The following is a 144179-nucleotide window of genomic DNA, read 5'->3' on the forward strand; positions in this document are numbered from 1 at the left end:
GCTCACACCCATACCTAGGGGCAATTTCGAGTGTTCAATCGGCCTGCCATACATGTTTTTGGAATGTGGGAGGAAACCGGAGTACCCGGAAGAAACCCACGCTAGCACGGGGAGAACATGCAAACTCCACACAGGATGGCCGGAGCCGGGATCGAACCCACGCGCGATGCTGTCTCTCACTGTGAGGCCATCGTGTTAACCAGTTGGCCACCGTGCCGCCATATATATATATATATATATATATATATATATATATATATATATATATATATATATATATATATATATATATATATATATATATATATATATATATATATATATATATATATAATTTCAACTTTTAAATTAAGAAGTAAACTAAAGTGGGACCATCAGAGCCCTGAAATTCCAGTCCCCTGATTGCACTCCATCTTTGTTATTAAAAGTATACACCCCTGTAATTGCACTGCATCATTCTTATTGTTGGAAAGTTTACAAACTTGACCCCACTTTTAATTTACATTTGATGTACAGCAGCATAGTTTTAAAACTAAACCTTTTCTTAAAAACATATTTAAATAAAGCCCTTTCCACTAAAAGTGTTGGTACTTATGTTGCTTTGACTTTAATTTGAACACTTTACAACTTTGAGAAATTGGCCACATGTAGCACCTGAAATTGTATATTTTCTTTGAAATAATGTAATCAGTTGATGACCTCTCTCGTTTAGTTTATGCTAGGATATTATATTGTGCCGTACAGCAGAGAGCAGTGTTGAATATTTAGTTTGAAAGGACTGTTGGCTAAGTGAACAAAAAGAAGAATTTTAGGAAGAAGAAGAAAATCGCCGTGCCTTGGCCATGGCTGAGAATGTTTGTATCACCTCTCTTAAAAGCAATAAAAGTTCGACCTCGTTCCACATCCAACTGTTTCCGGTCAGTGGTGTAACACATGCAGTCAAAAATACAAAGATTTGAGTTTACCCAGTTGTAGCCACTCATACTATAAAGATTTGCAATGCAGTATAAATATTGTAGTATACACTTACAAACTGTTAGGCAATCTCCCTCTTAGTCCATTTTCAAAACTTGTTTGAAAATATATTTTTATTCTTTGGCTTTCGAACTTGAGACTGTTCCCTGTTTTGCTGTTTTCTGATGTCTAATGTGTTAATATTAATTTTATTTTTAAATTACTGCTTTCACTGTATTGTTACAGCTGCAGCTGTTGTGAAAAACACCATACAACTAAATACGTACAGGATTATATACTGTAGTATATTTACGGAGTTGTGCAGTAGATGTATTGCAGTAATTCTTGTTAAATAATTAAGATGTTTGCGCAGACCTTTGCCACTCTATAAATGAATGAGTACTGATTAATGATTGAAGTATATTGACCTTGATAAGTGCCGATAAATGATTATTGCCTGTACGGTTCACTGTCAGAACAACTATATTGTGGACATATTTGACTCAAATAAAAAGCGTACACAGGACTGAGTATTAGTGAAAACACACCTTGTTGTCAGCAAAGCAAAGTAAGACCGGCTACTCTACTGCCCAAGGCATATTACGTTTCACACTTACAACCTAAAAAGCAAGTCAAAATAATTAATAAATCTGCAGTGAAAGTAGTAACTTTTATCTGTTTTTAACTCTTTAAAAAAATATGTGTTACAGTTAAAGTATTTTTGTTGAATTCTGGTGATGGCAGATGCATTTTATATATATTTACTGTTCAGAATGTTGACATATCTTTCAACATTGTGACTCCACCCATACAGAGTTATATATGGAGATTAGGTTGTCCCCTGAATGGCGTTCTTGTTTATTTGTAGCATATCTCAAATTGAGGGAAGGACCATGAACAAGAAGCCTCAGTCTGTTGCTCAACAAAGCTGCAGCCAAGGAAATCTAATCTGCTTTCTGATAAGATCGCTTCAACCGTTCCCTTTCCACAGTACACAGAAAGACAAATTACTTGACCTACATGAAGGTACGTTTCTCATTTTTAAATAATATTGCAATGCTTTATATTGAGTTAGCATTTTTTAATCTTACATGATGATCTGGCATGACAGTTCTTCTTAACATTATAAAAAATGTGCTCAGATGATTTGGATTAAAAAATACATTAAATCAATACAAATCAAGCACAACTCATCTTAATTGTCATGTGAGCTGGGTACATTGTACATCAGGGGTTGGCAATTAACTTTGCTAAGGGTGCAAATGAGAAACTGGCACACTTACAGAGGGCCAAGCCAACAAACTATACACAATTTTGAGTTCATATTTCTAAACAGTATATTGTCTTGTTTCAATAAATTTCTATGTGTATTGATATGGTATGATTTATTATAATTTGGAAATCGTGCTGTGAGCAACTCTGAAGTGCCCTCTCTGCTCTCGCAATGTTGGGATTAGTGGCATATTGGAATTGGAATTTTGGGGTAAATAAAATCAATCAGATTGAAATGTAGTTTGATGAAATATGACCTCTGTAAAAGTCCACAGATGAGGAAAAATTTGAAAGGAAATTTAAAATGACCAACTTCCTGTTGACTATAGAAGACTTTTAGTTGGTCTTGGTATGTTACATGTACCTCCAACTTGATAGATCTTGGTGCAAAGTTCAACCAGAGCTGTTTCACTTAAAAACTATAGCAACAATGAGTTAGAGCTGATTAACCAGAAAACAAACATTAACCACCAAGCTACATTAGCTTTAAACATAAGGTGGCGCTATCCCGTCAATGAGAAATAAGTCTTTCGGCCTGGACACTCATCACTTGTGTGGAATTTTGACCAGTTATAATGATCTGGGTCAAGTTACAGCAGATTTTGTTTTCACAGCGATGCCAAATTTTAAACCAAATTCAAAATGGCGGCTCCTATTGCCCCTAAAAAAAATAGACAAGCCTAGGGCACACGTCGACAAACAGCCATTCACACCTTGAGACAATTTAGATCCTAAATTCGCCTACTATGCATGTTTGTGGAATTTGGGAGGAAACCAGTGTACCCGCAAACAACACACACAGACACTGTGAGAAAATCTAAAGTCCACACAGGAAAGCCAGATTTCAATCTCCAACATCTACACTGTGAGGTAGATGTGCTAACCAGTCGGCCACGATATATGGTGGATTTGAACTCACTCCAACAAAATAATGCTACAACCAAGATTTCACCTCCAGCACTTTATTTTCTTCATCTCAACAAACAATCCATCCATCCATTTTCCAAGCCGCTTAGCCTCACGACAATTGTGGGCGTGCTGGAGCCGATCCCAGCTGTCTTTGGGCAGTAGTACATCGTGAACTGGTTGCCAGCCAATCGCAGGACATACACAGACAAACAACCATTCACACTCACAATCTCAACACAACTCAACAGTATTTATAAAGCACTTTAAGACAATAATAACCACAGCTGTAAGCAAAGTGCTGTGCATGGAGCAAAATTCGTCCTGGAGGGCCGCTTTCCTGCATGCTTTCAATCTCTCCCGGCTGCAAGCCACCCAATTCAAACGATCAGCTCATCTTCGAGCTCTGAAGAAGTATCAGTATGAGTATCCTGCTCATTTGAATCAGGTGTGTTGCTTAGTACTTGGTACCTCTAAAAGCGTCTGGTCCGCAGAACTGAGGCACCAAGCAGGTGCGTAAGGGTAGAGGAGCTCAAAGAGGTAAGGTGGGGCAAGGCCATTTAAAGATTTGAAAACAAATAATAGAATCTTAAAAAGAACTCTAAAATGTACATGAAGCCAGTGAACGGACGCCAGAGAAGGAGTTATGTGCTCCCTCTAATGAACATCAATCAAGAGACGAGCAGCAGCATTTTGGACCAAATCCAGAAGAGGTCATCGGAGATCTCTACTCCCAGGAACTTGAATGTGTGGACCCTCTCCACACACACGCCTTTGATGTAGAGAGGGGGTGGCACAGTCTTGTTCCACCTGAAGTCGATGACGAGCTCCTTAGTTTTTGCAGTGTGCTGTAGTCTGTTCTCCTCACACCAAGCCATTAGTTTCTGGACCTCATCTCTGTAAGCTGTCTCATCTCCTTTTGAGATCAGACTGGCCACTGTCGTATCGTCAGCAAATTTGACGATGTTGTTGTTACCATGTGTCCCGTACATGTGGACAAAATTTTTCGCGTACATGTATGGTGCGACGCATACCCTCGATAGGCGGACTTGGGATGCAAAGAGAGACGTGAAAATTCTTGCTTTGGATAGGCTCCATGTTTTTCTAGGATGAGAACACAATATACTGTGTGCCATGAAAAATCAGTCAAAATCCAGAAAAACACTGGGTTCGCTAGAGTGAAAATGCCTGGGATTAAATGAGTTAATCATTTCCTCTTTTGTACTGACGAAAATATGAAACAAAATTTGATGCCCTGTCCACATCATAACGGATTTCGGAATCTCAGGATTTTTTTCCCCCTATTGCTGAAAAGAAAAATATATATAAAAAGAAACTTGCATGAGAAAAAAACATCAACAAATTAAATATTCAATCATTTACCCAGTAGATATCACTACAATGAAAAATACGTTTGTAGATCTCTTCAGGTCTAAACTATAATCAAACATGAGACATCTTTAGAAGAGATTATTGTATATTATGTGGTTTAAGTTATAGCAGCTCTTTTTGTCAAAGCGACCTTAAAGGAAATTCCAAATGGCTGACATTCATTTGGGTTTAGCAACAAGAGAAACTTTTTCTAGGTCTTGTTCCATCATTAAAAAAATAATAAATAAATAAATTGCAAAAGAAATTAATAAAACGATGATTTTGGCAGATGTGTGTGCAAAGTTTTATGAGTTTTCCTTCATATTTAGACACTCAAAATCAGCATTTTCTTGGTGAATGGTGCATTTTCGCTTTTCGCAAAAAATCACAAATTTCGTATTTTTACGACCCAAGGTAGACCTTCCTAACCTGTTCGGAGAAAAACATAAAAGAATACAATACAATCCATTCAACCATCAATTATCCCGTACTGCTTCTTCTCAAAAGGGTCGCGGGGGGTGCAGGAGAATATCCCAGCTATCTTCGGGCAGTATGCGGGGTTCACCCTGAACTGGTTGCAAGCCAATCGCAGAGCACACATAGACGAACAACCACCCGTGCTCACTCTCATACCTAGGGGCCATTTAGAGTGTCCAATCAACCTGCCATGCATGTTTCTGGAATGTGGGAGGAAACCCACGCAGGCACACGTAGAACATGCAAACTCTACACAGGAAGGTCGGGCCGGAATCAAACCCACCCTCTGTACTGTTAGGCCAGTGTGCTAACCACTCATGCACCGTGCAACCTTATATTACACCATATGGAAAGAAAAAAAAAGCATGTATTTCCTTTATCCTGTAGATGGCACCACCACTTCAATAAAAAATACATTTGTAGATTTGGGGTGGCGTGACTCAATGGTATAGGGGTCATTTCTCAATTTAGTACTTTTATTCAATGATGTACTTATATTGACCAATGCTTTATTTAGTTTACCATTGCAGTATTTTTATCATTGAAGTGCTTTTGTCATTGCAGCATTTTTATCATTGCAGTATTTATTTTTCATTGCGCCATTTTTATTTATTTACCCTCTGTACCATGGACAGACTTCCCCCTGGACTATGGACAGACATTAGGAGTGTTTCCTTACACTTGTCTATGTTTCAGGATCTAAGTGTGTATATACATGGGGATTTGTGTATACAGTGAAACCCCGGTTATCGCGGTTAATGGGGACCGAGACCACCCGCGAAAACTGAAAATACGCGAAGTAGCGGCGCCCCTTCAAAAATGCTTAAAAAAACCTATACAGGTATACAGTATACCCCCTGTATACAGTACACCATATAGAATACGGGTAGAGAGAGAGAGAGAGTGAAATTCATGTTATAACAAAAAAAACCAAATTATTTTTAAAAAATATTTTTTTATTCCCCAGCCATTATTTTGTATTTATTCAATTACTTATTTTTGTATTTATTTAATTACTTCGACTTTTACCTGCTGGTACGCCGTCCGGTGTGCCCTGTGAATGTTATGATCCTCCAGCAGAGCTGGAGGATTGAGCAGGACTCTCCAAACGCAGACACGGGAAAAAAGGTGGTGATACAAAGATATTTATTATAATCACAATAGAGTCAGTATCCAATTACAATCTAGGACTATGAGGGTCTATCGGCTATAATATATATATAATACCAATCTATCGGCGGAAAGAACGTAAAGCGCTGGTGGAACACTCGCACCAGGAAAAGGGAATAACTATAGAACGAAAAACGCTTGCAAAAGGCAAGGAATGACTAACGAAGATTGCTTACCACGGAAGGATAAGAGGAGACCAATCATCGACAGAAAAAGAGAACAGAAAACGAGCCGAGCTGTAGCTGATAACAAAATGAAAGAAAAACGCGACAACAAGAAACACTTGAACAAGATAACGATCGAAGTACGGGAGCATAAGCAAGTAGGATAACAATCCGACGCCAGGTAGTCAGTGTAGGTGGATTATATAGTGAGTGTAATCAGTGAGTGAATGGGAATCCGGTGCGCACGCGGCATGACAGGCACAGATCATGACAGTGAAATGAAAGGTGGCATTCTTCATTTATTTATTTATTCATTCATAACTGACAGCCTCGCGCTCCGCTCGTGCCCGGGCGGAAGAGGTGATCCTTTTCGGCTTAATTGTCACGCAGGCCGGACTTGCTCCCCCGAAGCGTGTCTCCGTTCGGTTGAACTCGGTTTCATTTCGCCCGCTCGTGCACCGGGCGGAAGGTGCTCCTCTTCGGCTTAACTGCCACGCACGCTGGCCGGCCTCCTCCGGAGCTCTCGTACGGAGCGAAATGTCGCCCCGTTCGCGCCCGGACGGAAGGTGCTCCTCTCCGGCTTAACTGCCACGCACACCAGCCGGCATCCTCCGGAGCTCTTGTACAGTCCCGAACGGAGCGAAATGTCGCCCCGCTCGTGCCCGGGCGGAAGGTGCTCCTCTTCGGCTTAACTGCCACGCACGCCGGCCGGAGCTCTGGTACGGTCCGAACCGCGCGAAACGTCGCCCCCGATCGTGCCCGGGGGAACGTGCTCTTCTTCGTCCACTCTCCTCTTCGCCCACGCTCTTCTTCGTCGCACGCCGGCCGTCTAACCCCTCCAGCGCCCCGTCGTGCCGCTCGGCAAAACTACAATGCCCCCGCGGAGCGGAGCGAATGGAGAGCCCCGATCGTGCCCGGGCAAAAAAGTTTTTAATTTTTGAATATTATTTTTAGACCCGCGAAGCACTGAACCTGCGAAAGGTGAACCGCGAAGTAGCGGGGTTTCACTGTATACGTATATACTGCGTATTTTCGGATAGGTTTGCTTTTTCTGAATGTTTGCTGCTGATGTTATACATTAACGGCTACATTACGCCACCGGCTCTGTGTGATCTGTATCTTTGCTGCTGCAACACTGCAAATTTCTCCATTGTAGAACTAATAAAGGACGTCTCTATCTTTATCCTTAAAAAAAAAAAAGTGCCCCACTTCTCAGTATTTTATTTTGAGAATTAATCACTACAATCGAATACATAAGCAATTGATTCCACCAAAATAGCTGCAAAGCTATACAATACAATACAATTTTATGCTAGGCACATTTGCACTTGATATATCATAAAGGTTTTGTGAATACAAAGGTGCAGAGTTCGATTCCGGCTCCGGTTTTCCCCTGCCTGCATAGGTTTTCTCCGGGATCTCCGGTTTCCTCGCACATTCCAAAGACATGCATGGTAGATAAATGGGACTCTCTAAATTGGCCTGAGGTGTAAGCGTGAGGGCGAGTGGCTGTTTGTCGTTGTGTACTCTGCGATTGTCTGGGAACCAGTTAAGGGTGAACGTTGCCCAAACACGGCTGGGATAGGCTCCACCTTGCCTAAGACCCTTCTGAGGAGAAGTGGCTCAGAAAATGGATGAATAAATATCAAAAAGGTTTTATGAAGAATTCATTAATGAAATGTAATATTGGTTGATTATTTCAGCAGGTTTTCTCTTTTCCAGGCAAACCAAGATGATACATATTTTGCCAGGCAGTAATTTACCTCACAGGTGCACCTAAAAGGTGAACCAGAACCATCAAGTGACTTTCTCTCCGTCATACTCGGATCATTTTGAGTAACTATATTATGAGCAGTAGGGCTGGGCGATGAACCAAAAATTTACAGTTACTGAAATGTATTACAATAACCGACATCATTTTGCCCTTGTCGGTAAATTCGCTGTTTTAAAAAAAAAAGAAAACCAAAGTCTTTTTTGTCTGCGGCTATGTTCATGCCCCTTTAAGACGGCTACAGCGCGTGTAGTCACATAACTCCACCCATCTGAACAAGAAAGAAAACCGAAGACGTGGTCGTGGCTGGCGATTCAAATCAAGAAGCGGCTGACACGGCTGAAAACGAAGTAACGTTAGTGAAGTTGTTCCTGTTGCGCTTGTCCCAAAAAGAAATCTGTCGTTTGGAAATATTTTGGGCTCCATAAAGACGATGTTTGAGCAAAAGAATACGAACTACAAAGTGCGCCGTAAGCACCCAAAACAGCGCGTACAATCTTTTCTTTTTCACCACCACAACACAACCATGCTGTTGACTTGGAACGCGTGCTAAAAACTCAAAGTGAGAAGCAAGGTTCGACAAGTGACAACAGCCCATAATGGAGGCAACACCATATGAGAGAACGTCTAAAAGGTGGATGCGATAGCCTAGCACTTAGCTAAAGATATAGCTCATCTAGCTACAGTGGAGCGCATGCGATTTAAACGCCGGCAAGAGGTATGCAAATATTTTTCGCAGACCGTACTTCCCAATATGGACAACATCGTAACAGGAGCTTAGACATGTCAAGCATTTTGCATCCACATCCGACTTGTGGTCGAGTCGCAACATGGATCCCCGTTTGAGCGCGACTGTGATTTACTTAGACGAAAAGTGGCGACTGCCGCATTTTCCTGATGATGCACACTTGTTTATTTGGCTAGCATTGACAGTTTTTTTTATTTTATTTAGCATTTTGTTTCCAGGCCACACTAGCTCCTTTCCACATGGCATTATTTATATTGTTTACAAGAGACTTTACACAAATCTAGGCCTTTGCACACGGCATTACAGCACCTTGGCACAAGCCATTTGCAGAAAAAGGTTTTACTAGAGGTAACCCTTTTCTCTTGTTCTTCAGAATCAGAATACCCTTTATTGTCATTGTACTCAGTGTGTAATTAAATTTATAAAATAGATTAATTAAAGATTAAATAATTAAAATAAACATCCATCCATCTATACCGCTTCTCCTCACAAAATTGGAAAAATAAAAACACATTATGTCGCTGTTCTGGTAAGGGTAGGTTTGTGTGAGAGTTCAGCATGGAGATGGCTCTCTGGAAGAAACTGTTATTCAGTCTGTTAGTCTTTGTCTTGATGCACCTGTAGCGTCTGCCAGAGGGCAACAGGTCGAGCAGGAGTGAGCTCGGGTGAGTATTGTCTCTAATGATATTGAGAGCTCTGCTGAGGCACCGGATGGTGTAGATGTCTGACAGGGAGGGGAGAGGGCAGCCAATGATCCTCTGTGCTGTTTTGACTGTCCTCTGGAGCCTCGCTCTGTCTGCCTCAGCCACAGTCGGTGTTAATAATACCGAACATACATAAATAAAAAGTAATAAAGAGTGGAACTGGAAGGGAGAGCCGTGAGCCGCTGCGTCCATGCGCGCCGCCATCTTGGCAAAAAATTATATTGTTATGACATTGTTCAAGACATGCAAAGTAAACTATTTGGAATGTTTATCCAAATATTTTTTGTGCTTTTCTTTTTCATGGAAAGTAATGTTTACCAGTTGGCCAATTAAAAAAAGTTTATTTTGATTTTGGTCCACGGGGGGGAATTTATCGTGCATTTATCGTTATCGAGGTCTAATTGCTCAATTTATATATTGATTTGAGGTCATATCGCCCCAGCCCAAATTAGCAGGATCCCTTTTCCTGGATAAATTTACTAGGCCATACATATTCTGGCTGGTTTGAACAATCTGCCAGAATTTGTGTCCCCTACCCAATCAGATAAAGATGAACCGTAACCATCAAGTGACTTACTCTGTGTATTACTGGAATGATTTTAAGTTACTGTAGCAAATATGAGCAGGTCGCCTTTTTCCTAAGTAAAGTTACTAGAGGATACAAATACTGGCAGGCGCCTGACAGTATTTGCATCACTCCTAATCATAGAAAGATGAACCCCAATCAATCGTTCATCATTCTTGGTGGCAAGACCCTGGGGTAGATGAGATTTTTCATTGTTCCTAAAGATGCTAGATGTTGTGGGGTTGCCCTGGTTGACACCGTCTGCAACATTGCATAGACATCCAGAACAATGCCCCTGGATTGGCGGACTGGGGTGGTGGTTCTTCTTAAAAAGGGGGACTGAAGGGTTTGTTCCAACTATCGGGGGAATCACACTGCTCACTCTTCCTGCTAAGGTGTATTCAGTGGTGATGGAGAGAAGGGGCCGTCAGAAAATTTAATCTCAGATTCAGAAGGAGCTGAATGGTTTTCACACACACACAGATTCACGCATAGATTCCCAATCAATCGTTCACCATTCTTGGTGACAAGACCCTGGGATGGATGAGATTTTTCATTGTTCCTAAAGATGCTAGATGTTGTGGGGTTGCCCTGGTTGACACCGTCTGCAACATTGCATAGACATCCAGAACAATGCCCCTGGATTGGCGGACTGGGGTGGTGGTTCTTCTTAAAAAGGGGGACTGAAGGGTTTGTTCCAACTATCGGGGGAATCACACTGCTCACTCTTCCTGCTAAGGTGTATTCAGTGGTGATGGAGAGAAGGGGCCGTCAGAAAATTTAATCTCAGATTCAGAAGGAGCTGAATGGTTTTCACACACACACAGATTCACGCATAGATTCCCAATCAATCGTTCATCATTCTTGGTGGCAAGACCCTGGGGTGGATGAGATTTTTCATTGTTCCTAAAGATGCTGGATGTTGTGGGGTTGTCCTGGTTGACACCCATCTGCAACATTGCATATACATCCGGAGAAATGCCTCTGGATTGGCGGACTGGGGTGGTGGTTCTTCTTAAAAAGGGGGACTGAAGGGTTTGTTCCAACTATCGGGGGAATCACACTGCTCACTCTTCCTGGTAAGGTGTATTCAGTGGTGATGGAGAGGAGGGGCCGTCAGGAAATTGAATCTCAGAGCTGATTGGTTTTCACACGAACACAGATTCACGCATAGATTTACGCTCACCACTGACGTGCACCTGCAGACGACACACAGACAGCTCTATTAGGAAGTCCAAATATGGGCGTAGTTTACGAGTCTCTTAAATGAGGCTGTTTCCCGTGTTTCAGAGGTCACGTGACTTAGAATTGTTTTGTGTTTTAATAGAGGGCGTGATTTTATTTATTTATGAGTGGATAATGTGGGACCACATTGAAACATATTCTATTCAGATTTAATCAATTATACTGATAGTTGTTATTTATTCTTTTTTTTTAAGTAGGGCTGATTTTATCATAAATCTCTCTTTAATCATTTTTTCTATTTTCATATGTTGATGGTTTGTGCTTTTGTTCCATCTACGTCATATAACAGGTGTAGTACTGGTTTGGCCGCCATGTGCATGTCTGATTTGCACACTGTGGTCCAGGGGATTCTCAGGGAGTTTGTCTGTCCAGCTGGTGTGGGGTCGTTTCCCACCAGCGTTTTGTTCCGGGTCTCGTCATCACTTACTGGAGAGGCGCACCTGCCTTCCAGCCATGCACCTGTTGCTCATCGCAATCAATTACCACGGACTCCTTAAGGACTTGCTTGCCGACCACACAGTGTCGGATTATTCACCTTGCTCATGATCATTTACTCCAAGTGTTTGACTATCTAGACGTCATGTTTTGCTGTAAGTACTTAAGTCATTTTGTTATGTCTCGTGAATTGAATTACCTTGCTCTTTTGAGACAAGCGATTTTCGTTCTTACTTTTCCTTGCACCTTGTGTTTCTGCAAGCGTTTTTTGTTCTCCGTGTTTGTTTCCTGGTAAATGTTTTACCAGCGTCTTTAGTTGAACTTTGTCGGTTGTGTGCCAAACTTTCTGTTTTTGTAAATAAATGCTTTTGTCAAAACACCTTTGGCTTGGTCTGTGCTTTTAGAATCCTGCCTTTTCCTTTTTTCCAGTTACACTGCAAAAGGCAACCTTATAGTCAGAATGGTCAGACGCATGGAAAATTAGAGGGAACATTGCTCTACACTCTCAGCAGGGTACTCAGGGGTGGATGGGAGTTCGCTCAGTCTACACGTGCTTTGTGGACTTGGAAAAGATGTTTGACCATGTAGCCTGGGGAACCTGAAATATGGAGTATATCAGAGGCCCAGTATGGGCAGTTTTAATCCATGTACGAGCAGTATCAGAGTTTAGTCCGCATTGCCAACATTAAATTTGATTTGTCTCCAGTTGGGGTTCTTTGTCACTGATTCTGTACATAACTTTTATCGACAGAATTTCTATGCACAGCCGAGGTGTTGAGGGTGTCCGCTTGGTGGTCTCTGTATTGCATCTCTGCTTTTTGCAGATAATGTGGTACCGTTGGCTTCTAAAAGTCACAATCCTCAACTCTCACTGGAGCGGTTTGCAGCCGAGTGTGAAGAAAATCAGAACATCTTGTTCTGAGACCATGGTCCTCATTCAGAAAAGGGAGAGTTTCCCTCTCCAGGTCAATAATAATTTCCTGCTCCAATTGAAGGAGTTGAAGTATTTTGGGGGTCTTCACGAGTGAGGAGAGATGGAGTGGAAGATCGACAGGCGGCTGGGTGCAGCATCAGAAGACATGCTGACTCTATATTTGTTGTCGTGGTGAAGAGGGAGATGTGCTGGACAGAGAAGTACCTGGTCAGTGTGATTACCAGATAAAAACAATATTGAAAGTGTTGGAATTCTAACTATAAATGTACCAAAAGTTTACCAAAATGTTCGAATTAGTTATCTGACTCAAATTAAATTAACCAAACACGACCTACATTCATCCAACAATTGTGCGCGCTCGTTTTGAGAGAGAAATGACCAGGAAGCCGGCAATTCCACACGGGAGTGGATTTATTCCTAACAGGAGATCTAAAACAAATCTGGGGCTCGGGTCCCTATCAGCATAGTCCTGCGCGTCTGTGTAACCAACAGAAGATGACGACCCCCCCAAGTTGCCCAGCAAACAAAGCAAAGACAACCTACTATTGGCTATGTGTCATCTGCAGTTAAGTTTAGCTTTCTCTTAGTGGACGTCTTCTGCCCGCAGGATGACATGTCGGCTCGTCCAATCTCACAGAACATCGCCTTGATGTCTGGAAGGCTCTGCGTCAACACCCCCCCGTTATCAGAAGTGCGGCTCGTCCTGTACAAAAAACATCTGCCACCTACGCATTTCACACAGCCTGCCCTGACCTTTTATTGTACATTGAATTGAAGCACAATCAGTAAATATCTTTATTGCATTAAACTGAATACATGTAACTTGTAGTCAATCGTATAAAATCCTTTATAGTCAAATGTATAAAATCCTTTAAAAGAAATTAAAAGAAAATCATCTGTAGATGCCATTGTTCAACTTGGTTTACATGATCATAGGGTCTAGGAAGAAGTACAACACTTATCTAGTCCTACCTCTTAGCTTACTTATTAAATAATTATATAGTTGCACTGGTGGATAATTCATATACAAAGAATTATGCAGCTGGCTCGTCGGCGCTGGCTCGTCTCCGCCGGCTTGCTGTAGCTAGCTCGGTGGCTGGCAGGGAGCACCAAGCTCTCACACGCTCGAGCTGGATGACTCGCTTCCTGGTTCGCTGCTGCTGGCTCGTTGGCGTTGGCACTGGCTCCCTAGTTGGCAGGGCGCACCAAGCTCACACACGCTTGTGCTGGATGGCTCGCTTCTTGGTTCACTATTGCCGGCTCGTCTGCGCTGGCTTGCTGTCGCTAGCTTGCTCGCTGGCAGGGAGCACCAAGCTCAATGTGTCCAGGGAGAGGGAAGTCCTGGCTTCCTTGCTTAAGCTGTTGCCCCGTGACCCAACCTAAGTTAAACAGAAGAGAATGGATGGAAAGATGGATATTCGCAAATACAAAATTCTAACACCCATATTTACATGCGCAATAATATTATAATACTTTAATTTCCCATAGTAATACCGAAAAAATGCAGAATTTTACATCATACATAAAACAATAATAATTTAAGAATGCAGAAATTAGGTAAAAAGCAGCAGTAACATGTCAATTATTCCAAACATGAGTTTGAAAGCAGACAAAATTGGCAGGAGTGAACTGACAACAATGGCAGGCGTAAACTTTGGTTCACCAAACACAGGATATAGGTGTAAATTCCCTTGTGCTGCCAGATACTTGAGAGGGTTTGTGTTGTATTGGTGATGGCTGGTGGAATGGTCGATGGATAAATAATAATTTTGGATGCATCATCAGTCGTGTCACACTGGGTCACTGGGCGTTTCGGCCTTACACTTGACGCCGTCCCCAGTGGTAGCCAGCCACAGGGTGATTAGCCCTGAGCTTGCGTCAATCCCAATTAGTCATGAGAGTTGCATACTTCTCTTGGGACTATGCGTGGCAGGGGCGTCCCTGGGTCAAGCCGCATGACCGCATACCTCCTGGCTTGCTACTTGTGGGCCCAGCAGGGGTCTTTCCTCCTCATGAACAGCCACTGACTGCCTCTTTTGGCGGCCTCCGATGCAGCTTTGATGGCTCTGCGTAGTGTTTGGCCTCAGACTCCCAGGTCTACCAGCAATTTGGTGGTAGACCTTGCCACAAAGCCTCTGCAGCCACCTCCACTGGGCGGACCTCAACGTTCCAGCCACGATGTTGAGTTTCAGCTGCAAGCTCGGCATAGCGTAGATGTTTTTGCTCGTAAGCCTCGTCCACGGAGTCCTCCCAAAGTACTTTGGGTTCAATGATAAAAAACTTTTTATGTGAAGGGGACGAGAGCATCAAGTCCGGTCTCAGGGTGGTTATGGCGATCTCTGCAGGAAACACAAGTTGCCGGCCAAGGTCAGCCAGCATCCTCCAGTCGCGGGCGACACATAGCTGGTCTTGCTCAGTGTTTAATGCTCTGGCACTAAAAGTTCAATCGTTCAAACAGCGGTAGTGAGACAAGGAAGCACTTTCTTTGTTGGTGCAGCTGTGATGCACAATGTCTCCCACACTCCACATTCTTGACTGAAGACTTTTTATCCTCGTGGTTCAAACAAAGGTCACGTTGTAAAATAAATGCTTTGCAATGCAATAAAAGTAAATATGAGATAACTTATGTGTATTTATTTTAACATTATTCATCACTTGCATAAGCTAACAAGGTATGATATTATCCAGCAGTGATGGGCGGTCAAAGCCTTCAACACATAATCAAGATATCATGATCATTTTTATAATAAAAGTTTATTCATATATATATATATGTATATATATATATATACATACAAACTTGTTCTGTGATTTATGCAGAAATCGACACCAGTTTTTCCTGGCGACTGCTTGAAAATCTGAAATATTTCCTTGATTTTTTTTAACCTACAATGGCCGAAGGAGGTAAAAGTTAGATATATTTGCAAGGCCATTTTTCAAAATAAGCTCTCTCGTGAACCGAGGTGAGTGTGTCTGTACTTCATCTCCCCAGCTGTGGCATGATAAATGATAGGGTTATGGCGAGTATTTATTTAAGTTGGGATAAGCAGAACTTCACTGAAGGCCTACGTGTGAATGCATGGCCCGTCACTGATATTATCCCTTTCTGGACTGTGTCGTGATCAGTTTTCCCTATGAAAAGAGATTAAAGAATATACAGAATAACGCTTGATGGTTGGCTTCATCTTTCTGTGATTTTTTTTTTTGGGGGGGGGTACAAATTCTGGCATGCATCTGCCAAAATGTCCATCTTCTAGTAACTTTACAGAGGATAAAGATTTACTCATTTACTCAAAATGATCCCAGGACCACACAGAGTAAGTCACTTGATAGTTGGGGTTCACGGTTCGGTGACTCGGGTGACAAGCGGCGGTGGTGGTGTCTTTGGGTGTAATAAAAATTAATGTGAGGTTGTTACAGGTTGCCAGAATATGTATCCACAAGTACCTCAAAAAAAGGGATCCTTGCTACAGTTACTCAAAATGATCTCATGAATACATTGAATAAGTCTGATGGTTGGGGTTCACTGTTCTTTGACTAAGGTGAAGGAGATGCAAATCCTGGCTGGCGCCTGCCAGAAAATGTATCCCATGTAACTTTACGAAAGAAAAAAGTGATCCTTCTCATACTTGCTTCTGTTACTTAAAATTATTCCCTAAGTCACTTGATGGCTCGGTTTACCTGTTTGGCTCACCTGTGAGGTTAATAACTGCCTGACAGAATAACTATCCTCTTTGTTTGCCGATAAAAGAGAAAACCTGCTGAGTTTTACTACACTTCACATTCACTACTACATTATCAATGATTTATCTCTCTCTTTCTTTCTTTAATTTTTTTTTTTTTTGCAAAATGCAAATCAAAATCGTATTCTTTATTTCTTTGGCTTAAACAGGGGTAGTCACTATTAATAATGGCGCAATAGGTCAGATGCCCACATTGTTCAGGAATGAGAAGTTTATAGCTGTTTAATGCATTGAATGAGAATGTTTTATTGAGATCTCTAACTGTGTGAGTGGTCATTGAACGCCCCTAGAGTTGAATCCAGAATTTGAGCAACTTTAATTTGTATTTCTTTTTCTTCTCTTTATGCAGCAATTGATCGTTGGAAAAAAAATCATGTGTCTTGCCATGTAAATTCGATCCAGCTGGAAACATCATACTCCACTTCTTTAACGTATTTAATTCCAGCATTTTCACGAGAGCAAACCCCTCAATCCCATTGTTTTTCTGAGTGAATTTTGACTAATTTTGAAAGGCCCAAAGAATATTGTGTTCTAATGATATAAAAACATGAAGCATACCAAAAGAATTATTAGTAGAATTTCTATATTTTTCCTTTTTTTTAGCTGACAGCGATAGAAATAGCTAAATTTGTTCAAAATTACCATTCCTGACAAAAAAAAACAGAGAGAGAGAGGGAGAGTGAGACAGAGAGAGAGGTTTTTGTAAAAACAAGCATTTCAAGCACAACCTTGACTTTGACACGACTATTTGAAGCATTTTCCTTTGTGACAACTCAGGCATATAAACAATGCTTTCCTCCTATAAAATAACAAAAACAGCACGACAAAAAGTACTTTTGATAACAAAATAAATTCATTTGAACAAATAAAAAATATTCAAGTGCTGAAATGGACTATATACAAAAGTGCATGAGTGACTGTGTATGTTTGTGCATGTGTGTGTATACAACCTTGCTTGCGCGCCCCCCCCATACAAATAACACAAATTCTTGCATGTGGTATACACTAAAACAATTTCCTTGGTGCAGGGGAACACTACAAGTCTCACTCCTCATTTTTGCTGTGGTGTGACTGTTTTTTACGGAAGCATATTGCTGCCACACCAGGAAAAAAAATCAAACTTATACTGTAAAACTGTGCTATTATCATGTAAAAACGTGAGAATTATCATGTAAAAACGTAAAAAGTACATGTAAAAACGTGAAATTTATCATGTAAAAACGTGATAATTATGTAAAAACATGAAACTTGTGTTAAAAACGTGAAAATTATGTAAAAATTATCATGTAAAAACGTGAAAATTATCATGTAAAAACAGAAAAAGTACATGTAAAAATGTGATAATTATGTAAAAACGTGACATTTATCATGTAAAAACGTGATAATTATGTAAAAACATGAAACTTATGTAAAAACGTGAAAATTATCATGTAAAAATGTGAAAATTATCATGTAAAAACGTGAAAAGTACATGTGAAAAGTTGGCTTCGCGGGGGACTCCTCTACATCTGTTACGACCTTGGCCCCATCCTGCCGCAGGACGCATAGGTTGGTGCTTCCGAATGCAATGGCACTAAAAATGGACTTGCTTTTTACGAAATCGAGGAGTAGCTGAAGATTTCCTCATGCGCATGGAGCAAGAACATGTAAGTGTCTTGTATTTTTTACATCGCCCATTATTGTTTTATATTCTTTCGTGTTAGCTAGCCCGCTTGAGTTATAGGTAGCACAAGTTAGCATGGAACTACTTCTATGATAAAATATGAGTACTTTTAGCATGACCATGGAGGCAGTTTATTTGTTGTAGGTATCCTCGCCTATGGCAATGCTTCTGTAATGGTGAGCCAGTAACCGAATGTGTGTCACGGACAGGTGGCAAGCCCAAAGGGAGTCCTCGATTTACGACCGTGCTGAACGACTGCTAACAATCATCATATCGAGAAGAAGACCTCATTTGCGTCTTTTATATTATGGGACAAAAATGTTTTGCGCGCTAATAAATGTTGAAATAAAATCATGACTTTACGACTGAATGTTATAGGTAGTCACGTTATAGACTATAGCACATAGCGACTTCCAATTGCAGGCTACTTGGCCGACGTTGGACTGCAATTAAATCGAGGATCATCTGTACAGTGAGATATACAACGTGCATTTCAGGTTGGACTCGTCTTTTATTTTGGAAAAAATACTTAGACAAGCATGCATCAAAAACATTCTTGCTGAGTTACTGTACCTGTATTTTTAGCTTTTTGGTATTAAACAGAGAGGCTAACTCCCACATAGAACATTTAACTTATGGGGCAAGAAGTGGAAGTCCCTCCCCCGCTTGCCACTAAGTTAATCCATAAACAAATACAAGGTCGCTCAGTTTTTGGCTTGCATACATCATACCTCGCAATATGTTTTTGGTGGTATGTCAAAATAATATGAAACGCCATCTCATGATTGTGAGTATCACCGCAGCACACAATCAAACTTAAAAAAAGCATACAATAGCAATGTTTGAAAATAAAGATAAAGATGTCCTTTAATAGTCCCACAATGGGGAAATTTGCAATGTTACAGCAGCAAACATAGATCACACAGAGGCGGCGGCGTAATGTTGCGGTTAATGTCTAACATTAGCAGCAGACATTCATAAAAAGCATGCAAATATACACAGTATATACGTATATCCACAAATCCCCATGTAGATACACACTTACATCCCACAACATCGGCAAGTGACTCCTCATGTCTGTCCATGGGTACAGAGGGGAAGTAAATAAAAACGCTGCAATGGTAAAAAAAAATACTGAATGATAGAAAATACTGCAATGGGTCTTACCTGGTTGTCCGTGGCCTGAGATGGTCTTCAGGCCCATCCAGACATCCCTGGCGTTATTATGCTGTAGCTGTTCCTCCATCCGCATCCTGTAGGACTTTTTCCCCTCTCTGATGCTTCTTCTCAGCTGACTTTGCCCTCTCTTCAGCTCCTCTATGTCGCCTGACAAAAAAGCCCTCTTTTTCTCCTTCAGGAGAGCTTTAATGTCCCGTGTGATCCAGGGTTTGTTTTTGGAGAAACATCTTACTGTCCAGGTGGGAATGGTGTTCTCCTTGCAGAAATTAATATAGTCTGTAATTGTATCTGTGAGACCATTAATGTCCTCCCCGTGGGCTTCGCTGAATACCTCCCACACAGTTGTGTTGAAACAGTCCTTTAAGGCCTCCTCGGCTTTTCCAGACCATCTCTGAACTGTGCGTGTTACAGCTGGCTGCCTGCGGACCAGAGGTTTGTACACAGGCAGGAGAGCAACCAAGTTGTGATCAGCTTCGCCCAGCAGGGGGGAGTCACAGTGATGTGTACTAGGGGTGGGACGATACGGGTAACTCACGATTCGATACTGTGACGATATGTGGCCCACGATGACGATAATATCACAATACACAATGTCTACGACATTCAATATATCATTAGAAATCTCTTCAACAATATATCACGAGATATGTGACTAAAAAAGAAAAAAATGGCCATAAAAATTAAAACATCAAATTTTTTTTTCAATGCCAATACGTGTACAAAGTACAAAGAAAGGTGCATTTGCAAAGTACCTCACTACCGCTGAGTCTTAACACTGTAAATACGGCTGGACGAATTAAAGTGCACAAACATTAATAACATGTTTTATGTAAACCAAGACACTGTACTGCTTTCTGAACCTGAAATGTCAGTATCAACTGTCATTAAAGTGCTTTACGTTAACCCGCGGGCGGCACGGCGGCCGACTGGTTAGCACGATGGCCTCACAGTGAGAGACAGCATCGGGCGTGGGTTCGATCCCAGCCATCCTTTGTGGAGTTTGCAAGTTCTCCCCGTGCTTGCGTGGGTTTCCTCCGGGTACTCCGGTTTCCTCCCACATTCCAAAAACATGCATGGCAGGCCGATTGAAAACTCTAAATTGCCCCTAGGTATGAGTGTGAGCGCGGATGGTTGTTCGTCTCTGTGTGCCCTGCAATTGGTTGGCAACCAGTTCAGGGTGTCCCCTGCCTACTGCCCGAAGATAGCTGGGATAGGGTCCAGCACCCCCCGCGACCCTAGTGAGGAGAAGCGGGACAGAAGATGGATGGATGGATTACGTTAACCCGCCTAGTTGAAACATCAAGGCATATTCTTCTTGAGGAACACTAACTGAACAACATGCTCAGACGTAAGAGCACACCAAAGGGAAACTTTGCTTTGAAAACAGTAGTGATTGTCGCCGTCTTGGTTCGCCTTTTTTTTTATCACCTGCGAGTAGTAACCGTGATAGCGAACGAGGTGTCTTTGCAGATTTGTAGTGTTGATGTTATATTTTACCTTTGCAAAGCAGTTCTTGCAGATTGCATACTCTTTATCCAGTGTTCTCCCATCACCGGTCTCGTATAAAGCGAAGTGTCTCCACACTTTCGAGTGGAAACTCTTGAAACTTGATTTGTTTTTCTGGGTTTTCCGCCATTCTTGCATTAGTTCTTTTTCTATTGTAAATTCTTCACACTCTTCACCGGCCGCTGACCCGGCAATTTTAGAACCGTTTACGGCATTAGCGCCCCCACAGACAGGATAGGAGAGATTAAATATGGACGGTGATGACGAGGTGAATCCATTATGTGCGTTGTTTTGAAATATCGATATTGCCGCCAGGCTATCGATTATTTATTGCGACAGAGTTAACAACAATTTATTACAAAATCGATTTTTTCCCCACCCCTAATGTGTACGCCTCCTTGGTGTTGGCATAGAAAAGGTCCAATATTTTATTGTCTCTGGTGTGGCAGGTTACATATTGTGTGAATGAAGGCGGAGAGGAGGAAGGAGAAACATGATTGAAGTCACCAGAGATAAGGAGCAAGGCATTTGGGTGCTGTGTTTGGAGCCTGCTCACAGCTGCAGTTAGTACGTCCCAGGCTGTCTCACTGTTAGCAGATGGTGGCACGTATGCCACCACCGGAATCACATGACTGAACTCTCGCGGTAAATAATGCTAATAGCTATCAGCTCAATGTCCCGTCTGCAAAGTTGATCCTTAACAGTTATCTGCCCAGGGTTACACCATCTATCATTAACAAACACAGCCAGCCGTCCTCCTTTCCTCTTACCGCTCTGCAGTGTCCTGTCCGCACGCAGGATTTGGAATCCACTACATATATAGAGCTGGGTTTTGTGTTATAAAATTAGGCACACATTACTTATGCTTATTTTCCTGTTAAAAGGTGTTAAATTTGAGAATATGGCAATACTGTATGTAATATATTGTATTGTAATGCAGGCATATCACAAAATCATAATAATCAAATCAACTCATCATGTCATAAGTGCTAAGATAGACTCGTATCTTGGGGCAGCTGCGACCCCTGTGTCCTATCAAGCATTTCTTCAAGTTGTAACATTATTAGATTGGAAGATTACAAAATGTTGAGATGATTTCTGTGTGCATAGTTACATCAGTCAATTGTGCATACATTTGTTTTGTGTTTTAACAGATTGATGCCACCATGATTGCCTTCATGGACGATGACTGCTTGGCTGGCTACATTCCAACATATGGAGATCTGATAGCTGCGAGACGCTTCTGTTTGGAAAGAAAAGTTGCAAGAGAATCCCAAAAACATTCACTGCTTGAAAAACTCAGATGGGCATTGGAAGTGAGGATAATGAAGGTGATCATGAGGAGAGTTCAAACGGAAAGCTGAAAAGAACCTACAACAGAAACAAGTGGGCTGAAAAGCAGACCAGAAAAGTTGAGTTGGGTTGGATTCATGAATGTAAACAAGTCAGGAAACGCAGAGGAGGAGGAACAAAGACTCTTGATGTGTCCAAAGAATAAAAAAAAAGCTGACCTATTAAAGCACGCTCAAGACATTATCTTCCCAAATGGAAAAAGTAGATTTGGAAGATGTGAGGCATTCAGTTCTGACATATTGGACTACCAGGAGAAAGCGGTGCTTGATGAAGATATCTCAATCACTCTACGCAGTACTAAGAATGGGAGTGTTAAGATTTTCCCTTTGTACTAACACACCTATAGATGAAGATGACTCTGTTGGGGGCGGGAACTGATGCAAATATTGATATACAACTGTTAGAAAGGTTCCGAAGTTGAGTGTCGCCATCGATTGTGTGCTGGTTGTGTGATTGAAGTCGCGTCGGTGCCGTGCTCTCGCGAGAAGCGCCCGCATACGGGTTACTGGCAAATGCCTGTAGCGCAGCAATTGTCAGCCGACCACCACTAGTATGTGACGTGTTCGATGCCTCAGTGTCTGTGTGCGTACCTGACCGCAAGTGAGTACATCGGTGTATTTATTTGTTTACAGCGTTCATTCATCGCGCCGCTGTGCATCGTCATGTCTACTCCCGTCTAGTCTGTATGTCGTTGTGCGCCGCCGCCATGTTTCTTGCCATGCGCCGTCGCCGAGCTGCCTTTGAAGTTCGCCGCGTCATTGAATATGTGCCTTTCGCTCGGTGTGTGAATGACTAAATTTCCCCCGCGGTGTGCTAGTCATATAAAGGGAGGTTGTGCTCCACTAAAGCGCGCCCCTTTGTATAGTTTTATATAGTTTATGCACCTAGGTGCGTCAGGTCTGCTGCAACCTAGGTAGTACGTCGGCTGTAACCTAGGTAGTACGCAATCCCTATGGCCGCCGCCATTGTGCGCCGTCCACGGCCGTAGTTGGCAACTGTTTGATGCAGTTGATGTCTCATTTGAGCTTATGTAATTGCGCATGCAAATACAGTTTATAGCTGCTGTTTGTTGAGTTGAGCTTTATATTTATGTGATGTTTCTTTTGTTACAGAACCACACGCACACACACGCGCTCACTGTTTGCCTCACATGCTCACTGTCTGCCACCCGCTCATTGCTCCATGAGCTCACTGCCACAAGCTCACATGCATCCTGCATGCCTGAGCCCATCACCTCATTCCCATCTGTGCCTATGTGTTGTCCGCCTGTTGCCTGTGCTGCTACATGTTATGTGAAGATACACTATTAAAGCTGCCAACCCACATCTTGGACTCATCCTTGTGTTCTGACCGACACCCAGGGGTGAAAAGAGCATACCCCCATTGAACCAAATCACCTATACAGTCCACCCCCTAGGCTCTCCAACAACAACAGACACACATGTACAGGATCAGGCTGATTTGAATACATTTGATGCTGATCTAACATTAGACACATCTGAGGTGATGATTGGTCATTTCTTTGGAGAACCCATGGCAAGTCAGCTAGATGATACCTTGGTCGATGAACCCAGCCAGCTGTTTGAAGGAGACGAGCTGGCCGCCACATCAGTCACTCTTCTCCCGTGAAGCTCATCAACCTTAAACACTCCAGACATAGCATATACAAGTGATCAAGCACTTTCTCCAGCTTCATATGATCTTGTATGCACGACCATAAAACTTCACACAGTCAATCTTCTGGAAGAGATGATTAGCCAGTTTAAGGATGGAGCACTGCTCAAACACTCCCTAAAATACACCTACATTGATGAAAAATTATTTGATGCCAGTTGTGTTGCAAGTGATGTCTATGCTGCATTTTTGACTGAGATTATGGACCACACAGCTGAAGGAGAGGATGTGAGAGTTTCATTACTGTCTCCTAGATGGCACGAAGATGAGTGGAAATCCATTGGCCAGATTTTGCTGAAAGGATTTGAAGACCTTGGGTACTTTCCATGGCGCTTGTTTTTGGTGAGAATGTAGCCGTAAGGGGGCACAAGCCAGAGTCTTCTTTGCCGGTCCCGAGCCCAGATACATACAGAGGGTTGTGTCAGGAAGGGCATCCGACGTAAAACTTCGGCAAAATCAAATATGCGAATCAAATATATGACTTCCATACTGGATCGGTCGAGGCCCGAGTTAACAACGATCGCCACCGGTGCTGCCAACCTACAGGGCGCTGGTGGAAATTGGACGAGGAAGATGTGTTTGAAGGAAGAAAGAGAAGAGAAACACAAAGAGCCAAGGACTGAGAGTAGGGACTTTGAATGTGGGAACTATGACGGGGAAAGGTAGAGAGCTGGTTGACATGATGCAGAGGAGGAAAGTGGACATACTATGTATTCAGAAGACCAGGTGGAAAGGGAGCAAAGCTAGAAGTTTAGGAGCGGGTTCAAGTTGTTCTATCACAGTATAGATAGGAAGAGAAATGGAGTAGGAGTTATTGTGAAAGAGGAGTTCATTAGGAACGTCCTGCAAGTAAAAAGAGTGTCAAATAGAATGATGAGCCTGAAGCTAGGAATCAAAGGTGTGATGATAATGTATTTTGGTCTGTATCGAATCGCATAGTTACGTGTGACGTCATGACACAGTGTGTGCGTTGAGCAATGTAAATGAGAGCCTCCCATGTTTTCCTGCTCTGCTCCGTTGCGATTAAAAGTCATCCGTCTATACCTGAGTCTACATTCATACTTACCCGAAATAACGATAGATGATAGAACAAAAGTGGCGCAGAGGACGTCTGAACCCACGACAGTGTTATTCTTGAGTTTCTGCGGGTCGCGGAGCTCAAATCCAGGTGATAGTCTGTGCCATTCCCCTGGCGGTGACAACGCTGTTTTTTCTCGGGGAGGACTTTACGCTGATCATGGAGGAAATGTGAGCGGAAACCGTGGACATTAAAAGTTTTGAGGAAGACAATCAAGTAAGTGGCAGGCTGATTAATCAGGCGCAGAATGGCGGGAGTTATCGGCTCGATTGGCCCCTTTGACGAGGACGTGGAGCAGTGGAGCTCGTACACGCAACATTTTGGCTATTTCGTTCAAGCTAATGGTATTGAGGACAAAAAGAAAGTCCCTAAGTTTTTGAGTCTGATAGGCCCGAAGACATTTACTTTGCTTCGTAATCTGGTACAGCCAGCTACACCAGGGAGTAAAATATATGAAGAAATAGTGGGTGTTCTCACGGGACATTTTTCACCAAAACCTCTTGTCATTGCCGAAAGATATAGATTTCACACGCGCAGTCAAGAGGAGTGGGAGTCCGTAACCATTTTTGTGGCAGCTTTGAGAAAGCTAGCTGAACATTGTGAGTTCAAAGAGGTGCTAAATGACACACTAAGGGACAGACTAGTGTGTGGATTAAGAAATGAAGCAGCACAGAAAATGTTGCTAACTGAAAGTGACCTGACCCTGGAAAAGGCTATCAACATCAGTGTTACAATGGAAATGGCGTCCAGAGAGGCTCAGCAAGTAAATGCTACAGGAAGAGTGCACAACCTTGCAGACAGTCAGAGCAGTTCTCCTGGACCGTGTTATTGATGTGGTAAAACAGGTCACATTGCATCTACCTGCTGGTGTAAAGAAATCGACTGTCGTCAATGTGGCAAGAAAGGACATGTGGAAAGAGCATATCGGAACAAGAAAACTCCGGAAAAGAGTAAGAAACGGGTCACAAAAGACAAGTTCAAAAATAAAAAGAAAGTGTACACTGTGAAAAATGACAAAAGCTCATCTTCTGATGAAGAAGTGAACGTGAACATAGTATGTATAATGAATGCAGATGAAAGCTCAGATTGCTATTGCGCTCAGACTAACCTGGAGGGGCATCCAGTTAAAAGGTAGATAGACACAGGGTCAAAGGCATTGCTTGTGTCATATCAAGTCTACAAGAAGTGCATGAAACATATTCCTTTACGCCCTTATGACACTGCTTTCAAGGCATATACAGGACATAAGGTGCACATTAAAGGAATGACCGACATAACGGTTGAGTGTAACAGTCAAACTGTTAAGCTACCAGTGTATGTTACGAGAGGAAACTTTGCACCAATCATGTGGCGTATGTGGCTGAAAGTATTACGTCTTGATTGGCAAGGAGTCAGATGGTTGTCAAATGGGAATTTACAACTGCAAACCATCCTGGATAAGAATGAGGAGGTTTTCCGACCAGAGTTAGGTAGCCTGAAAAATATTACATTGAAACTACACATTAAGCAAGGAAGCAAACCAGTGTTCGTGAAGGCTAGGACAGTACCTTACGCCATTCGTGACAAAGTCGAGGCAGACTTGGAAGCATTGGTCAAAAGTGGAGTGCTGGAACCTGTTACAACAAGTGAATGGGCAACTCCCATTGTGCCAGTACACAAAAAGAATGGAGGAATACGCACATGTGGAGATTTCAAAGTGCCTATCAATCCGGTGTCGAGTGCAGAGCAATAACCACTCCCACTTATTGATGATTTGTTTGCTGGACTGAGCGGTGGACAAAAGTTCAGTAAGATTGACTTAAACCAAGTATATCTGCAAATGCATGTGGATGAAGAGTCACGTGAAATACTGACCATAAATACTCATAAAGGACTGTTTAGGTATTGCAGATTACCGTTTGGCATTACATCGGCTCCAGCAGTATTTTAGCGTGCCATGGATCAAATTCTCAGTGGATTACATGGTGTACATTGTTTTTTGGATGACATACTGTGCAGCGGAGCAACAACAATGATCAATGTTGTTAGTTGGCATGCGCCACAGGGAGGTTGCTGGAGGAGAAGGAGAACTTTTGGTTGGACCTTGATGAAATGATCAAGAGCATCCCTAGAAACAATAGCGTTGTCATTGGGGCAGACTTTAATGGACATGTTGGGGCAGGAAACAGTGGTGATGAGGAGGTGATGGGCAGATTTGGTATCCAGGAGAGGAACGCAGAAGGACAGATGGTGGTTGACGTTGCAAAAATTATGGAAATGGCTGTTGTGAATACTTTCTTCCAAAAGAAGCAGGAGCATAGGTGACCTACAAGAATGGAAGTATGAGTACACAAGTAGACTACATCATTTGTAGACGGTGTAATCTGAAGGAGATCAGCGACTGCAAAGTAGTGGGAGGTGAGTGTGTAGCCAGAGAGCATAGGATGGTAGTGTGTAGGATGACTCTGGTGGTGAAAACAACAAGAGGGCATAGGCAAAGCAGAGGACAAAATGGTGGAAGTTGAACGGGGAAGAGTGTTGTATAACCTTCAGGAAGGAGTTGGAAGGGCTCCTGATAGTCAGGAGGAGCTTCCAAATGACTGGACAACTACAGCAAATGTGATCAAGGAGACAGGTAGGAAAGTCCTTGGTGTGTCATTGTAAGATAAGCTGCTGAGGATCACATTGACTTCAAGTAACTTTATGTAATCAGTTTTGTGTATTTCTAATCATGTTTCTATAGACTACTTGTATCAGTAATGATTGCACACACACACACAGACACTTACATTTTTGCTTTAGCACACGCACACACTTACATTTTTGTTTGAAGCTTTCATTGTCAGTAACTTTCCAGTCTTCTGATAATTAGTTTAGCCTAAAACAAACCACTATTGTCAGTTACTTTCCAGTCTTCTGATAATTAGTTTAGCCTAAAACAGACCTGTATTGTCAGTTGTCAGTTAACCACCTGTTTCCAGGAGTCAAACTCGAATAAAAGAGGAAGTGGCGGGATAGAGAGACCAGAGAGAGAAGTGACCAAGGCTGAACTAAGCAAGATGCTTTGTCTTCTCTGCTGCATCTCTCTCTCCCGTTCGCGACCGGTCAGAACGAAAACCATGCCTGATTTATTTCTGATTTCCAGCCAGCTTCAGTAAATTATTTCAGTCTAAAAAAGGCGTCAGGGCATTTAAACCTGACAGTCATCTGGAAGGAAAGGAGATAAAGAGACTTGGTGGTGGAATGAGGAGGTGCAGAATGGATCCAGAGAAAGAGGTTAGCTAAGTGGAAGGGGGACAGTAAGAGGACTGAAGAAAGTAGACAGGAATACAGGGACATGTAGCGGAAGGCGAAAGTAGAAGTGGCAAAGGCCAAACAAGGGGATTACGATAACTTGTCTGCAAGGTTGGACAGTAAGGAGGGAGAGACTGATCCATACAAGTTCGCAAGGCAGAGAGACAGAGATGAGAAGGACGTTCAGCAGGTTAGGGTATTAAAGGATAGGGGTGAAAGTGTGTTGACAGATGCCAGTAGTGTGATTGGAAGATGGAAAGAGTACTTTGAAGAGTTGATGAATGAGGAAAATGAGAGAGAACAAAGAGAAAAAGAGGCGACTGCTGTGGACCAGGAAGTAGCAAAGATCAGTAAGGATGAAGTGAGAAGAGTATTGAAGAGGATGAAGAGCGGAAAGACACTCGGCCCTTATGATATACCCGCGTAGAATTTCTGACTGGGTTGTTCAATAGGATCTTAGACAGTGAGAAGATGCCCGAGGAATGGAGAAGTGTTCTTGTGCCCATTTTTAAGAACAAGGAAGAGAGCTGTTGCAACTACAGAGAAATAAAGCTGATGAGCACACAATGAAGCTTTGGGAAAGAGTGGTGAAATCTAGACTGAGGGCAGAGGTGAACATGTGTGAATAGCAGTATGGCTTTATGCCAAAAAAAAAAGAGTACAAGAGATGCAATATTTCCTTTGAGGATGCTGATAGAGAAGCACAGAGAAGGTCAAAAGGAGCTCCATTGGGTCTTTGTAGATCTGGAGAAAGCTTATGACAGAGTGCCCAGAGAGGAACTGTGGTTCTGTATGAGGAAGTCTGGAGTAGCAGAGAAGCATTTCAAGTGGTGCAGGACATGTATGAGGACTGTAAGACAGTGGTGAGGTGTGAGGTTTATGGATGTAGTTAAAGACAACAAGAAAGTCATTGGGGTGAGAGCAGAGGACAAGGTTAGATGGAGACAACTGATTCTCTGTGGCGACCTCTGAAGGGAAAACTCGAAAGGAAAAGAAGAAGCTTGTTTTTGGTGAGAGCAAAGTGATATGCTGTAGGAAATTCTTCTCCTGTACATGAATCAACTAGACAGGGATCTGATTACCATTGCCTTAAAAGATCTTCCAGATGAGGACAAAGATGAACTATTGGATCTTATGAACCGCTTGGATGTCACCACTCTTCCGACCAATGAGAATTTGAAAGGTATCTTGCTAAAAGTGGCACACAAGCAGTTGATCCAAAAACCAAGATATGCAGCTCAAACAATGTCATTAATTGTTAGCCACTCCCTCAAAGATGCATTTGGGAGCCCACAAAACGTCCTAAAAATGTATCAAGACAAAATGCCAACAACAAAAAAGCTTTTGAAGCTGCTGGAGGCATCTACAACTACTCAAGCAGAGAACCAGAGCCTTCGTTTTCTGCAGCAGTACATCAGTGGAATTGATGATGCAGGACTTAGAAAATTGTTTAGGTTTTTAACAGGGTCAGATGTTATCATTGTTAACAAGGTTCACATCCTCTTCACAGCAGTGGATGGGCTGGCAAGGCAACCACTAGCCCATACCTGTGGGCCAGTTCTAGAACTGCCAAGAACATACACTTCCTATCCAGAATTCTGCACTGAAATGGAAAGCATACTTGTTGCTGAAAGCTCCTTTTAGTTCAGGATAGTTTAGGTCAGGGGTGATAAATGACCGGTAGCCTTACAGGGACCAAAGCACACAGTCAGAATGACCAAAGCAGCCATTAAAAGTATTGGTTCCATACATTCTAAACACCCAAGATACATACAAATAAATACTGAGGGAGGGGCTACACAGTATTTAGGGTGGCAACAATTCCAACAAGCCAAATAATTAAAAACAAATAATGACAAATACAGTAAGTGTACTTTTGAAACTAGAATATTGAGAGCTTTAGAACATTGGCTTGACAAAATGAAACTGATGTGAAACACCATATGTGCTGGCTTTTTTTGCTTTTGAGAGAACGGTTAGAAATTTACATGATACCTGTTGGACTGATGTTTAGCAAATTGTATAGTTCCTGCCTTTACTTGAGAGCTGTAAGCGTACAAAATGTTTACAAATATAGAAACGCACAGCTGTTGATTATGTGCCATGTTCATATAAAACCCCTGTTCATTTTAAAGGTCTTAATTACTTCAAAGAGCAATGACCACGGGAGGTGAACTTTTGCACTTTCTACTGCTACTTCTTTTGTCTTGCTCACTAAAGATTGCAGTCCTAAACTGTATTTTGTGGAGACACAATTTGTGTCACCTGCTCTGCGTGTTGTGACCAAATCTGAAAATAAATTCACAGATACCAATTGGAAACTGAATTTTCATTCTTTATTTTATATTTAATCATGATTGGTGGGGCATAAAGAGTTCTCTATTTGGTCCTTTAGAAATGCAACCTTCTAAAGCATTAAGTAATCTAATTTGAAAAATGCTCGATTTGCTCTTGTCTAATTTCTAGTCATTTTTCATTAATTTGTCTTAATTTTAACAGTTGATGAAAAGTTGACACTATTTAGGGCATTTATTCATAATGCATGATTAAAACAAAACCAATTCAAATCAATGGGAATTGGTGACACAAGAGCTGAAAAATGCATGTGCATTAGTGGAACAAATATCAAGTGTTGGTGCACATTCTCTTTACCCATAGTGCACTACTGCCTCGTGGGTTTCATTGAGGATTTCAGGAACCTGTTGTCCTTTTTGTGCAGTTTTGATTGAGCTCATTCAGGCAAAATATTTTTAAAGCCAAATTAGAAACTATTTTTGCTCAGAACAAAGAACAATAAATAAAAATCTACCTAAAGACAGAAGTGACAAAATGCATACTTGCCATAATGCTCAAACGTTTGGTGTCAGATTATTTACAAGGCTTTAAGAATGCATTCTCTCAGGAAGAGGTAGAGCTCTATGGCTTCATCTGCTGTGGTGGGTGCAAATAAGAAGTTTTCTGTCATTATAAGGCAATACAAGTTGAAGACAGTCTCATCACAAGGAAATGGTCCTCTCTGTTGACATTCTTATTTACAGGCCTGCACTGCCTCTCGGTAGACCTGCTTTAGTTGATCTTGTCCTCCAAACAGATGAGGGATGGTGTACATTAGAATTGGGCGTCCACTTGGAGCTACGGCATTTCTGCTGTTGCGGTAAAGTGGGTATTCCACAAATGGGCAACTTGCTGCAGCTCTTCTTGTATAGGAAAAATACAGTACCAGTGAGAACAATAATTAATTTCAGTTACTGTTATGAGTCAGTATGAAGCATACAAATGTATATGAATTTATGAAGAAAAGATGTGGGTGGGAGGGGTGTAATGGGCTTTTTTGACGACCAATCAGGATAAATTCAGGAATTATACAAGTCATGGATCATGTCAAGAAGGGGCGATTGACGGGCTATAAGAACAGGGTGGTGGAATTAAAACAAGCAAATAAGAATAACAAGCAGGTAGCAGAAACAAAACGGCTTAATTTATTTTACAAGGGACAGAAAAACGGTGTGCATAGTACTAAAGGAAGAAAGACGGGAGGGAAGATGAGAACTTATTAAGAAAAGTTAGGGGAATAAAGAATAGTGAGGGAAAGTGCCTGGAATTATATACATCCAATCAAAAGGGTAAGATGAGGAAAATAGTAAGAAAGAGGCCAGGAATGGAACTAGATAAATGCAGTGAAAGAAAAGGAAGATAAACTCGGATTGTTAGAGAGTGCGAGAGACACGCGCACACACAGGCACGAACAATAGCGCGCACATGCACTCGCACCCACACATATACGGAAACACGTTATGACAGAATTGTCAGACTTATTTAAATAATATAATACATACCTCTATGACATTCAGGCAAGTAAACAATACAAGCTGCTTGTCCAAGAAGGTTCCCAAAAAGCTGTCGTTGTCTTTCAGTTCCTGGAGACGGTTCATCCTGAATTGAGCATGATGCCTTCTTAAAAAGGTCCACCAGCTTTCAAGCCTCTGATTGTGATTACTGGACCCCAAAATGAATCAGTTACTGACGTGGCGATCTGTAGTCCAGTGTAGGAACCTCTGCATCTCTGTCACGGCGACATTTTCTGTCCCCAGATCTCCGCGAATTCTGGCAGGTGTCCCCATCCTCCTCTCAACTTCAGCTATAAAATAACCAGCGGTGATCTTTGGATTGCTGTTTGTTGAATAAGCATGCAGTCAAACCATGAGCCTCAAAATACCATCAATCGCTCAATTGATGCATATACCAAAAGGCTTTAGTTTGTCAATATGCCACATAAAATTAGGCCCAGAGTTAACGTACACACGTCGGATCAAGCGATTTCTCCACCTTTGCTTCACACCACGGGGATATAAAAACCTTAACAGTTGCCTCACGCTATAGGGTTACAACATAGCCAGATTGGATGCAGTGGAGGTGGTGTAGCTAGTAGCCGTGGAGTCTTCCGTGTCCCTTGAGTAGATCCACGAGAAATGACACAACCTCTAGCGGGTCCGACTGATTTTTCCTTCTATACAGTCTCATACACTTCAATTTCCGACGGAGAGTAGGCATACTTATTACAACACCATCCACAGTTCTTAATAACTGTAAAATCTCGCCATGTCTCAACCCAAGCATGAAACAGAACTTAATCAAGTCGTTTAAAGGAGCCACGTTATCCATTCTGTGTTGTTTCAACGTGACAAGTTTCACGTTTTTACATGATAATTATTACGTTTTAACATATGTTTCACGTTTTTACATGTTAAGTTTAACGTTTTTACATAATTATCACGTTTTTTCCATGATAATTTTCAAGTTTTTATATAATTTTCATGTTTTTATATGATAAATATCATGTTTTTACATAATTTTCACGTTTTTCTATGATAATTTTCACATTTTTGCATGATAATTTTCATGTTTTTACGTGATAATTTTCACGTTTTTACACGATAATGATCATGTTTTTGCATGATAATTTTCACGTTTTTGCATGATAAGTTTGATTTATTTATTTTTTGCTGGTCTGGAAGCAATACGCTTCCGTAGTTTTTGCCGTTAGTGTCAAATATTTAAAGGGACACTTCATTGAAGTTAACATTGGCACTTATATAATAGGTTTGCATATAAAAATGACATCAGTCCTAAAATGCTCACCCTGCCGCCCCCTAAAAGACACCGTTGCATTTTTTTTGTGAAGAGATTATTTTTATGTGGTTTCAGCATCAATGTAACAACAGAGAGGCAAGCAATGTAATATTGCTCAAATTGTCAGTCCTGTTGTCTAAAACAGTGACCGATCGCCACCAAAATGCAAATGCGCATTGTTACACTTGTCCACTTCAAGTTGTGAAAGTAAAAAAGCTTTCTGCACAAGAGTTTGGATTTTTTAACATCAAAGTCAGCTCATGCAATCGATCACCTCCACAAAATCAAAAATACCAATCGAGTCTCCACTTACACAGCCTGAAGTGGACAAGAGCAAGAATGTGCACACAAACCGCAACTAGTTATATTTTCTACATTTAGTTTCACTAATCTTTTGTGAAGTGTGAGGAGACAGCTGGGTATCGATGTTTACACCTCCTGCCCCCACGGGTAACAACTGTACGTTCTTAATTAAACAGACAACAGTCACACAGTAAAATTAGCTCCTTACCAGCGACTTGGTGCCAGGGAGAACTGGCTGTTGCCACTCATGCACGTTCGATTCCGCCACCTTTTACAGCCAATTCATGAACCTGTCAGCATCGCAGCGCGAGTCGGCGTCGATTTTCAGATAAACCCAGCAATATCCTGCTCCTCTTTAAAATTAACTCTCATATGTCATTTTCAGGCTGCTTAGGATCTCTAAACACAGAAAAAGGTGGAGTACGGTAATATAACTTAAGAGTAAAACATGCATTGCGGTGGGCCACTGTCAGCTTCTGCATATTCTCGTGGTTTTATGCGCACACACGCGTGGGCACACTTTTCTCTCACCATCCTTCAACCTGCTTCCTGCTAAACACTAATTTAATTTTCCTCTCCCTCTATCAGAGTGAGCAATCAATGTTGAAATAGTTTATATTTTTTTACATTTTCAAAATTTTCTGTCCGTGCGAAAACACTCACAACCCTCGTCTCTCTGTGAGATGGTGCGGGTGGTTTCCTCCCTAAGTGGTTGTGTAGCAAATTAGCAGCTCGTTGGCTGCAGCACCGTTTGTGGGTTCAATCCCGGCTCCGGCCATCCTGTGTGGAGTTTGCATGTTCTCCCCGTGCCTGCGTGGGTTTCCTCCGGGTACTCCGGTTTCCTCCCGCATTCCAAAAACATGCATGACAGGTTGATTGGACACTCTAAATTGCCCCTAGGTATGAGTGTGAGCGCGGATGGTAGTTCGTCTCTGTTTGCCCTGCAATTGGCTGACAACCAGTTCAGGGTGTCCCCCACCTACTGCCCGAAGATAGCTGGGATAGGCTCCAGCACCCCCCGCAACCCTAGTGAGGAGAAGCGGTATAGATGATGGATGGATGGATGGATGACCCATCTTCTGTGGTGCATTCTAAACAACATATTACAGCATATTTGACAAATAAACAGCTCCTTAAGAAATAAAAGTTAGACTATACTTATCTTGTAAAATATATTTTCAGCATCAGTAACAGCACCTTTAAAGTTAAGGTGGCACTAGATAGGCTATAAACGGTATGTAAAAACTATTTATTTTATAATATTCATTTATTTTATACATAAAATTAAAAATATTTTTCTGCAATTCATATTTATCAGTCGACTATACATAAAAAACAATTATCTTCATTCATGTTGTATAATTTGAAACATCATTTTAAAAATTTGAATCATTGTAACACAAAACTCATCCAAATACAGAAGTGTATCATCGAGGGTGCTTGACTACATTTTTAGTATTGGCAGAAAATAAACACTTTATCCCTTAAATTAAGTTTTTAAACCACTGTACTTTGTGTACAAATAAAGATGTATTGGCGTGCATTGTACCACTCAAAAACATTTAAAAATAAATCAATACAATTAAACAAGTGTAGTTGCGTTTGAGCGCACTCATTTCTATCCTCCATAACTTCTTTCAGATTTCTGGTTGAATCATCAGTCGTGTGACTTTCGAGCAACCGTGTCTGAATGACGTTTGCATTTGATGTCCCACTCAGCTGTGACGTAATGAGCCGTAACAGTCAGCTCGCGCAGCGGGGGCTGCAGACAAAGCCGTTGCTAATTTGACTCTCGTCTGTTGTACAAATGAGGAATTGCAGTATTGGTCAAATCCGTCCGCGCCGGTGTCGTGCCAAAGTACTTACCCCCTGCCAAAATCTGTATCCCCTGTCGCGGGAGCGCGCACGCATTGACTGAAGGCGGTGCGATGTTATTCGTTTGTTTTCATTGAAAGGCACGAAGAATGTATGATTTTGTGTTTTTGATTTGCTGTAAGGCGGCACGGTGGCTGGTTAGCACGATGGCCTCACAGTGAGAGACAGCATTGGGCGTGGGTTCAATCCCGGCTCCGGCCATCCTGTGTGGAGTTTGCATGTTCTCCCCGTGCTTGTGTGGGTTTCCTCCGGGTACTCCGGTTTCCTCCCACATTCCAAAAACATGCATTGTAGGCCGATTGAACACTCTAAATTGCCCCTAGGTATGAGTGTGAGTGCGGATGGTTGTTTTTCTCTGTGTGCCCTGCAATTGGCTGGCAACCAGTTCAGGGTGTCCCCCGCCTACTGCCCGAAGATAGCTGGGATAGGCTCCAGCACCCCCCGCGACCCTAGTGAGGAGAAGCGGTATAGATGATGGATGGATGGATGGATTTGCTGTAATTTAAACTAGGGTTTCCATAAAAGTGGTAGTCTTCGTCGGTGCGGTTTTCAGCACACCATTCGCTACAATTTAACACGTAAAGTAAGCTTTTGACTGCGTCGAAATCGGGGGGAAATTCCCTGCATTTGCATTAGTTAGACCAAAGAAATTTTGCAATCAATGAAGCTACCATAAGGGAATTTCAGTGATCAAAACACGATGAAAAGGGGAGAGGATGAGTGAAGTGGGCTATCGTGTTTCTAGCGAGATCAAATTAAGTGGCAAAATGCAGATAGGTGGTATCCTGTTAGAGAACACGTAATTGTATTCCAATTGACTGATTTGTTTATTTTTCTTATAACCACTGATAGCCGCGTCAAGAATAGCAAAAGAATAAAAAAATAAATAAAGTCACTCGCGTTCAGCGTCGGACTCTAGGTGCATTCACTGACCACTTACGCAGTAGGAAAGTTACCAGGGGGCACTGATTCTGGCAGCACCTGCCACAATAAGTACCCCCCCCCTAATCACAAAAATATTAACCCCAACCATCAAGTGACTTATTCTGTGTACTTATTGGATCATTTTGTGTATGTGTGGCAAATTTGAGCAGGATCCCTCTTTTCTAGGCAAAGCTACCAGGGGGGACTGATTCTGGCAGCCCCTGGTAACTTTCCTACTGCGTAAGTGGTCAGTGAATGTGTCATGACCCGTGTCGGTCATGTCAGGTGGTTTTGTTATTATTTGTCACCTTCCTGCCATGTCTTCATTTTGTTTACTTTGTCAGCTGAGTGGGGCGTTTTCCCCTCAGCACTCCGTCCCCACCAGCCACGCACCTGTTCCCCGTTAGCCTCGCACACCTGACTCCCATCTGCTCCCATAATTACCGGACTATTTAACCACCCCATGCCAACAGCTCAGCGTCTGTGCATTGCCTTCCTTTCCCGACATCGCTGCCCTCGCTTTAGCGATTCTGCACGCCTCTAATATCGTTGCCTCGTTCATGCCCCCAGCTCTCGTCACCTGTCCCTGTCCCGTTTCATATCCCCACTTAGTTCGTTCCCGTCTTGTTTTGTTCTTTGTCCGTGGTTCAGTTTAGTCACGTTTAGTTTGCCTCTGTTATTTTGCACCCTGCTACGTTGGTTATCCTTGTTTTGGTTCCCTTAATAAATTCCCTTTAAGTTACTCATTTCCCTGCTTCCTCACCTTTTGGGTCCACCTCCAACTCGCCTCCCGGCGGATTGTGACAGAATGCACCGACCAGAAAAGGACCCAGCGAGGGGCTCACCGCTCTGACAACCGCCCTCATCAGCCTGCCGACCAGCCTCGTACCTCGTCTGTCTCTTCTCCTTCGCTCCCTGGTAATAATAACGACCACCTCCCTGTCATACCTCCCCACCTTATTATCGATTCAGACTATGATGAAGACCAAGAGCACCAAGCCTTTTCACCCCCTCACGTTTCAAGTAAGTCCGATTACGAATATGATTTTGAGCACTTTGTCCCTCACGTCCTAGTCGACCCGGATCACGAATATGATTTTGAATATATTTACGCCCTTTTAGACACTCAGCGCAACGCGAAGTTATTTTTGAACCGTCACCTTCCTCCCCCCGAACCATTTCCGTGACCTTCTTCGTTAGAGTTTGTTGAGACCACCTCCCACTCTACCTCGCGCGCTTCACGTCCCAAGTCACGAAAATCACAGTCCCGTCGCTCACCTCGTCCACCGTCGGTATCCGTACCTGACCAAGTTTCCCCGGCATTTCTTAGCTCACGATCACCAGCACCTGTAGTCTCGGTCCCTCGTGTCTCCCGGTCCCCTGACTCCCTATGGCGGCAGGCTGATAGGGATCAGGGCCCCCGTCTCGGCTGCGCCCGGGCCGGCTGCTGCGCCCGCCCCGCTTCCGGCTCCCCGTCAGCTGCCGAGCCCCGTCCCGGCTCCCCGCCAGCTGCTGAGTCCAGTTCTGGCTCCCCGCCAGCTGCTGAGCCCCGTCCCGGCTCCTCGCCAGCGGCTGAGCCCCGTCCCGGCTCCCCGTCAGCTGCCGAGCCCCGTCCCGGCTCCCCGCCAGCTGCTGAGTCCCGTTCCGGCTCCCCGCCCGCTGCTGAGCCCCGCCCCGGCTCTTCGCCAGCTGCTGAGTCCCGTTCCGGCTCCTCGCCAGTTGCTGAGTCCCGTCCCGGCTCCTCGCCAGCTGCTGAGTCCCGTTCCGGCTCCCCGCCAGCCGCTGAGCCCCGTTCCGGCTCCCCGCCAGCCGCTGAGTCCCGTTCCGGTTCCCCGTGAGCTGCTGAGCCCCCTCCCGGCTCCTCGCCAGCCGCTGAGTCCCGTTCCGGCTCCCCGTCAGCTGCTGAGCCCTGGCCCGGCTCCTTGCCAGCTGCTGAGCCCCGTCCCGGCTCCCCGCCAGCTGCCGAGCCCCGTCCCGGCTCCCCGCCAGCTGCTGAGTCCCGTTCCAGCTCCCCGCCAGCTGCTGAGCCCCGTCCTGGCTCCTCGCCAGCTGCTGAGCCTCGTTCCTTCGCCTTGCCAGCGCCCCAGGTCCTCGTTCCGACGGAGCACGTCCTGCGTCCGTCCCACGTCCACGTCCCAGCGGAGCACATCGTGCGTCCGTCCCAAGTCCACGTTTCGGTGGAGCACGCACTGCGTCCGCTCCAAGTCCATGTTCAGGCGGAGCACGTCCTGCGTCCGCCCCAGTTCCCCGTTCCAGCGGAGCACGTCCTGCGTCCGCTCCAAGTCCATGTTCAGGCGGAGCACATCCTGCGTCCGTCCCAAGTTCTCGTTTCAGCGGAGCACGTCGTGCGTCCGTCCCAAGTCCACGTTCCGGCGGAGCACGGCCTGCGTCCGCCCCAAGTCCATGTTCAGGCGGCGCACGTCCTGCGTCCGTCCCAAGTCCCCGTTCCGGCGGAGCACGCCCTGCGTCCGCCCCAAGTCTATGTTCAGGCGGAGCACGTCCTGCGTCCGTCCCAAGTCCCCGTTCCAGCGGAGCACGTCCTGCGTCCGGTCCAAGACCATGTTCAGGCGGAGCACACCCTGCGTCCGTCCCAAGTCCTCATTTCAGCGGAGCACGTCCTGCGTCCGCCCCAAGTCCATGTTCGGGCGGAGCACATCCTGCATCCGTCCCAAATCCTCGTTTCAGCGGAGCACGTCGTGCGTCCGCCCCAAGCCACCGTTCCTGCGGAGCACGCCCTGTGTCCGCCGCGAGTCCACGACCCGACGGCGCACCTCCTGCGCCCGTCCCAGGTTCCTGCCTCGGCGGTGGCCGACGACCCACCGCCGCGTCTCGTCTCAGCCCCGGCGGCCCTCGTCGACCCGCCGACGCTCGAGGTTTCGGCGGTGGACGACTACCCGCCGCCGCTTCTCGTCTCTGCCTCGGCAGCGCTCCACAACCTGCCACCGCTCGAGGTTCCGGCCTTGGCGGTGGACGACGACCCACCTCCGCTTCCCGTCTCTGCCTCGGCGATGGATGATGACCAGCCGTCGCTCCAGGTTCCTGCCTCGGCGATGGACGAGGACACGCCGCCGCTTCTCGTCTCTGTCTCGGTGGCGCCCGATGATCCGCCGCTCCAAGTTCCTGTCTCGGCGGCGCCCGACGATCCGCCGCCACTCCAAGTTCCGGTCTCGGCGGCGCCCGACGATCCGTGTCGGTCATGTCAGGTGGTTTTGTTATTATTTGTCACCTTCCTGCCATGTCTTCGTTTTGTTTACTTTGTCAGCTGAGTGGGGCGTTTTCCCCTCAGCACTCCGTCCCCACCAGCCACGCACCTGTTCCCCGTTAGCCTCGCACACCTGACTCCCATCTGCTCCCATAATTACTGGACTATTTAACCACCCCATGCCAACAGCTCAGCGTCGGTGCATTGCCTTCCTTTCCCGCCATCGCTGCCCTCGCTTTAGCGATTCTGCACGCCTCTAATATCCTGTGCCTCGTTCATGCCCCCAGCTCTCGTCACCTGTCCCTGTCCCGTTTCATATCCGCACTTAGTTCATTCCCGTCTTGTTTTGTTCTTTGTCCGTGGTTCAGTTTAGTCACGTTTAGTTTGCCTCTGTTATTTTGCACCCTGCTACGTTGGTTATCCTTGTTTTGGTTCCCTTAATAAATTCCCTTTAAGTTACTCATTTCCCTGCTTCCTCGCCTTTTGGGTCCACCTCCAACTCGCCTCCCGGCGGATCGTGACAGAATGCACCTCGAGTCCGACGCAGAACGCGAGTGACTTTATTTTTTTATTCTTTTGCTACTCTTGACGCGGCTATCAGTGGTTATAAAAAAAATAAACAAATCAGTCAATTGGAATACAATTAAGTGTTCTCTAACAGGATACCACCTATCTGCATTTTGCCACTTAATTTGATCTCGCTGGAAACACGATAGCCCACTTCCCTCATCCTCTCCCCTTTTCATCGTGTTTTGATCACTGAAATTCCCTCATGGTAGCTTCATTGATTGCAAAATTTCTTTGGTCTAACTAATGCAAATGCAGGGAATTTCCCCCCGATTTCGACGCAGTCAAAAGCTTACTTTACGTGTTAAATTGTAGCGAATGGTGTGCTGAAAACCACACCGACGAAGACTACCACTTTTATGGAAACCCTAGTTTAAATTACAGCAAATCAAAAACACAAAATCATACATTCTTCGTGCCTTTCAATGAAAACAAATGTAGTAACATCGTGCCGCCTTCAATGCGTGCGCGCTCCCGCGACAGCGGATACAGATTTTGGCAGGGGGTAAGTACTTTGGCACGACACCTCAACCTTATGACGTTCCACTCATTTTCACATCGAAGTGATGTCTGCGTAAAAATGTTACCATGTTTGTTGTACTTCCACCAACGTACTTTAAGCGTTGTGTTTCACATCCGACCTGTTGAAGTAGTCCATGACACGATTTCCGTATGGTGCATACTTGAAAACTAAATTACTTCCAAACGCTAGACGTGAAGGTTGGTGGAGCTTATTCCACTTTAGGTATGCTTGTAACCATGTTGCAACCGCTAGCGAGCTTCACATGCCTCTTGGGCCAAAATGAATGTGGGAGGGGCAGTAACGTATAGTGAATGGGTCTGCTCTGCGCTCGCCAATGCCGCATATAAAAAGGCGGAGTAGACAGCGCTGCTCCTCATCATCATAACATTTTGCGTATTGTTCGATCCAGTGCGCACCGAACCGTGACCACTGTATCGAACGATTCAATACAGATACACGTATCGTTGCACCCCTAATATATATATATATGTGTATATATATTTTTATATATATATGTGTGTATATATATATGTGTATATATATATATGTATATATATATATATATATATATATATACATGTATATATGTATATGTATATATATATACATATATATGTGTATATATATATATATATATATATATATATATATACGTGTATATATGTATATATATGTGTATATATGTATGAAGGGGCCTGAAGACCATCTCAGGCCACGGACAACCAGGTAAGACCCAGAAGGGGGGGGGCTTCAGTGGGCAAATGAGTTGAACCTATTTTTCAATAGGTTTGATCAAATGCCTGACCCCGCTCAGGCTCCCCTGCTGCAGCCCCCACCAACCCCTTCTGCCACTGCGAACGAGACCCTCTGTCCCCCTCTCTCTCCCCTCTCTCTCTCCACAGGCTCCAGTTCCCAGCCTCATCAGACAACCACCACTTCCTCCTGCTCAGCCTTGTTCCTCACAACATCTCAGGTGAAGAATCAGCTGAGGAAGATGAAGGCGAGGAAGGCAGCAGGCCCAGGTGGGATTAGCTCCCAGCTCCTCAAATCCTGCGCAGACCAGCTGTGTGGAATCGTCCAGCACATGTTCAACCTGAGCCTGAAGCTGGGCAGAGTCCCCCGGCTGTGGAAAACATCCTGCCTGGTTCCGGTTCCAAAGACACCCCATCCGAAGGAGCTCAAAAACTTCAGACCAGTGGCGCTGACGTCGCATCTGATGAAGACCCTGGAGAGACTGGTCCTCGTCCATCTGTGCCCCCTGGTCAGCTCCTCAATGGACCCACTCCAGTTCGCATACCAGCCTGGCATCAGTGTGGATGATGCCATCATCTACCTGCTCCACACTTCACTCTCCCACCTGGAGAAGGCGGGTGAGGATCATGTTCCTTGATTTCTCAAGTGCTTTCAACATCATCCAGCCCGCCTTATTGGGAGACAAGCTGGAGCAGGCGGGAGTGGCCCACCACCTCATCACATGGATCCACGACTACCTCACAAACCGGCCACAGTACGTGAGGACAGAGGACTGTGTGTCTGACGTGCTCCTCTGCAGCACGGGAGCGCTGCAGGGAACTGTTCTGGCTCCCTTCCTGTTCACCCTCTACACCTCGGACTACAAATACAATTCCACAACCTGTCACCTGCAGAAGTTCTCTGATTACTCTGCGATTGTCGGCCTCATCACTGACGGTGACGATCGGAAGTACAGAGGGGTTACGCAGGGGTTCGTGGACTGGTGTCAGCAGAACCGCCTCCAAATCAACGCTGGGAAATCCAAAGAGCTGGTGGTGGATTTCTGCAAGCGTCGGCACTCTCCACCTGCACCAGTGAATATCCAGGGAAGTTGAGAGGGTCTCAACTTACAAGTACCTGGGTGTTCATCTGAACAATAAACTGGACTGGAGCGACAACACAGACGCTCTCTATAGGAAGGGTCAGAGCAGACTCTTCCTACTCAGCAGGCTGAGGTCCTTTGGCGTTCGGGGAACACTCCTCAGGAACTTCTATGACTCGGTGATTTCATCAGTCATCTTCTATGGAGTGGTCTCCTGGGCAGGAGGCATCTCGGGCCGGGACAAAAAGAGACTGGACAAACTAGTGAGGAGGGCCAGCTATGTCCTGGGCTGCTCCCTGGACTCTGTGGACTCAGTGGGGGGCAGGAGGATGACGGCAAAACTGTCATCAATGCTGGACAACCCAGCCCACCCACTCAATGACACTCTGAGAACACTCCACAGCTCCTTCAGTGACAGACTGTTACACCCTCGCTGTACCAAAGAGATATTTCGCCGCTCCTTCCTGCCGACTGCTGTCAGACTTTTTAACAAGAACATTGGGTCAAGCCTACAAACGGGAGGGCATTAGTGCAGTTGTGCAGTCCTAGGATGCAATATACACTACTACTGTACTTTCAGCCAATGGTGTACTTAAATATTGACCAATGATGTATTTTGTTTACCATTACAGTATTCTTATAACAGTACTTCTATCACTGCAGTATTTCTACCATTGCAGGACGTTCACTATTACAGTACTTTTATCATTGCAGTACTTTTATCATTGCAGTATTTCCTAACATTGCAGTACTTTTACTATTACAGTACTTTCATCATTGCAGTATTTTTCTATCGTTGCAGTACTTTTACTATTACAGTACTTTTACCATTGCAGTATATTTTATCATTGCAGTACTTTTTACCATTACAGTACTTTTATCATTGCAGTATTTTCTATCATGCAGTACTTTTCTATCATTTCAGTACTCTTACCATAACAGTACTTTTATCATTGCAGTATTTTCAATCATTCAGTAGTATTTATCATTACAGCGTTTCCCCCTCTGTATAATGGACAGGCATTCGGAGTGTTTCCTTACACTTAGATACGTTTATACTGTGTATATTTGCATGCTTTGTATGAATGTCTGCTGCTAATGTTATACATTAACGGCTACATTACGCCGCCGACTCTGTGTGAGCTATATCTTTGCTGCTGTAACACCTCAAATTTCCCCATTGTGGGACTAATAAAGGACATCTTTATCTTTATCTTTATATATATGTGTATATATATATATATATATATATATGTGTGTGTGTGTGTATATATATATATATATATATGTATATATATAATGCTAATTTATTTACATTTCGATCTATCACTATTACTACACCACTTCCCAAACACAGCTGAGATAGGCTCCAGCACCCCCGCGATCTTAGTGAGGAGAAACAGTTTGGATAGTTGATGGGATGGATGGATGTATGGATGGATGTTGCCACTTGATGTCCACAACAAATTGTATTTCTCTATTTTTAATTTTTCTATTGTTTTCTTTACTAACTAAAGGATATGGAGAGTCATATTATTCAGCGTACCCGGGATGCCTTTGTGAGTGGAAGAACTGGTCCTCTTGAATTCAGGCTGCAGCAGCTTCAGGCCTTGCAGAGGATGATAACTGAAAGACAGTTTGAAATTATCACAGCTGTCAAACAAGATATAAAAAGGGTGAGTCGAGTCACTTCCATCGCTGTATCTATAATGGAAACTGTCCATGTTTTTTTCGGGTGCTGTAATTGGATGCATTGTGTTGAATGTCCTACAGGGCCAGTATGATACTTCACTTTTGGAGTTGATTGGAATAGATAATGAGATTAACCTGGCTCTGGATAAACTAAGAGAGTGGGCAGCTCCTCGGCCAGTGGAGAAGAATCTCTTCACAATGTCAGATGAGGCTTACATCCAGCCACAACCCCTGGGTGTGGTGCTCATCATTGGAGCCTGGAATTACCCGTGGGCTGTAACATTGATCCCCCTTGTTGGAGCTATCGCTGCAGGTACAGTCACAGTTGTCACCTGCACCCTATAGGTGGGAAGTATTCAACTCAAACTGAAAACTTCCTACTACAACGATTAAAAACAAATATGTAGATGTCTGCATGGCTGGACTATCATCAAATGTGAAAAAGTTCGAAAATATAGGATAATTTGAGTAACATTACAGCAGTTTTTAATCCCATGGTGAAAAATCTGATTTTGTGGCACCCAGTGTTGTTTTCGTCAACGATGACGATGATGAAAATATTTCGTTAACGCCCCTTTTCTTCATGCTAATAACGAGACGATGACGAGCTAAACAAGGGTCTTTTATGACAAAAACATGACGCAACGTACATGAATTTTCATTGACGAGATGAGACGGGACAAAATTGTTAGCGTGTGGTTTTTCAGACGCTCAAAATTTATTACATCCCTTCCTATTGAACTTGTAATATGTCTTTCAAAAAATTTGGATGAAGTGCAACTTACCCTTTGTTTAGGCACACCCAGCACCGGGGTCAGCATGCAGGGTGCATGCGCCGAGCAAGCACCATCGCGCACAACAAAACGCGAACTTGTCTGTGGTCATACTTCTTGGCTCACACACGGTGTCACGCTTTCATTTGACGGACCATGGCGACAGTGACAATCGGTACGCTACTTGGTTTTGATAACAGCAAGCTGTTACAATTAAAGAAGATATATGTTTGATAGAGTTTGTACTTGTGCTACTGCATTTGAACAACTATACTACAAGCCTATGTTGTTAAAACATTTTTATTTTATGTTGCTTTTAAGTAAAATAAAGCCCCAACAGTTGCCAAATAAAATGTTTTGGTTTTCTGCTTATTTTGGAGCCATGTGCATTTATTCCACTGTTACCACTTCTATCTGTTTGTAATGCATAATCCTTAGCAGTCTATCAGAAAGTCTTTGCTATTGGGTGGAAAAACTCGTATGCCTATTTTTAACTAAAATGGACTAAAACCTTTTGGATTTTTGTTAAATACATTTCCGAAAACGAGAGCCTTGAACTGTTACAGATACCACAGAATTTATGTCGATCTAGGTGAAATGTACAACTGGGGCTGATTTTTTAAAATATTTTTAGCGCATTAGCGAGCCAATTTTTGAAAATTGCACAATGAAATAAAATAATAGTGATGATTTCACCAGCCCTGATGTGTGTTTTGTGAGATTTTGTGCATATTCAGACCCTCAAAATCAGCTTTGTTTTATTGGCGAGCCGCTCTCTTTTGAACAAATACGAGGTAAATCTGGTCAACCGCATTGGAGAAAAACACCAAACACTGAAAAATATATTTCCTTTAGACATAGATGGTGCTACCACTTCGATTAAAAGTAAGCTTGCATATGTGTTTAGGCCTGGACTATTAGCAAAATGGAGAAATGTTTCGATATAATTATCATTTCAGTCAAGTTACAGCAGCTTTTATAGTAAAGGCGACGTCAACCTTTTAAGACCTTGTGTGAAGTAAGTTTAGAAATCAGAATATTGATTTGAATGTGAATTGCTTAACTTGAATATTTGAATTGAAAACTGAATTATTGAATTGAAAACTGAATAATTGAATTACATAAATTGTAGATGGAAAAATTCAAATTCAAATTACACAATTGTGCAATTTATGTAATTCAATAATTCAGTTTTAAATTCAATAATTTATTTTTCAATTCAAATATTCAGTTTTCAATTCGAATATTCAAGTTAAGCAATTCTCATTCAAATCGATGATATTCAGATTCAGTTTCTAGTGGCACAAATATCAGCCCATAAACCTATCGCTTCACAAATCCACAACAAAGATATTTATTTAGCAACTCACTGGACAATAAGCAATGCATTCAATGGCGACTGGCAGCGTGTCGTTCTGCATATGACGGAATTCCCGAAGAATACCGACGATTGCTGAACAAAAGCATTTTCATTCTTAGGGCGTTGCTAATGGGTCTATGAATTTAGGACGTTTGCGTTAAAAAAAAAAAAAAACAACTAATGTGAGTATTCATAAAATAGATTTAATACCCAAAATACAGTGGATCAAGTTTACTTCACACTTGGTCTTAAAAGTAAATGCAAAATGGTGGACTTCCTGTAAAGTTTAGTATATGGCTCAGACAGATTTATTTGGCATGCACCCTAATTGGGATGTTATATATACGACTAAACTTTCATAGTTCTAAATGCATAAAAACAAACATTTATCTTTCTTAATAGTGTATTATTTGAAACATCATTGTTTTTAAAATTTGAGTCATTGTAACACAAAACCCATCCAAATACAGTAGTGTATCATATTGCGTGCTTGACTGTATTTTCAGTATAGGCAGAAAATAAACACTTTATCCCTTAAATATTTTTTAAACCACTGTACTTTGTATACAAATAAAGATTGTATTGAGGTGTATTGTAAGCCTCCAACATATATGAAAATAAATACATAAAGTAAAACAAGTATCGTTGTGTTTGGGCACACTAATTTCCATCCTCTGCAACTTCTTTGAGACTTCTGGTTAAATCATCAATTGTGTGACTTTCGAGCAGCCATGTGAGAATAACGTTGCATTTAATGTCCCACTTCGCAGTGATGAAAGTGCCGTAACGGTCAGATAGCGCAGCGGGGGATGCTGACAAAGCCGTTGCTAATTGGAGTCTTGTCTTGTTGTACAAAGGAGGAATTGCAGTATTGGTGAAATGGGTCCGCGCAGGAACCCTGTAACGTTCCACTCATTTTCACATTGAAGTGATGTCGGCGTATGTGTGTCACCATGTTTGTTGTACTTCCATCAACCGCTAGCGAGCTTCCCATGCATCTTGGGCCAAACTGAATGTGGGAGGGGCAGTCACGTACAGTGAATGGGTCTGTGCTCGCCAATCCAGCATATAAAAAGGCGGAGTAGACAGCGCTTCCTCATCGTCATAAAATTTTGCGTATTGTTTGATTCAGTGCGTTCCGAACCGCGACCACTGTATCGAACGGTTCAATACAGATACACGTATTGTTGCACCCAGGCCTGGACCTTTATCGAACGTGAGAAAACTTTAGAAGTAATCATCTCTTCAGTCGTGATATAGTAGCTTTTGTAGTCATGGCAACACCAACCTTTGACTTCCGGTTAAGTTTAGCACATTGCTCCAAGAGACTGTTTGTAGGAATTGGCCTGTTAACATATACCACCAAAATTTCTTAGTTGTAGATGAAACGTACAACTGGGGCATCTTTTTTTTTTTTTTTTTAATTTAGGGGGCACAAGTGAGTGATCTTTTCTCGCACAGTCAACGAATAAAACATTGCAAGTATTTTATGGCTTCAAGAGACTTTTTTGTACATCTGGGCCTGTTACATTTTCCATCCCATTTTTGTAGAATTAGCTGAAATGTACAACCGCGGATTCTTTTTTTTTTTTTTTTAAACTATTTCTTCAAGGCGCTAGCCTTTTAAAAATTGCACAATGAATGAATAAAATAGTGATGCTTTTTCCAGGCCTGACACGTGTGCAGTTGAATGAGTATTCATGCATATTTAGACCCTCAAAATCAGCATTTTTATTTATTTTATTTTATTTTTTTATCAGAATCATCATTATTGGCCAAGTAACATAAAACACAAGGAATTTGTCTCGGCAGTATGAGCTACACTAATATTACAGTAACAGGCATGTTGCCACGGAAACAACTTTTTTGCGAAAAAAGTCAAACTTAATGTTTTTAAGATCATGAAAGCCTAAACATTTTCCACAGCAAACGTGTTGACCTTGTTAACCTGCGAGGAGAAAAACGCAAAGAACAAAATATTTACTACCTACAGCTTTGATGAAAAAAAGTTCATAGATGTTTTCAGGTCTGTATCTTTGATGAATGTGAGAATTTTTTAGAAGAAATTATGATGTGGTTCAAGTTACAGCAGTTTTGTTGTCAAAGCAACGTCCAGCTTTAAAGTAAATTCTAAATGACCGACTTCCTGTTCAGGTTGGCATATGGCAAGAGAATTTTTTGTAGATTTGGGGCTGTTACATAGTCCACCAAATTTCAGTATATCTCTGTGAAAGGCACAAGGGGCGCTAGTGTTCCCCTTTTTTAAAAATTAAAAAATAATAATATTGACGATATTGCCAGGCCTGATGTGTGTACAAAGTTTTGAGTTTTGCTACGTATTCGGACGTGCTAACCAGTTGACCACCGTGCTGCCGTTTCTTGAACATGCTCAGACAAAATGTCCAAATCACCGCGCATATTCTGATACCGTACATCATATACTGATACACAGTCACATGAAGTAATGCCGTTGTTACCAAAGCAAAGACTCCATACGGGAACACTTGTCAAGTCAAATTCAGGCAAATCACCATAATCACTCGTGCCCTAAAATGTACAAAACATTTTTTGAGTTTTACATTGACAAGGGTGCTACAGCCAGGGCACTTGGTTTTTTCGAACGCAATACTTGACCCCTCTGATCATGTTCCTTGTTAGAGGCAGTTTCATTGTCATTTTTGGAAGATTGTGGTTTTAAGCTCTGTTTTTCCTTCGCATTATTTATATTCTACATCAAGTCACTGACTTGGTGTAATGGTACATTTGCCTGACTTGTGTGCGGACAGCGTGGGTTCGGTTCCAATCAGTGACAGTGTCTATGTCTGCCTGAAACTGTCTGGCCACCATTTTATGGTGTCGTGCGCCTTTCGCCCGAAGTCAACTGAAATAGGCTCCAGCACCCTCTCGCGATCCTGTACAGCCGGGGTGCCCACTCTTTTTCAGCATACGAGCTACTTTAGAATTACTGAGTCCAAGTGATCTACCTTCTTTATTTATAGATTTATTTGAAAAAAGAATTCTTTAAAGGTACACTATATATTGATCAGAAATCAGAAATCCCTTTATTGTCATTGTACTCAAGTGTGCAACGAGATTAGAGAGCTCCCCTCTCCAGTGCAATACAACAATAATTCAGATTGATATATAAATTACATAAATAAGAGAATAGTTAGTGCAATGGAAAGTAATACTGGATAGGATATATAAAAACACATCACGTTGCTGTTCTGCAAGGTAAGGGTGGTCGTGTGTGTGTGTGAGAGTTTAGAATGGAGATGGCTCTTGGAAAGAAACTGTTTCTCAGTCTATTAGTCCATGATTTGATGCACCTGTAACGCCTGCCAGAGGGCATCAGGTTGAACAGGTGTGAGTTTGGGTGGGTATTGTCTTTGACGATAATGAGAGCCCTGCTGAGGCACCGGGCGGTGTAGATGTCCGACAGTGAGGGGAGAGGGCAGCCAATAATCCTTTGCGCTGTTTTTACCGTCCTCTGGAGCCTCACTCTGTCCGCCTCAGTGCAGCCGCTGTACCTGGTGGAGACACAGTACGTCAGCAGGCTCTCGATGGACGAGTGGTAGAAGGCCAGCAGCAGCTTCCTGTCCAGGTTGAATTTCCTGAGGACTCTCAGGAAGTGCAGACATTGGTGGACCTTCTTTACCACTGCTGTGGTGTTGTGTGACCTGTGTGTGATGTGCCGGTTGTGGTGGTGGATGGCTCCTCCGTCCCGCGGGTCATCATTCTCCAGCACCGGCGAAACTGCAAGCGCATGCCTTAGCGCACCGCCCGCTTACTTTTCAGCCGGTGCTAAACGCCTTGCCACAGAACTCGCCGCAAAGCAAAAATCCTCCTTTCACTCTGTGGAAATACTTAGCTTGCACGTTCTCATATCGATTTTCTACTTTATTTACAGTAAATGGAACAAAATGGAAACTGCAAATTTTGCTAGCTAGCTAGCTTGTAGGTGCATGCGTGGTGAGATCTATGATTGGCTGCTCTGTATGTCCACGCGATTGCCCGACACCCCCTTTGCGAGCTACACGTTGATTGTGATCAACGTAATGGGCACCCCTGCTGTACAGGATAAGCGATGTGGATCATGTCATATGCATCATTTTAGCTGATGGTTGTGATTGTTGTTCTTAGTTTTGTTTTCTTTCTTCATTCTGTACACTCAGTGTATTTGAATGACAATAAAGGAACTCTTCGAGGATTTCGCTGTGAACATCCTCGTAGAATCCCCCCTTAGAGTAAGTTTCAATTTCTGCTGTGGGCAAGACTTTGCCCTTGTCCAAGGAAGGCAATTTACATTGAATCTGAGTGGCCCATGTTCCGCATTTCCATTGTTGAGGAAGCCAGTCATAGTTGAGGCCATAAAGTGGTTGGCGCCCGTTGTGGCGTCAGTCCTGGAACCCGCTAGTGAACAGAGGCGGTGAGGGATGCTGAGAAAGGAGTTCTATTGGGCCTTTTTGGCCTGTGCGACTCCGGAGTTAACTGACATGTACCAGCTGGCGAAGTGGAACGCAGCTTTGGAGGTCGCGGAGGCAAAAACTCAGGTATGGGATGAGGTCAATTATGGAAAATGACTTCGGGACGGCTTTGAGGAAATTCTGGTTCACCATCCGGCGTCTCAGGAACGCATGACAAGAATGCCGAGGATTTTTTATAATTCAGAATATTTTTGGAAGACTGTCAAAAGTTGCTTGATTCTTAACTAACAATGCTACTGTCTAATATAAGCCGCCATTCCCGGCCAAATCAACAGGGGTGCATGGGTGTCTGTAGATGGTGTGCTACTGACCTTGACTTGGAATGTTGTGAGTGAGAGAGGAGAATACTTGGAAGACCTGTTGAAAGACCTCTCCGATCGCACGCTGCCTGCACAAGTCAGGCGAATACCATTACTTTGGGGTTGAAGTCAATCTACGTTCCTACCTTCACCTATGACTGAAAGATCAAGATCATGAAGCGGTCGAAATGAGTTTACTTTGCGGGAAGTCAGGCATCTCTCCTAGAGAAAAGGTGAGAAGTTCGATCATTCAGGAATGAGTCAAGCCACTGCTCCTACATATTGAGAGGAGTCAGGTGAGGTGGCACAGGCATCTGATTAGGATGCCTCCTGATGCCTCCCTGGTGACCACTACCTATGTTGTAGGTGTGGTGGAGTTCGTTCTGCAGTCCCACTGGAAGATTTTGTTGCATGAACAAGATGGACTGTCATACCTGAAGAATGTTACACTGAGAAAAGAAACTTTTGGAGTGTATTTTCCACACACTTTTAGGTGTATTTTCCACACTATTCCCCAAATTTTGTCATTGGGAATATTTTGGGAGGCGATGTGTTGCATGCCAAATTGGGAATATTTTATCATCTTAATGTTTCCTATTGGCTGGCTAAGGGATAAGTTATTTTGATGAATGAACTCTTTGCTTCTTTTATCTCAGACATTTTCTTAACTTTATTTACCTGACATGTTTCCTGTGGCAGTCTTTTGCCTTCTTCAGAGTTTCACATGATCGTGTGTGACTCACCTTTATTCACTGATGTTCAATGAAGGTGTGACTGACCTGTAAAATTTGACAGGTGAGTCACGCCCTCTGCTGTCCTTTCGTCCTCTCCAGGATGCTGCCGTGGAATAGAGCGCATGTATGCTCCTTTGTCCCCACTTCCTGAACCCAATAGCCTCAATCATGCATTGCTGGTGTTTTTTGTCTTCAGTGCGGATGACTGGCCTTTTCCCAGTCCAAAATGTAGTTTTCCCTTTTACAATGCTCATGATAGCTGACTTGTGATATTCCTAATGTGCATTTTCTTTTATTGCTCTTGTTTGTCCCCTTCTCATTTAATTTTATGTTCCTTCTTTCTTGTAATAAAACTCCTTCCTGTCTCCTTATGTATTATTGCATGATCGGCATGGTATTTCATGTATGTTGTTGCATTTGTGTTCTGGGTGAATCTAGTCCTTGGGATAAACCAAGATTTGATGGAGTGTTGTGTGTTGTTTACCATAGAATAGAATAGGCTTGGTGGTGAGCTGCCTAGATGGACGCCTAAAATAGCGTTCTGACATCCGCCTTTAGTATCCCCTAAAAACTCGTAATTTTCTCATCTTGACCCACTGGACTAACTTGGAAGATGAACGGGGATAAACAAAGAAGGGAAAGTCCTGAACTAAAGGACCTATGGAGAAAAAAATTGAAAGAAGTACTCATGCAAGCCTCGCTACCCTGGCTAATGTCGAAAACAACGGCGACGCTGAGGAAGAAATAAGAACTGTTGCGACCATCATCTCTTTCCGTAGGGTGGTTAGCGAAGTCATGGCGAAGGAGAGGGTTGATTTTAGAATGGACATGAAGAAAGATTTGTCTGACTTCCGAGCCACAATTAAGGAGGACTTGAAACATACACTCGACAAAGTGCTTTCTATGGATTTTGGCGACAGGATAAGATTGATCAAAATGATAATGTTGCCCATACTGTTGTATTTATTTACTGCACTTCCAGTCGAGGCCCCCCTCCGCCAATTTAAAGAATGGGATAAGCATATATCCAGATTTGTTTGGTCCTCAAAAAGACCTTGCATAAAATATTCCATCCTGCAGTTACCCAGGGACAGGGGTGGCATGGCACTGCCTTGTGTCATGGGTCATTACATCGCTGCACAGCTAAGGTTGTTATTACTTTGGTGTAAGATATCTTTGGTGGCCAAATGGAAAGGGTTAGAATTTTCATTGATGGAAATTCCACTGCAGGCTGGAGTTGAATGTGTGGATTGCGCTACATCTGCTTTGCAGCTAGATCATCCCTGTGTATACATTTCCATCAAAACTTGGTTACAAATTTTAAAGAAATTTCAGCTACACAGACATGTCAGGGTTTTGAGTTGGCCTTCACTCCATCCGCACTTCCTACCGGCCACACATGACCACAGATTTATAGAGCTATCTTGGTATAACCGTCCTTTGTGAGATACTTTCTAGGGGACAAATGGAAAGCTTCCAGACCCTCTAAAGTATGGTCTTGACAAATAAGATTTTTTTATATCCGTCATTATTTTGTCAACGAAATTCAATGCCCTCAGCTGGATGCCCCTCCCAGGATAATTCAATTGTTCATGGATGTGTATAAGGGATCTAAAATGAAAAATATCATTGGTCAACTCTACTTTGCCCTTAGCACACTGGACGACAATGTCCAGTTTCATATAAAACATCAATGGGAAAGAGACATGAAGGTGGCGATCCCTGATGATGTCTGGTTGGGGGGATGCAAATCTCAAGCTGTGTTACCTATTCATTTGTTTGGTCGACTTTCTGTTGGAAGAGCTTGGCGCGATATTTTATCACACCTATACAGAAATCAAAATTGTGTTTTACTGATGTCCCGTGCTGGAGAAAATGCGGATCGTTCCTGGCAGACCAAGCTCATATATTCTGGTCGTTCCTGGGCATTGTTGGTTTTTGGGGAAATGCAATAAAACTAATATCTACAGTGCTGGGGTGTCCACGTTGAACTTTCTTTTGTTACATTGTTTCTCGGGTTGATTTTGAACTCTGTATGTAACAATGATGCTTACCTTTTTTGAATCATGATTGCAGCCTGTAAAAAAAGCGTGGCTCAAATAGCCCGCCCTCATTGGCACTATTAGTAAGAACTGTAAAAAGATTCATTTCATGGAGATGATGACGTTCACACTTCGCCTACAACATACAAGCACAAGTGGACAAAGTTGTGGAGAAAATGGAACTGTTTTATGAAATCTGAATATGGTTAACTTGACATTGATTCCACTATGCAACTGTCTTCTGTTCGCATTGTTTCTTTTTGTGACCCTCTGACTTTCCTTTTTTCCCTTTGTTCTTTTTTCTTTAACTGGTGTGTATTTCAGAAATCCTTACTAAGAATAGTAATATAAGAATAAAAAAGTATAAAAAAATACAGTACAATACAGCTTTACAACTTTATATGGTGTAATATAAATTAGCAGGAAATTAGAATACACACTAAAATACATAAACACATATACAATAGATACCAGCGAACAGCAAAACAGCAACAGTCTCACATTGAGTCGAAACCTAAAGATGAAAAATGTGTCTTCAAATGAGTTTTAAAAGTGGACAGAGAGGGGGCTTGCCTAACATTCAATGGAACGCCAGTCCATAGGGAAGGACCGTCAACAGAAAAAGCTCCGGAGGCTGCGCTTAGTCCTCGGCACCTCCAGCAACATTTGGTCCGCAAACCTCAGGCAGCGGGCAGGTGCCTAGGGGTGGAGGAGCTCACAGGGAGGTACGCTGCGGCGAGGCATTCAAAGATTTGAAGTTGAATAGAAGTATCTTGAAGCGAACTCGAAAGTGCACTGGGATCCAGTGAAGAGAGGCCAAGATTGGGGTTATGTGATCCGTCTTCCGAGCTTTTATTAAAAGACAAGCAGCCCCATTTTGTATCAGTTGGAGGTGCTTCAGGGAGGACTGTCTGACTCCAAAGTAAAGTGCATTACAGTAATCTATCCTAGATGTAACAAAAGCATGGATTACTGTTTCTAAGTGCTGTTGGGAAAGAAAGTGCTTCACTTTAGCCATCTGCCTAAAATAAAAAAGCTGGATCGAACAACAGCACTGATTTGCCGATCTAATTTAAAATCACTCTCTAGTTTGAAACTATACAATACGATACAATTTTATTTATGTAAAAAAAAAAAAATGCAAAAACCCATAGCACATTTCAGGGGAAGATTCTGTGCACATCAGCCGATGAGGTTTTAGTGCAGAATCGATCATTTTAAACAGAGTTTGCGGATTATGACGAATTGCCTGACCGGGCAAGTATTCCCTCTAGGGTTCTTTCACACCTTGCTTTGGTAACTGTGCTAGCCATCTTTTAGGATTTGATACGAGCAGCATGTCTTTTTTACACATGCGTTAAGCTTTGCGGCATTCATTAAACCATGGCTCCGGTTTTACTTTTGGCCGCAAAATTTTTAATGGAGCCACAGAATCCAAAATATTCCTACAAGAAGAGTGGAACCAAGAGCTGAGGTGATCTGTGTTTGATGAGGGAACTCAAAGCTGACAAAGGCTTGAGAGAACCCTCTCGCAATGGGGGGATAAAAATCCAGCGGCTGCATTCACTGGTTGTATGTTTTAACACTAGAACGCCTACCTTTTAAGACTTGAGCCCAATTGCTGGATTAATTTTGGACTAATATCCTAACTCAGGTGTGAACAGCCCAGCAATTTGCACTTTCTAATTTCCTTGACCAAAGGTCAAGCCAAGTTGTCGGACCAGTTTTTTTCACCATGCTTGAACATTGTTCTGCAAATGTGGCAACCTCTCTCTACGACTTTCAGAGTCTGAACTTGGCTGGAGAGGAATGTCGTCTCCATCTGAGTCGTAAGGGTTGACTTGGTTTACGATTATGTCCAAAGCCTCTTGAGTTCTGTAGACTTTCAGGATCTTCCTTCTTCTTAGTTTACTGAATCAGTGAAGTATGACTGGTAAGTGCAAGGCACAGGCTATTTATTCACCTTGGGTTCTTAGTTTAGTCATGCCAACCCATCCACCACACTGCAGCCTCGGACTTATATACGTATGAATGAAATATCAATTGACACCTGCCATAGGGCAGCCACCTTGCTTTAACTCTATTATTGATAACTTCTGGATTTTTTTCACTGAATACACTGTTTTAGTGCATTTTAAGATGGGATCGCTGTAAGAAGACATGAAAGCCTCTCAAAAAACAATCTCACCGTTTACATCAACCATTCAAAGTATATTATCTCAGTAGCGTGATTTGTGATAGGCACGTTAGCATAAATTTCACAGCAATATACCTTATGAGTGAAAATTTAAAATTCCATTCTTATTCCAGTAAATGCACATCTAGCACTTCTTCTAGAATTATTGGTATAATCGTATGGCATTTTTGCCGCAGAAAGAGTAAATAACACCAGAGGAACCAATGTATTTCAGTTAGGCAGGCATAGCGAGTGGCAATTTAAGATGGCTTCACTTCTCCTCCATTGTTTGTCCATCCATATACAAGTCTGAGACTACTCCACACTTTTACAAACTCGATCTCTCTTCATATCTGTTTCTTAATCATTTATTTTGTTTAAAGCAAAACACAATAACATTGAAATTCACGCTGCGGTTCAAATATTGTGTTGTAGATTTTGCATTTCCGTTGTGGTTTTGCAATAGCGTACATTTCAATTTTGGCTTTTGTAATTGTTGTGACCTGTTGGAATTTAACTCTAAGAATGTAGCAGAACTTTTACCAAATTATTCGAATTAATTATCTGACTCCATTAAAGGTTAACCAAACACGACCTACATTCATCCAACAATTATGCACGCTCGTTTTTGAGAGAAAGATGACCAGGAAGCCGGCAACTTCACACGGAAGCGGATTTATTCCTAACAGGAGATCTAATACAAAGCCTGGGGCTCAGTTCCTACCATTACAGCTCTGCGCGTCCCTTTGCCCAACAGAGGACGACGCCCCCCCCCGAGTTGCCCAGGATCATTTATACATTACAACAAAACAAAGCAAAGACATCCTACTACTCTCCTATTTGCTATGTGTCATCTGCAACTAACTTTAGCTTTCTCTTATTGGATATCTTCACCCCGCAGGATAGCGTGTCGGCCCCCATGGGTGCGCGTAAAGGCAGTTGTTCGTGCGCTCAACTGCCCATGAGCCACTGGATCTGTTATTCCGCTCTCACGGTCGACCATCTGACCATCTCACGCAACAGCACCTGGATGTCCTTGATGTCTGGAACTTTTTTTGTGTCAGCACACCCAGTTTCCAGACGTGCGGCTCGTCCTGCACAAAACATCTGCCACCCATCCACTTCACACAGCCTGCCCTGACCTTTTATTGTACATTGAATTAAAGCACAATCAGTAAATATCTTTATTGCATTAAACTGAATACATGTAACTTGTAGTCAATCGTATAAAATCCTTTAGACCTTTCTCGGCCACCGTACAAACTGCTATAAAACACTAAAATAAATGCAATACAATGCATCTTTATTTATACGGCATTTTCACAACAGCTGCAGTTGTAACACAGCGCTTTGCAAAACATTTAAAACCACAATAAAAATAAAATTATTGTCAGATAAAAACTTAAACTAAAATCTCAGACAGTGACTGCTTTTGTTGTTTGTTGGAAACAAAATCACTCAGTCTCTTAGAAATGTGTGACACAAGGCAACTTGAATATTGCCCTCAGAATAATTAGGATTTCAAATCCTATCACAGTTTTACAAATGCCCTCCAGTACACGAGAGTAGGTATTCACTGATGTAAAATTTTGTGGGTATCCCTTCACATTTTCTGTTGGGCCTAACCTGCAGAGTATTAAGTGTCATGATCCGCGTCGGGCATGACAGCCTGTTGTTATTGTTTTCGTATGCATGCGCTTTTTGTTATTGTTTTTGTTGTTATTTTCTCCCCTCCTTCCTGCCATGTGCATTGTCCTGTTTGTTTTGATCAGCTGAGCAGGGGCGTTTCCCCTCAGCACCTCGCCCTCACCAGCCACGCACCTGCTCCTCATCAACCATCACACACCTGGTCCCCATCTGCTCATCTGATTACTTGGACTATTTAAGCCTTCCAGACCCACAACGCAGTGTCGGGTCATTGCCGCAACTACGGACTGCCACGACCACGCTTTGTTCATGTTCGTGTTCATGCTCATGCTCTTGTTCCCCTCCTCGTTCCCGTTTATCACGCTCTGTGTTGTTCCTCGCCCTCCTTTTCTATTAGTCCCGTTTTGGTTGCCCTTGTTCCCTAGCCCCATGCCACGTTGTTTGTCCTTGTTTGTTTCCGTTAATAAATTCCCTTCACGTTACTCACCTCTCTGCCTCCTCGCCTTTTGGGTTCCCCTCCTCCTCGCCTTACGGCGAGCCCTGACAGAATGACCCGACCAAAAAAGGACCCAGCGAGAGGCTCCCGGCGGCGTCACGAACGCCGCCGCACGGACAACCGCTCTCAGCAACATGCCGATCAGCCCAGCGCCACGTCAGTTGCATTTTCCCCACCTCCAGATGACTTCATCAACGGTCTACCCGTCATTCCTCCCCATCGGATCATCGACGCGGAGTATGAGGACGATTCCGCAAACATCAACTACTTCCTGGACTTCCTGCGCAACCCCGTCACATTCGATGACCAGATTGCGGAACTCCACACCCGCTTCGCTGAGCTGGAAGTGCAAGTGGCTCAGAAAGCGGAGCAGGTGGCCTCGATAGAGGAGAAGGCCGCCTCCGAGCAATCAGCCCGGGAGAGGGTCAGAGAACTGGAAGCTCAGATCTCGGAGCTGCAGGAGGATCTGGAATCGGAGAGACAGGCGCGCAGCAAGGCAGATGAGGTGCGCAGAGACCTTGGAGAGGAGCTGGAAGCTCTCAAGACTGAGTTGGAGGACACTGTAGACTCAACTGCAGCACAGCAAGAACTGCAGGTCAAGTTTGGAGAGAGCGAACAGCAAAGGCGGGAGATGGCTGACAAGTTGGCCAAGATGCAGTCGGAGCTGGACAAGGTCACCAGCCTGCTGACTGAAGCCGAGGGCAGAAACATCAAACTCAGCCAAGACCTGTCTTCAGTGGAGTCGCAGCTGCAGGATGCCCAGGAGTTGCTCCAAGAGGAGACTCGCCAAAAGCTGAGCCTCTTCACTCGCTTGCGGCAGCAGGAGGATGAGCGGAACGCTCTGCGGAAGGTGCTGGCTGAGGCAGAAGAGGGCAAGAGGAACGCGGAGAAGCAGGTCTCCTTACTTCAAGCCCAGCTGGTCGACATGAAGAAGGCTGACGGGGATCAGGTCCCCCGTCTCGGCTGCGCCCGGCCCGAATGCTGCGCTCGGCCCGCAGTCGCCTCCACGTCAGCTGCACAACCCAAGCCGCCTTCATGCCAGCTGCAGCAACCTATGCAGCCTCCAGTGCCGGCCCCCCGTCCGGTGCAGCCTCCAGGACCGGCTCCTCGTCCGCTGCAGCCTTCAGTACCCGGCTCCCCGCCAGCTGCCGAGCCCCGTCCCGGCTCCCCGCCAGCTGCCGAGCCCCGTCCCGGCTCCCCGCCAGCTGCCGAGCCCCGTCCCGGCTCCCCGCCAGCTGCTGAGCCCCGTTCCGGCTTTCCGCCAGCTGCTGAGCCCCGTCCCGGCTCCTCGCTGGCCGCTGAGCTCCGTTCCGGTTCCTCGCCCGCGGGCAAGCCCCGTTCCGGTTCCCCGCCAGCGGCTGAGTCCCTTTCCGGCGCCGCGCCCGCGCCCCAAGTTCCCGATCCAGCGGAGCACGCTGTGCGTCCGTTCCAAGTTCACGTTCAGGCGGAGCACGCCCTGCGTCCGTCCCAAGTTCTCGTTCAGACGGAGCACGCTGTGCGTCCGTTCCAAGTTCACGTTCCGGCGGAGCACGTCCTGCGTCCGTCCCAAGTTCTCGTTCAAGGGGAGCACACCCTGCTTCCGACCCCAGTTCACGTTCAGGCTGATCACGCCGTGCTCCCGCCCCAAGCTCACGTTTCGGCAGAGCACGTCCTGCAACCGTCCCAAGTTCACGTTCACGCGGAGCCCGTCCGGCGTCCGTCCAAAGTTCTCGTTCGAGGGGAGCACGCCTTGCTTCCGCCCCAAGCTCACGTTTCGGCAGAACACGGCCCGCAGCCATCACTCCCGGTCCCTGCATCCGTGGTGGACGACGAGCAGCCGCTTGCCGTGTCTGCCTCAGCGGCGCCTGACGAAGCGCCGCCGCTCCCGGTTCCGGTGCCCGCGATGGACAACGGTCCGCCGCCGCGTCACGCCTCAGCCTCGGCGACGCACGACGACCCACCATCGCGCCCCGCCCTGGCCTCGGCAGCATCCGACGACCCGTCGCCACTGCTCGCCTTGGTCCCGGCAGCGCTCGACGACCCACGGCCGCTCCTGGTTCCAGCCTCGGCGGTGGACGACGACCCACCGCCGCTCCACGTTCTTGTCTCGGCAGGGTTTGACGACCAGCCGCCGCTCCCGGTTCCGGTGCCCGCGATGGACGACGGTCCGCCGCCGCGTCACGCCTCAGCCTCGGCGACGCACGACGACCCACCATCGCGCCCCGCTCTGGCCTCGGCAGCATCCGACGACCCGTGGTCGCTCCTGGTTCCTGCATCGGCGGCGGACGACGACCCACGGTCGCTCCTGGTTCCCGCCTCGGCAGTGGACGACGACCTCCCGCCGCTCCACGTTCCTGTCTCGGCGGGGCTCGACGACCAGCCGCCGCTCCACGTTCCTGTCTCGGCGGGGCTCGACGACCAGCCGCCGCTCCACGTTCCTGTCTCGGCGACGCTCGACGACCTGCCGCCGATCCACGTTCCTGTCTCGTCGACGCTCGACGACCAGCCGCCGATCCACGTTCCGGTCTCGTCGACGCTCGACGACCAGCCGCCGCTCCACGTTCCTGTCTCGTCGACGCTCGACGACCAGCCGCCGATCCACGTTCCGGTCTCGTCGACGCTCGACGACCAGCCGCCGCTCCACGTTCCGGTCTCGTCGACGCTCGACGACCAGCCGCCGCTCCACGTTCCTGTCTCAGCGACGCTCGACGACCTGCCGCCGATCCACGTTCCTGTCTCGTCGACGCTCGACGACCAGCCGCCGATCCACGTTCCGGTCTCATCGACACTCGACGACTCGCCGCCGCTCCGCGTTCCGGTCCCGGCTGCATCTGGTTCGTCACCCTTCCAAGCTCCTGCCTCTGCTGCTCCCGGGGTTCCCCCGCCGCTTCTCGTCTCAGCCCCGTCAGCCAACGCCATGCGGCGTTCGGGTTCCCCCGGACGCCCGCCTGAAGGGCCACGATTGGACTTATTGGTCTGGCCACCTGCACGCCCGCCGGAATGGCCACTGCGGTTCTTGCAGGGCTGGCCACCCGGACGGCCGCCCGAAGGACCACGAAAGTACTCGCTGGTCTGGCCTCCCGGACATCCGCCAGACCGGCCTCGTATCGGGGTAGTGGTCCCACCTCCCGACCCCTTCCGCCCACCCGCGTTTTTGGACATGGGGTTCCTTTTGTGTATTGGTTTTTGGGACGTCTGGAATCCGTCCCTTGAGGGGGGGGTACTGTCATGATCCGCGTCGGGCATGACAGCCTGTTGTTATTGTTTTCGTATGCATGCGCTTTTTGTTATTGTTTTTGTTGTTATTTTCTCCCCTCCTTCCTGCCATGTGCATTGTCCTGTTTGTTTTGATCAGCTGAGCAGGGGCGTTTCCCCTCAGCACCTCGCCCTCACCAGCCACGCACCTGCTCCTCATCAACCATCACACACCTGGTCCCCATCTGCTCATCTGATTACTTGGACTATTTAAGCCTTCCAGACCCACAACGCAGTGTCGGGTCATTGCCGCAACTACGGACTGCCACGACCACGCTTTGTTCATGTTCGTGTTCATGCTCATGCTCTTGTTCCCCTCCTCGTTCCCGTTTATCACGCTCTGTGTTGTTCCTCGCCCTCCTTTTCTATTAGTCCCGTTTTGGTTGCCCTTGTTCCCTAGCCCCATGCCACGTTGTTTGTCCTTGTTTGTTTCCGTTAATAAATTCCCTTCACGTTACTCACCTCTCTGCCTCCTCGCCTTTTGGGTTCCCCTCCTCCTCGCCTTACGGCGAGCCCTGACATTAAGAAAAAAGACAGGTGAGGCCTGTTGACTGTTTAGACATTATTTTGTGAGAAATACCCACTTGCTGATGCTATACATCACACAATGTGGAGTTGCAGACTTGCCCAGCAAAGAGTCCTCTGTTGGTCAACATATCTTTGAGTGGGAAAAACCTCATGAATTGCCATTAAGTTGTAAAGTTGTAGGAAGCTAGGCGGGGGACGGTGTTTCTGATTAGTGAGCATTTATAAAAGAAAGGTGGCTAATTGTAGGCTTATGACTTGTTAATTCAAAACCTCAGAGCCATTCGGCTGCCGATTTAATCGTGGGTGAGGGAGTAAGAAAAGACCAGGTGTTTTAGTGTTAAAGCGCAGCTCTGCAGTAAAGACATTGAGCTGCTAGCTATTCGCATGAGACCGTACTACATTTCGCGGGAGTTCAGTCATGTGACCGCGGTTGCGGTGTACATTAAAGCTCTCCTGAATGAGAAAAAGACGGCTTTTGAGTGAGGCAACAAGGAAGAGCTGAAGATAGTGCCGCACCAGTTGAGAAGGAGGATCAGAGAGGGGAAAAGGTCCCACAGGAAGAGGATGGAGGAACAACCGCAGAAGAATAATGTCTGGGTTGTCAGGAGGGAAGACCATGAAGCCCATTTCAGGTCATAGACAACCTAAGACCCAGACGGGGTGAACCTGAAGTGTGCAAATGAGATGAGTCTATTTTTCAATAGGTTCGATCAGTTGCCTGTCCCCGCTCAGTCTCTCCTACTGCAGCCCCCACCAACCCCTCCTGCTGCAAACGACAAACTCCCCCCTCCCACCACAGTCTTCAGTTCCTAGCCACATCAGACAATCACCACTTTCTTCTGCTCAGCCTTGTTCCTCACAACATCTCAGGTGAAGAACCAGCTGAGGAAGATGAAGGTAAGGAAGGCTGCATGTCCAGATGGCGTTCAACCTGAGCCTAAAGCTGGGCAGAGTCCCCCAGCTGTGGAAAACATCTTGCGTGTTCCCGGTGCCAGAGACCCCCCACCCGTCTCATCTGATGAAGACCCTGGAGAGATTGGTCCTCGTCCACCGGTGCCCCCTGGTGAGCTCCTCAATTGACCCACTCCTACTCGCATACCAGCCTGGCATCAGTGTGGATGATGCCATCATCTACCTCCTCCACTCTTCTCTCTCGCCCCAGGAGAAGGCGGGAGCACTGCGAGGATCATGTTCTTTGATTTCTCCAATGCTTTCAACACAATCCAGCCCTCCCTAATGGGAGACAAGCTGGAGCAGGCGGTAGTGGCCCACCATCTCTTAACATGGTTCTATGACTACCTCACTAACCAGCCACAGTACGTGAGAACATAGGACTGTGTGTCTGTCGTACTTCTCTGCAGCACAGGGGCGCCACAGGGAACCGTTCTGGCTCCCTTCCTTTTCAGCCTCTACACCTCGGACTACAAAGACAACACCCCTACCTGTGACCTGCAGAAGTTCTCTGATGGCTCTGCGATTCTCTATCTCATCACAGACTGAGACGATGTGGAGTAGAGAGAACTCACTCAGGGTTTTGTGAACTGGTATCAACAGAACCACCTCTAAATCTCTGCTGGAAAATTCAAAGAGCTGATGGTGGATTTCTGCAGGTGTCGGCACTCTACTCCTGCGCCAGTTAATATCCGGGGAACAGATGTTAAAAGAGTTTCAACTTACAAGTAACTGCATGTTCATCTGAACAATAAACTGGACTGTAGCGACAACACAGATGCTCGCTGTAGGAAGGGTAAGAGCAGACTCTTTCTACTCAAGAGGCTGAGGTCTTTGGGTTCAGAGGACACCCCTGAGGAACTTTTATGACTCTGTGGTTGTGTCAGTCATTTTCTATGGAGAGTGGTCTCCTGGGCAGGCGGCATCTCGAGCCGGCACAAAAAGAGAATGGACAAACTGGTGAGGAGGGCCAGCTCTGGCCTGGGTTGCTCGCCGGACTCTGTGGACTCAGTGGGGGGCCGGAGGATGATGGCAAAATTGTCATCAATGCTGGACAACCAAGCCCATCCCCCAGGACACTCTAACATCACTCAACAGCTCCTTCAGTGATAGACCGTTACATCCTCGCCATACAAAGGAAAGATTTCGCCGCCCCTTCCTGCCGGCTGCTGTCAGACTGTTTAACAAGAACATTGGTTCGACTCTACAAACTGGTGGGTATTAGTGCAATTGGGCAGTCCTACGATGCAATACTCAACACACCGTACTACTGTTCTTTTATTTAATGGTGTATTTATATTGACCAATACTGTATTTTTTCATAATTGCAGTATATTTTATCATTCCAGTGCTTTTTATCATAGCAGCATTTTTATCACTGCAGTACTTTTTATCATTGCAGATTTTTTTTATCATTGCAGTATATATATTTTATTTATCACTGCAACATTCTTTATCATTGCAGTATTTTTTTTATCATTGCAGTATATATATATATTTTTTTATCACTGCAGCATTCTTTATCCTTGAGATATTTTTATTTATTTCCCCTCTGTACCATGAGCAGACTGTACTATGGACTGACTGTAGGAGTGTGTAGTGTGTATATACATGGGAATTTGTCTCTATAAATATATACGGTGTATATTCGCATAGGTTTGCTTTTCCGAATGCCATCCATCCATCAATCCATTTATCAGTCGGGTCGAGGAGGCAGCAGCTTCAGCAGGGAAGCCCAGACTTCCCTCTCCCCAGCCACGTCTTCTTCCGGATGGATCCTCAGGCGTTCCCTGGCCAGCCAGAAGACATAGTCTCTCCAGCATGTCCTGGGTCGTCTTTGGGGCCTCCTGCTGGTGGGACATACCTGTAACACCTCACCAGGGAGGCATCCTAATCAATCAGAAGCCCGGGCCACCTCATCTGGCTCCTCTCAACACAGAGAAGCAGCGGCTCGACTCAAAGTCCCTCTCGGATGGCTGAGCTTCTCACCCTATCTCTCAGGGAGACCCCGGAGGAAACTCATTTCGGCTGCTTCTATCCGAGATCTTGTTCTTTTGGTAAGGACCCACAGCTCATGAACATAGCCGAGGCTAGGAACATAAATCGACCGGTAAATCGAGAGCTTTTAGCTCAGCTCTTTCTTCACCACGACCGGCCGAGACAGGGTCCGCATCACAGGAAAGGCTGCACCTATCCGCCGGTTGATCTCACGGATTAAGACCCGAAGATACTTGAACTCCTCCACTTGGGGAAGGATCTCTCTCTCGCACTCTCCCGCTCACTCTAGCCCACGTGCTGGCGACTGAACTGTCAGTTAAAGGGCCAGTACACACAACGCTATACAACAGAACTTTATTTATATAGCGCATTTCACAACAGCTGGAGCTGTAGCAAGGTGCTTACAACATTACAAGATTTCATTCTGATCCGTGTATAAATATTTGAATTTTATACACCCTTCCACCCTTGCTTAGTCCATTGTTTTTAAAAGATTTCTCATCTTCCCTCCTCAAACCCAAAAATGGGCTTCCATCCGGAAAGCACGGACGAACCGTTCCATCCCAGGGACGAAATGCCCATCTCTGTCACAGGGCATACAAAAACAAACAACAATCTGTTCTCACAATCATACCTATGGACTATTTAGAGTGTTCAGTCAACCTAACATGCACGTCTTTGGAAAGTGGGAGGAAACTGGAGTATCCGCAGAAAACCTACACAGGCATGGGAAGAACATGTAAACCCCACACAGGAAGGCCGCAAGTGGAATCAAACCCATGATCTCTGTACTGTGACGTGCGAACCAGTCGACGACCGTGACGAGCCCTTTATTAATCAATTAAATGAAATAAGACAAAAGTGCTGCCCAAAAAAGAACCAATGGGTTAAATTATAGTGAGACAGAATGAACTTTATTCAGTTAATTTTGATAATTGTGAGGTGATACTGCAAATTCCTTTAGTTTAGTCAGAGAAAGTAGGAACATGCAACAAAAGATTCAAGTTCAGATTTAATTATCAGACATTTACATTTCCATTTATGCAAAACTTACAAATAAGACAGCACAATATGATTGTTTAAATCCACCCAAAAGTATTAGTAGGGACACATGTATTGTTCTGTGCTGTTGTATATTTGTTAAATAAGTAGCTCTGAAAATCTTGACTCAGTTTTAAATTTACATCATGTCTGTGCAGAGTCCATTTGTAATTGTTCGATCTTAACCAACTTTCTGAGCAGAGAACTGTCCATGCATGAAATACAAGCAATTGTGAAGCTGAGAGAAGACATTTACCTCTGTTTATCTTTCAGCTATCCAATCATACACTTCCTGCTATTCTTCATCTGTTCTTCATTCATTTGCAATATCGTATTAACTACATTCAATGTCATCATCTTCCAGGCAATGGAGCTGTGGTGAAACCGTCGGAGATTAGTGGTTACTCATCTCTTCTCCTCGCAACACTCCTGCCTCTCTATTTGGATAAGGTCTGATCATCAGCGGGTATTGTACTTTTTTCCATAAATATACACTGGGGCGACAGAAAGAGTGGCTGCAGGTTGTTTTTATTTTAATAAATACAGTGCAGATAAAAAAAATAATGATAAAATGTATTTCTCCAAACCTTACAAAACTTAAATACCAGGAAACAACAATAAAAGTAATGCAAAAAATTTATATTAATCGTAAGAAGTAAATTAAAAGGGTGAGATCAAATTAATGGTTGTGTAATGGAGTAAAATGTTTGGGATATGATTTAAGTCTGGATTAAATTAAATGGTCATCTCTCAACTCGGAGGTTGTGGATCCGATCCTCAAACCTTGTCCTTGTGTAAGATACTGAACTCTCAGTTGTTCCTGATCATCAGTAGATAAAATGAGGAGACAGTGTTAAAGCGCTTTTGAGTACTGACGGTAGAAAAGCGCTAAACAAGTGAAAGTTTATTCACCATCTGGTGGAAAAAAATCCAAGCAATACACCAAACAGATGCAAATCATGTGAGGTCAATTAAAAAGGTGAGGTAAAGTAAATGGATAAGCTTGAACTGTATGGGACACGATTTTTACAAATTTTAATGTTGTATTAAACAATAAAATATCTAAATGAACAGTTTCTCGAATTATTACATATTTAATGAGTATTTACTGGATTTAGTATTATGCTTGGAGTAGCCACAGAGTCAATGTAGCAGGAGATGGCGTGATGAAAGCCTGGATGAGACTTGACAGTGAGTACATGCCCTCAGCAGGAACGTCTGATACCATCATCGGAACAGAGCCGCTAGAAAAGTCTACACGAATGAAAGACATGAAAGTCCCTGACTACATTATGAGTACTAAATTGCACAGATGTACAGTACATCATTTTTTTTTAGGCGAAACATTTATTCTGCATTATTGAATGAGACTATTTTCTGAAGCGCACGACTCAGCGGCTTTTCCGTAGAGGTTGCTGAGCAAGGCTGGATTGGTCATGGAAATTAAATTCTCTGACACAGCTATTTTGGTTATGTAAGGTAGTGGCTCGAGGCCCACACAGGGTGTCGCCCCTTCACTTTGTTATTTAAGTTAAGCAATGTCTGTACTTTTTGTCCAAATTTGGCCCCAGTAGTGTTGCCAGTATTTGCTTGGAGTGGCCCATTTTGATTCAGTCTATATTATTTGTTTAATAGGCCATCCAAATTTGTTTGATGTTTTTTTTTTTAATGCGTGTTTTATTTTGTGTGAATGACAATGAAAATACTGGTTGGCCAATTTTGCTGTGGGTTGAGTTCCTGAGTAATCAAGTGTTTTATGTTGTAGGCCTACTTTGTAGTTCATATTTCACTGCATAATGTAGACACGGGTCCGTCTTTGATTTTGTGAAGGAGATTAAAACACAACCGTCTCAGTCACAACCAAGAAGCCCGTGCTGTTTCTCTCTGCACCACCACGTACCCACAACAACATCACGTAGAACTCAACAGCGCGCAGAGGCCTTCTGCAGCACTTTCAGGTTACAGTTAGATAAAAGATTTTATTCTAATCACATGCTAATGTCAAGTCTCCCAAAATGCCGTGCGTGTGTGTGTGCTTGACCCCCTGTCTCTTCCAGAGCCAACTGGTCATCCTGCAATTCACTTCTATTAATGTATTACCCTGTGAAACATCTGTTAACTACCAGAGGAATGTTTTACAATATTCATTGAAATGCCTGTTGGCTGGCAATCTAGCCTCTGTCCTTCGAAGATTCAACCCAGAGACTCCTTTATATTTAGATGAAGAGAACTAATACAATATCAAGATTAGCCTATATTAAATATACCTCACTATGAAATGGCAATTAAAAAATGGTGAAATTGTCTATTTACTTCAATTTTCATTGTAACCTTTTTAATCGATGGAAATGTCCTCTATTTTTGACACAATACAAGTTGAATTATTTTATTTATTTATTTTGTTTTTTTTTTATTAAGATGGTGTACAATGCGCCTGTGTCTTTGGCAACCACTCTCAGATTTTCTTCCTGTTTTGGGTGATTTGTGAATTGTTCACGGACTCTCAGCTGGTGTACGATCGCCAGTCTTTGCTGGACTTACGGTGCAGCGTTGGAGATTCGGGTGCTTTCCAGCATGGTTGGGGTAAGACGTTGCGAGGTGACATCTCGGCGGACGTTTTTCATGTCTGCGTGTTCCCAATACGACGGAAGTGGCGCCACGGTAAAAATGGTGGCCAGATAATGAAGATAAAAAGGGAGCTAAAACATACTCGTCCCCATCACCAAACTGGACATTCTCGGCCTTCCGACCCTCACACGCACCTGGATTAAGGACTTTCTGACCAAAAGACACCAGACTATGATGCTCGGCCCCTACACATCCTTCACGCGAACGCTGAGGCCCGGTTCCTCTCAAGGATGCGTGCTGAGCCCTCTCCTGTACGCTCTCTACACCTATGACTGCAGCCCGGCCCACGGAAACAACACCATTATCAAATTTGCTGACGATACGACAGTGGTCGGTCTGATCTCAAAAGGAGACGAGACATTTTACAGGGAGGAGAACCAGAGACTAACAGCATGGTGTGAGGAAAATAAACTACAGCTCAACATTGCAAAAATGAAGGAGATCGTCATCAACTTCAGGGGGAACAAGACTGTACAACCCCCCTCTACATCAAAGGCGTGTTGTGGAGAGGGTCCACACATTCAATTTCCTGGTAGTACAGATCTCCGATGACCTTTTGTACTTAAAACCCGTCAGCTGATCTGCACAGAATTGTCCCCTGAAATGTGCTATAGATTTTTTTATTGACAAGGTTGCTACAGTTAAGGCTCTTGTTTCCAGCACTACACTTGACCCCTCTGTCCATGTATCTTGTTTCGCAGTGTTGGAGTAGCGTTTTAGAGTGGTTTAGATGCGATTTGGTTGAGTGGACCTTTTGTGTTCGCCTTGTTTGCTCTGAGCCTCTGTCGTATGGTGTTCCCTAGAGTTCTATTTTGAGGCCCTTGCTGTTTTCGTTGTACCTTGATGCCCCTAGGTTCCATCCTTCAGAAACATGGAATTTTCTTCCATTCCCATGCGGATGACAGCCAGATTTATGTACTGCTGAGCAAAAAAGATGCTCTCCATGAGGCCACTTTTATCCTGTTTTGAGGAAATCAGAGCATGGGTGTCACTTAATCTACCATATTTTCCGGACTATAAAATGCTACCTTTTTACTAGATTTTGAACCATGCAGCTAATACAACGCTGTGGCTTTCCTGTGGCTTTTTCTTTCATCTGTAGGGGCACTCCATTGTTCAGAAAATACGCAAAATGAATCTCGATTTTTTTTTTCTTTCTCTTGGGTCTGTTCTGATTAAATTAGCAAAGTTGTTGCCGTGTTAAAAGGCTCTGTTTTAACAATCTGTTCACGTAGCTTTATGTGCATTCACAGAACAAAATCTGTCTGTATATACAGAAAACAACAAATTTATTTCAACAAAGAAAACTGCAGCTTATAGCCTGGTGCTGTTTGTGTATCATTTTTTTGTTTGTTTGTTTGTTTTTCCCCCAAAAAGAGTTGCTGCGGCTTATATACAGGTGCAACTTTTAGTCTGGAAAATGCGGTACTTGAATTTCAACGAAAAAAAGTCAGAAGTTATGGTGTTCAGTCCAAGTAGGCCTTCTACTTTCAACCCTGTTGACCTTGGCCCCCTGGCATCCTATCTGAAGCCAACATTCTCAAACTTGGGTTTTAAATTAGACATTGATTTTAAACTAGATCATCTAATCAGTGCTGTTGTTCAGTCCAGCTTCTTTTTTCTTAGGCAGCAGACTAAGAAGGAAGCCCTTTCTTTCTCAGCAGCACTTAGAAACAGTAATCCATGCCTGCGTTGCATCTAGGCTAGATTACTGTAATGCAATTTATTCTGGAGTCAGCCAGTCCTCCCGCAACTGGTCCAAAATGCTGCTGCTCACCTTTAAACTGAGACTCGGAAGAGGGAGCATGTAACTCCAATCTTGGCTCCTCTTCACTGGCTTCCAGTTCACTTTAGGAGTCAAGTCAAGTCAATTTTATTTGTATAGCCCTTAATCACAGACTGTCTCAAAGGGCTTTACAAAACCACAATCAACATCCCCTGATCTTAACCCCAGGAGGGCATGGGAAAAAAACCCATTAGGGGAAAAGTGAGAAACCTTGAGAAGGGACCACAGATGGGGGAATCCTCCTTTCAGGATGATCAGGCTGCAATCGATGTAAAGTGGGCAACATTTGACACATAAAATGATGCTATACAATGTTAGCTGAGATAATGTGAGAGTCAATCAAATGGAGTGCTACAGGAAGATCAATCACATCAGTAGTGCGAGTCTTCGTCCAGTTGATCCGGGCCGTAATCGCCATAGCAGCACCTCCGAGGATGTGGTCAGCCTTCGATCTTGTTTTGGTCAGTTGCTACAGAGTCAGAACAGGCACTTCCAAATGAATCACCATTGCCTAATTCCCAGCCGGAGAAGAGGGGGCAGAAAAGAGAGTAGAAGCAGCAGTAAACAGGCCAACAAATAGTTCAACGAAATGCACAAGTGTATAAATGCATCTTTACTATTATTTTGAACTACTTTGAACTACATTCTCGGCCTCCCTGCCCTCACACGCATCTGGATTAAGGACTTTCTGACCAACAGACCCCAGACTGTGTTGCTCGGCCCCTACACGTCCTCCACCCGCACGCTGAGCACCGGTTCCCCTCAAGGATGCGTGCTGAGCCCTCTCCTATACGCCCTCTACACCTACGACTGCAGCCCAGCCCACGGCAACAACACCATCGTCAAGTTTGCTGACGACACGACAGTGGTCGGTCTGATCTCGGAAGGTGACGAGACAGCCTACAGAGAGGAGGTAAAGAGGCTGACGGCTTGGTGCGAGGACAACAGACTGCAACTCAACACTGCAAAAACAAAGGAGATCGTCGTCGACTTCAGGAGGAACAAGACGGTACCGCCCCCCCTCTGCATCGAAGGCGTGTGGGTGGAGAGGGTCCACACGTTCAAGTTCCTGGGAGTACAGATCTCAGATGACCTTTCTTGGACTCACAACACCACAGCAGTGGTAAAGAAGGTCCACCAGCGTCTGCACTTCCTGAGAGTCCTCAGGAAATTCAACCTGGGCAGGAAGCTGCTGCTGGCCTTCTACCACTCGTCCATCGAGAGCCTGTTGACGTACTGTGTCTCCACCTGGTACAGCGGCTGCACTGAGGCGGACAGAGTGAGGCTCCAGAGGACAGTCAAAACAGCGCAAAGGATTATTGGCTGCCCTCTCCCCTCACTGTCGGACATCTACACCGCCCGGTGCCTCAGCAGGGCTCTCAACATCGTCAAAGACAATACCCACCCAAACTCCCACCTGTTCGACCTGATGCCCTCTGGCAGGCGCTACAGATGCATCAAATCGAGGACCAATAGACTGAGAAACAGTTTCTTTCCGAGAGCCATCTCTATTCTGAACTCTCACACACACACGAGACCACCCTTACCTTGCAGAACAGCATCGTGATGTGTTTTTATATACCCTATTCAGTATTATTTTCCATTGCACTCTCTTATTTATCTAATTTATATATTTGTCTGTATTATTGTTGTATTGCACTGGAGAGGGGAGCTCTCTAATCTCGTTGCACTCTTGAGTACAATGACAATAAAGGGATTTCTAATTCTAATTCTATTTTTTACTGAGGTGGCGCCCCTAATATCTGAGGGTTGTACATTCCAAAGCATTGGTGCCCGAATAGAAAATGCTCTTGAACCTGCTGACTTCTTTTTGGCTCCTGGGATCACTAAAAGACCAGCATTTTGTGAGCAAAGGTTTCGGGACGGAACATATGGTACCACAAGGTTTACGAGTGCTATAGTTCATTTTAAGATACAGTGAACCCTCGGTTATCGCGGTTAATGGGGACAGAGACCACCCGCGAAAACTGAAAATCCGCGAAGTAGCGGCGCACCTTCAAAAATGCTTAAAAAAAATATACAATATATATAATAAATATAGAAATATATATATATGTATATATATATATATATATACGGGTAGAGAGAGAGAGAGAGAGTGAAATTCATGTTATAACAAAAAAAACTAATTATTATTAAAACTTATTATTTTTTTATTCCCCAGCCATTCTTTTTGTATTTATTTAATTACTCCGACTTTTACCTGCTGGTACGCCGTCCGGTGTGCCCTGTGAAATGAAAGGTGGCATTCTTTATTTATTTATTCATTCATAACTGACAGCCTCGCGCTCCGCTCGTGCCCGGGCGGAAGGTGCTCCAATTCGGCTTAACTGTGACGCACGCCCGCCCTCCTCCTCCGGTGCTTCCATTCGGTTAAACTTAGGGGCCGCTTGGAACCGCCCGTGCCCGGGGAAGGTGCTCCTCTTCGGCTTATTGTGACGCGAGCATGCCCTCCTCCTCTGGAGCTTCCATTCGGTTAAACTTAGGGGCCGCTTGGAACCGCCCGTGCCCGGGGAAGGTGCTCCTCTTCGGCTTACTGTGACGCGAGCATGCCCTCCTCCTCCGGAGCTTCCATTCGGTTAAACTTAGGGGCCGCTTGGAACTGCCCATGCCCGGGGAAGGTGCTCCTCTTCGGCTTACTGTGACGCGAGCATGCCCTCCTCCTCCGGAGCTTCCATTCGGTTAAACTTAGGGGCCGCTTGGCACCGCCCGTGCCCGGGGAAGGTGCTCCTCTACGGCTTAACTGCCACGCACACCGGCCGGAGCTCTGGTACGGTCCGAACCGCGCGAAACGTCACCACCGATCATTTTTTAGACCCGCGAAGCACTGAACCCGCGAAAGGTGAACCGCGAAGTAGCGAGGGTTCACTGTACTTCTGTTTGTCTTGGCTCCTCCGCCCCTGTGCACCAGGTCTGCCGACCAAATACTGCTGGAGGTGCTGAGGACTAGACGGAGCCTCAGGGGGTGATCGTGCCTTTTCTTTTGGGGTGTCCTTCTCGATGCAATGATCCTCCATTAACTACACGTCCACTTTTAAAACCCGTTTGAAAACACATTTTTATTCTTAAGCTTTCGGCTCAACATGAGGCTTGAGACGTTGTTCTTGTTTTCTGATATCTACTGTACATGTGTTTTAATTTGTGTTCTAATTACTGCTAATTTATATTACGCCATATGTAATATGCTTTGTTACTGCGCTAGCTGTTGTGGAACGCGCAATATAAATGCAATATCGAATTCATACAATGTTTGATATATACGGGGAAGTGCAAAACTCTGTATACAATAGTATTAGATCGGTGAAATTAGTAACATGAAGAATAAATTTTTTGTTTTCTTCGTAAAAACAAAGTACTATATAGGTTTTATCTATAACTGCATACCTACCTTTGATCCCCTTTATATTTTCAGTAGATCTATTACAATAATTTCAAGAGCAAAATATGTTCGGATATGCTGAACAGGCATGTTGATGATATTGCTGGAGCTGCGCTGATTTGCTCAGAGAATGTAGAAGCTACAAAATAAAATGAAACTAGTTGGTCTGACAAGTGTTATCTGATTGGAGAATGGAATTGAAAGTGGCTCACTGAATCCTGCTGCACTGATAACTCCTTATTGGTAAAGACACTGGCCCAGAATGAAATATTGACAAACAATAATCTGATACATATAAAACACTCAGTGACATTTCATAACATGTGTAGCTATTAATCCAGGGGTGTCAAACTCTTAATCTTAAAATTTAGGTCAGGGTCCACAAAGAGAAAAATTTATCTCTTTGCCTCTTTGCTCTCTCTCTCTCTCTCTCTCTCAGTCTCTCTCTCGCTCTCTCTCGGTTTGGCTTCGCGAACAAAGATTTCATGAAGGGGTTTGTCATGTCAACTGCAGGCACACTTGTGGCTGACAAGGCCAATGTGAGATAGGCAGGTGGAGTCAAATGTTACCTCAGGTACAACTGCTGAGGCTTCGCAATTTTTCCTCATGCGGCGTTCATCCCTCAGGGTGTTCTTGCGGGAATCCTCGGGAGAGGAGAGAGCCTGATGGATGATGTGGCGCCAGATGTCGCGTTCAGCTGCCAGAGTAGACCACTGGCAATGGTCAATGTGGCAGGTGCTGAGGGACATCTTCAGGGAGTCTTTGTAATGCTTCTTTGGTGCCCCTCTGTCATGGTGGCCAGTGGAAAGCCCACCATTCTGGAGACATGGCCTGCCCTGGGTAGCTGTAACTTCAGCAGCATAGCCTCAATACTGGTGATCTCTGCTTCTTCAAGGACCTCAACATTTGTGACGTAGTATCTCCAGTGAAAGATAATGCGGAGACGGCGCTGATGGAAATGCTGCAGGAGTTGCAGTGGTACATTACCCATGATTCAGAGCCGTACAGTAGGTACAAGTCAGCACAGCGGCTCTGTAGACGCTGATCTTATTGCCCTTCTACTGATGCTTGTTTTTCCAGACTCTGTTGTATAGTCTTGCCAAAGGCGCTGTTTGACTTGGCCAGCCTTTTGTCTACTTTCTTAGCAATCTTGGCGTCTGATGTGATTATACACCCCAGGTAGGTGCAGTGGTGAACGGTCTTCAACACAGTCTCGCCAATGATGACGCAAGGAGGGCGATACTCTTCTCAAGATGCAGGCTGGTGGAGGACCTCCGTCTTTTCAAGCTGACCTTGAGGCCGAAGAGCTGGGCCACTTCTGGGAAGCAGGATGTCAGGGGCTGCAAGGGTCTTTCGGTATGTGCAACAAGGGCAGCGTCGTCGGCAAAGAGAAGGTTTCGAAATAGCTGCTGAGTCTTTGTGTGGGCCTGCAGTCACCTGAGGTTGAATAGACTGCCGTTGAGACGGTAGCGGATGTAGGCAGCATCATCATCGTCAAGGTCTTCCATGGCCTGCATCAGCATCACACTGAAGAGGATGCTGAACAGAGCAGGTGCTAGGACGCAACCCTGTTTCATAGCATTAAGGATGGGGAAGGCTTCAGTGAGGTCGCTGTTTAACCTAACTTGGCCGTGTTGGTCTTCATGCAGCTGGATGACCGTACTGAGGAACTTTGGGGGGCAGCCAAAGCGCTCCATGATTAGCCAAAGACCCTTTCTCCACACTTTGTCAAACGCCTTGGTTAAGTCAACAAACGTCACAGTCTTTTGTTCTGCTCCGACACTTTTCTTGGACCTGTGAGAGGATGAAAACCATGTCGGTGGTACCCCGGTTTGCTCTGAACCTACACTGGGTTTCTAGGAGGTGGTCTTCTGTGATAGGTACTAGCCTGTTCAGGAGCACTTGAGCAAAGATTTTTCCTGCACTGAGTGACTTCCCGGTAGTTTGAGCAGTCAGACTTTTCCCCCTTGTTCTTGTATAAGGTAATAACGATTGCGCGCCTTGGCAGTTTGCCCTGCTCCCAACAATAGACAAGGAGTTCATGTAGCAACTCCTACTGCCTTGCCACGCTTCAACAATTCTATGGCTTTTGTAAATTCCTGCATAGAAGGCGGTTCGTCCAGTTCCTCTTTGACTGGCATCGGAGGGATGCGGAGTAATGCTCAGTCCTGGACAACTCTGAACAGTGCCTGGAAGTGCTCAGACCAACGGCTCAGGATGCATGGGTTATCATTTTGTCCATCTGCAGTGCGCAGGGGAGTATGGCCCTGATGTATGGTACCATACGCTGCCTTGAGGCCTTCATAGAAGCCTCTGAAGTCACCAACATCTGCGCTCTACTGAGTTCTAACTGCGAGGTGGGTCCACCAATCTTTTCCATCACTCAAAGTTTGAGCTGGAGGTTGTTGCAGATGTGGCGGAAGGCAGCTTTCTTCACAGGACAGGATGGGTGAGCCAGGTGATCCTGGTGGGCTGATCTTGTCTTTGACAGATTTTTTTGGAGCTCTTCGTTGTTTTCGTCAACCCAGTCTTTATTTCTTTTCGTGGTAAACCCAAGGACTGTCTGCAGTATGGTAGTTATTAGTTGGTCCCAGAGTGTTTCGGGAGAGGAATCTTCTGGACAGCTGTTGTTTCCAAGATTGGCCTGTAAGCTTGCCTGGAAGTTAGCATTCACTTCGACTGAACTCTTTGTCGTGAGGCCCTCCCTTCCTTGGCTTGGGTTTTAAGTGCATCCTGAGTTTGTAGTGCATTAGGCGATGATCAGTATGACATTCTGCACTGGGCATCACTCTGGTGTGCATGATGTCTTTGAGGTCTCATTGACGCCCTAGAACATGATGAATCAGGTGCCAGTGTTTAGATGCATCCAGGTTGTCTTCAGATTGTCCTTTTGCTGAAATATGGTGTTGGTGATGACAAGTTGTTGCTCCGTGCAGAACTCCAGCAGCAAGCGCCCGTTGTTGACGCAGCGTCGAGCAAGTACTCCTATCCAGGAAACTTGTCTTGGCCCACTCTAGCATTGAAGTCGCAGAGAATTAATAGCTTGTCGTCTGCAGGGGTGCTTTGGAGAAGGCTCCGAAGTTCAGAGTAAGTCATGTCTTTTTCTGCCGGCTCAGCTTGAAGAGTCTGAGAATACACTCTGAAAAACGTTGCATACTGCTTGTTCGCCAGAGGGAGGCGCATGGACATGATGTGGCCGGAATGAGCAGATGGCTGGTTTTCCAGCTTGGATGCGATCGAGAATCTGAGCATGAGGCCAACGCCAGCGAGACGCCTTTTTGTCACAGGTTTCACTGGCCATAAGAGGGTCTATCCAGCGCCATGTTCTTTTAGGCTGCCTTCTTCTGAGAACTGAACTTCACTGAGGGCAGCAATGTCGCTATTGAGCCTAGACAGTTCATGCGCAATCAGCGCAGAGCGACATTCAGGTTGGTTGCTGCCAGTTTAGTCAAGCATGGTTCTGATGTTCCAGCATGCCAGTTTTAAGTGTCCTTGCAGGTGGGTGCATACCTTCCTTTATTGTTGTTGGAGCGCATGGGAAGATGCCCATTGACAGTGATCAACTGGGGGATAAGAGACAAGCTTTGGTAGTCTCCTCTCCATGTGGAGCAAGCAGTGCTGTCCCTAGATAAGCCTGCTTGGTCGTTATGGGTGTTGACGAGTGATGATGTCGTCTCCAGGTCAACATCAGGCCACCAATATCCTGAACCACCTGCATGCGGGATTGGAACTGCGGCTTCCTGTGACATCTTCCAACTACCATTTTTGCCCCTTTCCCGTCACTTCAGGGCTTGGTAAAGTTGGTGGCATCATGAATGTGGGAATGTCCTCCCAGCTTGCGCAATGGAGTTTGAAAGTGGAGTACAGTGTGTGCAGTCCTGGCCCCACCCCTTATATATTTGTGTGTGAATATATATATGTAAATATATATATATATATATATATATATATATATATATATATATATATATATATATATATATATATATATATATATATATATATATATATATATATATATATATATATATATATATATATATATATATATAGACAGCAATCTGCAGCTGGGCAACTTGTCTGTGTTGATGCTGTCCTGGTCTCGAGGTTGTGCGCTGATTGCCACCAGGCACAGCCCTGCAAAGAAGTAGATAACGCATCTGGTCGACAGGGCTGTGGCCAGTCGCTGTCCGGTGGTTCGCTCTTTTTTTTCCGCGAGGGGTATGTTTACCACGGAAAACCCTCTTTCCCACTGTGGTCTTTCGTCGGTACACTGGAGTGTATGTGGTGGAGATCCCACTACGAGGGACTAGTGTCGTTAAGCCTATTAGCAGGAAACCTGAGAAGCTTGCACTGCGACTGGTGGATCCAGCCGCCACGCCCCTCGACTTTTGCTGCCTTTGGGGTCACTGCAATCACCTGGTGAGGGCCGTCCCAGCGTTCACTGTCCCAACGGAGTCGTCTCAACACCATGAGGAAGACATGGTCCCCACACGGACGTGGTCTGTCTGTGGATCAGAACACACTGGCAAGTCATTGTGCCTATGCATCTCTTTTCGGTCAAACATGTTTTTCATGTGGACTTGGACCATTGTGCCAGTCGCTGGTGGTTCTGATGAGTCTGGGAGTCTATATGGGCGGCCATATAGGATTTCGAAAAGGGGATAATGTCCTTCCTTCGGCTGGCAATATCCTCATTGCTTTGGCAACGATTGAAACACAGTCGGGCAATTGTCTTTTTGTTTCTCTCATTGTCTTAATAAGTCTAGCTTTAACAGTTCCGTTTGTGCGTTCCACAAGTCCTGCAGACTGTGGGTGGTATGCACAATGACACTTTTAGTCAATTTGCAGTAACTGTCCCACTTTGTTACATTATTCACAAAATGCGTGCCATTTTCATTTTGAATCACTCTTGAAATACCAAATGTTGGGATAATTCGATCACACAGTGCTTTTCTAACTGTTTTTGCATCATCATATGTTGTTGGAAACACCTGTCAGGTTTAAATGCTCTGACGCTTTCAAAAGACTGAAATAAAGGTGGCTGAAAATCCAAAACAGATCAGACAAGGTCTTCGTTTTTACCATTCGCGAATGGGAGAGAGCCAGAGGGAAAACAAGCGTCTTGCTTAGTTCAATCCCTTGCACCCTCTGACTCTCACCCCCCGCCCTGTCCTTTTATTGAAAGCAAACTCAAAACTTAGCAGACAATGGGGGTCTGTCTCCAGGAAGACAGGAAAACATAACTCACAATGTGAAGGTCAGTTTAACTACATACATCTTCAGGATACAGGAAACAATAATTCACACTGAAAACAAGGAAAACGAAACTAAGAGAAAAACGTAAGTGTGTGCGTGTGTGCTAAAGCAACAATGTAAGTGTCTGTCTGTTAAAGTAACAATGTGGGTGTCTGTGTGTGTGTGTGTTAAAGCAACAATGTAAGTGTCTGTGTGTGTGTGTTTAAGCAACAACGTAAGTGTCTGTGTGTGTGTGTTAAAGCAACAACGTAAGGGGTGGGGGTGTGTGTGTGCAATTATCACTGATACAAATAGTGTATAAAAACATGATTAGAAATACACAAACTGTTTATATAAAGTTACTTGAAGTTATTGTGATCTTCAGCTTATCTTACACACCTTAACCCGTTTTCAAACAAATAACACAATGTCAACAAAATTTTTTTCGTTTAATGTCTGTTACCCCACGTGTGTGGGAATAATTTCATGTCATACTTCCTCCTCTTGACACATGACTACACCCACGTGCCAATCTTTTAGGCAACAATGATTGAGGCAGCCAGGGTTTGCCATCCGCCAATTTGCTGACCCTGTCCTCAGCAATGTTTGCACCTTTGTTGTCCCGATATGGGTGTTCAATAAATGGTGCATTTTTCTAACGTGAGATCAAAATGTCAAGTTGTGTGTGTGTGTTCATTTACCCTTTTAGTCATGTTGTGTCGACCATGAGGGCATACCTTGGGCTGCAGCCTTTGCTGCATTGTCTGCGAAGGGGTTTCCAATTGTAATTGGGTAATTTCCTGTTAAGTGAGCTTCTTATTTAGAAATAGCTACTTAGATGTGCTTTATGCACAACTTCTTTTCCGGTTGTGGTTTTAAAGCCCCTGTTCGCCCAATATCGACAGAACACATGAACATATATCTTGGCTGTCAGTCCAAATTGTAAAATGTTTTTTTAGAAAAAGTGTCTCTCCAGTCAGGAGAAAAGTGTCCATGAGGTCAGGTCGCAGTTTGGTGGTAATTTGGACGCAGCTTCCACAGTCGTGTGGAATGCCATCTACTGGTGCGGGAAAAAGTGACGCCGGGCTGAGCGCACCGCACCTTATGAGTGTGATGTGTCCCTGTGACAATCAGGTCGCCGTGCAATGTGAATGTCGTGCGGTGGACGAAAATGTCATTTTTTGATTCCAAAAGAAGGACCGCGACTTCGTGCGGCACTTTCAATGTTAATTTGTGGAGCAAGATAATCTCCGCAGATGCCTCAACCGTTAAAGCAGCAGTGAGGACTGCTTGAACACACTCTGGCGTGGTTCTCGCCACGGGATCCAATTGTTGTGACTAGTATGCAATTGGTTTCATTTTCCTTTGTGTTTCTGCAGCAACACGGGGGTCATGAAACCATTTTTTGCAGTCACTGTTTGCTCAAATGGTTTATCATAATTTGGTAGTGCTAATACAGTTTAATCAATGAGTTCCTGCTTGACAGGTTCAAAAGCTTTGTCAGCCTCGAGTGTCCAAACAATTTTGCCATCAAATGTCATTGGCTTGTCATAAATGATGTCCAGCAATGGTCGTGTGATTTCTGAGTAATTTGCAATCCATGCCCGACAATAACTGTACACACCTAGAAAAGACATCATTTGGTTTTTTATTTGTTTTAGGGCTCTGGCAATATTTTCTTTTTGCTTATCACTGACAATGCACCCATTTTGAGTGAAAATTTAATAATAATAATGATCATAATAAATTTGGCCTAAGTAGGTCACTTCCTTTAGAGGCTTTGCGAGTGAGATGTGTGGATGCTGGCCAGGAGGAAGTAGCGGTTTTACTTCGTGCGCACCAGGCAAACAGTTGAAAAGCACCACTTCCCCTTCTAATAAATGTGATTGATTTGCACTCTCTGTTCAGCCAATTTCAGGAACACTTTGGTGTCCTCGGGGTCAGCACCCGGGCATTCTTTGTATCTGATAGTCAGATGCAGACTAACCACGTGTTGCATGCATCGGACTCTATTGTGAGCTACTTCTCGTATTTTATTGACGCCCTATTTTTTCTATTTTTGTAGCGACCAATACTAATATGCCCTTTTAAGGTTTGGGCGTTTGTTTCAATTCGCCCCTACTTATTGACTCTGGTATTAATGTCGAATTGTGTCAGTGCATCACGGCCTAATAGGGTAAATGGGCACGTTGATGTAGAACTGCTTCCACACTTGCTTTTGTTTGTTTGTTTTTTATGTCACGTGATCCTCCGTTGTTATCACGACTCGGTCCTGAAATATTAATGTGTATAACGGGACTTTCTGCTTTTTTTTCTCTCTTTTTCTGCTCGACACGTTCATAATTTCGTGCATAATTTAGGATTTCCTACATTTGACTAGTCGGCCAATTTAAATTGTTTTGTTTTTTTGGTTTTTTTACATAATCACAAATTTCTTATCAAACTTGATTCAGAAAGTGTTACTTTAGATGGGAGTTATACAATTCCCGCTGATCTTCAGGAATCCCGCCATGAAATTTGAAAACAGTGTGGAGTGTATGAAAGAAATCATCTACAGACTCCTCTGGTTTCTGGGTGCACTTTGCAATTTCCTTTGGATCAGTGCTTTTTCTGAACGTGTCGGCGCATCTTTCCATAATTCGACGCAACTGTCCACCGTCGGGACGTGTCAGTTCTTCATAGGGAATGAACTGTACATCATTTTGTCTCGGATTAAACTGTTGAACTATGACGCCATATTTAGACCCTGTTGTTAGTGACAATAGTTTCAACAATTCTCCTGCATTTAGGCGGTGACCATGGACCCTGTCTGTCATTTTAGAAACAAACGCATCAAAATCGTCATTTGAATTTGGGAGTGATCTCGCAATGTCTCTAAAATTAGTTGAGGTCCATGGTTAAACATTTTTTCCATTAGGTAGGCCTAAACTTGGTAATTATCATACGGTTGATAACTCATGTCTGGCACCAGTGGAGTGGTTGGATTAATAGTACGACTCCACTGACTCATTGAACCTTTTGAACGGGTCTGATATTGGTTTTGGTCATGACTTGACTCGTATGATTTTTTTCGGTTTTTGTAATGTTTGTTCTTCAGATATTTTATCTGTCGTTTGATAATATGATGGCAAAGACGGATATAATTTTGCTTGTGTGTCTTTGGCATTATATTATCAAATTCCGCAATTTTGGTTGGAGTGGGACTTGGTGGTGTTTGTGTCACAGTCCGACCTTGATCAATTGGTTTAATGACGGTAGTTGTCAAATCGTCATCTGCTTTCTTTTTCTTTTCTGCAGTCTTAAAACTTTGAATATGTCTAGCCCTATCAAGAAGGGCTTTGCAACAAAGCCACTGTTTACTGTGGGTGTTGTCCTTTCTCTTATGTTTGACTTTAAGAGACAATTTACTCAAGTCTATCCAATTCTTCTCAGTTGTCCACATTCCCAGAAAATCCACATTTTTTTTGCTACTTTCCAGTAAATTTTATTGTTCCCTTATTTGTCAATTTCAACTAAACAACATTTTTCTTTTATTTCAGATTCGGAATGTGGACAGTTAATTTTCTTGGTGAACTTTGCCGCCATTTCTGACGGTCTTAATTATTCTAGATGTCTAGTTATGGTTCCTCAGTGTTGAGAAAAATTTAAAGTGCCTGACTCTGGGTGTATACCAAGCTTCTACTCCCAACTTGGAGCGGGTATTCCTGGGTGTTTTTACTCACAACCCTCGGTCAGTTTTAGATTTCTCAAACTTTGGACATTCATACAATACAGATTCACTCTCACAGATTGATCAGTTCTTTGTCTGTGAAAATAGATCATTTCTTTTAGAAATAACTGTTAAATTTGTAATATCTCTTCCAGATATTGCAACAACTACATCTGTACTCTCTACCAGAAATAGGAACCCCTAAATCTGTCTTCCAGAAAAAAACAACAGTTAATCCTGTACTGTCCGAGTCTTCCTAATAACTACAGTTAATTCTATACTATCTGTCTTCCAAAATAACAAAGTTAAATCTGTATCTCTCCCAGAAAATAACAAAGTTAAATTGTACTATCTCTTCGAGAATAGGGAATACCTAAATCTCCACTATGAAAATCTTCCAGAAATAAACAAAGTTAAATCTGTAAAAACTAGAAACCGCTAGTTCTTTTTTTACTATCGTGTTGTATACAACTGACCTGTGACAATCTCTCCGCTGGCCGAGACACTCGCGGCTCGTGGATGAAGTTTGTGTTCTTTCGGTGGAGGATGTCCGAGGACCGGCCTCATGGGAGGGAGGACTTTCACGATGGTACCATATTCAGTCGTCGATCATCCCCCATAGAGAAGACGTTTTCATCCGGCATTCAAAGGACCAATTAAATGTCAGAGAAGTTTCTATAAATACAAGCCTGAAACAATCAACCAGCCAAGATTGTCTTTGTCACTCGGGAGGAGCAGTCCACCGGACCTCTCAGTGAGAAGGCCCAGAGAAAAAGCTAAAAGCTTCGTGCTCCTGTTTGGTTTTATTGCTGGCACAGAAAAGCAATTTGAATATGCAACTCATACAGAATGGAAAACTTGAACACTTAGACATTATCACACTCCACGCGCTTCCTGTTTAAGTAACAGTTTCAGCTTACAAGACATCTTTTGGTTCTGCTAAGTTTGAGCTGACCGGTGTCTTGTTCTGTTGCCAGCGCAGACACTTCTGCTAATTCTGGACAGCAACGAGGTATATGTTTACTTGACCTGTAAGCATAGTTTGAAACTTGATAATATGACAAATTAATTTCTTTGACAGATAGATAGATAGATAGATAGATAGATAGATATCGCAGGACACACAAAGAGAAACACCCATCCACACTCACAATCACACCCAGGGACAATTTAGAGAGACCAATTAACATACCATGCATGTCTTTGGAATGTGGGAGGCAACCGGAGTACTCACAGAAAACCCATGCAGGCACGGGGCGAGCATGCAAACGCTACACAGAAAGGCCAGAGCTGGATCCAACCACACAACCTCTGCACTGTTTGGCAGATGTGCTGACCAGTTGACTACTATGACGCCCTCATACCATTTCCAGATCTCATGCATGTCTATATAACACAACTTCATAAAAAAATATGACTGCCTGCAAGAATAAACACTGCACTTGTGAATAATTAACATTCCTAACACAAGACCGCGAGGACAATGACACCCTTTAATTAATAAAATATGTTTAGAAGATGGTTAACCTCACTCCTCTCTTAGCATTCTTTCAATGAGCTCGCAGGCAGTATAACACAATCAGACTGTAATCATGTCTGCAAGCTTGATCAAATTACGAGGCATTGCTTTGCGTGATTTTTCTACATTTAACACTACGCTGTTCTTGGATTTTTTTGTGAAGTGAGACTTTAATTAAACAATACAAACGGAGCGACCAATGTTTACCGACAGCTTGTCATCGCCATCTTCTGAGTCTGAAGACGACCTTGTTGGGCCAGTGATGATTTTTTGCAATCCTGGTCTAAAAAAGAGAAAATGTGTCAGTGTTGTGGAGGTCAGATGGTAATGAATTCCAAGTTTGGGGTGCAGAGCGGCTGAAAGTTTTGTCCTGCATGGTGTATCGACTAGTAATAGACCGACATGCTTTTTTCAGGGCCAATACCGATACCAATTATTAGTCATGGAGGCCGATAACCAATATGTGAAGCCGATATCCATTGGTTGAAAAAGGTGGTAAATGGTGTCAAAACTTTGAAAAAATTAAAAACTCCAAATTTACAACATGATTTACATGTTAAAGCTTTTTTAGATCTTAGAAAATAGAAAATGTAATTTCAAAAGTCTGACAAAAAGTGCACAGAGCTCCCAGGATCAGTTGCATGTTTTATAGTTCAATGAAAACAAACATCTCTTTAGAGTTTACTACAGAAAATAATTTTCTATTAGTTGTGAGTTGTAGTAGACTGACGTTTATTAAAATTTCAGCAAAGTCGGTTGTAGTGCGTGTGACTCAAGGTGAAAAAGCAAACAGACAGCTTACTGCTGATTGGCTGCTACCCACTGCACATGGAAACAATAATTTACAGTACAAAACAACTGTATTTATATCACGCATTTCACAACAGCTGGAGCTGTAATGATCAGATGGTGATGTGAGCTGGCCAATCTGTTTCTGCAGGCAGCGCGACAAGCTCAACAGAGAGAGTGAAGTGCGCTGCACCGAGGCAAAAGGGCGATGCCGATTATCGGCAAAATTCCAAATATCGGCCCCGATAATTGGCCTGGGTGATAATCAGTCTATCACTGGTACCGACAAGCGGAGAAATTTGAGAATGCAGGAGAGTATGGCCATATGGAGGAGAATGAAAGATATGGCGGAGCCGGGTGTTGGCTAGAGCTCTCCAATCTCGTTGTACACTGAGAGAGGGCGTTCTGATTCTGAGTCTGATTCTGAGATTTACACATCAGGAAGTATTTTAAACTAATTGTCACTTTAGGAGCTTAAGCTCAGGGAATGTCGTTGATATTTGTCAACTGTGGGGAAGTTAAGTCCTCTGAAACTTTTTTTTCTGTAAGGGCTATGTAAATTAAATTAACTGACTGACTGAGGATATTTAAGAACTATTTCATATCTTTTATCTGCAGGATCTGTACCCAGTGGTGATCGGTGGAGTGCCCGAAACTCAGCAATTGTTGAAGCAGAGGTTTGACCACATCTTCTACACTGGAAGTAGTGCGGTAGGCAAATTGGTGATGGAGGCTGCAGCACAGCATATCACTCCGGTGACTCTGGAGTTGGGAGGGAAGAGTCCTTGCTACATCGACAAGAATTGTGACATCAGAGTTGCCTGCCGGTAAAATTCTCGTGAATGACAGCAGTCAAAGTAACGTGTTTGGTTCTTGAAGACAGCACAAATCTGGAACACGGATGACATATTTTTATTGTAACCTTTCATTAATAATATAAATGTTACCAAATTTAGCCGCAATGTGTTTTGTTAATGGCAGAAACGCGAAAGTAAAAATTGACCTAATTAACCCTCCGTCTGGAGCGCGGCCTGGAGTTGGGAGCGGCAAGTAGTCGGGCCTGCACCCATGGGGCCCGACCGGGATCAGATCAAAAAGGCAACGTGAGTCCCCCTCACCATGGGCTCGAGGGGTCGGGTGCCCTGTGAGCCGGGTGGCAACAAGATGCACGGACCTTGGCACTCAGATCCCCGGTCCAGAAACTAGCTCTTGGTACATGGAATGTCACCTCTCTGGCAGTGAAGAGGCTGGAGATGGTATGTGAGGGAGAGAAGTTCCGACTAGATAGAGTTGAGCTCACCTCCACACACAGTTTGGGTTCTTGTACCAGTCCCCATTAGAGGATTTGGACACTCTTCCACTCTGGAGCTGCCCAATGTGAGATGCGCCGAGGAGGTGTGGGCACACTTATTGTCCCCCGGCTTGACTCCTGTACTTTGTGGTTCAACCGAGTGGTTAGCCTCCCTCCGCCTTCGAGACTGGTCCTGACTGTTGTTTGTGCTTTTGCACCAAACAGCAGTTCAGAGTACCCAGCATTTATGGAGTCCTTGGAGGATGTGCAAGAGAGAGCTGCCCCCAAGGGACTCCCTCGTTCTGCTGGGGAACTTCAAAGCTCATGTTGGCAATGACCGTGAGACCTGTAAGGAGGAACGGTCAGAACCCGAGTGGTGTTCCGTTTATTGACTTCTGTGTTTATAATGGATTGTCCATAAAGAACACCATGTTCAAACCCAAGGATGTCCATATATGCACTTGGCACCAGGACACCCTAGATTTCGGACACACAGGTGGAAAGATGGGAATAAGCTGTCAACTGATCACTCCCTGGCAGTGTGTTGTCTCTGATGGTGGGGGAAAATGCCCGTCTGACCCGGCAGACCCAAATGTATTGTTAGGGTTTACTGCGAACATCTGTCAGAAAGAGTTTCAACTCCCACTTCTGGCAGGGAAACACTACACTGTTGCTAACCTCAACCCGGTACGTTCTGAGTCAAAGGAGAGAATACTTCGTAGACCTCCTCAATTCCACCGACACGCCTTCCATTGAGGCAGCAGATCTTGAAGACTCCTAGGTGCACTCGCCTATCTCAGGGGTTAAAAAGCTCCTCTGTGGCAAAGCCACGGGCGTGGATGAGAACCGCCCGGAGTTCCTGAAGGCGCTGGGTGTTGAGGGGCTGTCATGGTTGACACGCCACTGCAACATTACGTGGACATCTGGGACAGTGCCTCTGGATTGGCATACAGTGGTGGTGGTCCCCCTCTTAAAGAAGGGGGACAGGAGTGTGTGTTCCAATTACAGAGGAATCACACTCCTCTGCCTCAGGTCTATTTAGGGGTGCTGGAGAGGAGGGTCCATCGGGAGATCGAATCTCCAATTTTAAAAGGAGCAGTGCAGTTTTACAGTGGTCCAGCTCTGCACTCTTAGCAGGGGACGAGAGCATTCCCCAAGTGGAGGAGTTCAAGAATCTTGGGGTCTTTTTCACGAGTGAGGGGAGGATGGAGCGTGAGATCGACAGGCAGATCAGTGCAGCGTCAGCTGTGATGGGGATGTGTATGGGTCTGTCGTGGTGAAGAAGGAGCAAAGCCGAAAGGCGAAGCTTTCGGTTTACCAGTCGATCTATGTGTCTACACTCACCTATGGTCACGAGTTGTGGGTCGTGCCCGAAAGAACAAGATCTCGGATACAAGCGGCCGAGATGAATTATCTCCGATGGGTGTCCTGCCTTTCCCTTAGTGATAGGGCAACCCGAGAGAGACTCAGAGTCGAGCCGCTGCTCCTCCACCTTGCGAGGAGCCAGATGAAGTGGCTCGGGCATCTGATTAGGATGCCCCCTGGATGCCTCCCTGGTAAGGTGTTCTGGGCATGTCCCACTGGCAAGAGGCTCTGAGAACCGCCCTGGACACGCTGGAGAGACTCCCGGCCTGAGAGTGCCTGGGGATCCCTCCGGAAGAGCTAGATGATGTGGCTGGGAGAAGATGTCTGGGCTTCTCTGTTGAAGCTGCTGCCTCTGCGACCCAATCCTCGATAAGCGGCAGATAATTCAAATTAAGTAGTCCCTAACTATTACAACATTGGTTGGAAGACACCCAGTGTACCCTCTTTTCAAAATGGGGCGTCACCTCCCTGTTTTTTTTTTTATCCTCAGACATAGTCACATCTTCAACAGCTTTTGTGAACTCTGGTTAGATCGCTCCTCCCTCAAATCCCTATGATTGATATGAGGAGAGTTTTATTTTTATGATATGAAGGAGTAGAGCAATGTTTCTCTGGTTTATACCCTTGCACATTATATCAAGTAAGGAACTATAATTTCCACATTTCATGGGTTTAAATTGCACACCGACTGTGTAAAACTAATAATCTGCACTTTTCTCACATTCTATTTGTGAATGAGTAGAAAAATAGTCATAAACTTACTCTTTATAATCTGTTAATAAGGGCAGGTATTTGTTGTTTCTGTTTAGACGTATAACATGGGGAAAATTTGTCAACTGTGGACAGACATGTATTGCTCCAGACTACATACTGTGTGAACCTTGTGTCCAAGGCCGTGTGGTGGAATGCATCCGACAAACTCTTTTGGTAATGTACAACGTTTTGATAGGTCTGACCACCCTTAATTTGTGAATGAATTAAATCGCAGTTCATGGAAAATTTATTTCAGGAATTTTATGGCCCTGACCCCAAATCATCACCAGACTATGGCCGCATCATTAACCAAACTCACTTCAATAGACTTGTGGGTCTGCTGGAGGGGTATGCACCAGTACTAGGTGGACAATGTGATGCCGCTCAGCACTATATTGGTAGGTGCGCTTTTCATATGAAGCACATCGCTATGTATGGTTCTAGTTTGTGTTTCTGAATGATTGCTCAAACAGCCCCAACCATATTGAAGGATGTGCCCCCTCACTCGAAGTTAATGCAGGAAGAAATATTTGGTCCTCTGTTGCCCATAGTGACTGTGAGTGGCTTGGATGAAGCCATTAATTTCATCAATGAGAGAGAAAAACCTTTGGCCCTCTACATATTCTCCTCTGACGAGAAGGTAAGAACGCTGGGGGAAACATACTACTACTGATATCATCACTCACCAGCCTGCCAAATCTGTGAACCGTAGAGGGTTAAAACTTAAAACAGGATTTCCTTATGTGGGAAACGACTATGGTACATGAACGTGCATGTATGTTAACAAAATACATGTGTAACAACGCAAGCAATATAATGCAAAAATTATATTGTCCCAAAAATGGTTTGCTGGTTTGCTCAACGAATTCATCTACTGCAGTGCAATCTTTAGTGACAACGAAATCACAGTCCACATTGAGAAGATCCTGGTTTGTCAGGTCATGTATGATCTGACGAAGTGGAATGAGATCAGTGTCATCAAAATCTTCCCCCTCAGCATTGTCAGTGATGGCATTTTTGCGTGAAAATCCATATTTGGAGAAGCATTTACCAATGGTGGAAGATTCTAATTTCATCCAACAAGTTCAGTCCACTGAATGGCATCCTTCACTGTGATTCTTTTTACACGTTCACTTGCTTTGTTACACTCGTCCATGTTCAGCAAAATACTTCTCAACATGCACTTACGATAATGCAGTTTGACATTCAGCATCCATCGGCTGTGAGTTCTCACTCACAGTTTGGTGGGAAAAACATTCTCTTCATATTTGGTAAGGATTTTAGGGTGTAGACTCCGCAAATATTAATTAACAATAACATCTTTCGGTTTTGGATGACCATTGTTATTTAGCTGATTCAACCACTTCAGAAGGATTTTTGAAGTTATCCAATCTTTGCGGTTGGCTTCATGTGTCACTCTCATTTATTCTTTTAAGTCTTATGTAAAGCACCGTGGGATTGCTGATTTTCCAATGACCAATGGACATAACTTTTTACCAGTCATTGAGCTTGCAAGCGTAACGGTATTCGGTCCTTGGCAAGTTTACCATTCTTTGCACAATCACATTTACTCACATACGAACGGGATGAAAGATAATCCAGTCTCGTCACTGTTATAAATATAATTTGCTAAATATCATTGAATAAGACCTGGTAGCTTTTTTTTCCACTCACTCACTGTCTCTAACTTTAGCTCCCATCATTCACCACACAAGACGGCACTGAGTCCTCCATGCCCATAGATAGCGCTATTGAGCTATCCTTCTCTCTAATTAACGATTCAGGCAACCATGAGTTCATCCAGGGGGAATGGGAACTGTTCCAGATTTGCTCCAAGAAATGTTCTGAATTGAGATAGAAAGAGAAATTAGTGTTAACTGTGCACTTTACAACTGATTTCAAGAAATCATTAAAAAAATCAGTTTTCGTTATCCCACAACCAGACCAGTGCTGGGGCACATGCGGCCACCCCAGGAATCAAACCAAAGTACTTTCATCAAAATCTGATGTGGCATTTCAACATAAAAGGCCCAAGAAATCAGAACTTTTCACCTTGACACCGGATTTAGAAAAAACATTAAATATTTTATCCCTCAACCATACCTGTGCTGGGGCACACTATGCCACCCCAGGTATTCAACCAGAGTACTTTAATTAAAATATGGTTTGGCATTTTAAAATAAAAGTCAGAAGAAATCTGAAATTTCCACCTCTACCCTCGATTTCACAAAATGATTAAAAATGCAGTTTTCGTTATCCTGCAACCAGACCAGGGCTGAAGCACACGAGGCCACCCCAGGTATCCAACCAGAGTACTTTCATTAAAAGCTGATGTGGCATTTCAAAATAAAAGGCTGAAGAAATCAGAATGTTTTACTGTTACACATCTTTCAAAAAGAAATCATTCAAAATTAAGATGTCATTATTGAGCAACCAGACTTGTGCTAGGCCAACCAAAGCACTTTCATTAAAATTTAATGTGGCATTTAAAAAAAAAAAAGGTAGAAGAAATCTCAACCTTCCACCGCCATGCCTGATTTAAAAAAATCATTAGATTTTGATTTTGTCATCTCACAATCAAACCTGTGCTGGGGCTGTTAGGTTTTTCCAGAAGTTATGGAAAAGATCCGGATTCTTAAAACGCAGACAGAGAAAATCAATTTTCACTGAAATATTTATTTTACAAAAAAAAATATAATCAGGCACAAGACCGACAAAGTACAACAAATAACGCTGATGGAGAAAAAAACAGGAAAATAACGATTTGAAGAAAAAACACTTGCAACAGGCAAGGAGCAAAAATGGAACGGAAATCGCTTGCCTCGGAAGGACAAGGAAAACCAATTCACATGATTAGCACCAGCAAGTTAAACAACTACAAACAAAGGAATAACTTACAGCAAGAACAAAGATCATGAACTCCGGGAAGAAATAACGAAACGTCCAGCAATTCGAAACTCGGCAACATGAACGTGAGCAAGTGGAATTATCTGACTCAGAGTAGTCGGCATGGTGTCCTTAAATAGTCAGTGGATAATGAGCTGGATGAATAACAGGTGCGTGGCTGGAGTGTGCGTCTCTCCAGCCAGTGATGACAAGCCCCGGAACGGAGCGCTGGAGGGAAACGCCCCTACTCCAGCTGGACAAAACAAAACTGAAACATGACATGGACAAAACAAAACAGAAACATGACAGTAGCCCCCCTTACGGATGCTTCCTGCCGGACAACCCGGCTTGGAAAGGTGAACAGAATGAAAATCCCGCAGAAGGGATGGACACAAGATCCAGGAGTGGTGGACTCACTGACGGCCCTCTGGAACATAGCCTTCCCAGTCGACCAGGTACTGGACCCCCCTGCCCCTATGCCGAGAGTCCAAAATTTCCCGCACCGTGTACACTCGACCACTGTCAATGATCCTCGGAGAAGTAGGTGGAGTGGAAGGAGGAGCCAGAGAATCCGACACCACAAGCTTGACCAGGGACACATGCAACACTTAATGGTGGGAGGCAATCAGCCTGACTGACACCCGTATGACGACCGCCTCCACCTCAAACGGATACACGAACCGAGGACCCAGTTTGCGGGACATTCCTGCCTATCCGCTGATTGCGCTCGGCCGTGCGAGACAGAGCTGCCCTGGCCTCTCTCCGGACACGATGAAACCGCCAAAGATGGTGCTGAATGGACGGAACCTCCACCAACCCCTCCTGAGATGGAAATAGCGGCGACTGGTTGCCATAGGCGGACATGAAGGATAGCGCCCCGTGGCAGATGAGACCAAAGTGTTATGCACATACTCCACCCAGGACAGGTGATCGGCCCACGATGATGGACGATGGAGGCAAACACAGCGCAGGGCAACTCCCAGGTCTTGGTTCAAACTTTTCCACTGACCATTTGATTGAGGGTGGTATCCTAATGACAGGCTCGACGTGGCTCCCAGGGACCGGCAGAAGCGCTTCCACATCCGGGATTCAAACTGCGGACCTCAGTCGGACACTAAGTCAGACTGAATTCCCTGAAGCCTGAAAACATGAAGCACGAGCAGGTTGGCCGTCTCCAGCGCTGATGGGAGCTTAGGCAAGGCGACATTGTGAGCAGACTTGGAGAAGCGGTCTACAATGGTGAGTGTGACAGAGTTGCCACGAGAGACAGGCAGACCAGTGACAAAGTCGAGGGCTATGTGTGACCAAGGTTGTGGGGGTATCGGTAATGGATGCAGCAATCCCGCCGGAGGCTGATAAGATGCCTTACCCGAGGTGCAGGCGGGGCAGGCCTTGACAAAGGCCATGACGTAATTTCCCAACTCCGGCCACCAAAAATGTTGGGAAATGAGCCAGAGTGTACGGCGGACCCTGGGATGCCATGTCACCTTCGAGGAGTGGCCCCACTGTAATACCTCAGAGCAAAACTGGGCAGGCACAAACAGCCGCCCCACTGGGCACCCGGGTGGAATCTCAGCATCGTCCTGCGCACCCTGGATCCTTTGCTTAATCTGCCTTTGTAACACTCCCACTAGACAATGGTCCGGCGCAATATTGTCAGGTCCCGCCCTCTCCTCCACCGGGTCATGGATGTGTGACAGGGCATCCGGCTTAATGTTCTTTGAACCAGGGCAATATATTTGGGTGTAGTTGTTTCTGCTCAGCAGAAGGGACCTACGTGCTTGGCGGGGGTTAATTCGTTTGACAGTACGGAGTTGTGAAAGATTTTTATAATCAGTGTCCACAGTGAACGGTTCTTGGGTGCCTTCCAACCAGTGTCTCCATTCTTGGAAGGAGAACCACCGCCAATAATTCCCGATTACCCACGTTGTAGTTCGCTTCTGCCGGACTGAGCCGACGAGAAAAGAAGGCGCAAGGGTGGAGTCTCCGGTCGACTGTAGAACCTTGTGACAACACCGCCCCCACTCCGGAATCTGAGCGGCCACTTCTACAACGAAAAGCGAATCAAGGTTAGGATGACGCAACCCAGGCGTGTTCGGGAAGGCTCTTTTAAGGTCGCGGAAAGTGGTTTCGGCACTCTGATTCCACATAAAGTAGGAGTCTTGACAGAGGTAAGACGAGTGAGGGGTAATGCTTGGCGGCTGTACTTCCAAATAAATCAGTGCTAAAAGTTAGCAAACGCTGCAGCTGTTTGCGATTAGTAGGTGTTGGCCACTCTACCACGGCATGGTTCTTGGCCGGATCGGCCTTAATTTGCCCTTTCTCGACTAGTAACCCTTGGAACTGAACCAAATCTATGTGGAACTCACACTTCTCTGCTTTGACGTACAATTTATTTTCCAGTAAGCGTTGTAAGACAGCCCAGAAGTGTAAATAGTCCGTGGATAATGAGCGCGATGAGTAACAGGTGCTGGAGGGTGCGTCTCTCCAGCCAGTGATGACACACCCCGGAACGAAGCGCTGGAGGGAAATGCTCCTACTCCAGCTGGACAAAACAAAACAGAAACATGACATGGACAAAACAAAAAAGAAACATGACAGGGGCACACTAGGCCACCACAGCTGTCCAACCAAAGTACTTCCATTAAAATTTATGTGGCATTTCAAAATAAAAGGTCGAAGAAATCTGAAATTTCCACCAATACAGCTGATTTAAAAAAAAAATCTTTAAAAAAATTAATTTTCATATTTGTCCAGTATGCTTGAGTAAATACTGCTAGATCGATTGCTCCGACCAAATTTAACTTTTAAGTGCCTGCTAATTGATGCAACTCCACTCATTCGTGGTTGGAGTTGCTAGGAATACACCACAAGAATGACGTTAAGCCAAAAGTCAACCAGAAGAGTCCCTAAATGGGAAAAAGTGACGATACAAAGATGACTCAGAAGCAGCTAACGCTGGAAGCCAGCTTGGCTCAGTCGGACGACAGTAGCAGAATGCTAATGCTAGAGGAGCTGCATAAGTTTCGAGAAGAATCTGGAAGTGCACAAAGGGACGTTATAGATTCGGAAAAATTAAGAGGAGAATTGAGATACAGGAAAAGAGCCTGACCTCAACAGAAAACCGAGTGAGGAGCGTAGAAGACCGGAGAGTACGTCATGAAATAGCGATAGTATACTTGCTGAGGAGAGGCCATCGTAACTGCGAAACAAGACGAGCTGGAAAATAGAATGGCAGAAAGAACATCAGACTGTATGGTCTTGAGGAGGGCTCAGAAGGAAGAGAGATGATCGCGTTCATCACTGACTTTTTCAAAACGGCTCTTGTGCTGCCTGAAGACTTAAATATTTGGATCAAAAGGGCTCACAGAGCATTGGCAGCAAAGCCGCGAACAGCAGCAACAGCACCACCACGATCCGTAATAATTCATTTTTTGGACTTCAGCGTGGAACAAGTGGTGCTACAGCAGGCATGGAAGCAGTGGGATGTGGAGCTTCGGGGGAAGAAAGTTTTTTTTGACCAAGATTATTCTCCGGAGGTGCAAAGAAAAAGGAACCAAGGATGCAATGTCATCAAGAAGCTAAAGGAGCATAACATCAGAGCCCAATCATCATACCCAGCTCAACTTAATCAAATTTTATTTATATAGCACTTTTCATACATAAAATGTAGCTCAAAATGCTGTACAATAAAAACATCCAAATTACAACAAAAAACTAAAACCCATTCCACCCACCCAACATTAACACAAGACACATCCACATACACGCCTGAACTCGCATACACACAGAACACTCGCATTCACACAACTTAATAAACCATCTTCGTAGAAAAACAGAAAGACATGGCAAGGCACAGAGAAACCATATGAAAAAATGTACCCAGGGTAGGCCCAGACTGACCGGGGTAGACCCTACACATAGTGCAGAGGGCCACGGTCCGCCGGGCCTAAGGAGCCTCCGGGATGAAGCCCCCTGTGAGAAGGCCAGCCACACCTCCCAGCGCGGAGGCCCCCCTTGAGGAAACACTGGAGCTAAAATATATAAAAGAAAATGATAATGCTAAAAGAAAAAGAAGCTAAAAATTAAAAGACAATAATATAAAAAGACGAAGCTAAAATATATAAGAAAAATTATGATACTAAAAGAAAAGAAGGTCAGATAAATAAGATGGCCCAAGACCGTTAAGACATTTAAAAACTAATAGAAGCACCTTAAAATCAAATCCTGAAACAAACGGGGAGCCAATGCAGCGATTTTAAAACTGGTGTAATATGTGCCCGCCCTCTGGTCCTCGTCAGCACCCATGCGGCTGAATTCTGAAGTAGTTGTAGACTGGAAATACCCTTTTTGGGAAGACCAGAGAGCAGGGCATTACAATAATCTAGGCGGCAGGAAATAAAAGCATGCATCAGCACCTCCGTGTTAGCCTGAGAGAGAAACGGGCGGACTTTGGCTATATTCTTAAGGTGATAAAAACCAATCTTGGTTACATTTTTAATATGAGGAATAAAACTGAGCTCAGAGTCAAAAATGACGCCCAGGTTCTTCACAAATTGTGATGATTTATAATCTTGTAGTTTTGGTAGAAGTTTTTCTCTCTGACCTTCAGGACCAATAACTAAAACCTCTGTTTTGTCCTGATTGAGCTGTAGGAAATTCTCTGCCATCCATGACTTAATATCTAAAATGCAATTTAAAAGGATATCGATAGGCTTTGTGTCATCCGGAGACACGGCAAGCTGTGTGTCGTCAGTGTAGCTGTGGAAGCTGATGGTTCATTCTAAAACCAGATTGAAATTTCTCTAAAACATTATTTGTATTTAAAAAATAATATAACTGTAGAAAAACAATTTTTTTTCTAAAATCTTACTTAAAAACGGTAAGTTGGATACAGGTCTGTAATTATTTAAAACTCTGGGGTCTGAATTGCTCTTCTTCAGAAGGGGCTTCACCACCGCCGTTTTAAACGCAGTGGGGAAGACACCCGTCTGAAGAGAGCAATTAACTATATTTAAAATCTGTTCCTCAAAAAATCCATAAAAATCTTTTTATGTGGGAATTGGATCTAAAAGGCAGGTTGTTTGATTTACCTGGGAGAAAACGCGACCAAGTGTCCTTGCATCAACCAGGGCAAAACTTTCCAGTGTTTCCTCTGGTAAAAATGAAGTTACATTTTGGTGCGCTAAAAGACTGGATCTTATGTCATCGATTTTACTTCTGAAGTGGTCTGCAAAGTCCTCACAGAGAGCGTCTGTCACTGTCTGTGAGGACTTTTTAAGATCAGAGCTGGTTAAAAGATCGAAGGTGGAGAAGAGATACCTAGGGTTGTTTTTATTAATTGTAATGAGATTTGAGAAGTCAGACATTCTTGCCACTTTGACTGTTTTATTGTAGGATTTGAGTTGTTGACATAATATTTGATAAGGAACTGTAAGGTTGCTCTTTCTCCACCTCCTTTCTGCACTCCTGCATTTTCTTTTTGATTTCTTTGTTAAATAATTTCTCCACGGGGGTATTGTCTTGATTTTTATGTTTTTTGTTAAAAGTGGAGCAACCGAGTCTAATGTTGATTTTAAAACCCTGTTAAAATTATCAACAATAAAATAACAAGGTGCAGGTAAAATGTCAGCAGGAGTGCTCTTTAAAATCTCAATAAAATTTGCAACCACCTCAGAAGTTAGGTAGCGTTTCCTCACTGTTCTCACCGGGGCTGCTTGTTGATTAAAACTGGCGATGTTAAAATATACACAGTAGTGGTCTGATACAGCCAGGTCAACAACAGAGGACACACCATAGGTTATGACCAGTTCCAGGGTGTGTCCTCTGTTGTGAGTTGGCTGTGCGACAAGCTATTTAAAATCGAAATAGTTTAAAAGTTTAAAAATTCTCTGGACAGTGGGTCAGAGATATTGTCAACGTGCACATTAAAATCGCCAGTTATTAAAATTCTGTTATAAGTGAAATGTAAAATCGATAAGAACTCTGAAAACTCACTAATAAAAGAAGTAGAGTAATGAGGAGGTCTATAAAGTGTGACGCAGAGAATAGAGGGACTGCTAAAAACAAAGGCATGGTGTTCAAAAGATAAATACCTGTTAAAAATAGTTTCCTTTGAAATAAGAGAAGTTTTTATAATTGACGCAGTGCCGCCTACTCTTTTACAGTCTCTGGTCGAAAATAAAAAATTAAAATTTGGTGGGCAAGCCTCGGTTAGAGCAATTGGAGCATCTGTACCTAGCCATGTTTCAGATAAAAGAATTCCTTCAAGGTTGTTGTCTAAAATCAGGTCGTTTATGATAACAGTTTTGTTTAAAAGGGAGCGCACGTTCAGCACAGCCAGGTTAATGTTTGTGCTGGACGTGGGCTCATGGTCGCATGGATTTGAAATGTTAACATGTAAAAGATTGTCACTGTTAAAACCACTGTTTGTGTGTGGGAGGGAAGCGTCTGCGAGTGATGGTTTGAATTGAGAAGATGTCGGATGTGAGTGGCAATGATAGTGGGGGCCTGTTGGGAGTGCTATTGAAAGAAACTAAGATTGGCGTATAGGTGGGTGTAGTGAGGTTGTTATTGCAATGGTTTGTGTTAGAGCTTGGGGTGGAAACACAGGCGGAGTGATTTATCCATAGGAGTCAGCTGGGAGCGTGATTGACAACTGCATAATGAATGTTAGCTGCTAAAATCGAGCTACCCAGGAAGCTCGGGAGAAAACCGTCTGGTTGGTAAAAGGAACGACGGTTCCAAAATAGGTTAAAATTGTCAATAAAAGCAGTGTGTTCAGGCTTAAAAGATGACTGAAGCGCTCGCTGCCGGGGGATCGCGGCGGTAAAGTGCTGCTTATCCAGACCGACAGACCACAAGTTTTTAGCAGGTCGAAGAGGACATTAAAATCGCGCTTGGTTTGCTCCGATTGTCGGCGCACTGTTTCATCCGTCCCCACGTGGACAACGAGCCGGGATACGGATGGTGGAAGAGAGAGAAGAACATCTGGCAGGATGTTAGCTATGTCCGTGACTTTGGCTCCGGGATAACAGCGGGTGATAGTACCAATGTAGCGTGTGTGTTTAATGATGCTGTCGCTAACAATGACGGTGGTTGGTGAGTGCAGAGGATGTGAAGAATGAGTGCCAGGGGAACCGTGACCTCTGTGGAGAGAATCCCGACCTCGTTGCCCCACTCGAGAACGGCTGACCAGGCCATGCGTGGACTTACCCACTCCGGCCAAATTCAGCGTGAGCGGCAGGGAATTTGAAGGAGCACCTGGGACCCCAGCCCCGGCGTCAGATGCTACGGCTGACGTCTCCGACCACAGGGGCGCAGCAGTGGCAGCGGGAGAATCCTCTGCCAGGGCGGAAAAACGATTCTTCATGACCAATGGAGGGCGGGGAGACGGTTCTCTGCTCCTCTGGCTGCGGGATGCCACCTCGACCCAGGTGTTACCATGGAGCGGTGTTGAGCAGGATGGGCCTGGGCAGGTAGCTGGATCCCATCTCACCGTGTCCGTCAGTGGAGCCTCTGTCATACCCACAGCTGTCATGATTTCGCTGGAATGCCTATCCATAATGACGGCGGAGAGTTGTGGGAAACGGGTCGTGAAAGACAAGATGAGGGACTCTTTTCGACTGAGTTCTTCCGTCAGACGATGGACATTATGAACCGGGTCCGGTGACCGGGGCTAGCACGGTAGGCTTGCAGCGGCTAGTCTGAGGCAGGAGTATGCTAGCTGTTTGACAGTTGTTTGACAGTCGGCCGGTTCACCGGTGGAAGCGTGTCCGTTGGTTAAAAATTTAAAACAGTCACTGCAACACAATGTGGCAAGAGCAAGAGTGAAGTTGCAACCAGCTCGAGATAGTCACTCTGCAATCCAGGTGCCACACTGTGTGCCATTGCCCTTAAAGTGGTCCTGGACACCGGGATCAAGGTCTTCCCATCTCTTGTGCAGGCTAAATCTACACTGAGAGCTCTGGGGTGTAACGTGCACCCCCAAGGTTCCATCTGACGAAAACATGGAATTTCCTTCCATTGCTATGTGGATGACAGTCAGATCAATGTCCCGCAGAGCATAAAAGTCGCTTTCTCCTTGAGACCACTTCTGTCCTGTCTAGAGGAAATCAAAATCTGGATGTCACTTAATTTCTTGAATTTCAACAAAAAGATGACAGAAGTTTTGGTGTTTGGTCCCAGTGGCCCTTGGACTTTCAACACTGTTGACCTTGGCACTCTGGCATCTTATCTGAATCCAGTATAACAATCAATGCAGAATGCGTGGGGAATGTGTATCAAAAGCTGCAACATCAAAGGAGGTGAGCACGAGTAACACCAGCTTTGCGCTGGACCACCAAGACTTACGCCGCCTTGACTATCAGTTTAAGACTGCCATTGTTATCTGTTTTGTTTTGCATGTTTTTTGCTGCTTCTCCCCCCTTGATTCCTTAGAGCAGAAAACATTGTTTACCCAGGGATTCCCCAATAAACAAGAGGGCTTGGCGGAGTGTGCCTCAGAGCGAAGTTGGAGCTGTCACTGAGCACACCTCGTGCGTTCTCCTCGCGAGTGAAAAAGATAAACTCTTGTCTTCCTATTTATTGTCTGTGCTCAGCGAATGATTACATGATTAAACCTGACAGAGGCTTTCATGATATTGCAACAGTTTCTGAAATTTTACGCAAAGCTGTGTTCTTGGCAACTCTTATTTGCCCCCCCCTATAAAAATAAAAAAATAAATAAAATTAAAAAAATAATTGCAAGAACTTCAGGCCTGGCAGCGGGATTGATATTTCATGAGGTTATTGTGTGAGTTAAAACAGAAAAATGGTTCGATAACGCCGTTGCAATTTTTAGGGAAGCAGCCCTTCTTTGTTTGAGTCAAAAAGCTCTTGCAAAATTTGGAGCCACATGTAACAGCCCAGGATCTAAAAATAAGTCTAAGAAACTCAAAAGGAAGCAGGCTTTTTTCATTTTCCTTTCCAATTGTTGGCCTTTTATAGGAATTATATTTGATCAAAATTGTTTTTCATCTGAGATACATAATTTAAAAAAAAAAAATAGCTTTTCCAATATGCCAGTATCCCAACGTGCCAGTACCAGGGACGCGAGGGCCTTTAATGGCGCTCGCAGCTCTGGCTTTATTTGATTATTGTTCTTTTCTAATTGTTATTTTTTTTTTCTCTGGTAATGATAAAAAACATGAACTGTCATGATCCGTTGGTGCCATGCTTCATGTTTTTGTCTGCCCAGCTGACGTGGGGGCGTTCACTCCAGCACCTGTTTCCCGCCTTATCGTCACGGCTGGAGAGACGCGCCCACCGGCCACGCACCTGTTATCCATTGACTTCTTGATTGCCACGCTATTTAAACGCGCGATGCTGACGGCTCAGCGTCGGATTATTCCTTGTGCTCATGTTCATGTCCCAAGTGTATATTCTCGCCTTTCTTGTTATGTGCTTCACGCGTTTCTCGACCTTGTTTCCATCCATTGACTAGCCTTGGTCCTTCTCGGTCCCGTTCGCTCGCCAATTGGCCTGACTTACCCTTTCGTGGTAAGATATTTTCATTCGCTTTCTGTTTCTTGCCGTTTGCAAGCACTTTCTGTTTTTCGCGTTTTTTCCCTGGTGTGAGTCTTCCACCAGCACCTTCGGTTGTACTCTCGGCACCGCATTATGCTTTTTGTAGTTCTGTGTTTGTAAATAGTTTTTTCAGCCGGAAAAATAAATTCCTTGCCAACGCATATCGCTTCTCTGAGTCTGCGTTTATAGAGTCCACCCCTGCTTTTCCGGCATCGCCGGAAGGGCAGTCATTACATGAACATACTGAACATGACGGTTGTAAGATGGATATTTCTGGAAAGAATGTAACAATGTCATATCACTTGAATCTGGAAATTATTGTTTTATTGTTATGCTGTTAGTCACTGATGGTGTAGTGGTACACTCGCCCGAGTTGTAAGCGGGCAGCGTGGGTTCAGTTCCCACTCAGTGATGGTGTCTATGTCTGCCCTGTGACTGGCTGGCGACCAGTTCAGGGTGTAGTGCGCCTTTCGCCTGTTGTCAGCTGGGATAGGCTCCAGCACCCTCCCGCGACCCTGTACAGGATAAGCGGTGTGGATAATGACATGACATGACATGACATGTTATGCTGTTGGGTAATCACACTGTTTATGTGCCGATATGCCAATACAAATATTTACCTAAAAATAAATCAACTTATTGTTACGGGCAGGTAAACAATATTGGGAAAACTTACATAAGAGTAACTTCAAAAGACACATGGCACACAAAAAAAAAATAATCAGCTGTATGATGTGAAACAAAGAGGCAGTCTGTTTGTACTTACTGGAAAGACAATGTGTAAATCAGAAATCCCTTTATTGTCATTGTACTCAAGTGTGCAACGAGATTAGAGAGGTAAAGGTATATTGTGAACACTACTTGAACTTGTGGAGTGGAGGGAAAATGAATGCTGTAGTTTCGCACAGTACCCTTTAGTATTTTCTTCTTTCTTTCACTTTTAATGTTTGATCTCTTTGTTTTATTTAAGGTAACAAAAAAGATGATAAAGGAGACAACAAGCGGAGGAGTGACCGTTAATGATGTTATGATGCACTACACACTCATTTCACTACCATTTGGTGGTGTGGGTAAGATGGCTTGACAAAATATATATGTATTCACAGAATATCTCTCTCTCTCTCTCTCTCTCTATATATATATATATATATATATGTGTATATATATATATATATATATGACCCCCCCCCCCCAAAAAAAACGGCCCCAACTCTAATTAGGCCCCGTTTCTTAGTGTTTTGTCCGAATGAAATGAAACTTTGGTCATACTAGTTTTAGTTGAATGCCTAAAATTTGAAATCATCAGTAACCTTTAAATGTAAAAGTAGGACTTAACATGCGGCTGTTTCACAATTGGAGGTAATTACAAATTTTGCTAATTTAGACTCAGTAACAATATTCTTTATATATGAGGTTATGAAAATTATTAAACATAATATTTAATGTTTTTATTTTGCATGCAGGATTGAAGAAATTATTTGTTTCCTAACAGCTCTTTTTGCTTTTTGTGATTTTATTACAACTGCTTCATTTTGCAGGTCAGAGTGGTATGGGCTCCTATCATGGCAAACACACTTTTGACCGATTGAGTCACCAGAGGGCATGTCTACTTCGTTCACTTGGCATGGAAGGTGTCAACCGAGCTCGATACCCACCTCAGGATCGCCAGCGAGCAAGCAGGGCACGGTTGGCCCTCATGTCACCCTTGATTGACTTCTCCAAGAAGACTTACATCTGGGCCATCAGTATGACCGTCATTGCATTTGGGCTACTCATCACTTTGCTAGTCATTCTTCTTATTGCTGCGGGCTTGAATTGTACTTGCTGGTATTGGAGAGGTTTTTTTAATTAGACAAGGCAAATGACCATATACAGTACTTATACATGTCATATACAGTAATTATACATGGGTACCAGCTTGAGCTTATAAACGAAAATAAAAAATCAGATGTAGGCAATTCATTAATACTGATAGAATGTGTGTCAGTCCATCACTTACTCCTGTTTCACTGGCGGACTAATGCCTGATGGAAATTTTCAAACGATTGCATAATTAGCGATTTTTGGCTGTAACCTGAACCCACGAATTCACAAAACAAAGACGAACTTTGATAATGTTTTGCAGTAGAAGTTGGCGCTACACTACCGAAATTTCTGGGTAACCGCCCTGTGTCATATCCATACCCTGCACAATTTCCCTAATGAAAGGTTATCTTCTGCAAACTCTCGCCCCAGTGGGTAGCTTTTTCTTTGGCCCGCTAACTCAAGGAGCACAGGAAGGCAGACTTGTTGATCAATAACATCACTACACTCGTTACCATGAAAATGATGTTCTCCACTGCTGGCGAAATCCTCAGGCCGAAGAAGAACAGCGGCACCAAATTCCAGAATGTGGTGCTCCTCCAGGCAATGGTCCACAGCTACCAGGGACAGTTTGGTGAGAGGAAGTAGGATGGAGAACAGTAATAGTATAAAAATTTAGATATATTTTGTGGGTGTAAAGTGGTCCAAAGTATTTCTAATGAATAATATGTGTGCTGTTACCCTTATAAACATTTTTTCTACATATAATTTTGCAATGACACGGTATGATGAGGAGGAGTGGTTTTTCGCAGATATTTCAACTCCAAATTTAATGCCAAATTCTGTGGTACAGCCATTGTTATTCATAAAGATACAATCGGTGCCTTCGAAAGTGATGGCAGATGTGTTATCGTACAAGGACACTTGTTTAATTTGTCGTTGATATTAGCATAAGTCTACGCTCCGAACTGGGACATTCCAAAATTTTTTAGTGAATTGTTCTCCTACCTGCCAGACATAGACAGCCACAATCTAATTTTGGGAGGTGATCTCAACACCGTATTATGCCCCCAGCGTGATAGGTCAAGTACAACCCCGGGAATAAAGACTAAATCAGCAGAGACCATTGAGGCATTTCTCCAGACGTATGGAGTAATTGACGCTTGGAGGTACTTGCATCCAGAGTTGAGAAAATTTAGCTTTTTTTCAGCTGCACATCAACCTACAGCAGGATTGACCTTTTACCCTGGACCGAAAGCTCCTCCCACTATTAAGGTCTAGTTGTTATGAGAGCATTGTAATTTCGGATCTTGGCCTGGTTACGATGACGGATGAGGGGTTTGTCGATTTTGTTAACTCTCAAATTGACTTTTTCGTAGAGACAAACGAACAACCAGACATAAGCCGAAGTATTTTTTGGGAAGCTATGAAAGCTTATCTAAGAGGTCAAACATTCAGTCTCACCATCTGCTGACCTGTCCAAAGAAAGAGTCATTTCGAAGTTTGATATCCTGTCCGCGGGGGAAGCTGAAGAGCACTATCTTAAATCTCGTCAGGAATTCTACGAACACGGCAAACGCGCCTGTAAACTGCTGTCATCAGCTACAACAATCCGCCGAGGCGGGATTTATTGCCGAGATTAATACTTCAGATGGACTAGTTACTGACCAAAAGAGTATAAATACTCAGTTTAGAAGGTAAAGCCCTGATGGCGGATTTTTTTCAAAATCTCAAGTTACCGACCTTAAGCAATAGAGATATGTGCTGCCTTGAGCAGGACATATCCTTGGCTGAAATAGATCTAGCTATCAAGAAAATGAAGAGTGGTAAAGCCCCAGGCGCCAATGGCTTTCTGGCTGAGTACTTTAAGAAATTTTCTCCTAAAATAGTCCCAATTTTGCAAAGTGTGTATGCCGAAGCACTGAAACGGGGTCACTGCCTCCTACAATGACCCGGGCCATAATTTCGGTTCTCCTTAAAAAAGGGAAGGATCCTCGAAAATGTGAATCGTACCCGCCAATAAGCTTACTCTGCTGTGATTACAAGATTTTGACAAAGACCTTAGCCGGCTGGAGTCTGTTATACAAACAGTGGTACACCCTGATCAAACTAGCTTCATTTTACGACGCCAGCTGTCTTGTAATGTACGTAGGCTGCTTAATGTTATATACTCCCAGGGAGCCCTTCCCACTGCAGAGGTCATACTATCCCTTGATGCCCAAAAGATATTTGACCCCGTAGAATATGACTTTCTTTTCCTAACTGCAGAAATTTGGTTTTGGTCCCACGTTTCATGCTTAGATTAAGGTCCGATATGCTTGTTCTTGGGCACTCAACAGGGATGCGTTTTAAGCCCCTTGCTATTTGATCCCAACATTGAACCACTGGCCGTCGCCTTGAGGGGCGATACGGGCCTCACAGGAATAGCAAGGAGTGATCAGACACATACTTTGTCACTTTACGCCGACGACCTGATTTTATACCTGTCTGACCCCTCTGTGTCCATTCCAAAAGCTCTGGGGATTATTTCAGACTTTGGCAAATTCTCAGGTTACTAAATTAACCTCTCTAAGAGCTCCCTATTCCCGGTCAATGAGTTGTCTCGTCAGATATCGTTTGAGGCTTACCCTTGGCAGGTCTCATCTGAATCTTTCTCATACTTCGGAATAACTGTGACCCGTAGAAATGCAGATTTTTTTTTAAATACATTTTAAGACAACTTTGGATAAGGCTAAACAGGACCTTGCACGTTGGTCAACACTGCCGCTGTTGTTGGCTGGTAGAGTCAATTCAGTTAAGGTGAAGATTATGCCCAGGTTCCTGTTCCTGTTCCAAACGGTGCTTGTATTTATTCCTAAATCTTTTTTCCGGGAACTGGACAATTACAGCTTTTATCTGGAATAAAATAAGACCACGCCACGAATTAGGAAAGCTTTTTTAGAAAGAAATTTCATGCTATATTATTAGGCGGCAAACATTCATAAATTGATGTATTGGATGTCGGCATCGTATGCTGGCGGTGGCATGGTAGGGGTTGAAATGGAACAACGCTCCACTTATCCTGAGTCGCTGTCATCGTCGGTGTGTGCCCCACTACCACTCAGTAAAAAGCGCTTGACTAATAACCCTGTGATGAGCAGCTCAATCCGTATCTGGGCACAGTTCAGGACACACTTTAATTGTAGACAGGCCTCACCCTCTTTTCCGATTGTGTCAAATGCTCTCTTTCCCCCCTCGCTCATGGACGCAGGGTTCAAATTATGGGCCAGCAAGGGGTTGAAGCGAGTTAAAGGTCTGTTCAGAAATGGGGTGTTCATGTCTTTTGAGCAGCTGCTGGGTGCCCACAGCATTCCTTGCTTACACCTTTTTAGATATTTACAGGTGTGAGCTTTTGTTAAGAAGTATTTTACTTTTCCATCACTTCGCCCAGACAGATGGCTTGATGAGTGGATGGAGGGGGATCCTAGGCAGAGGGGCATGGTGAGCAAATTGTATACCGGCATCCAAAAGTTGGCATCCCCATCACTGGCTCGTATTCAGGATTCTTGGTGTTCGGATATTGGAATTGAAATTCCTGATAACATTTGGCATCTGGCAATTAAAAGAATACAATCATCATCTTTCTGCATCAGACATGGTTGCTTCAATTTAAGGTTTTCCATCGCTTACACTTATCGAGAAACAGACTTGCTGAGATTTACCCAGATGTTCACCCAACTTGCACCAAGTGCCATCAGGCCCCAGCTACTCTCTGCCATTTGTTCTGGTCTTGCCCATGTCTTTTGCACTTTTGTCTTTCAGTTTTTGTCACCTTTTCTTTTGTGTGCGGCAAAGAGATTAATCCTGATCCTTTTATTGCGATATTCGGTGTGGTTCCAGACAAAGTAAAAGTATCTGTCGCTCAATCTGAGGCCCTGCCTTTCTCCTCTTTGTTGGCCCAATTCCTCATTTTGTTTAATTGGAAACTACCTGTTAGTCCATCACACCATCGCTGGTTTAGGGATGTAATGTCACATTTACAATTTGGGAAACTGAAATACTCAACCAGGAGCTCGGCTCAGAGGTTCTATGAGGTGTGGCAACCATTCTTAGTAGACTTTTAAGCATATGTCTGCAATTTATATTCATGATTTCAGTCAAGCATTGTTTTGTGAGTATATTGTTGTCACTGTGTTGTATATTGTGGTTCATATATGGTAAAACTTTAATGAAAAGAATTTAATCTAATTTCGCAATGACAGACGTGCTGTCAGGAGTCGCCTTGCGGCGATGAGGAGGTGGACCCAAGAAGCGAGGAAGCAGGGGTAGGTGAAGCTTTAAGGAGATTTATTGTGGAGCTTGGTGGGGACGAACAACGGGGCGTGGGCAAAGAAACAACACAGGCAACTGAACGAGACTAACTGGACGATGACAAGGACCAAACACGAGACGGGAACGAGCCAGGCGGACAGGGAACGAAGACAAGTACAACAATGGGAGCGAAGCGCAAGTCGTGAGAGTCCGAGGTGACGTGGCAACAGGAGGCAAACAGGGTAATGACCCGACACTGCGTTGTCGGTCTGGAAGGTTTAAATAGTCCGGGTACTTAGGGGAGCAGATGGGAAGCAGGTGCGTGATGATGACTAGGAACAGGTGCGTGATGATGACTAGGAACAGGTGCGTAGCTGGTGAGAACGAAAACAATAACAAAGGCACATGGCAGGGAGGTGATGAAAACAATAACAAAAGGCACATGGCAGGAAGGAGGGAAGAAAATAACAACAAAAACACTGACGTGGCAGACACGGGTCATGACAGTACCCCCCCCTCAAGGGACGGCTTCCAGACGTCCCAAACGAAAACAGTCAAAAATGAAACCAAGTCCAAGAACGAGGGTGGGCGGAAGGGGGCCGGTAGGTGGGACCAAGGCCCGCGAACTAGGCCGGTCTGGCGGATGTCCAGGGGGCCAGACCAGCGAGCCCCGACGGGGCCATTCGGGCGGACGTCCGGGAGGCGGGACCAAGGCCCGCGAACTAGGCTGGTCTGGCGGATGTCCAGGGGGCCAGACCAGCGAGTCCCGACGGGGCCATTCGGGCGGACGTCCGGGAGGCGGGACCAAGGCCCGCGAACTAGGCCAGTCTGGCGGATGTCCAGGGGGCCAGACCAGCGAGTCCCGACGGGGCCATTCAGGCGGGCGTCCGGGAGGCCCGATCAACAAGTCCACCCGTGAACACTCAGGCGGACGTCCGGGCGCACCCGAGACCGGAACGTGGAGCGGCGGCTGGTCGTCCAGCCCCGCCGAGTCAGGAACGTGGAGCGGCGGCTGGTCGTCGAACCCCGCCGAGACAGGAACGTGGAGCGGCGGCAGGTCGTCGAGCCCCGCCGAAGCAGGAACGTGGAGCTGTGGCTGGTCGTCGAACGCCGGCGGGACGGGAACTTGGAGCGGCGGATGATCGTCGAGTGCCCGCGGGACAGGAACGTGGAGCGGCGGCTGGTCCTCGAACCCCGCCGAGACAGGAACGTGGAGCGGCGGCTGGTCCTCGAACCCCGCCGAGACAGGAACGTGGAGCGGCGGCTGGTCCTCGAACCCCGCCGAGACCGGAACGTGGCCCGGCGGCTGGTCCTCCAACCCCGCTGAGACAGGAACGTGGAGCGGCGGCAGGTCATCGCACCCCGCCGGGACAGGAACGTGGAGCGGCGGCTGGTCCTCGAACCCCGCCGAGACAGGAACGTGGAGTGGCGGCTGGTCCTCGAACCCCGCCGAGACCGGAACGTGGCACGGCGGCTGGTCCTCCAACCCCGCTGAGACAGGAACGTGGAGCGGCGGCGGTTCGTCGGATGCCGCCGAGGCAAGGGCGGCAGGCGGCGGCTGGTCATCGTCCATCGCTGAGGCAGGAATCTGGAGCGGTAGTGGATCGTCGGACGCCGCCGACACGGAGGCGAGAAGTGGCGGTGGTTCATCTGGCACCGCAGGGCCAGAGGCGAGTGGCGACGGCGGTTCATCGGACGCCGCCGAGAACGGGACTTGGAGCCGCGGCGGGCCGGGCGCAGCGGGGACCGGGACTGGTAGCGGACGCAGGGCGTGCTCCGCCGCGACAGGGACTTGTGACGGACGCAAGGCGTGCTCCGCCAGAACTGGGACTTGTGGCGGACGCGGGGCCTGCTCCGCCGGAACAGGGACTGGGGGCGGACGCAGAACGTGCTCCGCCGGGATAGGGACTTGTGGCGGACGCATGGCGTGCTCCGCCGGAACAGGGACTTGTGGCGGACGCAGGACGTGCTCCGCCAGAACAGGGACTTGTGGCGGAGGCATGGCGTGCTCCGCCGGAACAGGGACTTGGGGCGGACGCATGGAGTGCTCCGCCGGAACAGGGACTTGCGGCGGACGCAGGACGTGCTCCGCCGGAACAGGGACTGATGGCGGACACAGGGCGTGCTCCGCCGGGACAGGGACTGATGGCGGACACAGGGCGTGCTCCGCCGGGACAGGGACTGGTGGCGGACGCAGGACGTGCTCCGCCAGAACAGGGACTTGTGGCGGACACAGAACGTGCTCCGCCAGAACAGGGACTTGTGGCGGACGCATGGCGTGCTCCGCAGGAACAGGGACTGATGGCGGACACAGGGCGTGCTCCGCCGGGATAGGGACTTGTGGCGGACGCAGGACGTGCTCCGCCGGAACAGGGACTTGTGGCGGACGCAGGACGTGCTCCGCCAGAACTGTGACTTGTGGCGGACGCATGGCGTGCTCCGCCGGAACAGGGACTGGTGGCGGACGCAGGGCGTGCTCCGCCGGAACAGGGACTTGTGGCGGACGCAGGACGTGCTCCGCCGGAACAGGAACTTGAAGCGCTGGCGAGGCGCCGGAGCGGGGGTCAGCAGCTCTCGGGAGGCCAGAACAGGCCCCAGCAGCTCGGGGGGAACCGGGACGGGGCTTATCATCTGGCGGGGAGCCGGAACGGGACTCATCTGCTGGCGGGGAGCCGGCACGGGGTGCGGCAGCTGGCGGGGAACCGGAACGGGGCTCGGCAGCTGGCGGGGAGCCGGGAAGGGGCTCAGCAGCTGGCGGGGAGCCGGGAAGGGGCTCAGCAGCTGGGGAGGAACCGGAACGGGGCTCAGCAGCTAGCGGGGAGCTGAGACGGGGCTCAGCAGCTGGCAGAGAGCCGGGATGGGACGCTGCGGCTGGAGAGGAGCCGGGACAAAGTTCAGTAGCTGGCGGGGGGGCGACAGAGGGCCGGATGCAGCAGTCGGTCCGGGCACAGCCGAACCGGGGGCCCTGATCCCTATCAGCCTGCCGCCATAGGGAATCAGGGGAATGGGGAACACGCGGGACCAAGGTTACAGGGGCTGGTGAACGCGAGCTAGGGGGTGCCAGGGGAACGTGAGCAGGTGCTAAAACCGATGGTGAACGAGGGGAACGACGTGGCCGTGATCTACGTGATTTGGGACGTGAAGTGCGCGAGGTGGATTGGGAGGTGGTCTTGGAAGACTCAAACGAAAAAGGTGTCAGGAATGGTTCGGGGGGGAAAAAGTGACTGGTACTAACTGTGTCCGGGTGGCGCTGAGCGTCTAACAAGGCGTAGATGTGGTCTGCATCGTACTCGTGATCCGAGTCGACAAAAACGTGCGGGGCATAGTGCTCAGAATCATCTGCTAAATCATTATCAACTAAAGCGTGAGTGGGTGAATTGGCCTGGTGATCAAAATTGTCGTCGTAATCGGAATCAATGGTACAGTGTGGAGGAAGGTCGGGAAGGAAGACGAGGGCGTTACCGTGAAAGGAAGACGAGGTACGGGGCTGGTCGGCAGGCTGGTGAGGGGCAGGCACCGGAGGCTGCACGGTCGGTGCAGCTGACGTGGGGGCTGCATGGGTTGCTGCAGCTGACGTGGAGGCGACGTGGGTTGCTGCTACGGACGTGGAGGCGACGTGGGTTGCGGCAGATGACGTGGAAGCGGGACGCCTTTCAGCCAGCTGTCGGTCGGCCAGCTGTGCCAGCCTCATGCTCTCCACCATCTTGACCTCCAGCTCCACCATCTGAGCTGTCAGCTCCATGATAGTCTCCCGGGGTGGTACCGCGGCGGCGCCCTTCTCCGCGATCGAGGCCACCTGCTCCGCTATCTGGGCCAGTCGTGCGCCCAACTCAGCGCGGCGGGAGTCCAAAAGGTAGGCGGTCTTTTCGAACAAGTCCTCGTAATCTGGGGAAGCGGGTAGCGTGGCAGACGTGGCGCTGAGCTGATCGGCGGGTTGGTGGGGGGGGTCCGTGCGGCGGTGTCCATGACGCCGCCGCGAGCCCCTCGCTGGGTCCTTTTTTCGAGGTCGGGTCATTCTGTCAGGAGTCGCCTTGCGGCGATGAGGAGGTGGACCCAAGAAGCGAGGAAGCAGGGGTAGGTGAAGCTTTAAGGAGATTTATTGTGGAGCTTGGTGGGGACGAACAACGGGGCGTGGGCAAAGAAACAACACAGGCAACTGAACGAGACTAACTGGACGATGACAAGGACCAAACACGAGACGGGAACGAGCCAGGCGGACAGGGAACGAAGACAAGTACAACAATGGGAGCGAAGCGCAAGTCGTGAGAGTCCGAGGTGACGTGGCAACAGGAGGCAAACAGGGTAATGACCCGACACTGCGTTGTCGGTCTGGAAGGTTTAAATAGTCCGGGTACTTAGGGGAGCAGATGGGAAGCAGGTGCGTGATGATGACTAGGAACAGGTGCGTGATGATGACTAGGAACAGGTGCGTAGCTGGTGAGAACGAAAACAATAACAAAGGCACATGGCAGGGAGGTGATGAAAACAATAACAAAAGGCACATGGCAGGAAGGAGGGAAGAAAATAACAACAAAAACACTGACGTGGCAGACACGGGTCATGACACGTGCAGTCACAATAACGACAATGGAGTGATGGACTGAGGACTGACGGATGGCTGGTGAATGAAAAATGATTACCAGTGAAATTTACTCCACCACTGATAAAATCTTTGATTGAAAAATAAATGGGTGAATTATCCTTGAATTATCCCGGAAAATGAATTTTTAATAAAGAGTAAATCAACTTTACGAACAAAAATATAACATCTTTCTCTGCAGACTACACTTTCAATAAATAATTGTATTCGAGTTTTACATTGAGTGAAATAATGTATTATAAAAAGGTAAACAATGTGTATAATAAATACATAAACTAATAAATTCAAGAATGTGTTTAACTTCTTTTTATTTCTAAATGAAGCAATTAACATGTTTTGCCTTGAATAGTAGTTCTTGTAGAAGTTGAATGATTGAAAGAGACTTTTTCATGGTGATAGTTAATTTTCTGTTGTAATGAATTTGAAAATATTGTGAATTTTCATGCACCTGATTAAAAAAAAGTACTGTGTTGCCATATTTATCTAACATTTGTCTGGATAACACGGATAGAGACATCATATGTACATGATACGCACAATTAGTATTGATAATGCCTACGCAAATGCTTCGAGTATTGAATGGATTAAGCCTCAGAGCAGCAACTCTTGTGAGGAGAAATGGTCCAGATAATTGATGGATGGATGAATGTTTGGTGGCAATGTGACCATAAAGGCCTTGAGCGAGAGAGATCCTACTTTAGAAGGGACCACCCACAGATGGGTGAATCACCCTTCCTGGATGACCAGGCTGCAATGGATGCCAAGTGGGCAACATTTGACACATAAAATTATGCTATACAATGTGAGCTGAGATAATGTAAGAGTCAATCAAATGAAGTGCTGCAGGAAGATGACTTCAATGGAGCGGGTCCTCGTCCAGTTGATTAGGGCCGTAATCTCCATGGCAGCGCCTCAGAGGATGTGGTCAGCTTTTGATCTTGCCCCGGTCAGTTTGTGTAGAATCAGAACAGCCACTTCCAAGTGAATCACCATCGCCTAATTCCCAGGCGGGGAATTGGGAACAGAAAAAAGAACAGAAGTAGTAAACAGGCCAACTAGTAATTCAACTAAGTGCTGAAATAAATAAGTAAATCAGATGAGGCGCTGCACGAAGACGACTTCGGCAGAGCAGGTCCCAGCCTGATTGGTCAGTGCTGTAATCTTCACAGCGGGTCACCATCACCTAATTCCCAATCAGGGGAAGAGGGGGCAGAAAAGAGAAGAAGCGGAAGTGAACAGGCCAACAAATAATTCGATTAGATGCGAAAGTATATAAATATATTGATCAGATGATGCGCTGCAGGAGGACAACTTCAGTGGAACAGGTCCCTGCTCAGTTGGTCAATGCCTTAAACTTTCTAGCGGGTCAACGTCACCTAATTCCCCAGCCGGGGGAGATGGGGCAGAAAAGAGAAAAGAAGCGGCAGTAAACAGGCCAACAAATAGTTCAATTAAATGCACAAGGGTATAAATGCGTCTTTAATAGTGTTTTGAACATTTCTACTGAGGTAGCGCCTCTTATATCTGTGGGTAGTGCATTCCAAAGCATTGGTGCCCGAATACAGAACACTCTCCGCAGGACTACTTATTGGCTCTCTGGATCACTAAAAGACCAGCATTTTGTGAGCGAAGGTTTCGGGACGGAACATATGGTACCTCAAGGTCAACGAGATAGGAAGGTGCTAGGCCATGCAATATTTTATAGGTAAGTAGCAAAACTTTAAAATCACATCTCAAGAGGCCCGGAAGCCAATGCAAATTGGCTAGTATCGGGTTAATATGATCAAACTTTCTCGTCCTAGTCAGGAGTCTAACTGCTGCATTTTAAACTAACAGCAAACGTTTAATACTAGACATGGGGAGACCCGAGAGCCAAACGTTACAATAATCGAGGCAAGACGTGACAAACGCATGGATTAAGATATTTTCGTCACTACTTGACAGAATTGGACGAATTTTAGCAATATTGCGCAGATGAAAAAACGCAGTTCTAATAATATTTTTAATGTGCATTTGAAATGACATAGTTGCGTCAAATATAACACCGAGATTTATTGTTGAATCCCTTTGGGCAATATTACTTTTATCGATACTCAGAGTGGTGTCTTTGAAAATGTGTCGAGTACGTGATGGTCCAATGATCAGCATCTCGGTTTGATCTAAGTTGAGACGCAAAAAATTGAAAGGCATGCCTCTAATTTATAGCAATTACGCGGATTTGTTATATCCAGCGGCATATATAATGCTGCCAGGATGGCCGAGTGGTCTAAGGCGCCGCGTTCAGGACCCAGTCTCCCCAGGAGGCCTGGGTTCGAATCTTGGCTGCCAAGATGGCCGAGTGGTCTAAGGCGCCGCGTTCCGGACCCAGTCTCCCCAGGAGGCCTGGGTTCGAATCTCGAATTTCCCCATTGTGGGACTAATAAAGGCAATATTATATCATCAGCATAACAATGAAAACTAATGTTATATTTACGTATAATATCACCAAGCAGAAGCATGTAGATGTAAAACAATAGAGATCCAAGTACCGATCCCTGCAGAACTCCACAAGTGATCTTACAAAAATCAGAAGTCACATTGCCATGAATTACACGGTGCGTCCTCTCTGACAGATAAGAATTAAACCAAGAAAGTGCTGAGCCTGAAATGCCAACACACGTTTCAAGGCGTTTTAATGATATATTATGATCAACGATATCAAAAGCCACGCTAAGTTCGAGTAAGAGTAATATTGATGAGGTGTCGGCGTCCATAGCTATGAGAAGATCATTAGTAACTTTAGCAAGGGCCGTTTCAGTAGAGTGGCCGGCTCTAAAACCTGATTGGAAAGGTTCAAATTGATTATTAGCAGTCATATATTCATTATGTTCTTGCGCTATGACTTTTTCAAATTTTTTTGCAATAAACGGAAGATTTGAAACTGGCCTATAGTTGTTGAGACTATGGGCCGAGGTTTGGATCCTTTAGTAGAGGTATAGCTGTCATGATCCGCGTCGGGCATGACAGCCTTTTGTTATTGTTTTCGTCACCTCCCTGCCATGTGTCTTTTGTTATTGTTTTCGTCACCTCCCTGCCATGTGCTTTGTGTTATTGTTTTCGTTCTCACCAGCCACGCACCTGTTCCCAGTTCACGATCACACACCTGCTCCCCATCTGCTCCCCTGATTACCGGACTACTTATGCCTTCCATGCCCTCAACCCAGTGTCGGGTCATTATCCCGTTTGGCTCATGTCTCGCTCTGCCTCCCGATCGCCTGACACTTTGTGCTCTCGTGCCTGCCTGACTCCTGCTTGCTCTGTTTCCCCGACTAGCCGACCTGAACCCGTCCGGACCCGCTCAGCCCGCCATCGCCTCCGAGATCCTGCCCGGCAATCATCCCGCCAGCGCTCCCCGCTCCGCCGTGCCTCCCGCTACCTCGCCAGCCCGACGTCGCCTCCCGGCACTTCCTGCTTCGCCGCACTCTCGTCCGCGCCGCCCGGCGCCTTCCGCTCCGACGCACGACCATCTGCCGCCTCCGGTGACCGCCATTCCGACACCAGCACGTCGGCGTCGCTCGACACGATCCACTCCGACGACCGCCTAACGTTGGACTCTCATCCGCTCGCTTCCCCCCTCCGCTCCTCAATAAATCCTGTTCTCCCCTTACCTGTCGCTCTTGGGTCCTCCTTCCTTCCCACACGGTTCAGTGATCCGTGACAATAGCTTTGATTGTGGTCAGAACGATGGCAATGAGCCAAGACTTCACATTTAATAAAGTAATGGTCAGATATAGCAGTAGTATATGGTAATACGATTATTTTGGAGGATGCTAAGCCTCAGGTTAATACCAAATCTAATGTATTACCATTTGTATGTGTCACTTCATCTATTATTTGCGTGAAACAAAAAGTATCAATTATTGTCTGAAACTCCACGGTAAGTGCGTCCGACGGGAGATTCATATCAATGTTGAAGTCGCCCATGATAAGTATAATATCTGCATGAGTTACCAAATCAGCCACAAATTGAGAAAATTCATCTAAAAAGCCAGAGTACAAGCCAGGGGGACGGTAAAGAACTGCAAGATAAAACGGCAGCGCGGCTGTGGATCGCATAATGAGAACTTTAAATGTTTTAAAGGAATTGCTAGAACGAGGACTAAGTTTTAGATTAGATTTCGGAAATGAATAAACCCCCGCCTTCCTTATGAGGGCGCGCAACATGTGAGCTCACGAAGTTTGGAGGCGAGGCCTCATTTAGCGGTAAAAACTCATTTGGTTTTAACCAGTTCTTGCAAAGACCAATCATGTTAATCAGAATCAGAATCTGAAATCCCTTTATTGTCATTGTACTCAAGTGTGCAATGAGATTAGAGAGCTCCCCTGTCCAGTGCAATACAACAATAATTCAGATAAATATATAAATTAGATAAATAAGAGAATAGTTAGTGCAATGGAAAATAATACTGAATAGGGTATATAAAAACACATCACGTTGCTGTTCTGCAAGGTGCGGGTGGTCGTGTGTGTGTGTGTGAGTTTAGAATGGAGATGGCTCTTGGGAAGAAACTGTTTCTCAGTCTGTTGGTCCTTGATTTGATGCACCTGTAGCGCCTGCCAGAGGGCATCAGGTCGAACAGGTGGGAGTTTGGGTGGGTGTTGTCTTTGACAATATTGAGAGCCCTGCTGAGGCACCGGGCGGTGTAGATGTCCGACAGTGAGGGGAGAGGGCAGCCAATAATCCTTTGCACTGTTTTGACCGTCCTCTGGAGCCTCACTCTGTCCGCCTCAGTGCTGCCGCTGTACCAGGTGGAGACACAGTACGTCAGCAGGCTCTCAATGGACGAGGGGTAGAAGGCCAGCAGCAGCTTCCTGTCCAGGTTGAATTTCCTGAGGATTCTCAGGAAGTGCAGATGCTGGTGGACCTTCTTTACCACTGCTGTGGTGTTGTGAGTCCAAGAAAGGTCATCGGAGATCTGTACTCCCAGGAACTTGAACGTGTGGACCCTCTCCACACGCACGCCTTCGATGCAGAGGGGGGGGGCGGTACCGTCTTGATCCTCCTGAAGTCGATGACGATCTCCTTTGTTTAGCTCCTCCGCCAGCGATGCACTCAGGTCTACAGACGTTATGCTACTGTCTCTGCAGTTGGTGATGCTCCGTTGACCTTGCCACACCTCCCATGGTCTGTTGCTGCCAAGGTAGTACTCCAGCCTCCTCCTGTAGTCCGTTTTGGCAAGTTTAATGCCTTTTTCCAGGTCAGCGCGAGCCACACTGTACAGGGCTCTGTCACCTGACCTGAAGGCAGTGTCACGGGCCTTGAGGAGTGAGTGAACCTGACTGGACATCCAGGGTTTCTTGTTTGCGAAAGTCCAAATGGTCCTGTTCAGGGACACGGTTTCCATGCAGAACTTGATGTAGTCCATTACACACTGTGTGTAAACATCAAGGTCATGATGATCAAAGAGGTCCCAGTCTGTGTGATGGAAGCAGTGCTGTAATTCACTCATGGCAGTCTCTTGCCATGTTTTCACAGTCTTTGTGATGGGCCTGAATCTGTGTCTGAGAGGGGTGTACGCAGGTATGAGCAGCAAGGACAGGTGGTCTGACCGGCCGACGGGGGCGAGTGGGATGGCTCTGTATCCGTGCTTGATGTTTGAGTACACATGATCAAGAGTATTGTCTCCCCTCATTGGGCACTTGACATGCTGGTGGAACTTAGAGAGTACAGTCTTTAAATTGGCCCTATTAAAGTCTCCCGCTAGTATATGAATGGCATCAGGGTGGGCCCGCTGTTGTTTATTGATGATGCACGCGGGTAGCGAGAGCGCCGAGCTAGTGTTAGCATCGGGAGGGATTTAAACGGCAGTGACGATCACTGCTGTTTGCTCCCTCGGGAGAAAATAAGGCCGGCATTTAATGGACATGTACTCGATGTCGGGAGATGAGTGCCTCTCGACGATCATGCTGTTATTACACCAGTCCTCATGCATTAATAAGATTGTGTTGCCTAGGTCCCGTATTGTACCTCGAGCAACTATAAACGCTGTGAGAAATTACGACGGTAGGAATCCGATAGTTATTTGTCAGCTTTCGAGTGCTATAATTTTGAAAGAGCGCCTCGTCGTCGATAAGACCGTCCGAAGAATGCTTAAACCCATCACGTATTGCCACCTCAGTAGAATTAGAATTAGAATTTTAGAAATTAGAAATCCCTTTATTGTCATTGTACTCAAGAGTGCAACGAGATTAGAGAGCTCCCCTCTCCAGTGCAATACAACAAATATATAAATTAGATAAATAAGAGAGTGCAATGGAAAATAATACTGAATAGGCTATATAAAAACACATCACGATGCTGTTCTGCAAGGTAAGGGTGGTCTCGTGTGTGTGTGAGAGTTCAGAATAGAGATGGCTCTCGGAAAGAAACTGTTTCTCAGTCTATTGGTCCTCGATTTGATGCATCTGTAGCGCCTGCCAGAGGGCATCAGGTCGAACAGGTGGGAGTTTGGGTGGGTGTTGTCTTTGACGATGTTGAGAGCCCTGCTGAGGCACCGGGCGGTGTAGATGTCCGACAGTGAGGGGAGAGGGCAGCCAATAATCCTTTGCGCTGTTTTGACAGTCCTCTGGAGCCTCACTCTGTCCGCCTCAGTGCAGCCGCTGTACCAGGTGGAGACACAGTACGTCAACAGGCTCTCGATGGACGAGTGGTAGAAGGCCAGCAGCAGCTTCCTGCCCAGGTTGAATTTCCTGAGGATTCTCAGGAAGTGCAGACGCTGGTGGACCTTCTTTACCACTGCTGTGGTGTTGTGAGTCCAAGAAAGGTCATCGGAGATCTGTACTCCCAGGAACTTGAACGTGTGGACCCTCTCCACACGCACGCCTTCGATGCAGAGGGGGGGCGGTACCGTCTTGTTCCTCCTGAAGTCGATGACGATCTCCTTTGTTTTTGCAGTGTTGAGTTGCAGTCTGTTGTCCTCGCACCAAGCCGTCAGCCTCTTTACCTCCTCTCTGTAGGCTGTCTCGTCACCTTCCGAGATCAGACCGACCACTGTCGTGTCGTCAGCAAACTTGACGATGGTGTTGTTGCCGTGGGCTGGGCTGCAGTCGTAGGTGTAGAGGGCGTATAGGAGAGGGCTCAGCATGCATCCTTGAGGGGAACCGGTGCTCAGCGTGCGGGTGGAGGAGGGAGTAGAAATTGTATCAAAATGTGATGCAACAGCATATGGTGTGTAATGCTCTAATCTAGAAGAAAAGCTATGTGTGTTGTCTAAATCTAGCATAGTGCTAGTTAGCTCTAGCCTTAGAGACTCCATACCCTTCCTTACAGGCTCACTATTCGCCTGCAACCCGACCTGCTCTAATATGAACTGTCATGGAAGGCTCAAACAATAATTTATGTTTCTGGAAAGAGTGATGGTGCCTTCCCAGTTAGGGTGAAGGCCTTCAGCAGGTCAGGTTGGCCCCAAAAAGAAGGCCAATTATCTACAAACTGCAGTCCCTGCTGTTGGAATTTAGCTTTATATCAATGTTAGAATTTAACTTTAACCCAATGTAAACTCAAATTAGTAATCTGACTCCAATTTGCGACCTTACCCAACTCTCACTCATCCAACAATATGCGCGCTCGTTCTGCAATAGAAAGGTATCAGGAAGCCGGCGTTTTCACGCACAAGTGGGTTTATTCCCAATACACAGATTTCTACATGGCACCTGGGTCTCGGGTCCCTCTCAATACAACTCTACACCTCTCTTGCCACCAGTGAATGTGCTCTACCTCCAAGTTGCCCAGTAATGATTCATACTATACAACATGCAAATGGCACAGAGACAAAGGCATCCTGGCATGATTCTATTGGCTATGTGTATTGCAGTTAACTTTAGCTCGCTCTCATTGGTCTTTCTCCTCCCGCCGAATCCCGTGGCTCCTCCTGCGTGCGATCCCCGATGGCCGCTCCTTCAGCCACTGCTCCCGGAGTCATCTCGTCTCGCTCAGCACCTTCTGCTTCTAAAACATTCCATTCTTGCACAACCCCCGCAACCAGTTTTGCTTCACCAGTCACACTCTCAGCATTTTACAATATCACATTTTCATACACTAGATGCACCAACATCTAATGAACTATGTTAAGCTCAAACTCTTATATTCCTTTAATAGACAAATGTATGAAATCCTTTAAGTGTAACCGAAGTTTGGCCCATGCTAATGACAAGACCCTCAGGAGAGGAATGCGGGAAGATTGGATGAAGGCTGCAACAAAGGCGGTGTAAACGAGACACCTCTGAAACAATAGACTTTCCTGCCAGGACAACAAAAGTCATGCTGGTGGCTCCTAGCAGTCTACCCTTTGCTCTGTGTTTAGCTCATGACTGCCAGGATTACATTATCCTTTATCCCTCTCATGACCTCAGACATCTGAGGTCATCACTTCAACACCTTATTTTATTTTTAAACACAAGCTAAAAATCACTAGCCATAAGCTACAACTCATCAAACAATTAGTAAAAGAATAAGGATCAGTAGAAACTTTAATTCCAGAATAAAATTAGTCGAAAATTTCATTCCCTCCTTATGGCCTCAGGTCCCCGAGGCCATCTTTCCATACTCACATCCTGGACTCCCGGAGGGCCACGGCTACCTCCGCCTCCTGGGGGTCCTTTTGAGGGATCATCATGTACTGACCACCCAGAGGGAGTGGCCCCAACGTGCGTTCTATTGTCTTAACAGTAAATGATCTGATACATGGAATACAGCAACATCCGCATAACACCATAATAGCGGCAAACACAGCGATAGAAATCAGTACTGATGCAATCAGGATTTTATATTTACCAAAGATGTTTAACCAGTCAGAATACCAACTGGTGTCCACACCTGAGTGCTCCTTCATTTTGTTACTTAACGTGCGCAGACCCTCCAATGCCTTGGTAAGGCGACCGTCAGGAGATGTATTGTTGGGAATCAGAGTACAACACTGATCCCCAAAAATACCACACACTCCTCCTCTTTCGGCTAACACCATATCTAAGCTTATTCTGTTCTGGAATGCCATAAGAGACGTGGCAGCCAATTGCTCATGCACTGCCTGGAGTGCTGAGGTGGTAGAATTCGCCAATCGTTGGACATTATAGTGGACATAATTAATCCGGTCCACATTTTTGTTTACTTTAACGAACAGGAAAAGGCTCTCCCATCCTGCCGCAATTTGATCCACCAATTTATACTCATCAGGGACCCCTCTTGGGACTCCAATTGCATCTATATATGTGGGATCTCCTGCATTCAACCATTCTTGCATGTCCCTTCTCTTCCTGTTAAGGAAGGGGATTCTTCCCCATTGTCCAACACCTTCCCACTCCATTTTGGCCAGATCTAAGGCTGTCACACTAACTGGCATGATCAGCGTTACCAGGGCGCACTGACCTGAGGCATTGGTGGGAAGCCTATCGTACATCACTTTCTCTCCACACCACAGCCAAACATCATCACGAGCGAGAGGGATTCCTACTGGCAAAGACACATTTTCATTACACCATGACTCCTGGATATTTCCAATCCCAGGACCCGTCCCATTTAACTTTTAGGCAGGTGAACTTTTGTTTTGCAACTTGGGTGTCAAAAATAGGCTCTTTCTTTTTTATTCCCACATCATTCCATGGGTGTGTCCAATTAAAATTGTCACCCAAGTGTTCACCTGTGTCGGTTGTTTACATTTCAGATTTAGCAGTAGTTGTTGTGTCTGTGTCAGCGTCTTACCATCATCTCGCTCTGCTCCATACCATACCATTCCATTACATGCTCCTTTCGCTCCATCACTTCTGTCATCCCGCATCCTATGTTCAAACGCCAACATCGTCCACACACAGCACACGCCAGCAAGCAAAATAGTCAATAAGTTAAACATTTGCATCGTCATCGTCTTTGTTCAGACTCGAAAGTGTCTGACTTTGATCCAATTCATGCCATCTACACATTCCCTCTCTTGACCTGCCCGTCCGGGCGGTCAACCTCTAAGCTCAACCTTGGCGGGCACAAATACTGGGGCCGGGCGCAACTGTGAGTTATGGTACCACTGTTGTTCTGTAGTTCCCAATTGGATGGCGTGTGAGGTTCTAGCCAGAACTCTAAACTGTCCTTACCCGCGAGATTGAGTCCACCTCCGGGAAAGCACCCGGAGGTCGATGTACGGAGTGATGTCCGACTCCAGTGATGCTGAGTTCACTGAGTTCAAATATCTAACTGTGTTCCGAGATTACAAATTAAGCCTCGAGCTAACGCTCCAATTTTGACTGTTAATTGACAAATTCTTAAAGCAACCCAAATGAAATAGTAACCATTTATGCTTAAAATAAAAAATCCCAAAACTATAATAACGCAGATACCGAATTAAACCTCTATTTTTTTTATTTATTTTTTTTACGGGAAGAAAAGGTGCTCTACAAGACATAGACAGCTCCATGACCGCTGCAGTCTTCACCTCCTATTGTCTCATGATTGGCTCAATCCACCTACAGGCTGTGCCCACACTGATTCTGTCAACTGGGGGAGGGGGTAGAGACAGTAAAAACAATCGCGGAGCTGTGGAGCCGAGCCCCAAATCAGTCGGGCCCTGGGTCCACAACTCCTCTAGCAGAGACACACACAGAACTACCACTTCCGAGCGACCCTTCTCTGGAAATTTAGTAATGTTGCCAAAACCGAAGAATTTGTAGTCGGTGCTGAAATATGATCTCCCGATTGTGACGCGGAGTATTCAACAACTATGGGGTCTAGATCTTCAGTATGATGACGCGCATCAATATTCAATGTGATTTGTGGCTCGGCGAAAGTAAACAATTCATACCATTTCCGCTGCTCAGGGACAAGGCACGCGTGCGAGGCAACGCCGGTAGACATAACAAATATATAATTCTAACGCAAGATGCACTCATGACTAAATTTGGATGAGTGCATTTTTGATAAACCAAATCATGTTTGTGATCACATGTACAATGTGATATGTCAATTGGTGAATTGAAAGGGTGGCGGTTGCTAAACCCCTCAGACCAGAGCAGGAACAGGGCATACCCACCGCGGGAGGATGGGAACCAGGTTTCAGAGCTGCCCTCAAATGTTTTTTAGCCACTGGGAAGGAAGAGAGCACGACATATGCTCCCTCCGTGGGATGTGCACAGTCAAGTTCAGTCCCATCCGGGAATGCCACTCGAATTCCAGTGTTCGTTCAGTCAATGGCAGTGACTCAGGCAATCTCGAGAGTCCACATGGCTCAGTGGGGGATGCGGACGGAGCTCATAGCTCGCCCCAATATCCAGCACCATCGAAAACTTGTCCATCCACCGTCCCCGGAATGCTAGGATCTGCTAGTCCTCGAACGCTGAAGCTCCGCGGCCCCCTGTCATGGAGTGGGGTACCAGCGGGTTTGTGTCAAGTGCGTTGGGAGTGGGTAACGGTGCTGGTGGAGCTCTTCGTGACAGATATGGCACCGGAGGATGGCACATTCCAGTAAGTGGCTCGGCATGGACAGCTCATCACCCAGTGACCCCACACCCCGCAGCCAGAGCACACCCCACTCACAATCCCTGTCCATAACCACCCGTACCTCTGTTACCGCGGTCCCGACCTCGTTGACCGGCCTGCTTTGGACGCCAGTCTGCTGTGGCGCTGCGTCACCCGAACCTTGCTCAGAAGCAGCAGAACTGGAAGGAGCAGGTCCAATGGGAGCCGCGTGCGTCGGTGGCTGCCTTAGCTGCTTCCTCTTTTTTAATATTTTTCTCTCTCTTGGCCTCCTAAACTACTTAGGCCGATTAGCATTTTTCATTGATGGACTATTTCGCCTGATTTCTGCCACTGGGAGGGGCACGCCCTTGTGGACGGCCAACTGGAACAGCTGTGTAATGTCGACATTATTGGATGGGTCACTGCCGGAAGTCTCACTCCATTCACGTCTCGCCCTGGCCACATAGACCAGGCCTGTCTCCCCCTTCCCCACCTGAAAGACACAGCAACATCGACCCCAACGGGCCAGAAATATCTGATGCACGGCACGGCCAATCTCACCTGAGGTGTCCCCATTTAGCTGGTGACCATCATGCTGGTCAGCAGGTCTGGCCTCGCCCTCAAGTGAGGACAGTTCCTCTTAAGTAAATTTTGTCCCGCTTGTAACTCTGTATAAACCTCTCTTAGTCTGGTGTCTCCTTTGTAGGAGATTTCAACCAACGTGACCTTTTTACAACGTGTCGAATAAACCAATGTTGACCTTTCTGCTATCTTCACAGCTGTGAGAGCTGTTACTAACACTTCCTTCCCCCTTGGGTAATTACAAATGTCTTCTCTTCAAACTTCTTACACGCACCCAGTATCCTGGCTTCACTAATTTAGTGCCCTGCTGGGAGACAGAAAGATCCTTATCACTCTAAATTTGCACCTGTCTTTTGTTTTCCTAACACTTTTCACATATGGTCAGCTGAAGTTGCTTCAACAACTATTTCCCATTTGTTCTTAAATTTGAGGTATTCTATAAATTCTTCCAAACAGTGTTTTACAATGTCTTAGTCCTAAATACAATGAAATACGATACAATGGAAAATATCAAAATAACATTGCATACATCCAACATTGGACAGCTGCTTGTAACCACTTCAGGGTCATTTTTGTCTGAAATATCTCCTCTACAACGAACCTACCCTTGCGTTAAGTGAGTAATTTTCATAAAAACAGTGCCAGTAATTCGACATTAACTTCAAATATCACTGCTGTGGTGCTGTATTATATGAAAAAGTCTGAACAATCCAAAAAAAATTTGCCCTATCCTTGACTGGGCGTGTGTTATCTAGTCGCGCATCCAATGTGAATAATCATCAAACCTGTGGGGCACATGAACAGGCTAAAGCGACAACTATATTTTAATCTGTACCGTGGACCCTAAATTAGAATATCTTATTTCTCCCTCCTTGTTGAGGAGAACCTCCGGGATGGGCGTGGTGAGGCGCTATTTGAAGCGTTCTCCGGCCTTCTGGTCACACAGGTCACATGTCACTTCAAACCTGTGGAGAGAGCTGGAGGAGTGACAATTGCCAGTGAGACGGGCCAAATTATCTTCCTTCCAAAACTTTCAGTTTTGCATAGATTTTGTGTAATAACGTCAATCAACCATTCACTTGATGTTTGAATTTAATTACTCCAATCTTTCTCCAATAACAATTTGAACATCAATACTTGGGAGTGCAATAGGGATTCAGGGTGATCAGGCCTGTCCGCCCATTGCATCCCTAGTACTGTAAGGGCTTGCTGGTGTCCTCAATCAATTTTCTGTTTCTTTCCTGAGGCCCGTCCCTTAAACATTCACTCAAACCACATATGCATACAAACACTTTTTCTTTCACACTTTCATTCACCAAAAGATACTTTCCAATTCCACACAGAGACCCCTCCCTTGGCGCGTCCGCCTTGATTCCACTGAGATTTGTGCTGGCAGTTCCTTAATTTTGCCTCAATTTAGCCAGCGTATGCCAAAATTTACAACTGTGGGTCTCTTGCTTTTCGCATTCACTCTCCGTGATGTTGTTTCTCCTCTCCTGGACGTAGCTGACGAAACTGCACCTGTGACATCAAACAGCTCATAGATGCGGATGTTAGCAGTCTGGTATTTATGGAATGCTGTCATGTCCTTTAAAATTGTCATGTCAGCGTTCGCGTCATTCAGTCAAAAAAAACATCTGTCTTCCACCTTTGTCACATTTAATACACATCAGTTAATAAATCATCTACAAAAATATTTAGTCCCACTTTATATTTGGTAAACCAATCTCCAATGGCTAGATATTCCCCGTTCCAAAGATTTTCCTTCAACATGTTCATAGAATACTTCACTTAAAACTTATCCCAAAACCATAATCCCTTTTGCTTAAAAATTAAAATTTCAATAAGATTGTCGCCGCCCTGCTGTTCCTCAGGCATCCCCTGCACGTTTCAGTGTTTAACTTGTGTTCTAATTCCCTGCTAATTTGTATTTATTGTTAGGTTGAATACATATATTTTATCCCATACCTTACTACACTAGCACTGCAGAAGAATTGCTCCACAATGCGATCCATGCTCGACCACACGGAGAAGACCCCAAAGAGAGGCAGATGCCTGAAGACTAGATCAACGTCCGCAACATCGAGGGGGGGGGCGCAGAGACACACCTCTGAAACAAAAGGACTGCGACCCTCTTTCGAGAGCACCAAAAGGCATATCTTCCCCCTCAACCAGTTAACGACTGCCATTGATGCCTGCCTTTCCCCCTGCGTCCGAAATGCCCACATGCTCCTGCTGGTGCTCCCCCCCGGGGCCAGCACGGGCGTCTCCACACTCCCCTGCTGTTCTCCGCGCACCCTCTCTCTCATTATTCACAGCCTGTTCGATCAATTGTATGGTCGCTGGTGCCATCCGTGAATCGTTATCTTTTACATCTCAAACCATTCTGCCCCCCCAAGGTGACTTCGGGGCCATTAATGGCGCCGTCGGATACGGCGGCGGCTCAAACACATACTGTCGCGAGTCTGGCAACTGTGGATGAATGCCTCTCAGACATTCCGTCTTTTCTTCCACTTTTTCAATCACTTCATCCTCTTTCTCTGACTTCCTCCCCCTACTTGGGAACGAGCATCTAACTTCAAAGAGCTGTTAACTCTTTGTTAGAGCACACTCATGATTTTACGATTACACCTATACTCATTGCCTCTGTAAAATCTTTCTCACTCTTATTTTTTTTCCTTTAATTTTCCAAATTCACTGTAGCCTTACCAAAGCCACTCAAACAATCAAGGTATCAAATCACAAACTACAAAGTCAGGAACCACCTATGCTCTTGCAAAGGTTTCTCATGCTCTCAAAAGCTTCCTTCAATTAAGATTTCATAACATCAATCTTTTTCTTTTTCTTCGTGTCATTTCCATCTGTGCATTTCATTCCAGTTACTAATTACAGTTACCTTAATAGAAAGACCATCAACTCAAGTATGAAACATGAAATATTTATTTCTTCAATTCCTCCTTACAGCAGACCCTAATTCTTATCCTTTTCATTTGTTCAAGTCACACCTTCTTCAATCACCAAACTCTGTCATTCTCAATACTGCCTGTTTCACCATCCTCCTTTCAATGGAACATTAATTGTTCCTTTCTCTTTTCTACACATTCTGCATCTTTTTCACATTCCTTTTCTTTTCTTATTGAACTTCCAATCTCTACACTGACACAATTCTCTTTTCGCTATCTTTCTTTCTTTCTCTTTTCTTATTTCATCTCTACTTCATGTCTTTCTTCTCTTTTTTATGTTTCATTTTTATTAATTTATTCTTAACCTCCGTGCCACACCCGGGACCCGAGACCACTATCACACTTCCTCTCCTTCGCCATCTTGAAATCAAAATCCACTCGTGCGTGTCCCAAACACACTTCTTACGCAGAACAATTTTAGCCTTCACATTCACACCGCTTCCACTCTGATATTTTAAATCGTATCTTAACCACGAATAGTTCCAAACTATTCTAGTAGGTAAATCCCAGATTTTACTCTACTATCGTCCACACTTTTTTATTTATATATTTATTTATTTATTTAACCATATCGTATCTTAACCACGAATAGTTCCAAACTATTCTAGTAGGTAAATCCCAGATTTTACTCTACTATCGTCCACACTGTTACACTTATTTATTTATATATTTATTTATTTATTTAACCATATATATTTTAACACCATTCCGCTCCGCCTTCCTCTTATAATTTAGCGTTGCCAATATGCAGAATTTGAAAAGGATCTGCTTACCTTATGTCACTGTGGGCCCAAGAGGAAGGACGGTCGGATGTGCGGCTCCTTTATTCTTTATCAGGTCGTCACCTGGTGTGGACGTGGGCCCCAGGCCCGAGTCCCAGACTCTTGTGGTTTTTTTCTGAAGCCCCAGGCTTCCTTTGAGTCCCAGACTCTTGAAGTCCCAGACTTCTCTTCTTTATCTTTATTTTTAAGTCCCAGACTTCTCTTCTTTCCTCGGAGTCCCAGACTCCCTTGAAACTTCTTTTACCTCTCTTGCATCACGTCGGGGTCACCATAAATTGTTGGAATTTAGCTTTATATCAATGTTAGAATTTAACTTTAACCCAATGTAAACTCAAATTAGTAATCTGACTCCAATTTGCGACCTTACCCAACTCTCACTCATCCAACAATATGCGCGCTCGTTCTGCAATAGAAAGGTATCAGGAAGCCGGCATTTTCACGCACAAGTGGGTTTATTCCCAATACACAGATTTCTACATGGCACCTGGGTCTCGGGTCCCTCTCAATACAACTCTACACCTCTCTTGCCACCAGTGAATGTGCTCTACCTCCAAGTTGCCCAGTAATGATTCATACTATACAACATGCAAATGGCACAGAGACAAAGGCATCCTGGCATGATTCTATTGGCTATGTGTATTGCAGTTAACTTTAGCTCGCTCTCATTGGTCTTTCTCCTCCCGCCGAATCCCGTGGCTCCTCCTGCGTGCGATCCCCCGATGGCCGCTCCTTCAGCCACTGCTCCCGGAGTCATCTCGTCTCGCTCAGCACCTTCTGCTTCTAAAACATTCCATTCTTGCACAACCCCCGCAACCAGTTTCGCTTCACCAGTCACACTCTCAGCATTTTACAATATCACATTTTCATACACTGGATGCACCAACATCTAATGAACTATGTTAAGCTCAAACTCTTATATTCCTTTAATAGACAAATGTATGAAATCCTTTAAGTGTAACCGAAGTTTGGCCCATGCTAATGACAAGACCCTCAGGAGAGGAATGCGGGAAGATTGGATCAAGGCTGCAACAAAGGAGGTGTGAACGAGACACCTCTGAAACAATAGACTTTCCTGCCAGGACAACAAAAGTCATGCTGGTGGCTCCTAGCAGTCTACCCTTTGCTCTGTGTTTAGCTCATGACTGCCAGGATTACATTATCCTTTACTGCTCACTACAAAAGCTAGCCACCCACCGATTATGCGAGAATAATCTGCTAAACCTCTCATCATTGCCTCTCGCAGGCAGGGGGCCAGAGACAATTACTTGATGCCGACTCATTTTTCTGATGAGATCACAAGTCCTTGCTATGTTATTCTTTGTGATCTCTGATTGCTTCATCCTAGTGTCATTGGAGCCGACATGTATCACTATATCTTAAAAGCTAGCGTTGCTTGCACTACGCTGGTGTCTTGGTCTCTTGCGTGCCAGCTCCATAAGATTAGGTCCAATGTAGGGTGCTCTGGCCCCACAAATACACACTTACTGTGTCTGGATTTTCAAGCTTAATGTTGCGTGTAATGGAGTAACCTATAACTAAAGTGCGGGAGCCAGAAGACCGAGGTGGAATGGAACTGCTATCTGTCTTAACAGGCTCACCGTGATTAGTAAGCCGTTTACGGCCAATGCTAACCGGACTAGCAGGTTGGCTACAACCCGTGCTAACAGTCATGTCCGCCACATTTACGCTTACCACATTATTCTGCTCTAGCTGGCGAACACTTCCCTCTAGCAGGGAAAGTCTTTCCATGAGAAAGGTGCAAGTGTTGCATGTGGTCGTGCACAAAACCATAGTTGCATTTACTCGCCTGGTGGATGAAGGCGTTTAACAGATGAGCAGCCGAGGACCATACAGAGGATACACTATCCTCTGGCTGTATTTCATCCATGAGTTGATTCATCACATCATTATCAGGCTCAATTGATTGAGAGGCTAGAACATTGCCACCCGGAGTAACTTCAATATGAGGGTTTGGTCTCTCCAATATAGCATAGGTGAGGCATTTGGCAGGGGGGTGAAAACATTTTATGTAATATCATCATGAGAACTTTTCTTTCTTAATTGCACAGCCTTGTTTTCAGTGTCATTAGATTCCTCCTCAGAGATCAAAACATTTATTAGCTCTGCAACCTCTGTCTTGTCGGTCACATGAAAATGATCATCAGTCCTATGAGGCCTCTGTCTGGAGGAATTTTCAATTTCCCCAATCCATATTTTTACATCCTCAGCAAAATCATGAATGCGTTGTGATACACGTTCAAACCATTAGTTTTTTGCAGTCTGTTCAGTTTTGGGCATCAATACAACAACTAAATCATGATTAACGTTTTGCATGTTCATACAGCCGGCGACACGGTGGACCACTGTTTAGCACAATGGCCTCACAGTGAGAGACAGCATCGGTCGTGGGTTCGATCCCAGCTTCGGCCTTCCTGTGTGGAGTTTGCATGTTCTCCCCGTACCTGCGTGGGTTTCCTCCGGGTACTCCGGTTTCCTCCCACATTCCAAAAACATGCATGGCAGGTTGATTGGACACTCTAAATTGCCCCTAGGTATGAGTGTGAGCACGAATGGTTGTTCGTCTCTGTGGTGTGCCCTGCAATTGGCTGGCAACCAGTTCAGGGTGTCCCCCGTCTACTGCCCGAAGATAGCTGGGATAGGCTCCAGCACCCCCCGCGACCCTAGTGAGGAGAAGCGGTATAGATAATGGATGGATGGATGGATGTTCAAACAGCTGTAGCATTAGGTTTAGTTTACTTTGCACATCCCTTGGATTCATATCATTTTGCATTAGCCTTTTAATTTCCTCTGCAATCTTTTGACTGTTTCACACATGATTGGCGTTGCTTTTGATGTGTTTCCAATTTATTTGCCAATGCTTTGGCCGTGAGTTTAACAACTCTTCTGTCATCATTCCCATCAAGCCAGTGATTTTGTACCACTCATTTTGTATGATGCACAATTAACCAGTTGTCAATACGCCTCACTCCACCCATAGCTCGTATTCACAGTCCGTACCAGCATTAACGAGTGGGAAATGCACTACCAATCAAAGCTTTCACGGCGTATCCAAACACATACAGCACAGGAATGTTGACAACAGTCCCCAATGGACAAGCAGTTCTTTCAATTCGCCTTTCCATAACTTTGGAAATTATAAGCCTACCGCTCTGTTGCTACGCTCTGCCGCGATTGCTGCGGAGGAAGTTTCCAATCATGGATCATTCGGTTAGGCAGGGCTCGCTCCATTCATTGGATAGAAATGAAACATTAAATTCATTTCCGGGTGTATGGAATTGGCGTCCACAACAATGTTTCCAGCGTCAAATCCCCCCTCACTTTCGAAGGATTTTCTTTTGACTATATTGTGGGGGCTATTTCTAACCAATCGAATAATAGCCTCCGCGAAACTAAGAAGGCTCTTTGTTCCGTGACACGTTGAAAAACAAAAATCCAAATCCACTGAAGGTAAAGTTTAAAGTGTTTAGTTCCTTTTAATTCAAATAAACAATATTAAACCGTGGCATCAGAGCATAAAACAACAGTCAACAGAAAATGTGCCTTGAGCCAGCTCACTCTCTCTCCATCTGTACACCTGTGTTGGTTCCTCCTCTCTGCTATATTAGTGCCCCAAAACCACACCCACACATACCAGTTAGGAACCCAAATTGACAAATAAACAACAAGCAAACGAATACAACCAGGCTCATAAATTATAAAACAATTTAACATACAATCAAATTGAACATCTCTGATGGCACATAAAATAGCTAGAGACATGCTAACGGAGGACCATTGCTATAACATGGAATTAACCAGAGGTAAAGCGGAGAAAATAAGTTTCCAGGAGGTTGATGTTGATGATTCTTCATTGGAGGTCATAATGAAAGTGTTAAACTCAAGATTTGATAAACTGGAAAATCAACTGGATAATATTAAGTCGCACATCAAAGCCAACTGCTCAATGATAGGCGGCCTAGTTAAGGCGCTGGAGTTTAACGCTGCAGAACTTAAAAGACTGTAAAAGTAAGATGACTGAGTTGAAAATGACTAATTTGGAGAAAGATAACAAGGCACTCAAAGAAAGAGTTGGCGAACATGACAAATATGGCAGGCGTTGGAATTTGAAAATAAGAGGCATGAAAGAAGTGGGAAATTAGAATATCAGAGAGAAGGTGGTGAATCCACTCAAGAAGATTGCACCTATGTGGGAGCAGACCGACGGTGTGGTGGTCACTGTGCAGAGAATGGGAAGAAGGGAGGAGAAGAGACACGCCAGGTGAGCATACAATTCCTCAAACGACAACACAGAGATAAAATATGAAAGATCACAAAGGAATCCATTGTATGTAAAAAAAATTAGTTTTGCCGTGTTTTACCATTTTATCATTCTCATTAGTTTACACGCTTCTGTTAACAGCACTAATTCTGCTGCCTGACCTAAGTAATTTGAGGGGTAACCGCTCAGCTCTTTTTTTTTTTTTGTTACAACCGCATAACCTGTTTGTTCCTTGTTCATTTTTCTTAGATGAGCCTTCTAAAAACAGTACCTCTCATTTTTATAAAGGCAAATCTTTCCGGTCACTTTTACTTTTGGTTGCTATTTCTACTAACTCCCAACAATCTAGTTTTGTACCTTCCTCCTGACATAACAATGACCTTGCTGGGTTCAATATTGTGCTTCTCTACATTCAAGATGTATTTGCGAGAACAATGTAGCCATTCACGATAAATCTCGCTGGTGATAAAAAAATAAGTATGTATGTCTTCAAAAGCACCCTATACAGGATAAGCGGTGTGACGGGCGGCACGGTGGCCAACTGGTTAGCACGATGGCCTCACAGTGAGAGACAGCATCGGGCGTGGGTTCAATCCCATCCTGTGTGGAATTTGCATGTTCTCCCCGTGCCTGGGTGGGTTTCCTCCCACTGTCAACGTTCGCCTTGCGGCGAGGAGGGGGGTGGACCCAAAATGCGAGGAAGCAGGGATAAGGGTAACTTAAAGGGAATTTATTTACAAAAACAAAACCAAAAGGCAAACAAGGTACTAGGACAAACAAACGTGGCAGGGTGCAAAATAACAAAGTCGAACTAAACGTGACTAAACAGAACAAAAACCGAGGAACGAAGACAGTGACAAAAACTAGGGACAAGAGCGGGAGCAAGAGCGGGAGCGAAGCGAGAACATGAGCGTGAATGAGATCAGGGAGCGGTCGTGACAGTCCAAATGGAGCAACAAGCGAGACACAGAGGAGAAATGCGGCAGCATGATCAATGACCCGACAATGTGGTGTCGGTCTGGGGGGTTTAAATAAACAGTGATCAAGGGAGCAGATGAGAAACAGGTGCGTGATGATGAACTGGGAACAGGTGCGTGGCTGGTGAGAACGAAAAGGCTGAGAGGGAAACGCCCCTCTCAGCTGACAAAACAAAAACAAGGTGCACATGGAAGGGAGGTGACGAAAACAATAACAAAAGCACATGGCAGGAAGGAGGGAAGAAAATAACAACAAAAACACTGACGTGGCAGACACGGGTCATGACAGTACCCCCCCCTCAAGGGACGGATTCCAGACGTCCCAAACGAAAACAGTCAAAACGAAACCAAGTCCAAGAACGAGGGTGGGCGGAAGGGGGCCGGTAGGTGGGACCACCGCCCGAGAACGAGACCGGTCTGGCGGATGTCCAGGGGGCCAGACCAGCGAGTCCCGACGGGGCCATTCGGGCGGGCGTCCGGGAGGCGGGACCAAGGCCCGCGAACTAGGCCGGTCTGGCGGATGTCCAGGGGGCCAGACCAGCGAGTCCCGACGGGGCCATTCGGGCGGACGTCCGGGAGGCAGGACCAAGGCCCGCGAACTAGGCCGGTCTGGCGGATGTCCAGGGGGCCAGACCAGCGAGTCCCGACGGGGCCATTCGGGCGGGCGTCCGGGAGGCCCGATCAATAAGTCCCCCCGTGAACATTCAGGCGGACGTCCGGGCGCACCCGAGACCGGAACGTGGAGCGGCGGCTGGTCGTCCAGCCCCGCCGAGTCAGAAACGTGGAGCGGCGGCTGGTCGTCGAACCCCGCCGAGACAGGAACGTGGAGCGGCGGCAGGTCGTCGAGCCCCGCCGAAGCAGGAACGTGGAGCTGTGGCTGGTCGTCGAACGCTGGCGGGACGGGAACTTGGAGCGGCGACGGTTCATCGGAGGGCACAGAGGACGTGGCTTGGAGCGGCGGATGATCGTCGAGTGCCGGCGGGACAGGAACCTCTTGCGGTGACGGTTCATCCGAAGCCGACGAGAACGTGACTTGGAGCGGCGGATGATCGTCGAGTGCCGGCGGGACAGGAACTTGGAGCGGCGGCTGGTCCTCGAACCCCGCCGAGACCGGAACGTGGCGCGGCGGCTGGTCCTCGAACCCCGCCGAGACAGGAAGGTGGAGCGGCGGCTGGTCCTCGAACCCCGCCGAGACAGGAAAGTGGAGCGGCGGCTGGTTGTCAAGCCCCGCCGAGACAGGAACGTGGAGTGGTGGCGGTTCGTTGGATGCCGCCGAGGCAAGGGCGGCAGGCGGCGGCTGGTCATCGTCCACCGCCGAGGCAGGAATCTGGAGCGGTAGTGGATCGTCGGACGCCGCCGACACGGAGGCGAGAAGTGGCGGTGGTTCATCTGGCACCGCAGGGCCAGAGGCGAGAGGCGACGGCGGTTCATCGGACGCCGCCGAGAACGGGACTTGGAGCGGCGGTGGCTCGGGCGTACCAGAGGCCGGGACTTGGAGCCGCGGCGGGCCGGGCGCAGCGGGGACCGGGACTGGTAGCGGACGCAGGGCGTGCTCCGCCGCAACAGGGACTTGTGACGGACGCGGGGCCTGCTCCGCCGGAACAGGGACTGGGGGCGGACGCAGAACGTGCTCCGCCGGGATAGGGACTTGTGGCGGACGCATGGCGTGCTCCGCCGGAACAGGGACTTGTGGCGGACGCAGGACGTGCTCCGCCAGAACAGGGACTTGGGGCGGACGCATGGAGTGCTCCGCCGGAACAGGGACTTGGGGCGGACGCATGGAGTGCTCCGCCGGAACAGGGACTGGTGGCGGACGCAGGACGTGCTCCGCCAGAACAGGGACTTGTGGCGGACACAGAACGTGCTCCGCCAGAACAGGGACTTGTGGCGGACGCATGGCGTGCTCCGCAGGAACAGGGACTGATGGCGGAAAGCAGGGCGTGCTCCGCCGGGATAGGGACTTGTGGCGGACGCAGGACGTGCTCCGCCGGAACAGGAACTTGTGGCGGACGCAGGACGTGCTCCGCCGGAACAGGGACTGGTGGCGGACGCAGGGCGTGCTCCGCCGGACCAGGGACTTGTGGCGGACGCAGAACGTGCTCCGCCAGAACTGGGACTTGTGGCGGACGCATGGCGTGCTCCGCCGGAACAGGGACTGGTGGCGGACGCAGGGCGTGCTCCGCCGGAACAGGGACTCGTGGCGGACGCAGGACGTGCTCCGCCGGAACAGGAACTTGAAGCGCTGGCGAGGCGCCGGAGCGGGGGTCAGCAGCTCTCGGGAGGCCAGAACGGGCCCCAGCAGCTCTGCTGGCGGGGAGCCGGCACGGGGCGCGGCAGCTGGCGGGGAACCGGAACGGGGCTCGGCAGCTGGCGGGGAGCCGGGAAGGGGCTCAGCAGCTGGGGAGGAGCCGGAACGGGGCTCAGCAGGGAATTTATTTACAAAAACAAAACCAAAAGGCAAACATGGTACTAGGACAAACAAACGTGGCAGAGTGCAAAATAACAAAGTCGAACTAAACGTGACTAAACAGAACAAAAACCGAGGAACGAAGACAGTGACAAAAACTAGGGACAAGAGCGGGAGCAAGAGCGGGAGCGAAGCGAGAACATGAGCGTGAACGAGATCAGGGAGCGGTCGTGACAGTCCAAATGGAGCAACAAGCGAGACACAGAGGAGAAATGCGGCAGCATGATCAATGACCCGACAATGTGGTGTCGGTCTGGGGGGTTTAAATAAACAGTGATCAAGGGAGCAGATGAGAAACAGGTGCGTGATGATGAACTGGGAACAGGTGCGTGGCTGGTGAGAACGAAAAGGCTGAGAGGGAAACGCCCCTCTCAGCTGACAAAACAAAAACAAGGTGCACATGGAAGGGAGGTGACGAAAACAATAACAAAAGCACATGGCAGGAAGGAGGGAAGAAAATAACAACAAAAACACTGACGTGGCAGACACGGGTCATGACACCCACATTCCAAAAACATGCATGGCAGGTCAATTGAACACTCTAAATTGCCCCTAGGTATGAGTGTGAGCGCGGATGGTTGTTCGTCTATGTGTGCCCTGCAATTGGCTGTCAATCAATTCAGGGTGTCCCCCGCCTACTGCCCGAAGATAGCTGGGAGAGGCTCCAGCACCCCCCGCGACCCTAGTGAGGAGAAGCGGTACAGAAGATGCATGCATGCATCTCTGCAAAAGCAATGCGGAAACAGTATGTGGTATTCTCAAGACCAGAGGATGGATAAAAACAATGGTTGCTCTTGTTTCTACAGCAATAAATGCTGTATTACCTCCTCTAACGCAATGCAGTAATGCACATGCTATATTGTCTAGTTTGGAATAGGAATATGCTATAGGTTTCATTTTATCTCCATGTTGCTACACTAATAATGAGGTCGTAAATGACCCATGGCATCTGGATGAAGGGTCAGTGCCATACTTGAAACTAACACTAGTCTCATTTCACAAAAGCTTTATTTGCTTCATCAGTCCATTCTAAGGGTGATGTCATTTTTTAGTCTTCCTCATACATTTTACTCAATGGCTCCTTAATTTCTGCATAATCTGGAACTCAGATTCTGCAATAATTTGTTATGCCTAAAAATTACATGTTTATTTATTTTTTTATTTTACTCACGTTATGACTCCTTTTACTCAACCAGTTATACCTCAAAGGGAATAAGTACACATCAATGTTATCTGTACACGCTAATTTCTTCTCTTTTTTAATGTAAATTTTAGCCATTACAATTTTCTTTATACCTCTGCATTTCATTCCATTAACTGGTCTACCTTAATACAAATATCAAACTGAAGTATGAAACATCAATTCATCCTTACAGCAGAACTTAATTCTAATCTTCATTCATTTGTACAAGTCACACCTTCTTCAGCCATCAAACTATCTCTCTGACTTCCTCCCCCGATCTGGGACTAGGATCTTACTTCACAGAGCTGTTAACTCTTTTTTTGCACAAACTACTTATTCGTGTGCGCAGACCACTTATCCGTGCACACTAAATAGTACTTCGTATACATGAACAATTACTTTGTACATACGAAGTGGTTACAGCGTGCACATAAAGTAGTGCTGATTCCTTAGTGGACAAGAGGGTAAACAAATTGAACGCACCCTCACAGACTCGCCTAAAAAAGCCCAAAGAAGACACCTGCGATAACTTCATGGTACATGGTACACAGAATAAGTAACCTGATGATTGGGGTTGACTTTTTTGTGATTAGAGGGGGGGGTACTTATTCTGGCAAGGGCTGCCAGAATCTCTATCCCCTGGTAACTTTGCCTAGGAAAAAGAGATCCTGGTCAAATTTGCGACACTAAGTCAAAATGATCTCAATAATACTCAGTTAGTCCTTTGATTGTTGGGGTTCATCTGTTTGATCATCTGTGAGGTTACAGCCTGCCATAATGCCCATATTATTTTGCGTTGAGTAGTTGTTTGATGCTTTGAATGAGTATGACGTTTTCAGATGTCCTACTGTGTAAGTGGTCAATGAATGCACCTCGAGTCCGACGCAGAACGCGACTGACTTTATTTAGTTTTTCTTTTGCTACTCTTGATGCGGCTATCGATGGTTACAAAAAAAAATCAAACTGTCAATTGGAATACAATTACGTGTTCTCAAACAGGATACCACGTATCTGTATCTTGCCACTTAATTTGATCTTGCTGGAAACATGATAGCCCACTTCTCTAATCCTCTCCCTTTTTTTATTGTGTTCGATCACTGAAATTCACTTATGGTAGCTTCATTGATTGACCAAATTTCTTTGGTCTAACGAATGCAAATGCGGGTAATTTTTCCGCAATTTCGGCGGAATCAAACGCTTACTTTTCGTGTTAAATTGTAGCGAATGGTGTGCTGAAACCACACCGACGGATACTACCTCTTTTATGCAAAACCTAGTTTAAATTACAGCAAATCAATAACACAAAATTATGCATTCTTCATGCCTTTCAAAGAAAACAAACATACGAACATTGCGCCGCCTTCAGTCAATGTGTGCGCGCTCCCGCGTCAAGGTATCCAGATTTTTTCGGGTTAAGTACTTTGACACAACACCGGAAAAGTAATCTGGCTCTCAACAGGCTATTCAAATGTCTCTCAGTGATAATGATTCCTTGCAATGCCAGGCTTTTCGATATATCTTTGTGACTCATCCCGAGCCTAAAATAAAATTTGATCATGTGTTCTCTGTCCATTGTGTCACGTTCCTTGACCTTTCAACTTTGAAAGGAGGTGCGTTCGATTTTCTTATTCAACTGACCCGGAAGGAGCCACGGCTTCTTCGTGCGCACGCTGTAACTATACTTCATGCGCACGAACAATTACTTCATGCGCGCCTTCTTACTATTTTGTGCACACGATGTAGTTGTCCATGTGCACAAAGTAGTAGTTCGTGCCCACAATATAGTTACAGCGTGTGCACAAATTATTATTATTTTTTTTTGCTATGTCATGTCTGGGGCTCCGTACACACAGGCTCACAAAACAACAAAGAATCGAGTTACCATCAAAATCTCTTTCCATACCCTTTCACTTTGCTGCATATTCTGTATTACACCAGCAAACTATATACCTGAATTGGGCATGGGAGTAGTCCTTTAAATTTGGGAGACCCATACCACCTTTTTCTTTTGTTAATTGAAAAATTGCATACCTCACTCTGATGTTTTCCTCCCCAAATGAATTTTGACATTGTTCTATCGCAATTTAAAAACTGTGTTAGTGGGACCTCTGCTGGTAAGGATTGGAACATGTAGAGAATCCAAAGAAATATATTCATTCTGATTACCTCAATTTGTGAGCTAATATCAATTGTTAAACTACACCATATTTCTATGCCTGTTTGATTTGAATTTCCTGAATAATAATATATATATCGGAATCAGAGTCAGAAATCCCTTTATTGTCATTGTACTCAAGTGTGCAACGAGATTAGAGAGCTCCCCTCTCCAGTGCAATACAACAATAATTCAGATAAATATATAAATTAGATAAATAAGAGACTAGTGCAATGGAAAATAATACTGAATAGGATATATAAAAACACATCACGTTGCTGTTCTGCAAGGTAAGGGTGGTCGTGTGTGTGTGTGAGAGTTTAGAATGGAGATGGCTCTTGGAAAGAAACTGTTTCTCAGCGTAGTGGTCCTTGATTTGATGCACCTGTTGCGCCTGCCAGAGGGCATCAGGTCGAACAGCTGTGAGTTTGGGTGGGTATTGTCTTTGACAATATTGAGAGCCCTGCTGAGGCACCGGGCGGTGTAGATGTCCGACAGTGAGGGGAGAGGGCAGCCAATAATCCTTTGCACTGTTTTGACCGTCCTCTGGAGCCTCACTCTGTCCGCCTCAGTGCAGCCGCTGTACCAGGTGGAGACACAGTACGTCAGCAGGCTCTCGATGGACGAGTGGTAGAAGGCCAGCAGCAGCTTCCTGTCCAGGTTGAAGTTCCTGAGGATTCTCAGGAAGTGCAGACGCTGGTGGACCTTCTTTACCACTGCTGTGGTGTTGTGTGTCCAAGAAAGGTCATCAGAGATCTGTACTCCCAGGAACTTGAACGTGTGGACCCTCTCCACACACACGCCTTCGATGCAGAGGGGGGGTGGCACCGTCTTGTTCCTCCTGAAATCGATGACGATCTTCTTTGTTTTTGCAATGTTTAGTTGCAGTCTGTTGTCCTCGCACCAAGCTGTCAGTCTCTGGACCTCATCTCTGTAGGCTGTCTCGTCACCTTCCGAGATCAGACCGACCACTGTCGTGTCGTCAGCAAACTTGACGATGGTTTTGTTACCGTGGGCTGGGCTGCAGTCGTAGGTGTAGTATATATTGGAGGTGTCAGAAAAATGCGTTGTTAATGGGATTAATCCAACCCCCTTTTAACAACAACAATTAATACTCATCTTGGCCTAATAAACAATGTAGTCCTATGACGTAGCGCTAACGCTGGAAAAACTCCAACACCTTACCAGATCTTGCGAGACCGGAAAAAAACATCAAGCACACGAAATTTAAGACATGTCTGCATGGGCTTGCGGCGCGGAGTTTTCGCCAGTTTATATAACTAAAAGCATCATGGCAAGTGGTAAAAATGATGCAAATTCAATTCTGAACGGCAAGTTTCTTTAAAAAAAAGTTACCTAATGGTGTCATTGATAAGAGCAAAGTCATTTAGAATTAGAATTTGAATTAGAAATCCCTTTATTGTCATTGTACTCAAGTGTGCAACGAGATTAGAGGGCTCCCCTCTCCAGTGCAATACAACAATAATACAGACAAATATATAAATTAGATAAATAAATAAGAGAGTGCAATGGAATTTAGTACTGAATAGTGTATATAAAAACACATCACAATGCTGTTCTGCAAGGTAGGGGTGTTCTCGTGTGTGTGTGAGAGTTCAGAATGGAGATGGCTTTGTGTGTAATGCCACTGTGAACCGCTGATGCCAACTCTCCAGCCCCTTGTCAAACCCAGGCATTCATGGATAATTTGCGACAGAAACCGATGGATGGATCAACTAAAAAGAGACTCACCAAAGCCAAAGCTAAGTGGGTCGCCACTGTGTGTTTCCATTGTGGAGGACGAAGGTCTGGATGAAATACTTCGCATTCCGTCCAACTACTACCCATACGAATTTTCCTCGAGATACAACATGCAACCCACATTCAAGACTTGCAGGAAGCAGAGAAGACAGAAGCAGTCGCGCTCACTGGTGATTACTGGACTTCTCTCAGTAACCACAACTACCTAGGTGTGACAGCCCATTATTTTGACCCATTTTATTTGCACTTTTTTGTGTTACTTTGTTTGTGTGAGGTCGAATCCAATGCTTTATTTTTTCAATGAAAAAAAAAGTATTTGCATAAAAAAAAAACAATTGTCATATATTAAAGGTATTACAATTCAATAAAATATTGGGACAAAAAATGGGAGCAATTTTTTTACAATGAATAAAGGTTTTTTTTTTGGACAATGAATAAAATGTGCGATTAGCTATGAGTTAACTTTGAAAAAATGCGATTAGTTATGATTAAATATTTTAATCGCTTGACAGCACTGATATATACCGTAGTGAGGAGAAGCAGTACAGATAATGATGGATGGATGGCTATAGGCGATACGGTGGCCGACTGGTTAGCACCGGTGGCCTCAAAGTGAGACACAGCAGCGGTCGTGGGTTCAAATCCGGTTCGGCCTTCCTGTGTGGAGTTTGCATGTTCTCCCTGTGCCTGCGTAAGTTTCCTCCAGGTACTACGGTTTCCTCCCACATTCCCAAAACATGCATGGCAGTTTGATTGGACACTCTAAATTGCCCCTAGGTATGACTGTGAGCGCGGATGTGCGTGTGTGTGAGTGGGTGTATAAATATATATACAGTGAACCCTCGCTACTTCGCGGTTCACCTTTCGCGGGTTCAGTGCTTCGCGGGTATAAAAAATATTCGGGGGCATTGTAGTTTCGCCGAGCGGCACGACGGGGCGCTGGAGCGGTTAGACGGCCGGCGTGCGCCGAAGAAGAGCGTGGGCGAAGAGGAGAGTGGACGAAGAAGAGCACGTTCCCCCGGGCACGATTTGGGGCGACGTTTCGCGCGGTTCGGACCGTACCAGAGCTCCGGCCAGCGTGCGTGGCAGTTAAGCCGAAGAGGAACAACTTCCGCCCGGGCACTAGCGGGGCAACATTTGGCTCCGTTCGGGACCGTGCGAGAGCTCCGAAGGAGACCGGCCGGCGTGCGTGGCAGTTAAGCCGAAGAGGAACAACTTCCGCCCGGGCATGAGCGGAGCCCGAGGCTGTCAGTTATGAATGAATAAATGAATAATTAAATAAATGAAGAATGCCATCTTTCATTTCACAGGGCACACCGGACGGCGTACCAGCAGGTAAAAGTCGAAGTAATTAAATAAATACAAAAAGAAGTAATTGAATAAATACAAAAATAATGGCTGGGGAATAAAAAATAATAAGTTTTAATAATAATTTTTTATTTTTTTTTTGTTATAATTTCACTCTCTCTCTCTCTACCCATATATATATATATATATATATATATAGAATTAGAATTAGAAATATATATATATATATATTTTTTTTTTTTAAGCATTTTTGAAGGTGCGCCACTACTTCGCGGATTTTCAGTTTTCGCGGGTGGTCTCGGTCCCCATTAACCGCGATAACCGGGGTATTACTGTATATATATATATATATATATATATATATATATATATATATATGGACGTGCTCCTCTGCAGCACAGGAGCGCCACAGGGAACTGTTCTGGCTCCCTTCCTGTTCACCCTCTACACCTCGGACTACAAATACAATTCCACAACCTGTCACCTGCAGAAGTTCTCTGATGACTCTGCGATTGTCGGCCTCATCACTGACGGTGACGATCGGGAGTACAGAGGGGTTACGCAGGGGTTCGTGGACTGGTGTCAGCAGAACCGCCTCCAAATCAACGCCGGGAAATCCAAAGAGCTGGTGGTGGATTTCTGCAAGCGTCGGCACTCTCCACCTGCACCAGTGAATATCCAGTGAACAGACGTTGAGAGGGTCTCAACTTACAAGTACCTGGGTTTTCATCTGAACAATAAACTGGACTGGAGCGACAACACAGACGCTCTCTATAGGAAGGGTCAGAGCAGACTCTTCCTACTCAGGAGGCTGAGGTCCTTTGGCGTTCGGGGAACACTCCTCAGGAACTTCTATGACTCGGTGGTTTCATCAGTCATCTTCTATGGAGTGGTCTCCTGGGCAGGAGGCATCTCGGGCCGGGACAAAAAGAGACTGGACAAACTAGTGAGGAGGGCCAGCTCTGTCCTGGGCTGCTCCCTGGACTCTGTGGACTCAGTGGGGGGCAGGAGGATGACGGCAAAACTGTCATCAAATCTGGACAACCCAGCCCACCCACTCAATGACATTTTGAGAACACTCCACAGCTCCTTCAGTGATAGACTGTTACACCCTCGCTGTACCAAAGAGAGATTTCGCTGCTCCTTCCTGCCGACTGCTGTCAGACTTTTTAACAAGAACATTGGGTCAGGCCTACAAACAGTAGGGCATTAGTGCAATTGTGCAGTCCTAGAATGCAATATACACTACTACTGTACTTTCAGCCAATGGTGTACTTAAATATTGACCAATGATGTATTTTGTTTACCATTGCAGTATTCTTATAACAGTACTTCGAGCACTGCAGTATTTCTACCATTGGAGGACGTTCACTATTACAGTACTTTTATCATTGCAGTACTTTTATCATTGCAGTATTTCCCATCATTGCGGTACTTTTGCTATTACAGTACTTTTATCATTGCAGTATTTTTCTATCGTTGCAATACTTTTACTATTACAGTACTTTTACCATTGCAGTATATTTTATCATTGCAGTACTTATTACCATTCCAGTACTTTTATCATTGCAGTATTTTCTATCATGCAGTACTTTTCTATCATTTCAGTACTCTTACCATTACAGTACTTTTATCATTGCAATATTTTTATCATTGCAGTATTTTCAATCATTCAGTAGTTTTTATCATTACAGCGTTTCCCCCTCTGTATAATGGACAGGCATTAGGAGTGTTTCCTTACACTTGTATATGTTGTATATACCTTTATACTGTGTATATTTGCATGCTTTTTATGAATATCTGCTGCTAATGTTATACATTAACGGCTACATTACGCCGCCGACTCTGTGTGATCTGTATCTTTGCTGCTGTAACACCTCAAATTTCCCCATTGTGGGACTAATAAAGGACATCTTTCTCTTTATCTTTTATGTCCAAAGGAGCTAGTGTGGTCGGTAAATAAAATGCAAAACAAAATGGGGAAAAAAGTCAATGCAAGTAAACAACTGTACATCATCAGCAAAATGTGCAGTCTCGAGTACACTGCTGCGCAGTCGCCACTTGTCGTTTATGTAATGCACCGGCAGGCTCAAACAGGGATCCATGTTGCGACTCGACCACAAGTAGAATGTGGGTGCAAAATGCTTAACATGTCTAAGCTCCCGTCCCGATATTGTCCAAATTGGGAAGTACGGTTTGCAACAAATATTTTCGTACCTCTTGTCGACTACTTTCATGAGGCGTTTAAATCCCTTGCGCTCCACTTTAGCTAGATGAGCTCTATCTTTTGCGATGTTCTAGGCTATCGCGTCCACCTCTTAGACCTTCTCGAGTATGGTGTGGCCTCCGTTAATGGGCTGTTGTCACTTGTCCAACCTTGCTTCTCACGTTGAACTTTCAGCACAGCATGGTTGTGTTGTGGGTGGTGAAAAAGAAAAGGTTGGACGCGCTGTTTCGGGTGCTTACAACGCACTTTGTAGTTTGTGTTCTTTTGCTCAAACATCGTCTTTATGGAACCCAAAACATTTCCAAACGACAGATGTCAAATTTCTTTTCGGAACAAGCGCAACAGGAACAACTTCAACTAACGTTACTACGTCTTCAGCCGTGTCAGCCGCTTC

The 144179-nt window shown here is 45.3% G+C and overlaps 1 protein-coding gene and 1 pseudogene across 5 annotated transcripts; both read left to right on the forward strand.

The window, feature by feature from the left end:
• The first annotated feature begins 1835 nt into the window (after positions 1-1835).
• On the forward strand, positions 1836-115258 carry LOC148334305 (aldehyde dehydrogenase, dimeric NADP-preferring-like). 5 transcript variants are annotated; one of them, XM_088300215.1, is made up of 11 exons: positions 1836-1980; positions 44061-44219; positions 44317-44548; positions 66366-66451; positions 85689-85747; positions 88536-88653; positions 88736-88877; positions 88953-89119; positions 101903-102002; positions 102471-102677; positions 114938-115258. In XM_088300215.1, exons 1-11 carry the CDS (start codon positions 1975-1977, stop codon positions 115207-115209), a joined length of 1548 nt encoding a protein of 515 aa, XP_088156341.1. In that variant the 5' UTR covers positions 1836-1974; the 3' UTR covers positions 115210-115258. The 5 variants fall into 5 exon arrangements, with proteins under 5 accessions (XP_088156341.1, XP_088156338.1, XP_088156340.1 ...); XM_088300212.1 differs by having other exon boundaries at positions 85689-85897; positions 114938-115257; XM_088300214.1 differs by having other exon boundaries at positions 85689-85897; positions 89031-89119; positions 114938-115257.
• Positions 25160-29829, forward strand: LOC148334306 (uncharacterized; annotated as a pseudogene).
• Positions 115259-144179: the final 28921 nt, after the last annotated feature.

The sequence above is a fragment of the Idiotropiscis lumnitzeri genome, chromosome 7 (genome assembly GCF_059441095.1).
Source record: "Idiotropiscis lumnitzeri isolate Australia: NSW breed Sydney's pygmy pipehorse chromosome 7, RoL_Ilum_1.0, whole genome shotgun sequence".
Classification (NCBI taxonomy): Eukaryota; Metazoa; Chordata; class Actinopteri; order Syngnathiformes; family Syngnathidae; genus Idiotropiscis; species Idiotropiscis lumnitzeri.

Bases quoted from the DNA above. Each gene is read 5' to 3' on its own strand.
- LOC148334305 (XM_088300212.1), top strand. The intron at 44,220-44,316 runs GTGAGTCGAGTC...AATGTCCTACAG, and splicing joins TCAAACAAGATATAAAAAGG to GGCCAGTATGATACTTCACT. The intron at 85,898-88,535 runs GTAAAATTCTCG...GTTTCTGTTTAG, and splicing joins GACATCAGAGTTGCCTGCCG to ACGTATAACATGGGGAAAAT.